The 144179-nt window shown below is 31.1% G+C and overlaps 13 protein-coding genes, 2 long non-coding RNA genes, 1 other non-coding gene and 2 pseudogenes across 24 annotated transcripts in view; 7 read left to right on the plus strand and 11 right to left on the minus strand.

The window, feature by feature from the left end:
* Positions 1 to 127, plus strand: part of LOC123924619 — a 5067-nt gene extending 4940 nt beyond the window's left edge. Inside the window, exon 3 of the long non-coding RNA XR_006814789.1 lies at positions 1 to 127. This exon is cut by the window's left edge and continues 370 nt beyond it. This is a non-coding gene — a long non-coding RNA (uncharacterized LOC123924619).
* Positions 128 to 5879: 5752 nt separating this feature from the next.
* On the minus strand, positions 5880 to 9568 carry LOC123923532 (GDP-fucose transporter 1). 3 transcript variants are annotated; one of them, XM_045976221.1, is made up of 2 exons: positions 8163 to 9508; positions 5880 to 6190 (listed from the first exon to the last, which is right to left on the minus strand). In XM_045976221.1, exons 1-2 carry the CDS (start codon positions 9199 to 9201, stop codon positions 6099 to 6101), a joined length of 1131 nt encoding a protein of 376 aa, XP_045832177.1. In that variant the 5' UTR covers positions 9202 to 9508; the 3' UTR covers positions 5880 to 6098. The 3 variants fall into 3 exon arrangements, with proteins under 3 accessions (XP_045832177.1, XP_045832179.1, XP_045832178.1); XM_045976223.1 differs by lacking the exon at positions 5880 to 6190 and adding an exon at positions 6649 to 6895 and having other exon boundaries at positions 8163 to 9506; XM_045976222.1 differs by lacking the exon at positions 5880 to 6190 and having other exon boundaries at positions 7977 to 9568.
* Positions 9569 to 13148: 3580 nt separating this feature from the next.
* Positions 13149 to 18755, minus strand: LOC123882158 (exosome complex component RRP41-like). The gene is made up of 7 exons (XM_045930966.1): positions 18559 to 18755; positions 17860 to 17938; positions 17588 to 17690; positions 17372 to 17492; positions 14544 to 14632; positions 13853 to 14002; positions 13149 to 13436 (listed from the first exon to the last, which is right to left on the minus strand). Exons 1-7 carry the CDS (start codon positions 18689 to 18691, stop codon positions 13329 to 13331), a joined length of 783 nt encoding a protein of 260 aa, XP_045786922.1. The 5' UTR covers positions 18692 to 18755; the 3' UTR covers positions 13149 to 13328.
* Positions 18756 to 18924: 169 nt separating this feature from the next.
* LOC123924040 lies at positions 18925 to 20550 on the minus strand (annotated as a pseudogene).
* A 2579-nt stretch (positions 20551 to 23129) lies between these two features.
* LOC123924039 (pentatricopeptide repeat-containing protein At1g08070, chloroplastic) lies at positions 23130 to 25430 on the plus strand. The gene has a single exon (XM_045976802.1). The coding sequence runs from the start codon at positions 23176 to 23178 to the stop codon at positions 25381 to 25383; it is 2208 nt and encodes a 735-aa protein (XP_045832758.1). The 5' UTR covers positions 23130 to 23175; the 3' UTR covers positions 25384 to 25430.
* Positions 25430 to 26416, minus strand: LOC123924041 (early nodulin-93-like). Its single transcript, XM_045976803.1, has 4 exons — positions 26213 to 26416; positions 26059 to 26120; positions 25820 to 25895; positions 25430 to 25716 (listed from the first exon to the last, which is right to left on the minus strand). The coding sequence occupies exons 1-4, from the start codon at positions 26307 to 26309 to the stop codon at positions 25628 to 25630; spliced, it is 324 nt and encodes a 107-aa protein (XP_045832759.1). The 5' UTR covers positions 26310 to 26416; the 3' UTR covers positions 25430 to 25627.
* Positions 26417 to 44936: 18520 nt separating this feature from the next.
* LOC123882049 (protein kinase PINOID 2) lies at positions 44937 to 47459 on the minus strand. Its single transcript, XM_045930838.1, has 2 exons — positions 46747 to 47459; positions 44937 to 46084 (listed from the first exon to the last, which is right to left on the minus strand). The coding sequence occupies exons 1-2, from the start codon at positions 47337 to 47339 to the stop codon at positions 45217 to 45219; spliced, it is 1461 nt and encodes a 486-aa protein (XP_045786794.1). The 5' UTR covers positions 47340 to 47459; the 3' UTR covers positions 44937 to 45216.
* Positions 47460 to 49820: 2361 nt separating this feature from the next.
* Positions 49821 to 49894, minus strand: TRNAV-AAC. The gene has a single exon. It is a non-coding gene; the product is annotated as a tRNA-Val (tRNA).
* Positions 49895 to 55726: 5832 nt separating this feature from the next.
* Positions 55727 to 57817, minus strand: LOC123921681 (annotated as a pseudogene).
* A 112-nt stretch (positions 57818 to 57929) lies between these two features.
* Positions 57930 to 63058, minus strand: LOC123921680 (riboflavin biosynthesis protein PYRR, chloroplastic). 2 transcript variants are annotated; one of them, XM_045974324.1, is made up of 10 exons: positions 62712 to 63058; positions 61475 to 61906; positions 61171 to 61305; positions 60416 to 60515; positions 60202 to 60327; positions 59813 to 60126; positions 59465 to 59584; positions 59072 to 59317; positions 58866 to 58991; positions 57930 to 58351 (listed from the first exon to the last, which is right to left on the minus strand). In XM_045974324.1, exons 2-10 carry the CDS (start codon positions 61829 to 61831, stop codon positions 58088 to 58090), a joined length of 1788 nt encoding a protein of 595 aa, XP_045830280.1. In that variant the 5' UTR covers positions 61832 to 61906; positions 62712 to 63058; the 3' UTR covers positions 57930 to 58087. The 2 variants fall into 2 exon arrangements, with proteins under 2 accessions (XP_045830280.1, XP_045830279.1); XM_045974323.1 differs by lacking the exon at positions 62712 to 63058 and adding an exon at positions 62546 to 62605 and having other exon boundaries at positions 61475 to 61864.
* Positions 63059 to 66581: 3523 nt separating this feature from the next.
* On the minus strand, positions 66582 to 67629 carry LOC123921855 (protein BUNDLE SHEATH DEFECTIVE 2, chloroplastic). The gene is made up of 3 exons (XM_045974554.1): positions 67497 to 67629; positions 67120 to 67268; positions 66582 to 66980 (listed from the first exon to the last, which is right to left on the minus strand). Exons 1-3 carry the CDS (start codon positions 67626 to 67628, stop codon positions 66938 to 66940), a joined length of 324 nt encoding a protein of 107 aa, XP_045830510.1. The 5' UTR covers position 67629; the 3' UTR covers positions 66582 to 66937.
* A 75-nt stretch (positions 67630 to 67704) lies between these two features.
* Positions 67705 to 72465, plus strand: LOC123921854. Of its 2 annotated transcripts, XR_006814189.1 has the most exons (5): positions 67705 to 67834; positions 69045 to 71053; positions 71366 to 71456; positions 71793 to 72040; positions 72075 to 72308. XR_006814189.1 is itself a non-coding variant. In XM_045974553.1 (4 exons), the coding sequence occupies exons 2-4, from the start codon at positions 69131 to 69133 to the stop codon at positions 71981 to 71983; spliced, it is 2205 nt and encodes a 734-aa protein (XP_045830509.1). In that variant the 5' UTR covers positions 67705 to 67834; positions 69045 to 69130; the 3' UTR covers positions 71984 to 72465. The 2 variants fall into 2 exon arrangements, 1 of the variants encoding a protein (XP_045830509.1); XM_045974553.1 differs by having other exon boundaries at positions 71793 to 72465.
* A 9885-nt stretch (positions 72466 to 82350) lies between these two features.
* LOC123921073 lies at positions 82351 to 85330 on the plus strand. The gene is made up of 3 exons (XM_045973467.1): positions 82351 to 82612; positions 83760 to 84870; positions 84966 to 85330. Exon 2 carries the CDS (start codon positions 83798 to 83800, stop codon positions 84821 to 84823), a length of 1026 nt encoding a protein of 341 aa, XP_045829423.1. The 5' UTR covers positions 82351 to 82612; positions 83760 to 83797; the 3' UTR covers positions 84824 to 84870; positions 84966 to 85330.
* A 2227-nt stretch (positions 85331 to 87557) lies between these two features.
* Positions 87558 to 90768, plus strand: LOC123924631 (deSI-like protein At4g17486). Of its 4 annotated transcripts, none has more exons than XM_045977578.1 (5): positions 87558 to 87857; positions 88048 to 88239; positions 89393 to 89680; positions 90115 to 90195; positions 90305 to 90768. In XM_045977578.1, exons 2-5 carry the CDS (start codon positions 88068 to 88070, stop codon positions 90442 to 90444), a joined length of 681 nt encoding a protein of 226 aa, XP_045833534.1. In that variant the 5' UTR covers positions 87558 to 87857; positions 88048 to 88067; the 3' UTR covers positions 90445 to 90768. The 4 variants fall into 4 exon arrangements, with proteins under 4 accessions (XP_045833534.1, XP_045833536.1, XP_045833535.1 ...); XM_045977580.1 differs by having other exon boundaries at positions 87577 to 87857; positions 88031 to 88239; XM_045977581.1 differs by having other exon boundaries at positions 87594 to 87857; positions 88054 to 88239.
* Positions 90769 to 98927: 8159 nt separating this feature from the next.
* LOC123881685 (probable receptor-like protein kinase At5g20050) lies at positions 98928 to 100751 on the minus strand. Its single transcript, XM_045930407.1, has one exon. The coding sequence runs from the start codon at positions 100517 to 100519 to the stop codon at positions 99170 to 99172; it is 1350 nt and encodes a 449-aa protein (XP_045786363.1). The 5' UTR covers positions 100520 to 100751; the 3' UTR covers positions 98928 to 99169.
* Positions 100752 to 108976: 8225 nt separating this feature from the next.
* Positions 108977 to 111712, plus strand: LOC123924595. Its single transcript, XM_045977540.1, has 3 exons — positions 108977 to 109106; positions 109982 to 110398; positions 110555 to 111712. The coding sequence occupies exons 2-3, from the start codon at positions 109997 to 109999 to the stop codon at positions 111362 to 111364; spliced, it is 1212 nt and encodes a 403-aa protein (XP_045833496.1). The 5' UTR covers positions 108977 to 109106; positions 109982 to 109996; the 3' UTR covers positions 111365 to 111712.
* A 3613-nt stretch (positions 111713 to 115325) lies between these two features.
* On the plus strand, positions 115326 to 119909 carry LOC123919662. Of its 2 annotated transcripts, none has more exons than XR_006813293.1 (8): positions 115326 to 115478; positions 115578 to 115601; positions 116193 to 116362; positions 116470 to 116527; positions 116650 to 116678; positions 117359 to 117510; positions 117920 to 118036; positions 119420 to 119909. It is a non-coding gene; the product is annotated as an uncharacterized LOC123919662 (long non-coding RNA). The 2 variants fall into 2 exon arrangements; XR_006813292.1 differs by having other exon boundaries at positions 115328 to 115478; positions 116193 to 116251.
* Positions 119910 to 137738: 17829 nt separating this feature from the next.
* On the minus strand, positions 137739 to 143550 carry LOC123924045 (cytochrome P450 734A1). The gene is made up of 5 exons (XM_045976808.1): positions 142896 to 143550; positions 141133 to 141356; positions 140356 to 140597; positions 139711 to 140086; positions 137739 to 138766 (listed from the first exon to the last, which is right to left on the minus strand). Exons 1-5 carry the CDS (start codon positions 143176 to 143178, stop codon positions 138308 to 138310), a joined length of 1584 nt encoding a protein of 527 aa, XP_045832764.1. The 5' UTR covers positions 143179 to 143550; the 3' UTR covers positions 137739 to 138307.
* Between the last annotated feature and the right edge of the window lie 629 nt (positions 143551 to 144179).

A 144179-nucleotide genomic window follows, 5' to 3' on the forward strand; every position in this document is an offset into this window, starting at 1 on the left:
TTTTAAGAAATTTCAGTTTAATCAATTCTCAATGCAGCTATAGATAAGATTTTCACTTAACTCCCTGTGAATGTAGCCTAGAATTGACATGATAATGGAAAATAATAAAATCTTCTGTTATAAGTTATGAGTTATGACCGTAGCTTATTGTTAAATATTAGTATGTTGGTGGTTATGATAGTTTTCAGAGTTTGAAACATGGACCTGCGACTTAAAATTAGCTCAAAAATTCTTCTTTTATAAGTTATGAGTTATTATGCTAACTTATATTAAAAGGCATGCAAAGTGATTCATTAAGTTATTTACATAAGGAAATATTGTTTTATGTGACAGACTACTCTGTCCAGAAAATATAGCAATGTTATAAACTTTTCTACAGTTATAGGAGTTTTGAGTATCCTAGTTTCTAGATGAATGAACCATGAGGCACTGCATATACAGAAGAAAATATTTAAGATGCGAATGACAAACATAGAAACAAGAAATTTACCTTCGAAGAAGAATTATAGAATCACACAAGAATGGTTTGATATTGCTATACTAGTTTAAGAATGGCTTGTAAATCAGATGATGAGTTTGATACTTGTGTTGTGAGGCTATATATACTAGTGGAAAGACCTATTTCGGGGGACATTAATGTCTCTTTCCTTTCCCTGGTAATCTGTGAATGGTTTTCACTTATGATTGTACAAATTGCTTCAAAGATGTGGATAAAAATTTACTATTGTTTCTCTTGTTATTATTACAAATGGTGGGAAAGTTGAGTAAATAGTGCATATTTACACGTTTTGTTCTATCTAGTCATTTTTTCATCTTTAAGTGATTCCTATGCTGCATTATTGAGAGGAACATATCCAAGGGAAACAAGGCTATATGGGGGGTAGTTGTTATGTGGTAGACTGCAAATGTCCAATAGAAATATAGAATCAACCCTTCAACCCCACCTCACATCACCTATGGTCTAACAACACAAACTCAAATAAACCATCACTTGTAATAGGCTTATGCAGTACTTGATTCATTGTGTCTTCACATTAAACAGGAAGTATTGTGATTAAAATAGTTATGGAGTATTGATTCCAACTTCATGCACATCCATTACCAAAGTTTTCTTTTTTAACTTTGTTTCAATTGCTTTATGACAATAATTGAAATGCCATTCGAAGATTCATATCCAATATCATTACTTTTTTTTTCTTCTCTACCAAAGAGTATATCTAATATTCTGCCACAGGTGATGCAGAGTAGTTTAGTCTATAAACAGAAAAAGAATTTATTTTTTTTCTAATGGCAAATTGTTAGTATGTTAATTGTTAGGTTAATTTTTTTACGTATTATCATGACTTGAACCTTGGACCTCCAACTCATTTAACCCTTAGCTCAACTAGTTCAACCAGGTGAGCTACTCATCCCACTCCAAAAAACAAAGATTGCCAGCACAATTTTTCTTTTGGAAAATGCCTATGAAAGGAAGTCCATCGGCCAGCAGCCTCTTTTCGATCCAAGAGCCGCATGATAAGAAAGCTTCAGGTTAGCTTATAGCTAAGCGGCACATATATTGATATGTCAACATTGATAATAATTTTTTTAAAATAATTCAATGAAATCATATGTGTTGGTGTCATGTTAGACATCGACGCATGTCTGACATCGGGACACACTTAATTCGAAGAGTGTTAGTTTTTTTATGAAAAATGCTAATGAATGTTCGTAAGTCATTGTGAATTTTTATTGCAAAAGGCATGTGCTAAGAATTTTGTATGACAGTTGTCAAAAACCAGAGAATTTTTTCATGATAAAGAAAAGGTATGCGGCGGACCGATGCTGGTTGAAACCGAGTAACGTAGGTTCCAAAAAAGTGATACAGTGGAATCAAAGTGCTATGGTTTTCATAACTATAGGAGAATTTATATGCATGCAAGTGGTAGAAACGGATCTTGCGACACAACACAAACGTTATCTTTGTGGTCTGTTTTCCATCTTTTATTATTCTTCATAAATATCTCATGAAATGGTTTCAAAAAGTATTGATAAACAAATTTTAAAGCTTTTTTTTTAGTCAATGAAGCTTTAACAAATCCTTTGTATCTGCTAAACTAATACTAATAGGTATTCGATCTCTAAATTTTGTATATGAAAAAAATTCACCGCTAGATTGGGGTGAAAATTTCGTACCTATGATCAATTAGTTCTTCAGACCTTTATCAATTAGTATTGTGCATGGGAACATTTATATGATCAACACAACAATATTAGAGTATATTAGGATTGCTAGAAACTGGATGAAATGAAAAGAAATTAAATCATAGCAGATTATATTGTTTATTTATTTATTTTTTTGAAAAAAGCAAGTATATTGTTTAGACAGTATAGTTGATAGACTACTCCCATAGAAAAGATTGTGTAAAGTAGGGTAGAATAAAGTGGATTCCTCCTCTACCAATACGGTGTTGAGATAATTAGAGTTGACAATATGACTCTTCTTCTATTAAATAACTTGAGTTTGATTATTATAGTTGTCATAATTCAGATAAGATATATGATTAGTCTCATATTAGGTTAAAAGACCTAAGATGTGGAGATATCTTAGAACTAATAGTTAAATTTCTTAATTACCAAGATTAGAAGGGAAATGGAGCAGATCCTCGCAATTCACATTACTCTCCATTGAATCCAAGCCATTAAAAAAAAATTCTCCAAACAATTCAATTATGACAAAAAACAATGAAGGGTTTAGATTGTCACTGGATGCCTCCTATAAAATATGCACCTGAGACAATATCCAAATATCCCAAAGGGAAAAAAGGTTCTTTTTGTTACAAAAAAAAGTCCACTTTATCTTACTCTTCAATTTTTTAAAATAGAACAGAATAGAACAAGTATTCCCACCTCATTATATTATGTTCCAGACTCTATTAATTAAACATAAATAATGTTGACAACTATACTTGCAAAAAGAAATGTTGAATACAACAATTAGTACTTAATAACCTATATGAATCACTTTGTGTAAAACCAAATAATAGTTGGCAAGACGTCATATGGAAGAAGTGTAATGAAAACTCAGTAAAGCAAAGAGAAAATATAAAAAATTGACAGCATAATAATATACCATCAATTATTGTGACACTCACATATTCAAGTATGCAATGTAATGTAATGTAGCAAAGCTTACCAGTGAAGAAGAGAATCACCAAGTTTCTAGACTTTAGAGACACCCCCTTTATTTTCTCTTATTATCCAATTAAATTTCAGTGTGTGTGATTACCCCTATCCTCTTTACTTTTGAAGTTTGATCTACTCATGGTCTTATATTATAGGCAAAAATAAATATCCATGAAAAACAATGTTCAATTTCAATTAATTTTGTCTTACTGCATAGTGTTTTTTTTTCCTACTCATCATGGTTTGTTGCTTGCCATATTACTTACTTACTACTCTTGACTTTCTTTCTCAGCTTAATTACTTGGTTTTGATTTTATTCTCAACTGACTGCTTATTGCTTCCCATGTTCATGCTTTTAACTTGCTTTCTCTTGTCTTGTATTGTATTGTGTTGTATGCACCATGCCTCACTAATGTATGTCCTTATTCACCATATTGCTATTTTTTATAGTATATATTTTCCTTTTCATCAGACTGTATTTAAGACTTAATTGCATTTTTTATCCCTACGTTTTATTTTAAATTTTAAGTTGGTTTTTTATGTTTAAAAAAATTTAAGTTGATCTTTTACGCTACTGATGTCAGCATAAGTTCATACTTTCCGTCAAATTTTGAGTTAATTTTGTCTGAAATTTTCATGTGACACCCACTTAAATTATTTATGTATACGACCAGTTAACATGGACAATTTAAACAGAAAATTTGACTAAAAATGACTAATTTATTGTAATGTTGATAACGTAAGAAACTAATTCGAAACTTTTTAATCGTATATGAAATTAATTTGAAACTTAAACGTAAGGGATAAACCTACAATTTAGCCTTTATTTACTATATATTAATATAATTATTATAAACATAAAACTGGCTGTTAACAAGGTTCTTCTGCCCATGACTTGGATGGCTCGAACTTGCATAGATGTGATAAGGAGGGAATCGTAATCCTAATCACTAAATTTTCACCAGACAATATGAATATTCCACATATAGTTAATTGAATTGACATAAAATGAAATAAAACCTTGTTATGACAGTTCTTATTGTCACTTTTTATTCTCAATGTGTGAAACTTTTTATCAAAAAAATTGGAAGGCTGTTCAATAATAGTACTTGGAGAATCACCGATACACTAAAAATCTAAAATGACTTCTAAGCTTGTATCCCATCCTTATTGATACGCTCTGATATGTATTAAATGAGTATCCAAAATTTTTTTATTTAAAAATAAAAAAAAATAATTCCTGATACAACGGAGACACGCAACGATATGCCATCACACGTCTCTGATACGCTACAGAGACGCCTATGAATGTTAAATTTTTGGGGGTACATTACTCAGAACGTAGGATGTGACTGTATAAATAGAAAAAATGGAGGAAAAAATAGTTTGCTACCTAAGATTTTTTTTTTGAAGCAAATTTATCTACGATTTGAACCTTATAAAAATAAAAATTGTCATTTTTCTCTCACCTCCCAAGAAACAATTTTGAATGAAACACAATTCGCAAGTTAAAGTATGAATCTCGCAAGTTAAAGTATGAATCTTTGCTTCATTTCCAAAAAAATATTTTGAATGAAATATTATATGAGCGAGTGATTAAAAAATGAAAAAGATGTTTCATTTTTATAGAATTATACAGTGTTTGTATGTGTGTGTGCATGCGTGTCAATGTGTGTGTGTGTGAGAGAGAGATTGGTCGATATTGTCACAACTGCTCAATTTTGACCAAGTCAATGCTGATGTGGCAAGTCACTTAAGTGACTTAGCTGTCACGTCAACTTTTTTGCCACCTAATTATTAAAAATAAAAATAAATAAATTAAATATAAAAGAATGGAATGAAACTAGCTAACACCACACCTCTTCATTTTTTTTAACTGAAACCCGCGCTACTACTGATGTACAAATATCATGCTATTTGTTGATTGATACCTCTTGCTACTACTATATTTAATTTTCCTCAACATATTCAAAACTGATCTGTAGTTTTGGGCTAGCTCCTCATCCTTAATATCATTCCAGTCCCCTCTATTTCATGCATTTTGATGCATCTAAACATACTTTTAAAGATTTCACTCATATTAATGAACTCTCATTATTTTTAGTAATTTTAATCAGCTTCAGTGACGTATTACAACAAAGATATTATCATCAGACACAGATGTAAACAACTTGAGCAGTATATTCATCAGGATATATATATTCATTTCTCTCTGTTATCATAATTTGAATGAAAGCTGTTAAAAAATAAATAAATTTGAATGAAGTAAAAAGTTAATTACAATTTGGTAAGGTTGGAACATTTATATACAGCAGAAGAAGGAGGTTGCTTGTAAGTATAAATGTCATTGGTATCAACATAGCGAAATTCACCGGTGTGAAAGACAAATCCCTATGCCTAAAATTGAAGAGACAATACTGAATTAGAGAAACAAAACCAGCCTGAAGCATTGATAAGGATCCATATGCTCCTACACGTGATTACCTTCCATTCCTTTTTATTTAATTTTTTTATATTTTAATTATTAGATAGCAAAAGAAGGTGACGTGACAGCTGAGTCACTTAAGTGACTTGCCACATTGGCGTTGACTTGATCAAAATTGATCTTTTGCAAAATGGAGTAAAGATATGGGGCCAAAAGTGCTATTTTGAAAATTAGGGGACCAAAATTACAACTTTGTGAAATTTAGGGGCCAAAAGTGCAATTTAGCCTATATATATTTTTGATATTTTTTTAATAAAAATTGAAAGAACAACACATGTTACATAAGTATATATCATGTTTTTTAAATCTACAAGGTAACAACAGCAGATGAACGGTCAATTAAGACATTATTATGCTCTATGGTTCTACCAAAAATCAAGACTATATTGAGAGCTTTCTTGACAGCAGATTGCAACAAAAGAATTTCCATTGGACATTGGAAAACACATCAACATGAGCAATAAATTAACAGGGATTTGGATCTTCTCCAAATTTTTCTCTCATGTACAGCTGCAGCTATCTGTGCTACATCAGGACAATCTAGTAACACAAAATTCGTAGTCGAAATTCATAGTCAGCTTTTGAAGACTACAAATGGGATGAGAAGCACAAAAGCAACACAGGCAAGGTCACTTCGGAAAGTTAAAAACCAAACAATGCAGCAGGGCTGTAAAGTATACCATAAAATGACTTTGGGCAACATACTCGAAACATAAAACAACTCCAAAGCAAATTTAAGATATGACAAAATTTCTACTAGGTGTAAAAATTTGCAGGCAGACAGTCAGATCTTAGCACAAAATTCATATAGTCCAGATGACAATATTCAAAACATTGAATAATCTCATTGATTGATTCTAACTGAGAAGGAAAAAGAAAACAAACTAGTTGAGAATTGAACCAACGCAATAATGAAGATAACTTTATAAAGGTATGTCATTCATATGATTACAGTGCTTGTGATTGAACTTAAATAAACAACATTTTGCCAACAAAAATATTCAACAGAATGAAAACAAACTGAATATTAAATTGAATTGGAACATGTTTCTAATTGAACTAATTTATTTGTCTAAATCAAATTGATCATGAAATGAAAACAAGGTCATTCTTCCAACAAAGTACTAAAAGGAATGCCACAATTTATAATAAAGTGAAAGGAAATTGCTAAACCTAGCCACATTACGCAAACAAATGAGCATCACATTCTGGATATGCTGTAAGCAAAGCATGCTGTGCATCAAACTGTAACGAAGATAAGGAAAAACATTTTAGCAAAAGGAGCAACAGCAAGAACCCTAATATTGACTAGAAGTTTCAAGATAAGAATTGTAGCCAAACTATTGTGATAACTATATAATGAGTGAGAATAGCTTAGAAATGAAATTGTTCCAACTTTTCGAAACACCAATTGATTTTTTACTATCTCTCCTTTCTTTAGAAATGCTATGTTATTTTGTTACCCTCCAAAACAAAATAGTTGAGCACTGCACCAACACTAATGAAGTTAACTTTATAAAGGTATATCACTCATATGATTATAGTGCTTGTTTGTAATTGAACTTAAAAAAAAATTGTCAACAATAATATTCAATGGAATGAAAACAAACTGAATATGAAATTGATGTAATTCTGCTAAGCGAACTACAATGTGAACAACATATTTTGAATTGAAATAATTTATTTATCTAAATCAAACTGATCATGAAATGAAAACAGGGTCATTCTTCCAACAAAGTAAATGGCAAAACTTAAAATAGTGTGAAAGGAAATTGCTAAAAGCAGTCACATTACACAAAACAAAGGAGTATCACATTCTGAATAAAGCATGCTATGCATCAAAACTGTGTAATTAAGATAAGGAAAAATATTTTAGCAAAAGGAGCAACAGCAAGCAAGCTAATAGTGACTAGAAGTTTCAAGATAAGACTGTAGCTAAAATATTGTGATAATAATTATATAATGAGTGAAAATAGCTTAGAAATGCAATTGTTCCAACTTATCGAAACACTAATTGAATTTTTACTATCTCTTCTTTCTTTCAGAAATGCTATGTTATTGTTAATGTTACCCTCCAAAACCAATACATGTCTTTCCTAGATGCTATTTGAAACGTGTCTACCGAGTAGTTGTGTCAATTGGATTTCCAATATGACTGGACAATATAATTATATACTGCCACACATCTTAGAATCGGGTCATACTCATACTCACTTTGTGGCTTGCTTGAGCTAAAACGAGTATAACACTTATCCTTGCCTATACCCAAGCACAGAGTCAGTTCCCTACTCATGCACAACACTAGCTTCTTATACCTGCCATTTCATGATTCAAGACACTAAATTTCATATCACTCTGAAAATAATACCCTTGAGTTAAATAAAATTTTCCTAGTGTTGTTGAGATAAGACAAAATTCATAGTACATTACAGCTTAAATAACAAGTCAAGTACTAACTAAAAACAAATAATAATAATAATACAAAATACTCATCATAGAGAAGCATGTTTACCCTTTCCGTCACTCTCATCATCGTCCGTATCACCAACAAGACTACTTTCAACATCAGCCTGCTTAGTCACCACCACTGCATCGCGCTGTTGCAAAACATTCCCAGTCACGGATTGCTGATAAAGAACACCCCCAATAATCGTAAAAAGCAAACAAACCAAACCAGCAGGACTAGCATGCTTATCCCAAATAGTCACATTAATAGCCACCGTGAGAAACTTATTCACAACACCAGTAACAGTAAAAGCCGTAGCAGAAACAGCTTTTCTACAAGCAAATCCAAAGAAACTAATCAACAAACCAAACACACAGGATAAAGAAACCGCCAGAAACGCATTGAGCTCGAACAAACTCCCAGTACTGGATCTAATCGCAGTAAAAACCTCAAAATTTTCGCCAGTAAGAAACCAAAAAACAGGTGCAATCATCAAGGACAAGACATTATTATAAAGAACAAAACCCCAAGTATTCAATCCAAGATTCATAACCATATGCTTAATATAAACCATCTCAGTAGTAATCGTAACCAAATAAGCAAAAGCCCAAGAATAAGCGGTTAAAGTAAAACCAGAATCAGTTGCAACATAACCAACAGCACCAGCAAGAATAACAACCAAGGACAAAAAAGTAAAATTAGACGGAGAAGGTTGACCACGAAAAGCGGTATCAGCGAGAGCAACAAGAAGAGGAGTTAAAGATCTGAAAACAATGAAAGTATCAACATTCGCATGACGAAGGAGATTGGTATTGGTGAAGATAGCGAGGAAGAAAACGAATGCTGCAGGTAAGAATTTTTTGGCAATTGGAATAGTGAAAGGATCGTGATGAAGAAACCCTAATTTACCTAAAAGGTAAACACCGAGTGCAGAAGTGAGATACTGTAATGCAGTTAAGAGACCTGGATAGTTGAATTGAGTGATTGCGTATTTGTTGATGATTGCCAATAAGCTTGAACAGAGTGCGTAACCGATTACTAAACCGCTTGTGGTGTAATATTGTTGCTTGATGATTGAGGATGATGATGATGTTGATGATGACATTGTTTTGTGGTTTGTGAAATGGAAAATTGAAGAGTGGTGAAAATGTAAAAGTAGATCACCGACACTGGTATCGTTTGATTGGAGAGAGAGATTTGGGGAGGAAATTGAAAATGAAATTGAAAATGTGGTGTGTCAGTGAAGATGTGAATTGGGAGCAGAGTAGTGCACAGGAAAATGAAGAGGGAAAGAGGACAATAATTTCCTCTCCTTTCTTTGTCTTCAATTCATTATTGGAGATTTGGAGTTAGAAGAGAAGAAAGTGTCTTAAATCTTTCTCCGACAGCTACTACTACGAATAAGATTTTATTATCGATTTTTGGATCCAATATGAATCGAACTCGTGTTATCAGAACGATTCGTTGACTATCTTTGTAGGGAGTTCATTAATTGTGACTAATTAGTACTCCCTCCGTCCCATATTATTAGCAAAAAAAATCACTTTTTCATGTCCCAAATTATAAACAAAAAAAACTAACTTTTATCATTTTCAAGATAAATTTTTACTTAATTTACTCTCTCTTTTCTTTTCCCCATAATCAATAACCAATAAAAACTGTTTTTACATCTCCCCATGAAATTTATTTCAACAAACACACAAAAAGTCAACCTTGAAATTATCATATTTTACTTTTCTTAATAAGTGTGAAAATTTTTTTTTTCCTATATTATGGGACGGAGGGAGTACTTTGGTTATTATGATTAATTATGTTGTTTTAATAATAAAATTAAGGATATATTTTTGGTTTTAGATCGGTCCTTAAAGAAAAAAAAGTCTGAATAGGTCCCTTAAAGAAGAAAAAAAAAAGGTTCGAATAGGTCCCTTAAAGACATCTTCATTAATCAATTTGGTCCATAAAAAAAATGTTTGAATAGGACCAAACTGATTAACGGATATGTATTTAAGGAACCTATTCGGACTTTTTTTTTCTTTCAGACACCAATGTGAAATCAAAAATGTCTTTAAGGGGTCATTTTACTAATTACTCCATCCGTGACAATATATAAGCAAAAGTTACTTTTCTAGATTTATTTCATATTTAATGTATATGTCTATATTATCCTTTGCTAAATGGAGATCTAATAATATGTGTAAATCTGACAACTTATTTCTTGTTTTTTGGAATTATGGGAAGTTTTGGTTCAAACAAAGAGGTTGGGATGTTAAGTACTTCATTAATTTGACTGAACTTGACTTAAGATTAAAGATGGGGTCGGGTAGATAGTGAAGACTCGTTTAGAGGTAGCATCGATCCACGCAAGAAGGTCTGGAGCAAGTGCAAAGAGAATACACGAAAACAATCATATACTTTTATGTGGTTGTGGCTTGTGAATTTGGGCTTGCAATTGTCTTCGCAATAAACCATATGGCGGCATTTAATACAATAGTTTTATAAGACAAGAAACACATTTAATAACAACTCCCTTCGACTCCTCTTTACTTTAGGTTGTGGGCTCGAGCTTTTTAAGAGACACATATAATAACAGTTTCGTGATATTCGCGTGACAAAATTAAAAGAGATCCGCACAATTTTATGTAAGTGTATTTTACTCAAATGTGGAGATAAACTAATCAACACACACTATTCAAATCAAAGGCATGTGTGACTTTTTACAAAAAAAAAAAAATGAATACAGGACAACTTTTCATCTTTTTTCTCCTTCTTAATTTTCTATTGAAAATGCTAAACAATGCAAATAATAATAAAGAAATTTCACCTTAAAATTATAAAAAATTATTTTCTCAACATTAATTTTGTCTTTAATTTTCTTTTTTAATATAAGTTAATAACTGTTCTTAGGGAACACCATTTAGCATACTCTCATTTTTTGGTTACAGCATACTCTCATAATAATAACCCCTACCAATTTTGTTTTTTCTTTTCCAAATAAAAATTTGATTTATGTAAGGAAAGTCCAATTTCTCTCAAAGAAGGCATATGTTGTTGATATTGTTGAAAGGGCAAAAAAGATAATTCACCTTCCAATTCCAAACGTACGTACGTCTATTCAGGTAGGTCTCTTCTCAAAGGAAGTCTTGTTTGGGCACCTTACTAAGACACATATATTTAGACACACTCACATAAATAAATAAAATTAATACAAAAATAATTTAGTCACATTAATTGATTCGTTTCTCTTTTTATTTTTTTCATTATTATGTGTGTGCCTAACACCTAAAATTTGTAATTGTATCTAACTAAGTATTTCTCCTCTTCTCAATTCTTCAAACCACTCTTATAATAACTTCAATTACTGCAACATCATCTTCTGAACTGAACCAAATTTAATTTCATTTTTGTTTTTTCTAGGTGATTGTTATCAACAATATGGAAAATGCTTAAGCTCAGTGCCATTTTCACATAAATCAATTGCTAATGGGAGTTTAGTGACAGGGTTTCATCAACATAGGTAATTTATTTTTGAAATTTATTTGGTGTAGTGGTGTAACTAATGTTTGTTTAGTTATTTTGAAGTTTATGTGTCTTAACTGCATTGCAAAAAAAAAAAAAGTTGTCTTAAATATGGTTTTAGTCTTTCAATTATACACCGATTTTGTCTATAGTATGTGTAAAAAATAGAGGAATATTGGTGCTTCGTTTTGTAGGATTATACTTGTACTAGACGGAAAAAATACCGGCTCCATCGCTTGTATCTTATTAGAGTTTGAATAATATAAACAAATATAAGTATTGATCAATTCAAATAAATATAACATGCAAAAATTAATGTAAAATAATTATTATTTACCGGTTGAAGTTTTATGGAATTTGACAAATGATTAAATTTAGATTACTATTTGTCATCGCATCGAATAAAGCAATTAATTTTTTTTTTTTAATCATTGTGGGTAGTGACTCCAAAATTCCATTTTCTTCATATGGATGTAACTGTGATATGTACTCCAATTTAAGATAAGATGCCACCTCATTAAAAAGTTATTACGGTGTCTGACTCAAGAAAAAATACAAAATAGTCTTTAACTCTGTAATTTGTTAGTCACTTTAGTCCTTTGCGTTAAAAATTGTTGCTAACTTTATAAAAAAAACTGAAGTGATATTTTTTAAGGACACATGACTCACAGATTTAACACATTTGTGTGATAGCTGGATGAATGATGTGACTAGAGACTAAAATGATATTAGTTTTTATTTTTTCTTCATTTCTTTATTTTCTTCCTCCCATTGTTCTTTATTTTCAACAATTCACCTTATATATATGCAACCAAATTATAAGTATGACAAAAAAAAAACCCATTTGGGTTGGTGTATTGGTATTGGCTTGGGACCTAGGAATGTGCTCCTCTTGAAGTCTGAGGTTTGATTCTCTCTGGCGCCAATTTGGGTGAACTAATTTAGCTTCTTCAAAAAAAAAAGTATGACAAAAAATTATAACAGAGAATATTTGAGATATAAAAAAATTTGACAATTTTTTTTATAGAAACAAAGTCACTATGTTTGGTCTAGTGGTGAAAAGTTTGGATAATACGCCATAAGTCCTGAATTCGATTTTCAGCTCATCGTAAAAAATAAAATAAAATATCCAAGAACAAAACTTATTTAACCCATTAAAATATCAAATATATTCTATATGGATTCCCCCGCCAAATTTACAGAGTCGTTATTACCTAACCGCTGCAAAACATAATCCAATTACGATGTTGTTACCGTCAAATCCACCTTCCATTCTACACTTTCTTCCAGGTTCCGATCCTCCCTACAACATCCTAGAACAACACCCTTATCTCAATCTCCTCACAAAATGCAACAACATCAACACCTTCAAACAAATCCACTCACTAATAATCAAAACCGGTCTTCACAACACCGTTTTCGTTCAATTTTTTGGCTTATTCAAGTCTCCAAACTAGGCCTCACTCATTTTTTGGGTTATTTAATGCCAAAAAATAAAATTAATTTAAAAACCTAAATCTCAAGTTATCTAAAATATTTTAGAGAAACCTAAATTCTCACATCATCTTTAACTAGCTCATAAGCGCAAAATTTGCAGGACATAAAAGGCATCTTTCCCTACCTCTCCCCCAACATAAAATTATCTCACAATGTTAAGATAGAAGAGAAAAAAAAAAGTGATGAAATTTAAAAGTACATCTTGTGATCTATGTGCTGCTAAGAGCTCTCATTATCCAATCCATGTGCATCAGAAGAAGATTCTTTCAAACATGACCTCATAACATTTGCAAGCTTTGCACAAGCATCCAAGCATAACTGCATCCCCTGCATGCAGGAAACTAAATGTCAATGACTCAACTTAAGTTATTTTATTGATCTTTAATAAGATGTTGGCATTACAAACATATAGATACCAAGGTTTTAAAGAAAAGGTTTGTGAGTTCATGTTAGCCACGGTTCTCTGCATTATTAAGGATCATGGTGCAACCGCAAACGTAATTGAAAACCTTGCTAGATCCCTTTCAAGCAAAAATAAGATGAAAAATATTTTGATCTTGCGACTGAAAAGACATTTCATAGTAAAATAGCAAATATCAATGCAACCATGCAATCCACAGAGTACAAAACCCCATATGACCCACTAAATCAGTAAAATGAGAGAGTATCATTATGTAAATTCACAACTTCAAATAGGCATCACCAAGAATTAAAAATATTAAAAAGCTTGGGAACAGACAGACCTCCTTAATCTTTGAGGTGGAGCATTCCCCAGTAACTGTGAGTTGGGTGATTTCATGGCGAGAAGGCATGCATGTAATCATTAGGCTCCCATCTTGGCTGTTTTCCTCCTCCGAAATAGGATCAATGACGAGGTTTTTACCGAGACATGACTGGAATCATTAAACAAACATTTAATATGATAAAAATGAATTAAATTAGACTCTTAGCAGCAAAATAAGCATTTAGTCAAAAAAAAAAAAAAAAAAAAAAGAAGAAGAAGAAGAAGCAAAATAAGCATGCCACAAAGGAATAATTCATTGAGGGTCATAACAAGTAAAAGCTCAATGGCCTTCCTTATGTGATCTCATTTTGTCATGATGATTTTGTGAAGAGGAGTCTAGCATTAACAAATCCATAAAGATCAACCAATAAAAATGGCAAATGCCAAACATGCAATTATGTCAGAGTATGGTATCTACCGAATAAACAACAAATAGTTTAACAAATATTTTAAGGCTACACGACACAAAATGCATATATGAAGTATATGAAGTAATTTAAAGGTGGTGCTGGTGCAAAGTAAGAAATTGGAAGAAAAAAGAGAAGTATAAGATGAGATATTATAGTAAACAGAAATTTCGGAGGCAGTTCAAGCACCCTACAAAACATGCATAAATTACAGAGAATTGCAATCGTGAGTAAAATTCATACCACGGAGACTGAGGCAACAAGGTCATACATCAGTATCCCAGCATCTGCCAATGCAAGACTAGCACATGATATGACAACTGGAAGATCACCTGTCACAAATCACAAGTTCAATAATATTACTTCTAGAAACTTGCCAGAAAATCAAATAGAACAGATTTTGCTAAAAGATTTCGATTAAATTACAACTCTGACTGCTCCAATAATATTAAATAGGATCATTCATCGCTGTTTTTAAAATCTTACAAATATAAAATCCAAAGGCATGATGCCGCATGGTGCATCTTAGACAAGTTCACTAAAACTACGAAATTCTGTATAAACCTTACGTGTACGCCAACATATCCCTTATGTATCTTTCAAAAAAATACTTGGCACACGCTAAATGAAAACATATTAAAGCAAAACTACTGCTCACATTAAAGCAAGGGAACACACATTTTTGAATCATAGGAATCACCAGATGACAACAAGGTAAACAATAATAACAATAAACATAGACTACCATTTCTACGGTGACTTCTACGGTGAGAGCTCCAAAGTCCCCCACCAGTGTACTAGTTAGATTTCCATTAGATCTAATGTAAAATAATATTGATGGTTGAGATTGAAAACTGTGGCCTGTTATTGTAGGTTCCTTTAAACATTGTTATTCTGCCCCAAACACATTTCTCTCGGTGCCAATAATAGGATCTAAAAAAATTAATAGGGTGGCATTAAAAAAAGGTGAAATTTTGTAATAAGGCCTTTTGATCTTTGTTTGTGGAGAATAGATAATATGGAATGGAACCCTAGTTTGAAATGGTCTCGTCCGTTGCTTGCACACCCACCACGTCGATGAGCAACTGACCAAGAGGTTTGCAAACATTGAAAGGAAAAATGACAATGACGGCAAAAAGCTAAACATCATACTAATTTATTTTCTGTCTTCTACCCTCTTGTTGTTGGCGTGTAGTTTTATGCTAGATGTTGGCATATACTCAACTATGTTATTTTGTTCAGTTTTATGGTAGAATTATATCCAATAACTGCATTTACCTCAATAGTAAGCTATTGGCCATTGATACTGAACATCCAAGAGCATACAATATCATTAAGGTTTTTTGGGTTTGTGGTCAACCCCTACAAAAAGATTTTGAGCCAAGTAAGTAATTATGGTGGAGACTGATGACAGTCAGTTATTTGTTAATTTTAATTACAATTTTATAGTAGTTTAGTTAGTTTTTAATAGTAATTTCATGGTCAAAGAGATGATTATATGAAGAAATTGATATATCAAAGAGTTGGAAGACAAAAGAGCAAAAGAGAAAACCACTTAGAAAAGATTCAATGAGGCAAATATGCCTGAGTCCCTGTATTTTTCGCGACACCAGTGATACTCAATAGTGGCGCAATTTGCCACTTTCCATATTGTGACATCAGCGTGTGTGAAAGATGACGTCATCAACTTTATGTTCTTCCTTGAATAATGACGTGTCAACATGGTATAGGGCTGCTTGACATGTTCTTAGTGGCACGTGATTTTCTCTTCAAAAAGCATATAAATAGGATCTTAGCTCTTAACCTAGGGAGAGGCTGATACATTGAAAAAACGCAGACTTGAGGAAAAGGGGCGGAAGTGATTGACGGCAGTGGTACAACACATAGCCTCCTGGTTTATTTCTTTTCTTCTTTACTCATGTTGCTTATTAATTTAGTTATGAGTAACTAAGTCTCTGTTGGTTAGAATTAATAGATGATCTTCCTTGAATTGATTTGAACCATGTAAATTGTTGAGGATCCTTGGGACCTTTTTAGTATTATTGTTATTCAGTTATTTCTGCGCGTAATGCTTTTTATGAATTGACGAATTTATGAATTGAATTTAGGAATCGAATGATTACTAACCATAACTTTTGAAACCCGAATCTGAAATAATTGTTTGGTCAATAGTCGTTTTAGAGATATCGGATTATTGCACTATGATAAGGAGAATTAACGAGCATAAATCTTTCTATGAATTTGAATTGACCTAAGACATTAGGAAATTATTTTTATGGAAAAGGGTTCTTAGTCATTAACACTGGTCTGAACTACTTAGTTAATTTATCGTGACAATAAGAGTGAAAAGGTAGCCTAGGACCGCATTTACCAAATCATGAAGAGGAAGTGAATCGAAAATTCTAATCATCTCTTTAACCGTTTGAAATCATCACTTTTAATTTTAATTGTTTTATAAACCAACTTTGCTTAGCAAATCCCCCTGCATTTACATTCCTAAATACGATACAATTGTTTTGTCGAGATTGGAACAATCCCTACGGATACGAACTTTATAAATTTTATTTCTTAACGATAAGTTAGTACACTTGCTAATTTAGTCATCAGAGACCTAACAGAAACTCTTGAAAATAAGAAGATTGAAGTTGAATATCCATGAACTCTAGAAATGGCGAGGGATCTTCAGAGATGGACAATTTGTGTTCTAGTGTTCCCTCTCCAAATCTAAGTAGTAACTGATCCCTGACCAGCAGCGGCAACAAAACCCCAAATCATATCAAAGAAAAACTACTATATATATGCTTAAAGAGGCACAAAGTTTTGGACTCAATAGCAAGCTTCCAAATTTCTCGCCAATTTTTTAAAAAATAAGCAGTGAGTTAACCTGTTATCAAAGGACATTTTACTGGTCCGCTGGTGAGGGACTTGTTGGAGCCCTCGCCACCCTATTTTAATTGTGTTTTGGTAATTGATATTCATCACATTTTTTTCCTTATAATTTCTAACCTAGCCCATCAAAAACAATATCACTATGAATTAAATCGAAAATCAACATTAAATTGTAAGCTTACTGCCACTAGATTGCAGCACCAATGCAAAAACATCCACAGTGGTCTTGGGGAAACTTTCCAATATTATTGCACCCTCCAAAGCTTTATGAAGCATCGAACTGTACTCTTTGTGGTCTGAACCCTAACTTTGTGAGAAACAAGATATTAAATGCTACTTAAAAATGCCAAGATACTGAAAGGAGTCAAAGAAAGCAAAAATTACAACATTTTTTATACCTCTCCACGAACCGGGGTTGCAAATGTTGTATAGCTGACATTGCAATTCAAACGCCCCGTATCACTGTACATCATTGCTTTCTTGCTCTCTCTTGGCCCAAACCTATATCATAAAAAATAAAACACACATCAAACAGAGGGCATAACAATCAAAAACCAAAAAACACACACACACCAGACAGGGAGCATAACAATCAAAAGCCGAAAAAACACACACCATCATGCTGATAAGTACAAAATGACCCATTGGAGAGATAAAAGAAAGCACTCACACAGATACAATGACCTTGGTATTTCCAAACTCAGCATATGCAGATCCTGATGCAGCATTCACAGCACCAGTCCTCAAAACTGCAAGTCACAAAATCATAAACTAGTGAAACCAACAACACCACATGCCCTGTTTGCATAAACAGCTTATTTACATCTTATAGCACAAGCACTTATCATGATTAACGCTTATGTATAAGCTTACATAAGTTATTTCTATAGCAAAAGATAAAATAAAGTTAAATTGGTTTTGTATATGCGCTATAAGCTGTTTTCTTAAAGCTATATTAGATAACTTATGAAAATAAGCTAAAAAATGCTTATGAAAATTGTCATAAGCTGTTTACATAAGTTCTTCCGAAGAGTCTCATAAAACTTATACCAGCAGATAAGCTCAAATAAGTCAATCCAAACAGCCCTAATGTAAATATACATGAATTGATACACACATCAAGATTCAAATTCATGCAATGAGAACCGTACATTCATAATTCAGTATAATCATCATAATAATAGAAACATTGTTGTTTATTCCTGTGTCATAAAAACACTACAGACTTTTGTACATAAAAATGACATACTAAATTACTAATACTGCTACGATGAATAAAAAGAGTAATGATTGAATTAAATAAGTATTGTCTTAAGATAAAGCAAAAATATGAAGGTTACAGTTGAACTGAAAGATTGATGGAGCTTACAGGCGGGTCTACACTGGTGGAAGTCACGACCATCGGGTCGGGTCGAATCTTCCTTGAATAGTGGTGGTTTGTTTTTACCAGTAGTCGGAGAAGGAGAGTATGTCGCCGGAGTCATTCCAGCTTTGCTTGCCATTCCCAACGGCGTTCTTCACTTGTTCAGTTCAGAGAATAGAGAGAGAGAGAGTTTTAAACTTTTAATAGAACTAGAACATCGACCCGTGCGGTGCACAGGTTTGATTAGCTGTAAGATATATAATGATTAAATAAGATATGATAATTCCAATAATGTAAGGTATATGAAAAAAGTTGAGTAACATTAAACGATAGTTCAACAATAATTTTGGATAAATATTCATACAAAGAAAATTATGTTATATTACGAAAGACTTCCTTGTAGACCACATTCGAAGTCTTAGTCGTATCTTCACCGTCGTCATCGATGATCAATATTTTTAATCCTTTTCTAGAAGTAACTCTTGAAATTGCAACATACAACTGACCATGTGAAAACACTGGCGACGGAAGATATATCCCAACATGCTTTAAAGATTGTCCCTGACTCTTATTAATAGTCATCGCAAAAAAAATCATTATAGAAAATTGTCTCCGTTGAAATTTAAAAGGAATTCTCACGTCAGATGGTGTTAGAGAAAATCTAGGTATGAAAACCTGATCACCAATATTACTTCCTGAAATAATTTTTCCTTCAAGAGCACGTTTTCTCAATCTCGTAATAATAAGTCTTGTTCCATTGCATAATCCTAATTTTTTATTCAAATTCCTTAATAGCATAACTCGAACTCCAACTTTAAGTCTCAACTTGTGATTTGGAAGTCCCGATGTAGAAATCGTGTTCAAAAATTCGGGAGTATGAACATCATCCACTGTTTGACCGTCTACATTTTGTGTGAGTGGAGTATCATAACTCAAATATGTTTTTTCTTCACCAGGAATTAAATCCAACATATAATCATTTATTGTGTCGACTATTGAATTTTTAGGAGCTAGTATAGCTCTATTTTGGAAATACGTTATATCGTTCATGTTTTGTAAAATATGATGGAAGCAAGAGGATCACCTGAATTTGGAATCAATAAATCTGATGGAATGTCAAGTTCTAAATCATCGTCGTTGTCATCTCCAATTTCTCCATCGCCAACACCCAAAACCCATTCAGAAAACAATCTTCTTTGTTCAACGTCTACACTCGAAGCACCACCGAGAAACCTCATGTTTTTACTCAATGTTAAAACTTCACAAAAATTCCAAAGAACCGAAGAATTTAGCATGAACAGGCCTTGTACCTTAGGGTATTACTGGTAGAATTTGTCTAAAATCTCCGCCAAAAACAACAACTTTTCCACCGAAGGGAATGTGTTTATTTTTTTCATCAACAGACTTGAGAATATCTTTTAAAGTTCGATCAACAGCTTCGAAACAGTGTTTGTGCATCATTGGTGCTTCATCCCATATAATGAGCTTTGCTTTTTGTATTAATGGCGCCAAAGGGCTTTTAGGAACTATAGTACATGTTGAAAACTCGTCAACATTTAGATGAATAGAAAACCTTGAATGTGCTGTTCTACCGCCAGGTATAAGCAATGCAGCGTTCCCACTTGAGGCAATTGTTAAAACTATCTCACCTTTTGAGCGTAATGCGGATGACATGGCCCTCAAGATAAATGTCTTCCCTGTACCGCCATAACCATAAAGAAAAAACACACCAGGTTTGTTTTCGTTAACTCTTGTCAGTATTGTGTCATATACTTTACGTTGCTCTGAAGTCATAGTTGACATCAATCTAACATGTTCCTCAACTAATGATTGTTTGTTATAATTCAATTTGTCGTGTATTAAACTATTTTGTATATCAGGAACTAATGATGTGGCTGCTCTATGCATTGGAGGATAATCTTTTAAACTCTTCCCACAACTACGTAACACCATCTCAATATCTGCTAGTGCATATTGTATCAATTGATCATCGGTTAATATTAAATCTGCAATGTTAAAATCAAAATAATGAATGTGATTAATGACATGACTATGGTTGTGTTTGGTTGTATTGCAAAAAAAATTGTTTTAACATAATTGAGTTTGATAATAACTTTCCAAATCACAGGTGATAATAACTTTCCAAATCTCACATGATAATTATTCTCTAAATTTATGATCCGGTAGAAAAAAAATCATTGATCAGGAAAGACATAAAAATATTTCGTGATGAATAATATAGTCAACAAATAATTTTTATATGATATACTTTTAAAACTAATGGTGCTTATCAATTATTGCGCATAATTTTAATCACAATTGGTATACTTGCCATAGTGGTTGGAAATATTGCTTTCCACTGAAAGGTTGCGGGTTCGAATCCTTGTCAAGGCAAAATTGTATTATTTTTTAATAAAAATTGCAAGATAAAATGGAGGGAAAACAGGGTAAACAAATTAGGGTTTAGGATTTGCTTGTGTATACAAGCTTATAATATAAAAGATTTGACCATTTTACCTTATGGGAATTGTTTTTTTTGGTTACAAACCTTGTAGGAATTGTTGAAATAATATAAAACACACTTAAAATTAGAAAAACCAAAAATAATAATTTGAAATATGTTTATTTATATTTTTCTTGAAAATATATACATGGAAAGATCTAAAAATAATTTTTATTGATTATTGTTTACGGAAAAAATAAGAGAGAGGGTTTTACACATCATTCAATAATGTACGGACACATTATGTATGATATTTAAAAACACATGATGTGTACATTTATTAAATGATGTGGCAACGCATCATTGGATGTATGTGTAAAGAATCTTTACACCGACAGTGCACAACAATTAAACTCTAATTTTAATGCAATTTGAATTTAATTTCAAGACAATAAAAAAAAAATCTTGAAAACGATAAAATATTTGTGTTTTTTCTTTATAATTTGGAGAAAAAAAATGAATTTATTTTCCTTATAATTTGAAATGGAGGGAGTTCGTGCTTTTTAGTTATTACTTTTTTTTAATAGTATTAACAAGGGCTATGAAAAAATAATAATAAATGCATCTAACAAAGGACTAGTCAGAGTGACTAATTTGTATCCAATATAAAAAATATTAATCATTTATAAGCTAATTTAAATTTTATTTTTGTCGGTGCCTGAATTGTCTCGCCAAAAATTTGTGAAATACCAAAATGAATTCTCATTTATAAAACAATTTCTTTTTTCCATCTTTCTCGTATTTTCATAAATGTTCGGAGATCTTCAAACCCAAAATTTTTAGAAATTAGGGTTCATGACTCCATTTCTTAAAATTTGTTTTTGCCACATCATCATAAATTAAGTGTTAAGAAGGAGATCAGATCGTGCAAGAATTTCTCCATTTTTTAATACGGTGAAATAAAATATAAAACCATTTTATTAGAGGTTAATTTACACCAATGTGTATTTTAAATAAGGAAATTCAATGTTGAAGTCGCGAAATTGACTGCGTTGAAAAAATCATTTGACGCAAATCAGTAAGAATGATTGAATTGGTTAATGCCATGTAGGATTATATGGTGCACACCATTTTCTGTGCACCCTCGTATCTATTTAAATTACAACTATGTCCCAAACATATTAAAGTTAAAATATTTAACCCTTTGTCAAAAAAGAAAAATATTTAACCTTTCAATATATTGTTTTTTAAATTGTAATTTTATTTTATATTTTGATCAAAATCCACTAAAACGAGAATTTCATCTTCTTAGAGGTGGGAATAGGTTAGGTCGAGATAGACTTTACCGAGTCTGAGCCTAACCTGTCAAAAATTCGAAGGCCTGAGCTTGGCATGTGGCCTATCATAGGCCTAATTTTTAGTCCTGAGCCCGACCTTTTGAAAGTCTGATGTAGTCTGTTAGTCTGTTTAAAAGCTTATTTCACATGAACATATTTAAATAAATAATTATATTTATTTTTAAATATACTTATGAACTAATAAACCAATGTTCCTTTTGATATTTAACATGATATTCTAGAAAACTTGACTATATATGTCATCATATTTCAATTTTAGTTTATAATAATACATTTATATATGTTAAAAATTAATGTAGATTAATAAATTTAAATTACTGAAAATGTTAATGAATTTATAATTTAATTAAACTACAAGTTTTAATATATAAATAATAATCATATTAAAAATATTATTTATATTAACATAAATAGACAGACCTAATATGCCTTAAGGGCTTTTTTAATGGCCTGCGGCCTGACCTTTTTAGCTAAATAGGCTTGTAAAAAAGTCTTGGTCTGCTCTATGTAAAAAAAAAAGGCTGACCTGGACTGAGCCTATGTAGGCTAGGCCACAGGTCGGCCTGGCCTATTCCCACCCCTACTAAGTTTTACATAAATGATCTATATGATATAAATTTTCAATCCAACAGTATATTCTATAAAATTTATATCGATTAAAATGTTATTGAGAGATATAACATTTGGTGTCAAACGTATCCCGACCCTAAAAAGTAATAGTGTTATACTCCGTATCAAATATAATTGTGAGATGGATTTGCCCTCCCTCCAAATTTACAGAGTCGTTATTACCTAACCGCTGCAAAACATAATCCAATTACGATGTTGTTACCGTCAAATCCACCTTCCATTCTACACTTTCTTCCAGGTTCCGATCCTCCCTACAACATCCTAGAACAACACCCTTATCTCAATCTCCTCACAAAATGCAACAACATCAACACCTTCAAACAAATTCACTCACTAATAATCAAAACCGGTCTTCACAACACCGTTTATGTTCAAAGCAAACTCATCCATTTCTGCGCCGTTTCATCTTCCGGTGACCTCTCTTATGCTCTTTCCCTCTTCTCAGAAAATCAAAATCAACACAAACACAACCGTTTCATTTGGAATTCTCTCATTCGTGGTCATTCTTTGAGTTCTTCTCCTATTTCATCTTTGAACCTTTTTTCTCGTATGCTTTGTTATGGTCTTCAACCAAATTCTCATACTTTTCCTTTTCTATTCAAATCTTGTGCAAAAGCTAAAGCTACCCATGAAGGTAAACAGCTTCATGCTCATGCTTTGAAGTTGTCAATTCAATTTCATCCACATGTTCATACTTCGATTATTCATATGTATGCTTCCGTTGGTGAATTGGATTTTGCACGGTTGGTGTTTGATAAAAGTTCTCTGAGAGATGTTGTTTCTTTTACGGCTCTTATTACTGGGTATATTTCGCAGGGTTATGTTGATGATGCTAGACGGCTTTTTGATGAAATTCCGACCAAAGATGTGGTGTCGTGGAATGCTATGATTTCTGGGTATGTTCAAAGTGGTCGTTTTGAAGAAGCTATTGCGTGTTTTTATGAGATGCAGGAGGCGAAGATTTTACCCGATAAGAGTACAATGGTGACATTGCTTTCTGCTTGTGGTCACACAGGGTCGCGTGAATTGGGTAATTGGATTTGTTCTTGGGTTAGAGATAATGGGTTTGGTTCGAATCTTCAGCTCACTAATGCACTTATTGATATGTATTCTAAGTGTGGTGAAATTGATACTGCTCGTGAGTTGTTTGATGGGATAGTGGAAAAAGATGTGATTTCATGGAATACTATGATTGGTGGTTATTCTTACTTGAGTTTGTATGAAGAAGCACTGACATTGTTTGAGGTCATGCTTAGATCTAATGTAAAGCCTAATGATGTTACCTTCTTAGGCATTCTTCATGCCTGTGCTTACCTTGGTGCTCTTGACCTTGGAAAGTGGGTCCATGCATACATAGATAAGAACTTGAAGAGTAGTAACAATGCATCTCTTTGGACAAGCCTCGTTGACATGTATGCAAAATGCGGTTCCATTGAGGCGGCGGAAAGGGTTTTTAGAAGTATACATTCTAGAAATTTGGCTTCTTGGAATGCCATGTTATCAGGATTGGCCATGCATGGACATGCAGAGAGGGCTCTTGCACTTTTCTCAGAAATGGTTAACAAGGGATTTCGGCCTGATGATATCACATTTGTTGGGGTATTAACTGCTTGTACACAAGCTGGTTTGGTAGATCTTGGACAACACTATTTCAGGTCAATGATACAAGATTATGGAATTTGTCCGAAATTGGAACACTATGGTTGCATGATTGATCTCTTGGCTAGAGCTGGAAAGTTCGAAGAAGCGGAGATCCTTATGAAAGATATGGAAATGGAGCCTGATGGAGCTATTTGGGGTTCGCTTCTTAGTGCATGTAAGGCTTATGGACGTGTTGAGTTCGGTGAATATGTGGCAGACCGCCTTTTTCAATTAGAACCGGAAAATGCAGGGGCATTTGTGCTTTTGTCGAATATATATGCTGGAGCTGGTAGATGGGATGATGTAGCAAGGATAAGAACAAGGTTAAATGACAAAGGAATGAAGAAAGTTCCTGGTTGCACCTCTATAGAGATTGATGGTGTTGTTAATGAGTTCCTTGTTGGTGATAAGTTCCACCCGGAATGCAAAAGTATTTATAGAATGTTGGATGAGGTAGATAAGCTCTTGGAGGAAAATGGGTTTATACCTGATACTTCTGAGGTACTCTATGATATGGATGAAGAGTGGAAGGAAGGAGCTTTGAGTCAACACAGTGAGAAATTGGCTATTGCTTTCGGCTTGATAAGCACAAAGCCTGGAACTACGATCAGGATCGTTAAGAATCTTCGTGTTTGTGGAAACTGTCATTCGGCTACCAAGCTAATATCTAAGATTTTCAATAGGGAAATAATTGCGAGAGATAGAAACCGTTTTCATCATTTTAAAAATGGGGTTTGTTCATGTAATGATTTCTGGTGACACTTAATCTATTTATTCAATGGAATATATCATTTGCACTTGTGCATAAAGAGAAACGATTGATTTGCATTCATATAATTAATGATGATTGATTGGTACATATGCGCTCTCTCACTATTGAGATGCAAATCACTCTTTATTTATAGGTACATATGCTATGAGTACATGAAATTGGCTTAATGTTAATAAAGATTAGCCGAATGCAGCGCAGCCGAATCCACTATCCAAGTTATGCATTTGGAATTCATGCATTGGAGGGTCGGTTGAAGGAGTTCTTTCTTGCAGTTGCCAACACGGTCTTGTCAGCTACTATGAAATATGCAGCTCCAGCAACTACATACAGAATATAAGGGTCAGATAACTGTATGATCAAACAATGATTGTGAAGAAAATAGTTGATCAGTATTGTAGCAGTATTAAGGATGAGTAAGCTAACCTGTGGAAATTATGAGAGCTTGAGCAGTGTGATTGAGGTTTGCTCTTGCCCAAGGTAGCATCCTAACACTAGCCAGCTGCATATAAAGCATATATAATTCCATTTAGCTATATACCAAAAATCTCTTTCTTAGAATATTTAAAAGTGTTTCTTTAAAATGCAAACTAATAGTGAGATCTTTGTTAAAAATAATGGAGGAATGAAGCAAAGAAAATTGAATAGGTGGGAGAAGTACTTACAGTTGGAATGGCAGTGGCAATGGTAGCAACTACAGCTGCCTTAGCTCCAGCCATTACACCCTCTGTTTACACAAAAAATTGACAAAAAATAAATACAAAAATAAAAACAAAGATTATATTATATTATATACATTGATAGTAAAGTATGCATTACCATGAGAACAGCGTTTAGCCATGGCCAACCTCTGATCCAGATAAGCCAAACTAGTTCTCTCAAGAGGAGAGTTAGCAGCAACATTTCTCTTGGCCATATTCAAAGATTGAATTGAGTTGAGTTGAACAAAAGCTAAGAATGAAAGAAGTGTTTGTAAAAAGGTGAATAGATAGATAATTGGTGTAGGTTTGAATGAAGAGTGGATGAATTTGGTTGCATATTTATAAGGTGAATTGTTGAAAGAGTAGATTGATTAACAAAAGTATTTTGAATCAATGAAAGAGAGAAGAGTGGCACTACAGCAGGTGGAGTTTGATGGTTTCAGATGAAATCCACCTTCTTAGACAGTTGTTTTCACTTTGATCTCTGTTAAGGTCGGTTGATTCTTTTGGTGTTTCCATAATAATATAGTAAAATACTCTAACTTTTTTAATTCTTAAAGGTTTTGCCCTTAATGAAAATTAGTAGTAGTTTTGTTTAGTTAGGTAAACCATAAACATCACATGTTATGCTAGGATTAAAAATACTAAGTGCTAACCTTATCCACAACTAGTATCTTAAAAGTGATAGAAAATCCATAAACATAAAATGCACATGTTCTTTTCCCCCTGATCGTGTATCTCATTGTTTATTAGTAATTTGGGCTAAGTCTACGGCAAGGTGGTCCATCGTGGACAAGTGATCTAACGATTATGAATTTTACGAAATTTAATGTTGGATTGAAAGTTTATATCGTATAGATCATCCATAAATTTTTTAAAATTTTTTGAAAATCATTTGATATGTTATTGAGACCCATCAAGATTTACGTTATTTAATAAACCATTAATCTTGATTTGTCTCAATAATATATCAACTGATTTTCAATTTCTCTAAATTTTTCTATGGATGATCTATATGATATGATTTTGTAAAATTCGTATTTGCTATAGTGTTATTCATGACTAGTCCACCATAGACCACTTGATGAAGTAATCCATATTAGAATTTACCTAGTAATTTGTTACAGTTTATGAGTCAAAAAATAATAATTTGCTACACTTTAATAAGATAAAGAAATGCTCCTTTAGCAATTTAAATAGTGTGTGTAGAGAAGGTAGTGGTTTAGTCTAAAAGTTGGCAAAAAACCATGGGTTTTGGTTACTGACACATACTGAGCATCCCAATAACCAAATATTCCTTAAACAAAATGAAAGGGGAAAAGAAAGGGAGCATGAAACGTGGGAGTCATTATAATAAAACCATGGGATTAAGGGGATGTGGGTTAGCCTCTTTTTTTTGGATAAGAAGTGGGTAAGCATTTTATTGAAATAAATGTGCAAATTTTTATGATAAAATAATTATTCATGATAAAATAATTTTTTTTTATTATAGTATCTTGATAAGGCTTGACCAAAAAAGTATTTTGATAAGTAATTAGTAGAGTAGTTAATTAAGTAGTTTGTATTCAAGTTGATTGGAGGAAATCGAGCTCGAGTCTTTGATAGAATAACCATCAATCAAATTTTACTAAAAAAAAGTATATTAATAAGAGTATATTGAAAAATAAGTATTTTAAAATGACTATTTAAAATGTGAGTTTTAAAATGAGTTTAGGTGATTTCATAAGTGTAGCTCAAATGATAGCTATTAGAAATATTATTTTAGTGGTCGGAGTTCGAACTCCGAATTTCATATTTCTTCACATTTAAATGTGTGAGAGACTAAACTACTTCTAAAGAATAAAAAATCTAGGTGAACATTATTCTCAGCATAAGTTTTGTGGTAAAGGGAGGCCATGGTTTTTGGCCAAGAGTGGGTGATGGGCACTACACGTCCACATCTCATCCAACCTCGACTAATATCTCTTTCTTCTGCATTTTCAACTTTTGACTATATCTAAAAATTAATACCATCGGTAAGTAATCGTAAAATTTACAATGATCGTTCTCTTTAGACTTCCATGATTCTTTTTCTCTTTTAGGATTTTACTTTTTTGCCCTTTAATAAAAATTTCAGTTTTTACGAACCAATTTTTTTTGTTAACCGAATTTTGCCTGAATTTGAACTAGAAAAAACTTCGATTTCTGTGAACCGAAGTTTTTATCAAGGGCAAAATTCAATTTTTTTTGGTATAAAAGATACATTGAGAACTTAAAAAAAAACATCTTTATTATGTGCAAGTTCGGATATCCTATGCAACATAAACTAATTCTTCGAGTCAAAAAGAGTTATATTAGACAGTAAAGCTCTATGAACACCAACAAAGTTTTACGTTTTAATACAAGACCATATTAGTATTCAATAAGATTGTTAACATTCAAAATCATTCACCTATTCAAGTGGTAAGGATTTTGATCTCCTTAAATATATGACAACTTCATACCAATATTATGATAACTAAAAAAAACATTCAAAGTCATGTTGAGGCAAAATCCATTTTAGTGTTTTAATGACAACAAACCTTATGGAATAAATGTTAAGTTTTATGAATGGTGATCTACTGATGTTTGCACTTGAGTTTTTGTTGAAAGATAGGTAATGACAAAAGTGGACAAGCTAGAAGCCACTCACATCAACAAGTGCATTTTATATACTCAAACAATGAAAGAATCGGAGTAGCATAAGATGATCATAACAATAGCATCACAAGCTTCATGAAGATTTTTAAAGGATGTTGTTTGAATCATAAGAGGTTTCATTTGAAGATTCAAACAAGAAAGCAAGTTTCATGGTTAATAGTCTTCCTCATCACCACAAGGTTCACAATGAGTATTAAAGATTCAAGGAAGAATATGAAGATCATAGTTGATGGAAATACTTGCATCACGAGCTATAGAAGAACATATTTGATGTTATCATGTCAAAGCTCACATTGAGTTTTGTTACATGCTTTGGGGATTTACTACTACAATTAACATCAATGCAAATGATGCATATGTTGAAGATCTTCAAAACCTACTCAAAGTTTCATCTTAGCTTCTCAAGACAAGAATGATCTAAGAATGAATTTACAAAGGAGCTTATGCACCACAATGCATAAAAGTTTCAATCATTGTCTAAGCTAAAAAATGATAATCCTCATGATGAGTACTCCCACGCCTCCACTAAAAGCATCTCAAAGTACTCAATGAACAAGCAACAATGTGTGCAAAACATCAAGAGGAATTGTGGAAAGTTTTGCAGTAACATGAAGATCCCACTTTAAGAAAATCTTAAGATACTGTTTCAAGAATGATCTGAGAACATTCTTAACAGACAGACTGCACTTTTGAATATAAGCACATTTTGGATTAAGTGCTTTCTGATTTTATAAGTCAACTTTGGACAAAACAAATAAGCACTTTACAAAGGAAATATGGATCAAATCTCTACAGAAGATAATATCTTTTTGGATCAACACTTTTGATGGAAAATGAGCATATACATTTCCTAGTCATAATTCATGCAATGAATTATAAGTTTGATCTTTTATGATCTTTTATGGTATTGATCATCCAATGAAAATACCTGATCATATATCATAGGCCAATCAGATTGCAACAACACATTATGAACCATGAGTTATGATGTACTTGCAAAAAGACTATGTGGGAACATTCTTCAATGGTGTTGTCATACAAGTACATTTTTGTCTCACATGCCATGGTACTATTCCAGCTGTTTTATTCTCAAGCTAAGCCTATTTCTGAAGTGTCCTTAAGGCTAGTAAACAGCTGCACATCACAAAGGAAATAGAGATGAAGCTTCATCACAATTGGCTGGTGCAGTCAAGACTGTTTCAAGACTGATGCAAGACTGATCCTGCACACAGTTTTTCAAAACCATTTCCAACTGTCATAAGTCCTTTTCTGAGCATCCAAACGGCTATATCTGATACATGACAGTGGAAGGAAGTAAGAAACAACTCATATGTACTTGGTAACAGCTCACACACATTTGGATCTTATGGATCAAAGCCAAATGGAAATCAAGACTGGTTCAAGACTGATTCAAGAACGTTCCTGCACACAGTTTTGCAAAACCATCTCCAACTGTCATGAGTCCTTTTACTGAGGTTCCAAACGGCTATATCTGACCTCTGACATTGGAAGGATGCAGGAAACAACTCATTTGTACTTGCTTACAGCTCACACATATTTGGCTCTTGTGGATCAAAGCAAAATGAAGTTCAAGACTGTTCCAAGACTGAACAGAGAATCTGTCAAATATGCAGAAGTTGTCTGCTGCTTGTGGAGCACTGAGTAACAGCTCTTTTTTTCTCTCTAACTGATATACTTGAAGGCCAAGCTTCAACCTCAAGCAAGCATCTATAAAAGGCAAGCAAATCCAAGAGAAAGAGCAAGAGTTCAAGCTACAAATCATCAATTACTTGTTTTTGTCTACAAGTCCTAAAGCTCTTCTTTCATCACTCAAACTCAAGCTCTTCATTCACATCATACTTCTGAGTTTATTGAGTGTTTCTATTTGCTTCTCAAACAACCTTTGAGTTTCTACAAGCAAATTTCTCAAGAGACCACTTTTCAACATAACCCACTTTTAAGTGGTTATATCTTTGTCTCTCAATTTTACCACTCACACTCCAGCTCTCTATCAACCTATTGGATCACAATATTAGTGAGTGTATTGAGTGTATTTTGTATAAGCTTCTCAAACTAGTTTTGAGTTTTTGTATAAGCTTAGATCCAGAACAACTTCCCTTTGTAAAAAGAAGATTGGCTCAAGTCAATACGTAACTATTGATTGAGTGACACCTCTGTAAGGCTGAGGTAGATCAAGCTTGTAGGGATTGGAGGTTTCTGATCGTGGTTTAGATCAAAGAAGATTTGTATTTGAGATCGGTAGTATCTCGAGATCATAGTGGAAAACTCACAGGCGTGGGGACTGGACTAGCCCAGGATTTGGGTGAACCAGTATAATTTTTGTGTGTGAATCTCTCTTACCTTTAACTATTTATTTACTGCAAACACACATCACACAAACCACTTAATCTACATTCACTTTGAATTCTCACGCAGCAGAGAACATTCTCAGAACAAGCTCACGCAGCAGAGAACATTCTCAGAACAAGCTGTCTTATATTCCACTAACATTTATCCAAGTATACACTTGAGATTAATTTTTTAGAGTGCAGGATTAATTTTAAAAGGGTCACAATTCAAACCCCCCCTTTCTTGTGACTATTTCTTCCACTTCAATTGGCATCAGAGCTCTGGCTCTAAGGTTTGAGCACTTAACAGTGTTAGAGAAAAAGATTCAGGAAGAAGTGATGTCAAAACTTGCAAATCAAAGTGCATGCCGTAAGTGCAAAAAGAAGGGACATTCCAAAACGAAATGTTCTCAAAACAAGAAAATGCAAAGAGAGCTCGCTTCCAAGAAGAAATTCATGATGACAACAAAAGGTGACTTTGATGATTCAAAAATAGAAGAAAAAGGCAACACATGCCTAATGGTAAATAAAGAGGTAACATATTCTAAACCTTGTTCTTTATGTATTAAAAGGGAAGTTGAATTTAATAGTCGTCTAAATGACTCAAACTCTCTATCTCAAAAGTGTACTTTACTAGAAAACCAGTTACTTGAGATAAAGAAAGAAAATGAGAAATTACAAATCTTGAATGATAAATATTTTAAAATTATTCAAGAATTGCAATACTCTCATCTTAATATGTTTGAGCAACAAAAGATTCTCCATGATAAACAAACCACTAATCATCTTTTAGAATGTTCTAAAATTCATGAAAAGGATGTTGTTTTAAAAGAAAATATTTCAGATTTGGAAAAGGACATAACAAGCTCTGTAAAATCTACAAAGAATTTTCAAAACATTAAGGAATCACAAGTTATAATCTTTGACAAAACTAGTTTAGATTGTAGAACTTTTCAAAAACAAAAGTCATTTGAGGATTGTTTTGTTCCTCATAAAGATCAAAGAATACAAAGATACAAATGCTCATATTGTTCCAAATATGGTCATATTGAATCCTTTTGTTTTAAGAAAAAATTCAAAAGAAAAGAACATTCTCATCAGAAACAAGAACAGTCTCAGAATGTTCTGAAAATGCATTTTTATTCGAAATCTTCCTATAAGAGATCAACTTATTATCATAAGAAGAAATCTTATAAGAGGAACAACACTAACCTCCAAGGACCCAAATCACTATGGGTACCAAAATCATTATTAACTTGTGTTGCAGGAATGTCTTTAAGCAATCAAGAAAAAGCCTTGAGGCTTGGGAAATTGATGCTCAAGGAATATGATTTTGGAAAGACAATATTTTCTCACATTTAAAAAAGGAGGAATGGTGAATTTGCAACCTTTGAATTCATTGACAAAAATCAAACCAAAGGTACATGTATCATGAGTAAAATGATTTTTCTTAACATATAACTTCTTTAAATTTTCAAAATTGGAATTGAGGTTATTTCATAATCATCCTCATGGTCATGATTTTTATTTTAAAATCTTTATGTTTAATACTTAAGTGAATTCTAAACTAAATCATATTTTAAAGTCTTTTGGAAAAGAAATGTTTTTGGCATAAAAGTGCTTATCAAGTAAGTATGAAAACTATTGCATTTTTGCCCAAATTTTATCTAGTAAGATATTTTTACTGATTTTGAAAAGGATAAATTTTGTGAAACTTGTATGTATTGTGTCAAGAGCAGTCTTCATTTCAAAAATATAATTTCAACCAAAAACATCTTGAATTACTACTTACTAGTTTGTTTTTGTCAAAACTACAAGTATTATGACTTTTTAATACTTGATGATTTATTCAAAGATACATATGAAATTTATTCTTAAAACATGAGAATGATTTCTTTAAATACTTTTATGTTCTTTGAAATATGGTTTAAACTTTAAGATCTCAAAAATCATCTCTTAGTAGTAGTGATTATGGGGAGATTATGAAAAACTATATATCAAAACATTCTTTGAAGAAAATGATATTTCACTTGATTTTCTTGGTTTAGAATTTCAGCAAAAACAGAATTGTTATAAAGAAAAATTCATTAGATGAAATATTTTTGATCAAGTGTTGAAAAATATTTTTGAAAGAAACCATAGACATTGCATATGTTTTTGCATCATGTTTCTACTTGAGTAAAATTTCATCCCATGTGAAAATATAAAAATTTAATCATATCATGCATTTATAATTTTGATGTCATTACTATACTTGATATAGTAAAGAAAACATTGAGAAAATTGTTTTAAAATATAAAAAGCATATTTTGTTTACTCTCTACATTAAAGATTATAAAATATGCAATCTCAAAACTCATATTTTAAAAAAAAAAAAGCATGCATATTATTTTTGATAATAAGAGAAACATTGATAATAGTGTTGATGATGAATGACAACAAAATATAAAGAACATTCATTACATGAGATAATTGATGTTGAAGCCAAACCTGGAAACAAAAGCTTTTTCAAAACATTTGTTGAAGCTGAATTTTTCAAGGAGTACAATCTGAGAACGTTCTTGCTGTTATGATAACAACTTCCAAAGGCAAATGATCTTTCACTAAGGGTACTGGATTTTAGTCTAAGTCTATTCCCTTTGTGGATCTTGATGCATGCATCGCTGCATTTTGACTCAAGTGTAGACATTGGTGTTGATCTCACTCAATCACAAAGCTTCTACAAAGAGTTCTTGGAGATTTTTCAACCATACCAATACCAAGCCCAAAAATCCCAGAATATTTGTTTCCATATTCTCTACAACCGCTGCACCAGTTTGAGATGAAGAAAACATCAGGTCTAAACATTCTAAAATGGGAAGAGAGGACCTTGAAAAATAGAGGAACTTGGATGAGTTACTTTATACTATGTTGAATCCAGTAGATTAATCTGAGAACGTTCTTCCTGCCAAGGCAACAAGTGAAAAGGCAAAGAAGTTCTACTTGAAGATAACCAATTGCAGCTCTATTTTTTAATCTTGACACCTCATTATTCAAGCATTGACATTGGATAAAACTTTTCTACTCAACCGTCAACCAAGTGTTTTATATTTCCAATGACGAGCATGTGGTGAAATTTCAAACAATTAAAGATGCTCTCATCATTGAATCTCAAGTGACGAAATCCATTATATAAGGTACACAAAATTCTAGATCTTATAACATTTGCATTATATTAAGCTTGAATACATTTATGCAATGTTATTATGTGATTGATTTGATGATCTTGAAATCTAGAATTCAGTGTGAAATTTTCTCTATGCAAATATATGACTTTAAAAGCTTAAATTGCATATCATTGTTTGTTAATGACTAATATGTGCAGATGCTTAATTCATATCTTTAATGCACTCTTTGTTCTTACACTTTTTCATGATTTTTGTTCATATAATGTAAAATCATCTCTTTCAAAATATCATGCTAAGTGTTAAATGAATGAACATTGTTGCTATGCAAAATCATCTTTCTACACCTTTGTAAGGAATACATTTTCAAAAATGCTATACTCATATTGCTATCAAAGTTTTTGTTAAGGGTTATTTTATCAAGTTAGATTTTCTCCATATGTCTTAGTCACATTTTTTCAATGATCAATTTTATTTTGACATACCAAAAGACAATTTTATTTTAAATTAACACTTGTCTTAATTTATGATCTCGTGATAAATATTTTAAAAGTTCATAATCACATTGTTGATAAATATTTTTAAAATACAAGTCATGTTATGTGCTTAATGAAAAATTATCCTTAATGATCAATGAATAATTTTTGGAGTTAGTCTCTTAATTATCCTTCATGATAGACCAAAACTTTTAGAACAAGAAAAATGACATAAAACTCATAATTTTGATAAACAATTATATGTCATATTTGTTCTTACATAAGTCCGGCTTATAGTATACTTTTTTTTTGAAAACACATTTTTTCTATAAGTCTTTTATATGTGCACCGCTCTTAATATAAAACTTTGGATGAATCCAATTTTGTTGCACATTTTGATTAGCCTATAGTTTGCTTAATTGATGATTAAGTAGAACTTTTTGAACATGGCTTCTCAAAAATTGAGATTTTGTTATGACTTATGTAAAAGATCCTCCTTCAAAGGTTTTAAATGAATATCCATTTTTTGTTGGATTTATTATTTGAAGGATTTTAACAAGAGAACATATGATTGGTCTTCATGAGAATAATTTGTGTGTCTACTCTCCATAAAATTAGAATTTGGTCTAAGAATAATAGTTCTTGCACATTATGTTCATAAACTCATATTTGACTTTTTTCTAAACTTATGTGTTTTGATCAGATGTTTTAACATAAAATCCTCTTGAATTTTTTGCTATAAAAAGGAAACATCTTCATCATAGAAGTATTTGGAAAAGAGAGAAATTTATTTTTGAGATATTGTCAATTTACTCTGATTTCGAAGTTTTTCATATGCGCAATTTTCTCTCTAATTTCAAAGTTTTTGGACAATTCTAAATTATATTTTATTGTTAAAATGACCACAACATAGTCTTGTCCATCATTTTTTTTTGGAATGATCATGTTTTAAAAGAAAAAAGTTACCTCTACCCAAATTATTTTGAAACTTTTAGAGAATATTCATCTCATAAGATTTAGGGAGAGTTTTTCTAAATTTTGAGAATATTTGTTTCTTTAGAACTTGCAATATCTTTAAGGTCAAAATCCTTTTTTAAATTGAGAATGTATAACATTATCTTTTAAAATCAAATATGTTTACATGTGATTTAATCATTATTCATGTTGTGATTGCAATATTTGATGATCATACATGCTATGTGCTTTAATGTTTAAATGCAAACTTGATAAGTTTGATATATGAATGAACTTCTCAACTTCATGTATGCAATGTTTATTACATTTGAATCCTATCATTGCACTTCATATTTAAAATTACTCCCAATACTTTTTGATAGATGACAAAAGGGGGAGAGATATATATATGATGGGAGAGAAATGTTAGATGAAACTAATTAACGAAGAATGTTATGAATTAACCTCTTGCATGAATTTAGGGGGAGTTTAATTAGAATGATAAGAATTAAACCCTTGCATGTGTTTAGGGGGAGCTTAATTGCATATCTACGAACATTCTTGCATTTGTTATTATTTCCATCCATAAAACATAAGATTTATTCAAAAGGTTTGTCATCATCAAAAAGGGGGAGATTGTTGAGGCAAAATCCATTTTAGTGTTTTAATGACAACAAACCTTATGGAATAAATGTTAAGTTTTATGAATGGTGATCTACTGATGTTTGCACTTGAGTTTTTGTTGAAAGATAGGTAATGACAAAAGTGGACAAGCTAGAAGCCACTCACATCAACAAGTGCATTTTATATACTCAAACAATGAAAGAATCGGAGTAGCATAAGATGATCATAACAATAGCATCACAAGCTTCATGAAGATTTTTAAAGGATGTTGTTTGAATCATAAGAGGTTTCATTTGAAGATTCAAACAAGAAAGCAAGTTTCATGGTTAATAGTCTTCCTCATCACCACAAGGTTCACAATGAGTATTAAAGATTCAAGGAAGAATATGAAGATCATAGTTGATGGAAATACTTGCATCACGAGCTATAGAAGAACATATTTGATGTTATCATGTCAAAGCTCACATTGAGTTTTGTTACATGCTTTGGGGATTTACTACTACAATTAACATCATGCAAATGATGCATATGTTGAAGATCTTCAAAACCTACTCAAAGTTTCATCTTAGCTTCTCAAGACAAGAATGATCTAAGAATGAATTTACAAAGGAGCTTATGCACCACAATGCATAAAAGTTTCAATCATTGTCTAAGCTAAAAAATGATAATCCTCATGATGAGTACTCCCACGCCTCCACTAAAAGCATCTCAAAGTACTCAATGAACAAGCAACAATGTGTGCAAAACATCAAGAGGAATTGTGGAAAGTTTTGCAGTAACATGAAGATCCCACTTTAAGAAAATCTTAAGATACTGTTTCAAGAATGATCTGAGAACATTCTTAACAGACAGACTGCACTTTTGAATATAAGCACATTTTGGATTAAGTGCTTTCTGATTTTATAAGTCAACTTTGGACAAAACAAATAAGCACTTTACAAAGGAAATATGGATCAAATCTCTACAGAAGATAATATCTTTTTGGATCAACACTTTTGATGGAAAATGAGCATATACATTTCCTAGTCATAATTCATGCAATGAATTATAAGTTTGATCTTTTATGATCTTTTATGGTATTGATCATCCAATGAAAATACCTGATCATATATCATAGGCCAATCAGATTGCAACAACACATTATGAACCATGAGTTATGATGTACTTGCAAAAAGACTATGTGGGAACATTCTTCAATGGTGTTGTCATACAAGTACATTTTTGTCTCACATGCCATGGTACTATTCCAGCTGTTTTATTCTCAAGCTAAGCCTATTTCTGAAGTGTCCTTAAGGCTAGTAAACAGCTGCACATCACAAAGGAAATAGAGATGAAGCTTCATCACAATTGGCTGGTGCAGTCAAGACTGTTTCAAGACTGATGCAAGACTGATCCTGCACACAGTTTTTCAAAACCATTTCCAACTGTCATAAGTCCTTTTCTGAGCATCCAAACGGCTATATCTGATACATGACAGTGGAAGGAAGTAAGAAACAACTCATATGTACTTGGTAACAGCTCACACACATTTGGATCTTATGGATCAAAGCCAAATGGAAATCAAGACTGGTTCAAGACTGATTCAAGAACGTTCCTGCACACAGTTTTGCAAAACCATCTCCAACTGTCATGAGTCCTTTTACTGAGGTTCCAAACGGCTATATCTGACCTCTGACATTGGAAGGATGCAGGAAACAACTCATTTGTACTTGCTTACAGCTCACACATATTTGGCTCTTGTGGATCAAAGCAAAATGAAGTTCAAGACTGTTCCAAGACTGAACAGAGAATCTGTCAAATATGCAGAAGTTGTCTGCTGCTTGTGGAGCACTGAGTAACAGCTCTTTTTTTCTCTCTAACTGATATACTTGAAGGCCAAGCTTCAACCTCAAGCAAGCATCTATAAAAGGCAAGCAAATCCAAGAGAAAGAGCAAGAGTTCAAGCTACAAATCATCAATTACTTGTTTTTGTCTACAAGTCCTAAAGCTCTTCTTTCATCACTCAAACTCAAGCTCTTCATTCACATCATACTTCTGAGTTTATTGAGTGTTTCTATTTGCTTCTCAAACAACCTTTGAGTTTCTACAAGCAAATTTCTCAAGAGACCACTTTTCAACATAACCCACTTTTAAGTGGTTATATCTTTGTCTCTCAATTTTACCACTCACACTCCAGCTCTCTATCAACCTATTGGATCACAATATTAGTGAGTGTATTGAGTGTATTTTGTATAAGCTTCTCAAACTAGTTTTGAGTTTTTGTATAAGCTTAGATCCAGAACAACTTCCCTTTGTAAAAAGAAGATTGGCTCAAGTCAATACGTAACTATTGATTGAGTGACACCTCTGTAAGGCTGAGGTAGATCAAGCTTGTAGGGATTGGAGGTTTCTGATCGTGGTTTAGATCAAAGAAGATTTGTATTTGAGATCGGTAGTATCTCGAGATCATAGTGGAAAACTCACAGGCGTGGGGACTGGACTAGCCCAGGATTTGGGTGAACCAGTATAATTTTTGTGTGTGAATCTCTCTTACCTTTAACTATTTATTTACTGCAAACACACATCACACAAACCACTTAATCTACATTCACTTTGAATTCTCACGCAGCAGAGAACATTCTCAGAACAAGCTCACGCAGCAGAGAACATTCTCAGAACAAGCTGTCTTATATTCCACTAACATTTATCCAAGTATACACTTGAGATTAATTTTTTAGAGTGCAGGATTAATTTTAAAAGGGTCACAATTCAAACCCCCCCTTTCTTGTGACTATTTCTTCCACTTCAAGTCATACGTACGCGTGATCATAGTTGATAATAATATTGCATGTAGCCAAATTCAAACTTTGATGCACCCACTTATTCACTCTAAAAGATAGTAAGTCGTTCGATTACTTGACAAACAAAAAAAATTCAAAAATCATTCAAATAAAAACTCACAAACTCATTTAAAAAAACAGCACAAAATCGATTTTCAATAGATGATTTGTTAAACTTTCTGATATATTTTTTTACTAAATTTAATAATATTGATTAGTTTAATTTTTCTTTTTGGACTAAAGTCTATTTTTTTTATTCATCTGTTTTAAGCATAATTAATACTAGTGGCTTTGTAATATCGATATAATATAAAAAAAAATGTAATTTTGTACAAAAAAAGAGATTTAATTATGTGTTGATAAATTATCAAAAATAAAATTATGTGTTAATAAAAATCAAATGAATCGATATAATTTAATTTACATTTAATTGAAATTCAAACTAAATCGAACTGGATGCTACTTTAATATTTAAATTAAATAATTTTTACTCAAAAATTGATTATAATTGAACTATATATGAACACCTCTAAATAAATATTAGCACAAAAAGTAATATATATATATATATATATATATATATATATATATATAATTTAAGACCAGAAAAAAACTGAAGTTATATTTGGGTTATCGTCATTGGTTCATGTTTTCTCTTTAGGCCCCCAATGTATCTTTTATACCCATAAAAATTCAATTTTGTCTTTGATAAAAACTTCGGTTCGCAGAAATCGAAGTTTTTTTTAGTTCAAATTCAGGAAAAATTTGGTTAACAGAAACCAAATTTTATTTTCAAGGCAAAAAAAATTCAGTTCGTGAAAAGCAAAGTTTTTATTGAAGAACAAAAAAGTAAAATTCAAAGGGAAAAAAAGAACCATTGAAGGCCTAAAGAGAAAACGTCCTCCGAAAATAGGATCCATTGTCTATTGGACTGTAGACTCTGTTTTTGTTTTTTGACAACCGACTGTTGACTCTGTTATGTTACAGACCTTTTGGGTTCTTTATTTGCACCCCGCTATTTCTTATACACTCATAATATTATGCCACCTTCTGCTTTCAAATGAATAATAAACCAGCAGTTTGCTTTCTAAAATTGTAAGAGCTAAATGCAATTTTATCCTTTAAATTTATGAAATACTACTAAAATGGAGTAATAATTTAATCACTTAAATGACCAACAATGAATTGGTCCAAACATAAGAAATTTTGATCTCTTAAACAAATTGTTGTTGGTTTCACCTCTGATCATTGCATATGGAAAACAATCAGTTGGAATGAGAAAAATCCACCTTATGTGCCTTAAAGATTTTTTGACAGAGATTAATCACCACTAAACAACGGTTTTATAATACTTATAAGTTATAACATGATAAATAAAAAATCCAATAACTATCTATTAATTTAATTTATCCACAAAATATCTCGTTTGAAAACATAAAAAAAATAAAAAAAAAAATTTAAGCAACAAATATATCCATTTATTTAAAAAATGGTGACAAATAGAAACAAAAAGGAAATGAAACAAAAATATGGGGGGACCAAATAATCTTTTAAATTTGTTGTACTAAAATGATAAAATATTGTAAAAAAAATGATAAAAGTGATCGACATTCTTTAATTTAAAATTATTTAAATATTATTTCAGTAATTTATAAACTAAAAAACATGACACTTTTATCAAACTAATATTTTAATATAATATTTTAATTATTTTATCAAATTAATTATTTTTATGTTTTCCACCATATATACAAATTGAAATATAATATTTTAAAAATAGTGTACTAGTGTACACTCAGTTAATCGAGAACACAATTGGAAGAAAAATATTAATATATAATCCTACATTAAAAAATATAAATGATATTCATTTTGAAATAATTTTTTTACTATAATAACACTTATTTTGAAATGGAGTGAGTATCAATTATATGACATTATCTATAATTAATTTGGATATATAGTCTTGAGTTTGCAGGAATAAACAAGGAAAAATTTATGTTACTTGTTCACCTTGGAAAAGATCACAACAGCAAACAAAGAGGTAGATCTAACAAAGAAAAAGAACTATCAAATCATCATATCAGTAGACAGTAGTAGTTGGATTGGATTGTTATAATGGTTCCAACATTACTCCATAATTAAGCTTTTTCACTCAATTTGTGAAACATCTTATGATTACCTTTCTTCATCCTAATTATTGTATTTGATGAAAGTTGAGATTTTATGTTCTTTGAATGGAATGGGAAGGGGGGTGCGTCTGCTATTTGAGTTTCATTCCTTAATACTTAGGAAAAAATGAGGGGAGATAAAATGATAATTAATGTCAAAGAAAATACTTAGGAAAAGTGTAAAAAAATAAATCAAGATTAACAGAAATGATAAATCAAGATTATTTGATTAATATATATTTTATTTTTGCCTCTTAAAAAAAATTAAATTCAAATATTTGTCGATGAAAGTCATCCAACAAAATGTTTATATATTTTAAATAAAAAGTATTCGTCACTAGGAGACATTAATTTAAATCTCAACAGGTATTGTCAAATCATGAAAAAATATATTTTGACAATCAATACGTTTTTATACCGTTTGTATTCGATATTTTTGGTTTTTTAGTATCAGAGACAGTAGGTCTTCTAAAAAAAGTTCAAAAGGTATATGTATAATAATGTTGTGTCTTCTAGGTCCGTGAATGTAGTTTTTTAAAAATTAAATTTTACCATTCATAAAGTTTTAGCAGCGCAACTTGTTGTCTGTCTACATTTTTTATTCATGTTGTATTATTTTATATCCATATATATAATAATAATGAAAATGATTATGATAATCTTTTTTCTGTTGAGATTCTCTATTTTTATTTCGCAAAACAATTTGACATATTATTTGGATAAAAACAGGAAAAAAAATATCTCAATGATCGAAAGTATCGAAAGTATGATATAAGAAAAAAATATGATATTATGAGCATACAAATGTAGCATCTAATGACCTATATATATTCTGCAGTTATCAACAACCATCAACATTGTACAAACATAAAGTATATTCGACCTCGACCATGTTATCACACAAAGACTTTAATCCTCGATCACTCCTCACACACCACCGCAAGACTTTTATCTCTGAAGAAAACAAAAGCAAAGAAAATATTTTTAAAAAAAAGTTATATGAGTACTTGACTAATTTTGGCCACATCTTACAGATCATATGTTTAAAGAAATGTATAACAAGAGATGACATGATTAAAGCTGATATACACTTTGTCCATTAAATTAATGCTGTATTCCATTAGTATGCAAACAAATTTAAATGGTGACTTATGCTGTTTTCCTTTTAGAGGTATATGACAAAAGTTACCCCTTAATTGGCAATAAAGGAAATGCGGTCAAATTAATTAAGTAGGGAACCTCTTATTTGTGGAGGAGAAAGCCACACTGTCATGTCCTTATATTTAATACCAAGTGCACTAACTAAGTTAAAGATAAGAAAAATAGAAATAAAATTAAAATTGTGTAAAAAATATTATGTTTCAAATTTTCGAAATATATTAAATGCGCTATTTTAACATTATATATTTTTTAAGTAGTACTTTCGGAACACTAGTTAACATTTTCTTTTAAATTATTTATTTCCTATCGATCACGATGAGTTTTTACTCCCAATTTATTCTCATATTTTTAAACTATTAAAAAGTAATAAATTTTTTCCACATAACTCGTTATATTTTAAAAATTCAAGTCCTCTTTCTGAAAATAATTAGGAGATAAAATTGAAAAATATTGTATTGGAAGATAATAACAACATTTATTTTGAAACAAAAATTAATTTTTAAAATGACATTTATTTTAAAACAATAGAGAATAATCTATAAGTCATGGTGATATATATCTTGAATTGTCTATTAGGCCATAGACCTAATTACGATAGTGTGGAATAAATTTACAATTGTTCTCAAACAAATTTTTCTAGTTGTAACTGGCTAGTTGATTACTCCCTTCAATTTTTATGTTTTTGGCGTAAATTGGTTATTCTCTTTGCGTAATTGTATAAACTAATTCATCGAGTTTTGTTAGATTCAAATGGATGACAAATTTTTTTTAAGAGTTTTAACATTCTTGCACGCCTAAATCAAGAATCAAACTTAGGACCTTAATTAAGTTAAAAAAGAGTGTGATGTGTCATCGTATCATCTCATCTAAATGTTTTTGTCACTATATATTTAAGTATGTGGAATAAATTTATACTGGATAATCTTTTCTTATAATAGAGAGTTAGAGATCAAACTACTAACAATGTTCTGTTGTGACTTGTGATCATCATGTGAAGGTAAAGGTTTATTGGAAAAAGGAAAATGGCCTCTTTGTTTTGACTAGGGGCATGCACAAAGAGATAAAGGATCCTAAGACAAGAAGCCTAATGAATGTTCATTGTTATTTGAGCTGGCTAAGGAAGAGAGTTGTACCAAAGTTTTGGGTTGTCATCCATCCATATGCACTGATTCATAGTAGTAGTAATACTTTAGGTAAGAAAATGATTCCACTTGAGAATTTTGATTGGTTTCTTTTTGTTTACTAGAGGTTAAGATTTCAATTATTGCATCCATTTTTTTCACTGCATATTCAAAATGGTCCACACACTATACACTCCTTTTCTTTCCACTCTCACCTCATCATTACTGTTTGCAACACATTGCTAAATCTAATCTCCTCCTCCATTTTATAATAATAATTCCACACATTCATCACCCTTGATTTGGGAAAGAGCAACTATTATTTTTATATTAAAAAAAATAGGAGAATTAAAATTATTATTAATTAAAATAACACAAATAGTTGTACAATAATTTTCAAAAGATTTAAATTCAGGCTAGTGAATCTAATACCATATTAGAATTGAGAGTTTGACCTAACTCATCCTTATAAAACCGGCTTGTAAGATAAGGATTATCTCTTACTTATAAACTTTTGTTCAGGCCAACTCACATCATATCTATGATTTGGGTTGGTGTCTTCTTTGGTGGTCTGGAGGTTCAGAAGTGTCTTTCTAAAAATAGGATTAGAAATGGTCTTCTTTTAGGTGGTGTCGGTTTTGATTTTATTCATTAGTGTTCCACTTATATACGACACCTTTATTTTTGTAGTTCTGTTTCTTCCGACCTCTATTCTTCTTGTACAAAGACCGATTATTAATAATAATATATTATTTTACTGTTAAAAAAACAAAAAACTGATCCGGGACTCCTTAACATACAGTACCTTAATGTTGCTTTAGATGAGCCACAATCTTTTGAAAACAATGTTATCAACTTTTTTACTTTATTAATTTTACTTTGATCTAACAATCTAGCATGAATATTTTAAAAATAAAACTCAATCTTTTGTTTATTTATTTTAATAATCACCGTAATTTAGAATTGATGAAAAAGGATGAGAAGAAAGAGCCCACAGAAGACAGTTCCTTTTTCTTTCTTTTGTTCGTTCGGTGAAAAGGACATGTGAATGCGCAGATAAAAAGAAAAGAACCATACAAGAAAGAAAAGTATACAATGTCACAAAGTATTCTTAAAATAAACCTCATTTTTCCTCTCATCAATATTGAGAAGTGTAAATAATTATTGTCATCACATGACTTCATAAGCTTTAATGAGAAATTCATGAGAATCACATTAGGACAATTATGTGATCCTACTTTTTTTTTACACCTAAAAATCCTCAACTACCGATAATTATCATATAGTAAGGTTAATTAACATATTATAGTAATGAACAAATAAACTTAGTTCAATGCATAGTACATTAGTCATCATACATTAATTTTTAATTCCCTATCTCATCATACAAAACACAAATCAGAAAGCAAGGGAGAAAGAAACCTTACTTTCTCTTATAGAAAACACAACTTGTTTTCCCTAAACTATTATACTTACATTCTACGGTTAGAATAAAATTATAATGTATTCGACGAAATTACAACTGAAATTCAAAATGTAGCTTTTGTTAAAATTACGATGACACACCGTAATTCTGACAAATTTACTGTAAATCTAAACATACATTTAGAAGTAATCAAACTGGCGATTAAGCTGAAATGGTTGATCTCTTTCTTTCTTGCTTAACTTAGGTACTAAAACCCTATTCCTAATCTTATTCTTATCACTAGGAACCTCAGGGGGTCTAACAGATCTAATCAAAGCCCAATTCACACCTTTAAAAAATTCATGTCTTTTAATCTCAACAGAACCCAAACAACTTCCAATTCTTTTATTAGGATTCTTCACCAACAATTTACTAATAAGATCTTGAACTTTCACCATTTCTTCAAACTCATGACTACTACTAACACCAATCCTAGGAAAAGTCAAAGGTTGTTTCAAAATGTTGACCAATGTTTTCTCATTGTTTTCACCTTTAAATGGTGTTCTTCCATATAACATTTCATACAAAAAAACACCAAATGTCCACCAATCTACAGCACTTCCATGACCTTGTCCTAATATAACTTCTGGTGCTAAATATTCATGTGTCCCTACAAATGATTTTGATCTTGCATCAATTGGTTCAGCTACAAAATCAGGATCAAGATCAACCTCAAACTCTTCTTGAACATTTTCTCTTATAACTGTTTCAAGTGTTGTTTTCTTTTTCTTAGTTGATGATGACAAGAAACAGGACAAAACAGGTTGCATGGGGGAAATACAAGAAGGTGTTGAAGATTTTCTTGTTGTAGTTTTGATACTTCTTTCTAATCTTGTTTTGTTTCTCAAGAGCTTTGGAACTACATCACATTTTAGTGAAAGATCAAAATCTGATAGCATTATGTGTCCATCTTCTCTTACTAAAATATTCTCTGGCTTTAAATCTCTGTATACTATTCCCATCATGTGTAGATATTCTAGTGCCAATAGTGTCTCAGCTGCATAAAACCTGTTCATGATCATAATTTGTTAATTTGTTAATACCTTCACATAATTATAATCATTATTATATATTGATAATTAAACTAATCACAATTTTTGGTAGGGAGGACCATAATTTGATCCCTGCAACTGTGACCACTTATGACATAACTGACCCTCGAACCAGATTAGACGATCCAGTGGGCCGGATACTGATGGTGAAAATATAAACTAATTACAATTTTTACAACCATATATGAAGTAAAAGTGTCATTGCCATGCCTCTTTATATATTTATTTTTTGAATAAATTATAAATATTTAACCGAAAAGTACTTAGATCAAATTATTCTCGCACAACTTAACCAATTCAGCTTTAAGAATGCAACAATATTAAAAAAAAAAAAAATCATCACCATTATGGTGTATATTATACGGTTCGAGAGATTAATCACGATAATTAAACTTGAGTCGACCTAAGTAAAATATTTATGAAAACAACTAATGACATATTTAGAAATTCGCTAGAATAGTTTATAAAATAACTTATAGTTTAATTACATAAAAAAAATGATTTTATATTTTCTCATTTGTTATAGAAATAGCTTATAAGAAAACCATACTCTTCCGACCAAAAAATTAACACAAAAAACTTATAAATAAGCACTTATATCATAAGTGGTGTACTTACTTAGCGGATGATAAGGAAAAGCGCTTCCTAGGCTGGCGTTGGCGAGAAGCATACAAATCACCACCAGGACAAAACTCCATAACCAAACAAGAGTAATGAGAAGCATCAAACTCAGTGTATAAAGTAGGCAAAAAAGGATGATCAAGCATACCCAAAATCTCCTTCTCCATTTCTGCTCTTTGAAGCTTCTTCCTTATAGCAAGTGCTTCTCTATCAATAACTTTCATAGCATAATAACACTGTGGTAAACCTACCACAGGGTTTCTTATCTGACAAAGATACACATTTCCTATGTCACCACTTCCGAGTCTTTTTAAGATTCGGAAGTGGTCGAGTCCGACTCGACCTTTGTCGAGTCGGAGTCTGGTCATGGCTTCCCATGCAACTTGGTTTGCTTTGTGAGGTTTAGCGTTGGAACCTAATAGTGAAGAGGTGTATGTGGTGGTGGAAGAAACGGAGACGGAGCTACGGCGACGGCGGCTACCGAAGCTGAGGTTGCTCATCCAGCTTCGGGTTGATTCCGGTACGGTGATGGAGGAGGAGCTGCTGTCGTAATCTGGTTCATCTCTGTAAGGTGTGGTGATGGTTGTCATGGTTAGTGGTAGGTAACATGTACGTGTGTGATGAGTGAGTTTATGTTGAGAGAGTTTTTTGTGAGTGTTTATGGGATTCACGTTGGGTTTGTGAACTGTGGTTTTATATGCTGGTTTTGATGGTTTTGGTAGCTAGCACATGCGTGACGTGTAACGATAATATGTTCTTTTATATTGGTGGCGATTGACGGGCGCAACTGCACATACTAATATTTTTTTGGGTTAAGTAATTTAGTGGCTAACAAATCAACATTAAAAATGAATATGTGGCGTGTGTATGGTTCGAACCCCAGCTCATGCAGATATAATGCGATATATTTATCAATTAAGCTAAACTCACGGGTACTGGATACTAATATTTTAAACTGTTGTATTTTTAGAATCGAATTCAAACTTCGGACTTTTCATTAAGTTAGAAAAGATTTATTATCAACCCATTCAAATATTTTTGGATATTTTATCATTTTATAAAAATAGGTTTTACATACTCTTGACTCAACTAACTTAACTAGTTGAGCTACCTATCACATCCTCATATTCTCTTGTATTGAAATACCACACAACTTTAAACGGAGTTACGTTTAATTTCAACTCATATTACAAAATCAACAAATTATTTTTAAATAATCTCAACCATTAATTAAGATGAGACAATTTATATCTCTCCCGTAAAAAAATTATTTAATGGGAGGGAAAATTTATTTAGCAAGCATTAATGATCCAACGTGATCTGCTTTTTAACATGCATTCATCTTCCCAACCTATACCTATGAACTACATAAAAAATTAAACAAAGTTACAAAGGGCTGTGTTTTTTTATATTTAATTTCAATGGCATATAACTACTAGTATTATGATTAAATTAATATACAGTAATGCAACAGTTAAAACCCCATATTTCAGCAATAAAAGCAATATTTTGATCAATTTCATATACACATTTGATTTGGCCATTCTTGTTCGTTTCCTTATAATGTTCACGGAAAAGTAGAAATAATATATAATAATGCATAATGCTGTTAAAAAAAAAAAACGTCTTGTCAAAATAAATAAATAAATATGATAAATTAATAACACGAATCTTTTACTGAATGAGAGGCTATACAAAGCGTAACATATTCATCCATCTTAGAAAAAAATGTCAAAAGCAGAAGAATAGTTAAGATTCTTGAAAATTTGATATATATTATATGGTAGGGAACAATTAGGATTGAATTAGTGAATTTTTAAGAATTTATTTGAATCATCCAAATTTGAAATTGGATTTATATCTTTAGGTAAGTAGTGGTGGGAAGAGGGTATCGGGGCATATTTTAGAATCGGACTCACGTTAGATTGTATAAAATGTGACGACCAAAAGGTATAGTAACTAAAAAGCATTTTTGTTCTTTTAATTGAGGCATGCTATAACTCAGTCTTAGGCCATTTGCTGACGAATCCACTACGTTTTGTTCTCTCTAAAAAGGAATATTGCCCATAAACTTTACTATTCTAATTTCTTTCTTTTTTTGGTACAATTTCATTTTTTTTTACTTAATAGTAATAATAAAAAAACTCTAGTATTATAATATGTTATATGTGTAATAGTATAGTATGAATAATACAATTAGGAGAAAATTAATGAAATTATACCAAAAACTAACATTCAATTACCCAAGAGAGACCTTGGGTACCTAAATCCAAATTTTTATATGTTTTTTATGTGTACTTGAAGGCCTAAAGCAAAATTGGCATATCGAAAGTGCATTTTGAAGTACACACAAAAATGTTAAAAGTTCAATCATAATTTTTGTGTTGTTCACCATCGAACAAATAATATAAAAGAGAAAGTTTTGTTTGCTATTTTAGAGTTTCTGACTTTATGTTATTATGTTCTTCTTGCTTTGTTTGAATAGTGGAGTGAAAGAAAATAAGCCGAATGGATGATGAATGAATGAAATGAGGTGTTTATAGGTTGAAATGAGAAATGCATATATGGATCGATCCGGATTCTCTACAATTGTTTTATGGTAGAATAGTTGTGGAAGATCCAAACACATGAATAGATATCTAATCATGCAAGGGCAATACATTGTACTCTCGAGGTGAAGTTTGGACACTATTTCAAGTCATGAAGGAAGCTAGACATCTAGATTTTGTTTGGGTCCAATTTGATAGTGATTCCTAGGCATTAGACAAAGCTATTCGTACAAAAGAATGATAGTTTTTCTGAATATATAGTTTGATTGTTGTTGATATTATTAATATTATATCATGTAATGTGAACTTTGAGGCGAAGTTCGTTAGGAGACAAGCAAATATGGTTGTTCATATTATTGCTGAAATATGGGTGACCATTTTTTGGGCTAATTATCATAGTTTTGAGAGTATTTCCTTTTGTATTGAATATATTTATTGATTGATGAAATAAATTAATGATCCTAAAAAATAAGCTTAATACCTCATCATTTTCTCTTGTTATTGACTGAAATTCCAAAAAGATGGCTTCGCCCGGACTCGAACCGGAGACCTTCAGTGTGTTAGACTGACGTGATAACCAACTACACCACGAAACCATGGTTATCCACTTTCAAACAAATGTATAGTAAAATATATTCCATAAGCTAATTTTTAAAGAGCAATGGCATATGGAAAGGAATGTTAAAACTCTTTGAGATAAATTATGAGAAAATAGTATATGTATGGACGGTATAAATTAATTTTACACTGTTATTTAATATCAGTTGTGTATTCTATTAAATTATTACAGGCAGAAGGGAAGGAGGTCCTCATACGGAGTCACACACTTACTTGAGCTGTGCGGAAGACTGGGGAATGGTCCATCTCAATTGTATGATAGAAAAAATGTTTGATTCCTATTGTATGTCAATGTAAAATTAGTTTACACTGACAGATCATATCCATTAAACTCATAAATTATGTCCACTAAATATTTGTGATATTAATCGCTTATTTTTTTGATAAACCAAAGTATCATCCGCACGCAACTGCAAAGATTAATCCTCTCGAAATAACCGAGATCTATTTAATTTCATGCCACAAATATTAACCCTAAACCATGTAGAAGGAAAATTTAAAAATAAAAAAAAACTAAAACTAAATTAAAAATAGAATAGAAGTTACAAAAACCCTTTTAAAAAATGTTAAAATCTCTATTTTTTTTCAGCTACCTCTCTCCCCTCCCAAATTTATTTTTCATAAATCTTCGTTGTCTATCAATTATATCCAAACTGCAAACCTCAATCATAGTTCTTAATGTTGTCATTTTTTTTCTTCTTGAGCCAACCAAAATAAGGGAGCTCCCTTTTCCCTTTTTCCTTTTGTATTTTAAAAACATGTGTCTGGAAATGTATTTTTAGACTAAATAATTTTGTTTTTTCTACACTAATCCTTAATAATTTGACATATTTAATTAACAACCAACAAGAACAAGTAAATATGAAGTAAAAATTTGTTAAAAATTAATTAATTGTAAATACTACATATAAATTTATGTGACTTATTCTCATTGATTATTGAATAAATATCCGTAAATTATTAAAGGATAGCGTAAATCCAACCCAAAAATAATTAAGGCATAGGCTAATATAAAAATAGCCCATATAAAGTAAATGGTCAAAAGCAACCGCTCTTTTATGGTAAAGCACATGAAGATTTTATTTTTTCATTTCTTTTACCGAATAACAAAGCAGAAAGCATAAGCAGCATGCAAACAACATTGTAAACTCTGCCATGGATGATTATTCTTTTGGAATATAGTATTTTATTGTTAAGTATTTCTAATCCAATTTTTCAGCTGAAGAAATTGCAAAGCAATAAATTGCTACCAATAATAACCCATTTACTCCGTGAAAAGAAATTATAAAGAGGAGGAATGAGAATACACGAAGAACCCGTGCCCTAAATTGAATTCACACCGCATATGATTGTAGTACGTAGTAATTATTATTAGTACAATATTATTATTCATATATAGAGAGAGAGTCATCTTATAATTTATGGTATTCTTGTCATGCATGTGATGAACCATTTTTCCTTATAGGGGACCTGCTTCATTTGGTCCATACCCTCCCCCACTTCATAAATATGGAAATATCTTTATATATTATATTTTAACTTATTTTTATATATATGTTTTCATGATTTTTTTTTTGGGGCAAATAATGTTTTCATGATATTTTTTAAAAGAACTTAGCTAGAGCTTGATATTGAATGTTCATGAGGCGCTAACTCGGCGGGTAAGAGTTTGTTTTTTTTTTTGGTACAATATAGTTTGGTTTTATAACATAGAAAAATAAAATTCAAATCTCTTTAAATATGATTGTAAATTAGTGTATACTTTTAATTAGAGTTTAATTGTTGCGCACCGTCGGTGTAAAGTTATTTTGCACATTCATCCAATGACATGTTGCCACATCATTTAATGAATGTGACACATCATGTGTTTTTAATTACCATACATGATGTGTCGGTATATTATTGGAAGAATGTGCAAAATAACTTTACACCGACGGTGCATATAAATTAAATTCTTTTAATTAATAATAATTTTATCTTTTTCAATTGTTATTTTAAAAAAGAACTTGGCCTTGAATTGAATATGTTGAATGAAATGCTCATGTGTGCCAACGTCCATTGAGTGGTCCATCGATAAGCAGGGGCGTCTCCGAATTTTAGGAGGCTCTGTGCAAAATATAAAAGTGACCTTGTAATAAAAAAAATATAATTTTTTTTAAAAGAATTTTCAATTTAAATTGCATATAATATAAAAAAAAATCATTCTTATTCTTGTAAACATAAAGTAGATGAGCACAATGTTATTGAGATGACTCATTTACTAATTAAATTAATTTTTTTTTTGTGAAAGTAAGATGTACGATCATTAATCTACTTATGCTATTATTCTTAGTCCAATGTAATAATTGATAGCTTCATATGATCCAACACCTCATAGATCCAACTTGCGTAAAATTATAATGACATGATAATGTTAATTTATTCGTGTGAATAATTAATGCAAGTTAACCTTCAAGTGAAACTTCATGTTAAGCTTAGATTAAGCTTAATGTTTGCATTAAGTACATTGTGTTCGTAACTCACAAAATTTGCAAAGGCATGAAGGCATGATTTAACCCTACTTTTGAAATGAACTTTATACATCAGTCAGTCAACAAAAACATCACCATTCCCCACATTGTCCATAGAGTAGACTAGCTGTCACGTATCCCATTTCATCATGTTGATCTTGTGGACCCATAAGCCGACTCCTTTTCTTTTCCACCCTATTATTATTACTTATTAATCATGGATCACTATACAACAAGAAATTAAATTCATCCATGCAAAAAATGTGAAGATCAATAATATATCTTGGTTAATTTGAATTAATTTGATGAGTTTATAGTGTATATGTTGGGATATATCATATATATGACAATTAAATTACCATATCTTGTTTCCCATTTTATGGCATCATCTGATTCTACACAATAATGTTTGAATTCTTGCTTTCTATTATCCACACAAGGAAATAATTCTAATCATTATATATGGGAATTATATTTACATGAAAAATTGGATTTGAATTTTGCAGTCGTGCAATCACAAACTTTTTATCATTTAATCTCGACTTAACAGACTAAAATTTGATAACCGAAACTTTACATTTCATAAAATTAAAATATTCATTTATTATAGACCGTTCAATTAAGATCAAACGGTCAGAAAACTGTAATTGCATGACCGGATGCATGTGAGTGCACAAGATCCAAATTATGAATAATTGCTTATTTTTGTTTTCCATTTCTTGACATTTATCCTCAAGATCTTGTCGTGTACACTTTTGGTTACAAATTCTGGTAGCAGAGCCGGCAGAAATTGAACCTATGCAGAGCAGCAAATATATGGAAAGACTCAAAGCTCCATCACTTGCCCCATAACATTCTTCTCCCCCAAACCCTCAAAAGTGCCATCAACTAGACCATCCAATGACCAACCTTTATCATCACTATTTGTTTGCATATGCTAGCTAAAAGGAAGAGAACCCTTAAAAATATTGGAACAACTTTTTAAAAAGTAAAATAAATAAAAAAGTGAAGCCTTGGCACAAGGTAAGGTTATCTTGAGGTGATAATTTCAAATCTCAACAAAAATAAATTAAAATAAAAAATTCACTAGTAGGATATTTAAGACTACGTACATTTATCTTATTCATACCTCATCTAATGACATTTTTGTGCATTATAGACTGTGATACTAAAAATAAGAAAAAAGGAAAACTAAACAAGTATTTGGAAAACCAATTATATAGAATAATGTTATTCAAATTGAATGAAATTATATAGAAATTTTTTTGTTTGTCAATGAGAAAATGTTGTACCAATACTCATGCAACATTAATTCAGAATTTAAATTATTTAAAATTAATTAGAAAAAATAAAAGTGATGTGACGTCAAGTTGTTAGATAGTACTATGCAAAACTAAACTCTATAGTAGGATTTGTTGTGACTTTATATGATTGGTTGATGTGTTTTCGGACGGAGACTCAGATGGAGACTCCTCAGAGAGATTCGTTGAGAGAGATGAAAGTTTGTCATGTCTTATGAAGATAAGTAACTCATGTGTAAATGTTTTTGTAATATCATCAGCTATGTCCAGTTAGGTGGGAATTTACTCGGACTTTGTCCCTTATTTATTCCAAAAAGAATTACCGTATAAATGGAACCATGCAACTAATGATGCCCTAAAAGGAAATTAAAATGTCACTATATATGACCTTTTCTTTTTGAAGATAGTTTAAGGAAGTCACCATTAGTTAATACTACTCTAATATTTGAATTTTGAAGTACCGAAATTAAAAATGTACCATTGTGAGCAATATTGATAAGGTATAGACAGAATGTATGGTTAAAATGAAAAGAGGATAAGAGCAAACAAAGAGGACACAAAAAAGCTCTCAACTTTAAACATCTTTCACAGAGCAGAGAGAGTAACAGAGTTCCACTCCTTCATATCCAACACATACACTGAACAAAGCATGCCAATCTGGTAACCCTGCAACCATATATTGTATCAAATCAAATTTCAGAATATAAAGAAGAAGTTAAAGCATAAGATATGATATGAATTTGAAGCTAAAAATAAATGATTAAAAAACTTTATAGTGAATAGAATATTGGGGTGACATTAATTTCAGTGAAAAGTGGACGAAATGTAGAAAGACACGTACGGATGCATATACCGGGAAAACAGCAGTGGTACTCTAATGCGATCTTCATTTGTTTGTTGTTGCATGGGACATAACATCATGGGTATATTAGCTTCTGTTCATGGGGTCCATACACTACTACTTGTGTTTTCTTCTTTTATTCTTTGTATTTTAGTAATTAGTAAATAATTTTTTATTTTGTTTTTGGATATTATGAAAAAAATGTAAAACCATACGATGAATATCTAACACTTAGGCATGCATAAGTATCATATATGCAAGGAAATTGCAAATTGGTTTTGTATTAAGCTGGAAATTGCATAGAAAAATATGTCAAAGGGATACTAGAGAGATACTTATGTTTAGGCTAAGGCTAAACATGGGTAAGAAAAAGATATGAGAAATACAAGGGAAAAATTCAAAACCGGTTGATACTTTTTTTTGATAACTTCAATTGAACGTACAACAAACTTTTAAAAAAATCGTTGAATTTCAATAGTCTGAATACATAACTAAATTTTTTGAATTTTTATAAAAATTTGTGTTGATCTACTCAATGATATCTTTGAATTCAACGGTTGGATTGAAGAAATATAATACCGATATCGAGTTATTAAGCGGAGTAAGTCAATGGAGACTTACTCCTGAAATCAACAGATCCCTCCTCTTTCCAGAAAGATATGATATTAAAAAAAAATAAAAATAAAAAAAATAGTGGGGGTGGGGGTAGCTCCCTTACATAGGCAACATGATATCCCCACTCACAGCTTTAAAACTTCAGGGTTTAAAGCTACTTAAATGAAAGAATAAATGTTGAACAACATATAAATGAAAAAAAACACATACGATACCCGTAACACATTAAGGTTTTGCTTGAAATGAGGTATCTAAACTCTAGTTTTTAGTCTAATATGTTGATCCATCCCATTGTTGCAGGCTCCACAAAAGTCCTAACACCTCCATCAATTGAATTTCTTGCGATTGGCCTAAAAAACTTACTTATTGATGACTTCTTATCTTCATGCCAAGAAAAAGGTGACCATGCCTTATTACAACATAGGCTACTTAAAAAATAACAATTACTGGCTACGATACATTCTATGATTTAGGCTAGTTATATTTTGAAGCTATTGAAGAAACTCAGTGACTTTAATCATCAGCAAAGTTTGAAGTTTGAAGTACATCAGCATCAACACTTTATTCACTAAACAATGTACTAGCCCAATTAATAGAGATTGACATGTTCCACCATGAATTTGGTAAGCCAAAATTTACAATAGCAGAAACTTACTTCTTACTACATTATCATAGGCACATAAAATAATAATTCAATCCGAAGAAAGTATTAACAACATTGTCAGGGTATACATATTTGAGCCTTCTAATTATAATATGTTGGCTTGTCATTCCAAACTTGGTTCCATACTCACGACAACTACTTTTAATTGCAACACAATCACTACTAGATACTGTTTGACAAATCTCGAGTCCTAATAATCGTACAAGAATATGGATATATTCCATATGTGTTGGGAGAATAAATTGCTGCAAAAATGGTTAGTCCTTGAATTATAATGCCATTGGTATAAATTGGATAGACTAACCAAGATGGTGAGTTAATCAAAGTGAGAATTGATGATTGGATGTGATTAAAGGATGTAAGCTCAATCAAGTATGCCTTATTGAGTTTCAATTCATCCATGTGAAGATTGTTCCACCAATAAGAGCCATGCCCATCAAATGGACCATCGTAACCAGTACTAACAACAACTGTGAGAGGTTAGTTCCAAAAATGAGACTATTTAACCTTTCATGTGCATCCCTTCCTCTTCCATATGATGCTAAGACATGAAGTGAGGCCCACTCTAACTCATCTTGAGATGCAAGAATGACAACTTCATTTTGGAGGAAAATAGTGAAAATGACTAGTAAGATTAAAGATTTCAATTAGCCATTTCCCATGTGTCACCACAAGTAAAGCTCCACTATCATAAGCATACTGGCTGAGATTTTTTATTGCATATGGAAAAACTTTAGTGCTTGATGTTTTACCATCATCAACAACACCAAAATCAGTCAAAACTACAATGCGTTTTTTGCAAATAATGGCACGGTACTCAAGTTTCTCATACCCACGACCACGAGTTGCTCTGCATTCTGCTATCTTCATTACCAGTGATCCCAATAACACAGCAAGGAATGTCATATTGGTAGTAGTAAATGAAATTTGTTGCAATTTCCAACTCTACCAATATATAGTGACTTGACCGCCACACCGCAACCCCAACCACACTTCCTACTAAATCACAGGGTATAGACACATTCAACCACAACACAAATGTTCTGAAAGGTTTAAAGTCAGAATGAAACGCGTGGAGAGCGAGACTTCCTTTTTGCGTGAGCAATTGCTCGATCAAGACCATGAAACTTTCAGGTCTTCTCTTGGCAAGAGGGATAGTGAGTATGATAATAGGTCTCAATATAAAGAAGATAGAGATAGGGCGAATTATGATGTCAATTTGATGATAACTTGTCTGAGAGTGAGAATGAATTCAATGGCCCTTCATCTACAAAATTTTCAGATGATATGATGTTTGATAGGTATCTTGGTGAAGCAATGGAACTTCTAAAACAATCAAAAGAGTTTGTCAAGGGTATTTATGATGGCGAACAAGCTGAAATCATGTTATACAGGTCTGCAAACTTACTCTCCAAAGCTGTGGACTTGAAGCCGAGAGTTTGTTGGCTGTAGGACAGCTAGGAAATACTTATCTTCTTCATGGAGAATTAAAGTTGAAGATAAAAGATAGGTCTTTGTCGCATGATAGTAGCAGAACATCACCTTATCCAAGTAGTTCTAGCCACGTCAGAAGATCTAAGTCAGAAGATCTAATTCTAAAACTCCTAAAGAGTCCGAATAAAATATAAAAGAATGGGAAGAAGCTAGGTGTCCAGTCTGCATGGAGCACCCTCACAATACAGTTCTCCTCATATGTTCATCCCACGAGAAGGGATGCTGCCCATACATGTGCAACACTGGCTATCGTCACTCAAACTGTCTGGATCAGTTCTGTAAGTCATTTGCAGAGCCTTCGCCACCAACCAATACCATTCCTCAGGTGTAAGGTGAAATTTGCAACTCTGGCAGTTCATCGTGTCCTAAAAGCTTAACCAGCCATGTTTTACTCAATTTTACCCATCACACTCGCGTGTATATTGAGACTTCTTCATAATGCCGAATATACAAACATAAAAAAAAATTAATACACTCTTTTATTGGGTAAAATTTACCAGAGTTCAACCAAATAAAGCGTGAGTTTAAAAAGCAAAGCTATTTTTTACAGTCCTCTTAACTAGGATCCTTAAAACACTTATTAAGAAATTAACAAATGAGAAATATTTATTGGAAAAATGTATAAATACATTCAAAACTTTGATTCCTAAACAATCTACTGTGTTTTATTATGGCATGTGTTGTACAACAAGTAATTTTGGTAATTCAACATCAAAAATATTGTTTTTCTTCTCTGTTTAAAAATACTATACAGCTAAACTAGAGGACTCACTTGACGACGAAGATTCCTCAATAAACTCTGACCTCAATTTCATCAACAGTCGTCCAAGATAATTCAAGCCTTCACCTTCTCGACCTCCACCCCAAAAGAGATCATGCGGAGAAGCCTCAACTAGAACAGAACCAGCAGTTGAAACCAGCATAGAACTCAAATGTGGATACGTTGAGAACTTGCATTTCAGTGCCGAGTACATCACATCGATCTTCATGTTGTCCCACTCGGGCCTTATCTGCAGCCCCCATAAAATATAAAGTTTCAAACATCTAAAACACAGGAAATCGGAAGAAGAAAATAAAAGCCAATCTAACACATTTTAACACGTGTTTTGAAGGTTTAAGATAGCATATGCAATGACAAGAACCAATCAAGTCTTAGAGCCAGTAGAGGATAGCTTATTGCGCATAAGCTTGTATCATTCGTTTGCAAACTTATTGCGCTTTTTCACAAGTTTATAAGCGTTGGAGCTTATAACTTATAACAGAATATCATATTTTCTCTAACTTTTACCCTCATAACAGAATATCATATTTTCTCTAACTTTTACCCTCATTATCTTAATTGAAAAAGTTTAAATATTAATTGAACATATATACTTTTTTATCATTTTATATTTATCAGCAAATTAACCTCTAATTTTACTAAACTCAAATTCAATCAGATAACTTGTCTACTATCAGCTAGCTTATCCGCTATGTTTTACCAAACAGGGTCTTAAAGATTGAAAACCACTTGGGGGATCATACCAGATCCGGACGCTGTCTTTGCATTGACCTTCCTATTCTTGCAGCTTCCTCTGGGCTTTTTGCAGATTTGATCCTTTCCAAACAATCCTGTGCAGAAGTATCATCCACTCCAACGAACTTGTGCGCCTAGTCAACAAATTTAATTTATAAGCAATACAATAATACTGCAAAGGAAAATAGAATCTATACAAAAAGAAAAAAAGTACCTGGTAGTAATGCTCCACACTTGACCAAGTCACATTATCGCCATTTTCATCAGGCATTTGAATGGGATGAGGAGAGAAATTTGACAATGCACCATAAGGATCCCAAGTTTTATAGAAAAATATGATGCTGGATTCATATGGTGAGACAGTAGGGTCAACAACAAAAGTTTCCTCTCGTGATGGAATTGTAGGAGCCATGTCTGGTAACGGCTGAAGAAATCCGCTAACAAGCATGTCAGGCCCAACCTGCATTACAGTGATCGATTCAACTGTAAATATATATATATATATATATATATATATATATATATATATATATATATATATATATTAAACATATACTTAAAACAATACCAGTACTTCGAAGGGAAAAGCAAATAAGTTTGAACTAACCTGCTGATAGCAAACATCAATTAGATTTATAGCCTGTGACATCTCAACCATCCCAAGATCACCCACAGGAGATGGTGCATTCTTTCCACCGATAATTTTAGGAGCAACAAATGCATAAACCTGATGGACATAAATTTCACCATTATCCTAACATATTGATAAAATAAAATAAAAAGATAAAGCCAACTAAGAAAAACTCAATCTAAATAGAATTCGTCTCCTATAATTAGTATAACCAACCAAACAAACGAAACATTTTGTGAGGGAAACCTCTCATCAGCCAATAACAAATGGAGCTTTATTTAAATTTCTCCCATGGAAAATGAAAAAGAAAAAGATAAATGAAACCTTGTGAATTACTCCAGACGAAATAGCAGATGCAGCCAATGTTCCTCCGCATTCCCAGAAAACTGAAAGATATCCTCGATCGTGAAAATACTCCATAACATCTCGGGGATTTAATATGTCAAACTCCACAACTTCAACTCCTTTAGATGCAAGTAGCTTCTGGAAACTCTTTCTCGCACCCCTTTGTGTTACAACTATGGTAGAAACCTCGGACATGTCCCATAAGTTTGCTTCCTCAGGAAGATCGAGGGACTGAGACATTACAATGCGCATTGGCATATGACCGCCTCCATGTCTCGCTGTCAGTCTCGGATCTGGTTGAATTTAGGAAGGAAGGTATTAAAAATCAAAGTTTGAGACATTTATCTAATGATAACGACCATACTCACTGTCCCTTCGAACTGTATTTCCTCCTACAATTATTGCATCGCTTCTAGCTCGCAGCTCAAAAACTAGACTTCTAGATTTCTTGCAACTTATCCACCATGCATGACCGGTGCTAGCAGCAATCTTTCCTGTTGCACCAAAAGGAAGGTTATTATTACAAGACTCTAAAACTCATGCAAGAAAAGACAATAACATGAAATTGAACAGAATCCTAACCATCAAGCGTCATAGCATACTTGAGAACAGAAAAGGGAACACGCGAAGAAGCTCTACAAATCAAAGGAGCGTTAACAAGAAGACATTCTTTCTGGGCATCCTGTAAATAAAACAGAACATAGCAGTCCATATGTGTGCATAAAAAGCTATAGGTCTCACAAGCCACGGTACATAAAGAACTGATCAATAAGTTTCACTAAAAAGCACATCTTTCAACACATTAATAAAAAAGCTACATTTTTCAACCAAAAAAAAAACTTGTAATTCTGATTGGAGAAGTAGCACTCATATCCCCTAAGGTATGCTTACATAGCATCATCACTCTTATTTGTTGAGAAAATTGCACCAATCTCCCCTCGATTTCAAAGCAACTTGAATGCTATTTCCGTATTTTTATTGGCCCTCACACCACTTACTAGCATTAGCCAAAGTTAGAAAATGAATCAACCAACCCAAATCAATGTTGTCAAATAGCGGCTATATGTAGCAAAACTTTAACAAACTACTATTGTTCTGTGATACACAATTAAATACAAAGAACAAAGTGTTGTCAAATAGTGTCTTACAGCATTAATGCATAGTGGAATTTGTATTTGTACAAAACCGCTATTTTGCAATTGACAAAACTGATCCAAATAAGTTCCCTTTAAAAAAATACTACAACTTTTGATTTCAACAAAACCACAATTCATTGTCAAGTTATGTTTTTTCTTCTTCAATCAAAAAACCCAAAAGTAAAACACATTAATACGCACCTCTATAAGCTTACTAGTGAGATCCTCTCCAAGAAGATCAACTTGCAATCCTTGACTTCTGAGTGCACGCACAGCATTGCCTCTAAAATGTTGCAAAGGATGTCTCATTCCAATGACAACCCTTTTGACCCCACCCTAGTTTGGTTTCACAGATAGGATCATTTATCAACTACAAACACAAATTAAAGTTAACAAACACACACCCCAAACAACGTTGTACTACTTGTTTGTAACAAACAACAACGTTGTCATTCACATACACGAATTTGGAAGAAAAAAAAAACAAAGATGAATAGGAATAAACCTGAAGCAGAGCAGACACAGCAGTGCTGTCACCGTCACAGTCACCGGGTTCCATGTTTAAATAAGCGGTTGCGCCACGGGAGAGTTCTCCGGCAGAGGTAATAGCTTGAACTTCGGCGGCACTGGTACCTTGCGCGTAGAGGTAGCCTTCTCCAGCGACATTGCCGGATGGAGTAGCGATGACGCAACCGAAGTTGGGATGAGGGGAAGTGAATCCGGCAGATTTGTCTGCAAGGCGGGCGGCGCGTCGGATATATCCAGCGTCGAGCGCGTCGCTGTGAATGTCAAGGGATGCTTTGCATTTGCAGATGATGGATGAGAATGAGAAGGTGTTGGCGATTGGAGTGAGAGACAACATCGCATAATCAACAACAACACAGTCCACAACCGTATAATGACTTAGGGGTGGGCAAGGTTTGGTTTAAAACCAAAACTGTATGGGAACCGAACCAAACTGTTATTGTCTAAACTGAACTGAACCAAACTGGTTTGATTAACCAGTTAACTGGTTCTGCATAAAAAAAACCAAACCGTCTTTTTTTCAACAAAAAAATGGACAGAACATGTGCCAAAATTAAGCGCTACCTCAACAAAGGCAACACAGACACAATCCAGATCTGAGAATTCAGCAGCAAAGGTACAAAAATCCAAAACATATACACTTTGCATTCAAGGTACCAAAATTCAGATCTGAGAAATTTAGCAACCAATCAATTATTGATCAAACTCTTGAGAAATTAATCAATTCCAATACCCACTAACCAAACTAGCATCAGTTTCTATTGATGAGAGAGAAAGAGGTTGTAATGGAGGTTGGTTCGGTCGACGGTGGAGGTCGGTGACGGCGGCGGAAAAGGGTAAAAGAACACGATTTCAGTTTACTTTTCACGATTCTAATTTTGATTTTAGTTTTTTTTTTTTTTGTCAAACATTTTAGTCTTAGATTTTTGCTGGTTTTGGTTCGATGGTTCGGTTCTAGTTTTTCTATACACAGTTTGGTTTTAGTTTTTAAAATATTGGTTCAGTTTAAAATAGTTTGGTTTGGTTTTTGGTTTTATTTGCCCATCTCTATATAGTGTGCTGTGTTCTGTTGTGTTCGAATTTGGTTATTATTGGTTATTATACATAAATACATAAATAAAAATAAAAATAAAATAGAAATAGAAATATAAAATCATCACATAGCATTATCAAATGAGTCCTATAGAATAGAAACAATAATAGCTGCCCCCACTTACCAATGGATTATTTTGATCGATATCGAAGCTATTGATGGCGCAAGGTTCTATGAGCAGCTCAATTGGTTCCTCATCCCTTTTTTTCCCTTGAAATGAGAAATGAAGTATTTTTCAAAAGAGAAGGAAGGTATGAAGTATATAGCGGTGGTTTGATGAAACAATGAGGATGCTGCGTTCTGCGTTAAATGGGAGAGGGAAAGGGCGCAAATCAAATGAGACAAAATTGGTGATAGATTGATTCGCGATTCAAAGAAGAGGGAAAGTGAAGGCCGGTTGTTGGGACTCACTGGGTTTCACGACTCAAAGGATATAGGAAGGGTTAAGTTTTCAGATAGATTGTATGTGTTTGGTTGAGGTTTCCGCTTTCCAAACGTGAGTTTGAACTTCCAAAAGTAAGTTTGCCATTTTCTATGATGTTTGGATACAATCAAAAGTAAATTATGAAACGTGCTTCCACCGTCAAAACGTGAGTTTAATGGAAGTCACAAATTGTAGCTTATGCGTTAACTAAAAGCAATTCTAGAGTTTGGTTTTTTGCTGACATATATATTTACCTAATTACCCATGCTTCAACTCAAGATCCAATTTTTTTTTTCTTCAAGCCTCAAATTTTTTTGTTCTCCGGAACAGTTTCTCCTTATGTTTGCAGATTTGGAGGAAAAAAAAAAGTGGGAGAAGAAGAATGAGGAGAACACAGATGAAAAATTTTAAAAAAAAAATTTGACAAACTAAAATCTGAATTTAAGGGAAGAATCAACAAAGTATTATGTCATCCATGAAATTAAACAACTTGATAGGGGCAACCATGGATGGCGAGCGTTAGAGATGAACTGGCGGTTTGCAAGACAACAACCATTGAATAGTTAAGGGTCTAAAGTATTCTTCATTCTTCATGAAATGACTTTAACTACCTTTTTATATATTTTTTATAATTAATTAAAGGATAAAACTTATATGCATTTCCTTAGATGCAGTTTTTTCTGTCTCTTTCACAAAAAGGTAGTTATTTATATTTTTTAATTAAAAAAAGAAAAAGAAAATTGTTTTTAAATAAAAATAACTTCCTCCATGTATCTGGCATAGTAAAAATTGTGTATATTGAACTGTATATAAGTTTAGTCCTTAATTAAATGAGGGGTTCTAGAGAATTCTTGTTTAATTTTTGAGGGAGATATTATTTTTACCGAATTGATGAGAGAGATGGACAACTTGGTAATTTCACATTTAAAAGTACTTTTAATTTAAATTATTCAAACAACACCAAATGTTGAGAATCACTTTCAAGTTAATGTATCCAAACACAAATCAATTAACACTCAATTCACTTTTATCAAAATCAATTCTATCAAACTTAATTCTGCCAGAATCAATTCTTTTTACCGTCAAACCAAACACACACAGTAAATTTGATTTTTGTTTTTCTTGTTACAAAGGTAAATTATTTTTCATAAATAAATAATACAAAAAGTCTTTAGAGTGTTTTTGGTACTCCCATAGAAATAAAAACACCGAAACCAATGCATCTAGTATTTTGACTTACATTGGTTTCTGTGATTTTATTTCTCTCTTATCTTTTTCTCTCCTACCAAACAAAGTCTTAAGTTGGGTATTGGGTATCAACCAAACGATTTAAAAATAATTTAAAGTTAAAATTTGTTAGCGTGGGTGGTCAACAACCAGACTTAAGAAAAGCTTCTTAAGTTAATTAGTCAACTGCAAACTGAGTTCGCTTTTAGAATGCAAACTTGTTTTTTATGATTTTTTTTTATCTAAGGGGCACAAATGTTGGGTTTGAGTTAAAAATATTGTCACTCGCCATTAGAGTGCGGAAATTTCTCGCATTCTAGAAAGCGAGAGAGTTAGTTTGATAATGTTAGGGGGTTCGTGAAGAATTTCGAGGGCGCGCAAATCTCTTTCCTAATTATATTGTGCTTCTATTTTCTTTTTGTACCAAAAAAAAATTCTATTTCTTTTTCCATAAGGGTATGATTATAAAAAAAAATGCTAACAAGTACCTCCGGGACACTCTTTAAGCCACTTTAATAGTAAGTTTTTATAGAATTTTTATAGAAATATTTAAAGTCAATGCATTAGAAATTGTAGTGTTTAACTTTTTGAATAAAAAGTTTCTCTAAATGGAATGCTTAATATAGTGACGGAGCCAGAAATTTTGAATAGAGGGAGGGAGCATATATATATAAATTTGTATATTATCTTTGGTTCTTTTTATAAGAGACAATCGAATCAACACAAATTGATGTATTTCATCCATAATATGAGTCAATACATCATGTATATTTTAAATATGCAACAATCAAAATTTATTCGACTTATATTTAGATCAAATATATTTTAAACTTTGTTTATATTTAAAAATGGAGGAAGTAATATCAATTCACGTTGCTAGGTTTGTTTCTTTTTTCAAACAATCATTTTAGTCTCTAAATGTGAGAGACATTGCCACTATAAATTTTAAATGTATAAAAAATGCAAACATGTTTTATGTTCCTATTATTTCTAATTTTATTGATTAAACTGATCAATAAAAACCACGACAAAATTGATTAAATAAAAACAGATTTGATGATCAAAATAATTAATAAAAAGAGGGCATTAGTTAAGGAACTAAAAAGGGAAAGAAAAGAAAAAAATTATATTGAAAAAACAAAAATTTAAACTTTTAAGATGTTGATTTCACAATTTTCAAGATAATATTACTATCTTTAGTTACCTTAACCAGTGCCCCGGAGGCACCGGTTAGCATTTTCCATATGTTTATTGTTTTAATTAGTACATTCTAAGATAAATGTAAGAACTAACCAAAGTGCAAGTGGATTAATGGAGCAGCTTATATCTCATTTCTCTTGGGTGTGCAATATCAAATAGATTTAGTATAGTACTACTAAAAAAAAGTTGCTTCTAAATATTAGTGCAGGCATGTGCCCCCAATGTGACCAACGTGGCTCTGTCCCTGGCTTAATGAGTGTCCCAAAGATATTCGTTAGCAAGATCCTAAAAAAACTGTGGGAGGTGGGGGTAGCTCTTACATGTATGTGAGCAACATGATATCACCACTCACAACTTTAAAACTTCAGGGTTGCATGTATTAATGGACAATGTCATTTTTTTGTTGGGGTGGTGGTTCCAAATGAGGCATTTATGTCTAAGCTACCGGTACACAATGTTTCTATGTAGACTTTCGACTTGTAAATTTATGGTAATTTCCCCCTTAATATGCATGAAGGCTGAAACTCAAACCCCTATGTTGATACTCAGAAAAGTGAGTGTAAGTTTCATTCTTATTTCTTCTATATTATTCTTGGAAATTTTGGCCTTAGCCAAAACTTAATAAGATAGATTTTCTTTGGCCAAGGTATTCTTTTCTTTATCAATAATACAAAACCAAACACATTGAATGATTTGTCGCTGGGCCTGCTGATGTGTTAGGTGTGAATTAGAACAAATGTTGAACAACATATAAGTAAAAATGCACATACTATACCCCTAACACATTAAGATTTTGAGTGAAATGTGGCGTCTAAACTCTAGTTGTTTTTAGTCTAATATGATGACCCATCCCATCGTTATAGGCTCCCCGAAAGTCCTAACACCTCCATCAATTGAATTTCTTTCTATTGGACCTAAAACTTATTGACTTCTTATGTTCCTGCCAACAAAAAGGTGAGTGTGCCTTATTACAACATAGACTACTACAAAAATAACAATTACTAATAGGTAGAAGAATGCGGATCTAAGGTAATTGCATCAACTATCTACCAACAATCACAACCCTCTTTCTGAATATCCATATTTGAAAGGGGACTAAGCAATGCGAGTTAACTGATACCAAAAAAAAAATTGCATCGGATCAAACGAGGAAATCCCAAGTGAAACTGGTTACTGCTCCTCATACATTCTATGATTTAGGCTAGTTATATATTGTAGCTATTGAAGAAACTCAGTGACTTTAATCATCGGCAAAGTTTGAAGTTTGAAGTACATCAACATCAACACTTCATTCACTAAACACTGTATAGAGATTGACATGTTCCATCTTGAATTTGGTAAGCCAAAATTTACAATAGCAGAAACTTAGTTCTTACTACATTATCATAGGAACATAATGATAATAATTCAATCCGAAGAAAGTATTAACAACATTGTGCAAGCTCTCATACGCACTAAAATAAACTTAAGTTACAAAATTAAGTAACATAAGTTACAACTTAGTCATAGCCTTTACCCAGACAATTCAAACAACGTTGTACCCTGCAACAAAACCATTAACAACTATAAATATAATTTCATAGCAATTCAACTTCAACACAAGACAACCCCAAATAATCAAATGAAAGCAAAAAGAGAAATTGTAAAGAAAGGAGAGAGAGGAAAAAAAAAAAAAACTAACCCGTTTCCCTCACATGTTGGACAAACACATGGGTTAATTGCAATAGGATCATACATTGGAGACCAAGATATGGTTGCTTTTCCATTGCACAATTTGCACGTATAAAACCCCTTCCCTCTACAACTCATACACGGCAACGCTGTTTTTTTCTACAAATTTCCCAAAAACAATATCAATCATACTATCAAACAGTGAATCTGTCCTCGTGAGCTTAGCTCAGCAAGTATGAAGTGAACATCCTACTATATATATATGCAGAAGTCGAAGTTTAAATCCTAGACATATTCACTTTTAAAGTGAAATTTCCAACCACCATGCTACTCGACAAAAAATAAATAAAAAGTGATTTTTTTACAGCTAAAAATTGCAATTCTTACCCGTTTATTCTCAGAAGCAATTTGAAACGCTTTGAGGGTAAGCGTAGAAGCCACATTCAGTGTTACTATTCCACCAAATATAACTGCAAAACCCTTAATCCATGTTTGAAATGGCCTTGGAATTGGATTCATTTCTCACAGACAATTTATCAAACACTTGAACTGCACTTTTCAAACCCCAACTGCGTGGCATAACAATACGTTTGGTCACAACCACAAACCTTTTGTTTTCGCACTTTAAATACTCCTTTATCTTGTTCGTATAAAACGACACGTCGTTTCACTCTCATCGAACGCATTCACGACACGTCGTTTCGTTAGTTAGTTAGTTTTATTAGTTTTAGGGTAAATGATCATTTACCCCCCTGCAAAATAAGCAAATTTTCGTTTACCCCCTGCACAGATTTTTTTTCTGTTTACCCCCTTGCAAAAAATAGATTCCCTCATTTCGCCCCCTGGGTGTACAGCAGGACAAGTGACTATGCAAATCTGTTGACGTGGCTTGTACATGTGGAAAAAATCATTTATATTTATTTTTTAAATTCCACGTCAGATAATATTTTTTAAAAAAATAAAAAATATTTTTTTCCTACAAAATAAAAAAAAATTCTGTTTTGTTTCCCCAAAATTTTTTTAAAAAATTCCTACAAAAAAAATTAATTTTTTTTTCATACAAATGATTTTAAAAAATTTTCCAGCAAAAAAAAATTTCCTCCCAAAATAAAAAAAAAAAAGAATTTTCTTATTTTGCTCCCAAAATAAAGATTTACTCCGAAATAAAGTTTATTTCCGAAATAAAAATTTTAAAGATTTATTTTCAAACTTTTTGAATTAAAAAAAACATAATCTTTATTTTTTAAAAACAAAACTTTATTTTTTGTTATTCTCTTTGAATTAAAAAAAATAGAAAAAGATTTTGAAAAAAAATATAAAATAGAAAAACAAGTTTTATTGGTGTTTGCTTCTTCTATCAAAACCATTTGCCCTAAAACTAGAAAAATATAAAGAAGCAGAAGACAATAATGAAGTAGAAGATGATTTCGGCGACTGAAGAAGACGACGACGAATACAATCATGACGGTGGAAGCAAACGATTACGGCGAAGATTCTGTTTTTTTTAATTCAAAAAGATTTGAAAATAAATCTTTATTTTTGGAGTAAAATAAGAAAATTCGTTTTTTATTTTATTTTAGGAAAAAAATACTCAATAATTTTGTATGAAAAAAAAAAGTTATTTCTAGGAAATGTTTTTTAAAATTTTGAAAAAAAAAAATTCATTTTCTAAATTTTGTAGGAAAAATAATTTTAATTTTAATTGTTTTTAAAAAAAATTATTTGACGTGGAATTTAAAAATAAATATAAATGATTTTTTTCCATGTGTACAAGCCACGTCAGCAAATTTGCACAGTCACTTGTCCTGCTGTACACCCAGGGGGCGAAATGAGAGAATCTATTTTTTGCAGGGGGTAAACAGAAAAAAAATCTGTGCAGGGGGGTAAACAAAAATTTCCTTATTTTGCAGGGGGTAAATAATCATTTACCCTTAGTTTTATTCATTTCGTCATCATCGTTTCGAATTTCGTTGCATCATAGAACTGGTGCAAAAAGAACTGAAGAACGAATCTTCAATGAAATGAACTTCGTTATTGCTAAAAATCCTATTCATTTTTTCAATTCTTATTCATCGTGCTTTCTTAATCGTTCTCGTGTTCCTTCGTTTCTTCTTCACAGTTCAATCACAAAATGGACACGTGGCACCAAAATTCTCAGATTAAGTGCTACATCTTCATCTACTTCAACTATTTATGGTGGTTGGGATGAACTTGCTAGCTCAGAAGTTTCCGGTGAGTTTGATTCGTTGCGCAATTTTCTTGTTTCAGTTGGAATCGATGATAAGAAGAATGCTTTCGTTTTCCTCATGGGGATTGTTTGTGCTATGGCGATTTCTAGGGTTAGGGTTTCTTCTGTGCTTATTCTTCCTGCTTCGGCTTTTGTTTTCGCCGTTGGTTACTATGTAGGGTTTTTTCGAAATGGAATTTTGTCGATTGGTGATGTGAGAGTGAGTGGAAGTAGTAAGAGGAAAGAAAAAGATGAGAATTTGAATTTGAATGAGAAATTGAAAAATTTGGGTGAATTTTTTGATGAGATTGATGGTGTGGTTAATAATATGAAATGTGATTTAGAAAGTTCTATTAAGAATAAAAAGATTAAAATGGATGATTTGTATGGTTATGTTGAAGTTACAGATAAGATAAAATTGTCATCTTTGAATGGTAGGAATGTTGTTAAGGGTTTGATTGATAATGAGGAAAAGTTTAATGGTGTTATGGTTGAGAATCATAAAAATGGTAGAAGGAAGAAACAAGTTGGTGAAGCTGGATACCAGATGCTGCAGTCTATTGGGAGTTTATTTCAGGAAAATTTGCGAAGCTCGAATTTTAACAAAGTCAGAGAAAATGTGGAGAAACCGTTGGATCAAACTCGAGGGAACGGTGCTTTGCCTCCGGTTGAAGATAGACCTTTGAATTTGGTTGATGATAGTAATAAAGTAAATGGCAAGTTGGATTCTTCTCAAGACTTGATTACTAACTCTGTTTCGGATATGACCAGAAATGGAAATAGAAGTAGTACTAATACTGAGAAAGAAAATTTTGAGGTAGGGGATAATCGCAGAAGGGCTGACAAATTCCCTGACAAAAAAGAGTATAGTTACCGGAATAAAGAATTGAGGTTCTCAAATAACCGCAGCATCTCTTTGAAGATGGATTCAAGCAGCGTGACAGACATGTGGGAATCCCAGGATAATCAGCTTAATTCTGAAAGGTTTAAAGTTAGAATGAAACGCGTGGAGAGCGAGACTTCCTTTTTGCGTGAGCAATTGCTCGATCAAGACCATGAAACTTTCAGGTCTTCTCTTGGCAAGAGGGATAGTGAGTCTGATAATAGGTCTCAATATAAAGAAGATAGAGATAGGGTGAATTATGATGTCAATTTCAATCTTGATGATAACTTGTCTGAGAGTGAGAATGAATTCGACGGCCCTTCATCTACAAACTTTTCAGATGATATGATGTTTGATAGGTATCTTGGTGAAGCAATGGATCTTCTAAAACAATCAAAAGAGTTTGTAAAAGGTATTTATGATGGCGAACAAGCTGAAATCATGTTATACAAGTCTGCAAACTTACTCTCCAAAGCTGTGGACTTGAAGCCTATGAGTTTGTTGGCTGTAGGACAGCTAGGAAACACTTATCTTCTTCATGGAGAATTAAAGTTGAAGATTAGTCGTGAACTAAGAACTCTTCTTTCGGGAAGCACTCGTCCGTCATCTGCAAAACATAGTAGAATATTGAAGGAATTGAGAAATAAAATTTCCAGTAAAGAAGAAGCTATGCAATTGCTTATTGATGTATGTGAAGAGTGTGAAGAGCTACTGGTGAATGCAGGAAGAAAGTATAGACTAGCATTGTCAATTGATTCAAATGATGTGAGAGCCCTATATAATTGGGGCCTTGCACTCTCTTTCCGTGGTCAATTGATAGCAGATATTGGTCCGGTACGCATTATCTTGACATTATTAAATTACCTGTTTCAGCTGTTCAATAACGTTTTTAGGGTGTTGTCATCCCTAGTAGATTGCATGTTGTTTACACTACTTTCTTTCATTTATGTATAGCCACAATGACCTGTTTACATTTTAATGAGCAGCTAAAATGATTCTAGAAATTGGTTAGTAATTTGTGTAATTTGATATAAAAGCATAGGTGACTTTGTTGTTTGCTCGACTCAAATTACTTTCTTGTTTACCATGCCGACTTTAGCTTATGTTCTGTTTCTATATTAAAGTGTATATGTTTAAATATCACAGGGTGCAGCTTTTGAGGCTGAAAGGGTATTCTTGGCGGCAATTGACAAGTTTGATGCTATGCTGTTGAAAGGCAATGTTTATGCCCCAGATGGTATTACACTGTTATGTTTTGCTTCTGGATTTGTCATTTCTAATCTTCACATACAAGCAGAACTAGAAATATTGTGCTCACCGATTCTCTGTAACATACTTGGCTGAACATGGGCCATGTTACATGGCTGTGTAAAAAATGTCTAACTGCATTCAGAATAGGAATTTAGGCCTTTGTAATATCACAAGCATCATAACTGAGTCACACACAACCTTTGCTCTACTTTAATACTAGTTGTAACTTATCTATGTTTAACAGCATCATGCCGTTGAAGAATTTTTGCTTAAAAAGTATTATCTCCTGTATTAACTTGGATTTTACCATGTTGAATTGCAGCGTTGTTCAGATGGGGTGTAGCTTTACAGCAGAGATCTCGGTTAAGGCCAGGAAGTAGTAAGGAGAAGTTAAAGTTACTTCAGCAGGCTAAAAGGCTATATGAAGATGCTCTTGATATGGACTCCAATAACATGCAAGTGAAAGACGCCTTATCTTTGTGTGTCTCTGAGCTTAACTATAGACAATTTTAGTCAATTCACGAAAGAGCTATCCAGAAGAATCCGTTATACTACTATTATTATACCTGCTTTGGATCCAGCAGCCAGCAGGTATATCTGCATAATAAGTGGCCTTTAGTGTAAATGAGTTATAATTCCCAGTTTCCTCTTCTTCCTATTGATTTTTCAGAGAATTATACAAAGACAATAGGTATAATAAGTTAATAACAGTAATAATAAAGGTTAAATAAAACCATTTTTCCTTTATATTTTTCAATTCTACCATCAATGTCCAATTCAGTTATCATGAATTTTTGTTATATGGATATAAAATAATATCTCTGATAATACTCATTGTGGCACACACTTGAGTGATTTTTCCTTCTTGTTTTGTTGCATGGTAAACTATAGGCTAGTTTATATCATTCTAGGTCTAGGGTTAAATTTCAAATTAGTAATTGTGTTTAAGATCTTACTGCTGCCTCTATTTTTAAAATGGACAATTTCTGAAAAAATTTCACTACTGAACCCAAAACCTACAACCAAGCTTCCAAATTTGCAAATTTGACTGTTGGAAGAAGGCCATGGATGCTGAGAATCAATCCTCTTGAATTTATTTATCTTCTAAACTTATAAATTCTCAAATTGTGCAAAATCATGTTATGTGAAGCTGTGAACGTGCAAGTGATATCCTAAGCGAGTAAGCGTAGGTGAAAAGTTTTTAAAAAGTTCCTATCTCTGCCGGGGCAAGTCACATGTCATTATTAAAATGCCTTTCAAAATGTTTTTGGAATTTAGGGTGTCACAAGATAACTAGTATCCGGACCCGTGCCAAACACGGGTAAAATGAGACTACAAAAATAACATTTTAATATTAAAATTTTCAAAATTCTCAAATAAAAAGAATGGCAATTTATAAACATAATAAAAAGATCCCGTATTAGTAAAAAAATAAAACAAAGGATATTGTATTAATATATGAATATAAATATAAATCCCGTGTAAATCTCAATGTAAAAATATAGACTCGTGTGTAAACTTTAAATAAAAACCAAACAAACAAAAAAAAGTTAAATTCGATAGTAAAATAAATATGAAACAAAAATACCCTAAAGAAATTATCATAATATATCTTATATTAGTTAATTTTCACATCAATACTTCTTCAAAAAAAATTTCACATTAATATCCTCCGAATAAAATAAATATAGAACCTACTATATATTATAAATAAAAAAATATGTCTCTGAATTAATATATGAACAAACATACGGTTCCTAGAATAATATATTTTTTTGGTATTCGTTTATAAAAAATATATACTTTTTGGTATTTACCATCTTGTTCTTATGGGAAGAATTCTCTGATAATTAATAGTTCGACCGCCATGTGCATAGATATCCCCAAATAATACATGTGCAAAATTCTCACATAAATAAGAAAATAGATCATATATAAATAACAAAATAAAAAGAACACAGACCACGTAAAAATACAAAAAAATAGGTCTATGTATTAATATATGAGTAAAAGTATAAAATCTCGTATAAATGTCTTAAAATAAAAGTATATAACCACGATAAAAAATATAACAAATAAAATAGATAAAAAAAGGAAAATTAATAAAAAAAAATATGAGAATGTCTTAAAATCCCGTATAAATGTCTTAAAATAATTGTACTATTTTCCTCGTTTTTTTTTTAACAATTCTCTTCCTCCTCTTTATTATTGGTCTTCTCTTTTCTTTTTCTTTTTTTGGTACAAATTATTGGTCTTCTTTAAATAAATAAAAAATTAATACAGAAAATAATCTTAACCTAATGAAATAAATTTAATCCACTCTAAGAAAAGAATATCATTGATCCCGTCAAGTTCTATCGCAACCAACTTGGTCTTAATTCATTCCTTTCATAGTCTTTCTATACATCTGCAGATAAAATATAATAAATGGTTAAATCCAATATAAAACATTGCTTTGGATATTTCTACGGTACAATAAATATAATAAAATTAATGTTTGCAATAAAAAGAATCTTCCTTAACGATGTGAATTTTCAGTACAACTATTAATAGAATGTTGCATCGCCTATTTCATTATAGAATGTTTTTAATAACGTTCAATTTTGCATATTATTAGTATTAATGCTACAACTATAAATCATCAATTGTCTATGTAGAATTTGAATTTTTGGTTTCTCCCGTGAATTATGTGAATTAATTGTCAAGGCCATATGAGAAGAGAAACCTTTTGAACATGCCAGGTGTACAAAATTCTTTGGAAAAAAGGACTGAAATCACGTAAAAACGTGTTTGTAAATTTTTTTTCCCATGAAACTTATTTCAAGTAAAACACAAAAATTCACATTTTAAATTATTCTAATTTACTTTTCTTAATAAGTTTGAATTTTTTTTATTTATTAATAATATAAGACGGAGGAAAATTTCAATACTACTATGAATTCTTTTTCTCAAATTTAACTTTCCGTTTATCCACTACTCTTTTTTCTTTTTTTACTGATTATATATAGTACTTTCTTACTAAATCTCTTTTTTAAATATTTTTTCTTTCGTCATTGTAGTATTTTCTTACCAATTTTTTTTTTTAATCAATCCTTACCAAATATTTTGAGAAAGGATTAATACTCAAATTATAGCATTTAAAGCATTTAATTATATTAAAAAATATTATATTTTTTCTCTCAAATATATTTGGCTTATTAGTAATTTTTTGTAAAAAATTGTAAAAAAAGAAGAAGATATATTATTAGTAAAGATCAATAAATTGCAGCGTTTTACATTGAATGAGATTGATATTGCTTATGTGAATTTATTGTCAAAATCATATGAGAAGAGGATCATTATCGAAATGTCATGTGTACAAAAGTCTCTGAAAAACAGCTATCAAATAATATATCAATAGATTCCAATAGCAATTGACATTGCAATTAGAAATAAATGATCATTGCTTATTGTGAAATTTGAATCAGAATGTATAATGATAAAATAAATTATCATTGCTCTTTTTCCTTTTATTTTTTTGAAGCAGAATAATGATAGAAAGATCAACTTTATTATTAATTTGATTATGATAATAATGTCAAAACAATGCTAGAAGAGGATTGATATGAGTGTGTCATGTACCCTAAAAAGTCCAAATAATATATACATACATACATATATATATATATATATATATATATATATATATAGGGGTTTTCTAACTTAGACCCTAGTTAGGTCTAAGTTAGCAAGGTGCACCTTTTGAGTTGGACAAAAATACCCATTTTTTTTTTTTTGAAACAATAGAGCAACTGGGGCATATATGTAATTTGCATCATCAGAACGCGCGCCCCCATGACTTCTCGCGCCTCCCATGCAACAACAACAACCATAACATTTTTTAAATTTCTTCCAAATTTCGACCTCATTTTACGTGCGAATCGAACGCCGATTTCAAAAACTAATACCGGAAACCTTTGTAAAATTGAAAAACGATCAAAATCCATATAAGGAACGTCGAGTTTCGTTGAGTATTGAGGGAGATCGAACCGGGTCAAAATACCGGGTCGCGCGACCCGTTTCTGCATAAAACGGGTGGGAGGGACGATGAACAGTGCGCGTCGCCCACGCCCACTCTCACCGGAGGCGCGTGGGGGCGCGTGCGACCTCAGGGAGGCTCTATTTTTTTTTCTTTTTTCATAATAAAATAGTAGATAATATTCTGGAAATTTTGGTATATTGTATGAAATTTTTGGAGACACGAAACTATTTTTAGTTAATTAAATGAGTAAAAAGGTAATTAAAAATATTATAATTCCATAAAAAATTTCCAAAATTTTATGTAAAGTACTATGAATTATTTAGAACCCTCTTGTGTACCTCACTCTCCCTAGTTCAAGTCATGAAATTATTTTCACAAATTCCGCTGATTATTTAAAACCATTTAACAAATAATAATAATAATTTCATAGATTTGTACTCTGAAACCAATTGTTTTTTTATTTGTTTCTAATAAAATATTAGATAATATTCTGGAACTTTTGGTATATTTTATGAAATTTTTTGAGACCTGAAACTATTTTTCGTTAATTAAATGAGATAAAACGGTAATTAAAAACTATTGTTTGCTTCTGAAACCATTTAGCTGGAAGAATGGTTTCAGAGAGTTATACTGTGAAACCATTCTAGCAGTAAAATGGTTTCAGAAGCAAACAATTAAAAATCAACTCCCCTGAAACCATTCTATCAGTGAAATGGTTTCAAAGTACAACGCTCTGAAACCATTGTACCAGCTAAATGGTTTCAGAATGGTTTCAGAAGCAAACAATTAAGAAATTACTCACTGAAACCATTCTACCAGTAAAATGGTTTCAGAGAGTTATACTGTGAAACCATTCTACCAGCTAAATGGTTTCACAGTATTATATAAAGATAATTAAAGGTAGTGAAAAATTGAGTTTTTTTTTTTGTGTCCAAATCAAACGAACCAAGTCTCTATTTGTAGACAAAAAAAAATTATGAATTTTGGTATAAAAATAAAAAAATAAAAAATTAATTTACAACGAAATAATTGAGTTTAAAGTATTAAATGAAAAAAAAAACACGCCAACCACCCAGCAGTTGACACGTGTCCTGCTTTTTTAAAATGAAATTTTCTCTCTCCAGGCGCAGATCTAGTGTGGTGCACGCGCTGGCTTATCATGGAGATGGATGATCTGGACTGTCTGATTGATCCGACAGCCATGATGAGATCATCTCTTGGCCGTCTGATGGAAATCAACGGTCTGTAACGGTGGTCCTGCGGTAGGCACGCGACACTGGATCAGCGCCAATATTTTTTTTTTTTTTTTTTAAAAAAAGAAAGGGTATTTTTGTCCAACTCAAAAGGTGCACCTTGCTAATTTAGACCCAACTGGGTCTAAATTAGCAGCCCCCATATATATATATATATATATATATATATATATATATATATATATATATATATATATATATATTTCAACAATAAAAAAATGTCTTTCATGTAAACATTTCAAAAATCTAATTAATTCAAATATAATTACAACAAAATCGATAGTTTATGAATCTTGAAACTGACAATAAAATCTTGAAAACATCAAAGAGGAACCTTGAATCATCTGGAAAAAAGAAAAAAACTTGGATTAGAAAAATCACATTCAAATTTTGAAAGAAATTTACAACTAAAATTAACTAATTAACAAAAATGAAAAGAATAACGGATGGATTAATGAACAAATACCGTAGAGTTATCAATAGAGAAGAGAATGATCAAAGTTCACACTTCACACACCAATGTCACAGACTTGGAACAATTTGCTTTTGTCGGTAGCTACACATGATAAAATTAGAATCTACATATTTCATTAGAGAATTGGCACCATTATATTAGAACCAACAGACAAAAAAGTTAGAATGAGAAAAATTATGAAATTATAAAAAGTTTATAAGCAGAAGAAAATACATACGAATTATACATACGAATGATGCAAGGAATGGTAGCACTATATATTTATAGCAAAATAATGTTGATACAAACTTAGAGAAAAAACACAATCAATTAAAGGAAATCATTAATCATTAATAAATAATAATTTACGTTAATGCTAATATTTCATTTTACATCAATATTTCATTGTATTAAGGAATAAAATACGGAGTATTTCATTGTATTAAGGAATGAATGCATTTAAATGTTACGGAAGGTAACCTATTTCAAATCGAAAACATTAATGAAAAATCATTGAGAAATTGATGAATGCATTTAAATGAGAGAAGTAAATCAATCCGGTCAAATTTCTTTCAAAATCGGATTTGACTTGAGGAAATGAATGTCAACAACAATTGAAAAATAATATTTAAATTATTTAATTAATTTATTTAAGTAAAAAGAGAATCAATGAAAATGAAACAACAAAAAAGAAAAAAAATAAAATTCAAATTATACATATATGAAAAATAATAGTACATGATACTGAAAATTGAAGAACATAAAATGGTACGGTCTTAGTTATGGAAACATACTGCATATATATATATATATATATATATATATATATATATATATATATATATATATATATATATATATATATATATATATATATATATATATATATATATATATATATATATATATATATATATATATATATATACTATATTGTGTGGCTACCGACAACTATTAAAGGAATAGATAGATGTATCACTAAAATTTCGGAACTTATTTTATCAAAATATAAATAAATCGTAGCCTATATTATTAATTTTAAATTTAAATTTTAAATACGGTAACCATTTGAATTATTATGCATTTTCTGGTCAAAGTCAATCAATATATTTCCATAATAATTTAACAGAGCTGGTTGATATATGAGGAAGTAATATGAAGAATAAATATTTGACAAATATCAATAAATGATAAATGAATCACATAAGCAAAATTGGATGTATGAATCATAATACACCCAATTTTGCTATTAGTATGATTATAATACAATCAAGAATATGATTCATTTATATGAATATTATGATATCTGCAATCATAATACACCCAATTGCAGTATGATTATAATACAATCCAGAATATTCCATAATTTTTTCGAAGGAGATATAAATTCCAGAAATAAATTCCAGAAATCGAGTTATATTTTGGAGGCATTTTCTTAAACATTCGAGTAAATAAATAACAATAACAATTAGTAAAATAACTAAAGAGGAATAACTAAAAGAAAAGATTTGGAAAATTGTGAGTTGTAGTGTTTAGACAAAATCATGTATAGAGAAAAAAATTGACATATGAATAATTTTGTGTTATTAAAACCAATTATGACACAATTATCACTACAATTAAAAAAAAAACCATATAATATTTAATATTGTAATAATAGCATTAAATGTCAAATCCATGAGGAGAGGAGAGAGAAAGGCAAATATGTCTGGCTTTTTACATATTATAGATTGATAAACTAAGCTGATAATCGATAATTTAATTTATTGAATTTACATTGTTTGATGTTATTAATTGTTTCTGGCTGGTAAATATGTTTAATTAATATTTAATATTTAATTTTTTCGATTAACAAAATTTTCAATTAACAAACCTTGGATCCAAGATATCTAAGGTTGAGTCATGTTAGTATTTTGAAGAGAGATAAATATAAATATATTTGTTAATTCGTAAGATCTTTTATGTCTTAAGACTAATATATCATCGTCTCACCTAAATTTTATAGAACAAAACAAAACCAATAAAAGAATTATAAGTTTCTATAAAAAAAAATTATTATCAAACAAGTTTATTTTAATCATATAATCTTACGAGTTAGGTTAACCGGTATTCCTGATAGGGATGTCAATTTATGTTTGTTAATGAAGTTTTTCATGGGGATTATCTCTTCAGAGCTCCGAAGGCGGAGATTTTTTCCTCCGTATGGCCGAAAGTGGAGGCAAATTTTCCCATTAATATTTTGAAGCAGAAATCAGGGAAGTACCTTATGCTATCGTATATTTCCCGACCTGACCATATTATTTAAGTTATGTATAATTTCTCCGGTCCTTAATATAAAAGACATTTTGCTTTTTAGATTCATTGCAAATTTAATGTATCTAGTCAATAATATAGACTAAATACATTATATTCTCAATGAATTTAAAAAGCAAAATTTCTCTGAAGAAAAAGGATCGAAAGGAATATAATATATAATATATAATTATATATTTACCTTTTTTTTTATAAGAAGGTCTCACGAGGAAAGTCGGAAAGATGGAGATGATATCATGATTTTCTTGGATAATTGTTTAACAAATAATGCCTTAATATTTTTAGACTATCATCCAATTCTATTTTGCTATATGCATTGTGGGATATATTTGGGTATGGTTTTTGTATGATTATACATATTTTGTTATATATTTCAGATGTCCATGAATAATAAATTTTTTTAATTTTTTTTCTTTCTAATTACCTAAAATTTCTTCAACTTCTTTTAAAGAAATAAAAAAATATTAACCTATACTAATATTCGTACATTTTATTTTAAATTTAACAACAAAAGTCACCACATTTATTTTCCTTCTTTTCACCTAAGCTTATTTTTTAGGATATGATTTTTTTACCGAAACTTAATAATATCATATATTTCTCTTCAAATAAATAATATAAATAGTATATTTCTAACTAAAACAAAGTTCATCATGAAATTCCGGCAAGCTGGCGGAACGATGCTGCGAAAGATGCTACAACATCTCGTACCAGTACAAAACACAGTAGACAAGTTAAAAATAAATTAAGTGCAAGAAGATAAATAAGACAAATCGTTTGTTAACCCAGTTCGGTGCAACGCACCTAATATGGGGATACCAATCCAGGAATGAATCCACTATAATAATTCTAGTTCAAAACCCTCGACCAACACCCGGTACTTGACTTATCGCCTAGACACTACCCGTGAAAATACTACCTAGAAACCTCCTAGGTATGAGACCCCGTCCCAATTCCTTATGACAACATAAACAGTGTTGCTATCAACTTAATAACGATCAAAGATGGAGACACTCTCCTATTAAACTATTACATAGCCAACACCCTTGACTGATTTCACAATTTGGAGTTGCTTACACCCTTGATTGAGTGAGGACATAGTGACCATCTCACAACCCGAGTGGTTCACTTACACCAACTCTCCTAGAGAGTGGCTCAAAGACACGAAACCCTAAAGACTACATCTATGATGAACAATGGCTTCGGTTTCGGTGAATAAAATAGGTTATGCACCTTTCTTTAAATAGACAAAGCTTCGTGGATTTGGGCTTCAAAGCTACTTCCTCTCCAATAAACTTTCAGTGGATATATTTCAAAATTAAATCTTCCACACAAATATATTTGCATCAAATATTTTTGTTGTCCATAAATATTTTTTTTGTAACAACCTCCTTGAAGCACATAAATATATTTGCATCAAACATATTTGACAGATGGAAAAGCGATGGCCAGCTCACAAAGATTTTATTCAAATAATTCTTCAAGAAAAGATTCACTCAAAAAAAAATATTCCAAAAATATTGAACATATTTTTGGACTGAATAAAATAAACGACTTAGGTAACTTGCAGTGGAAGACACGTCTTGACTTGTTAGATAAGCACGAAATTATATCTGAAACAAATCTCCCAAAGATATAATAGGCACGCTTTAGGTCGGCATTAATGTTGTACTCATGCTACAACATCGATCATGTGTAGCATGCTGGCTAGAACATGTTTTTGCAAAATGCAGCCAACATACAAAAACTCAACACATCACAAATTTTTACCAAATATAAAAGACTCTTTTATATTGAATAAATAAGGGTATTTAAGGAATTTTCTTATTTTATTAACGGGTACGAATATTCACGGACACGAGTACCATGAAATCTGCATCTATATCCATTACATAACGAGTAATTGAAATATCAATTTGTTTTATTCATGGATATTCATTAAACTATCCACTTTGTGCTCGTAGCAGACTTTATCCGCAAATACGGATAATTTTGTCATCTGATGTAGGAGGGTTTCTTTAGTAATTTGTTATTTTAGATAGATTTAGTTTTATTATATTTTAGGTAGATTTTTTATTTTTATATTTCACCTAGATTAGTTATTTTTATATTTTAGGTAGATTTGTTATTTTTATTTAGTTAGGTTTGTTATTTTCTTTTACAATCTTTTAGGAGATTTGTTAATTTTATTTTTCACTCCTATTTAAGCTAAATTATTGTAGTCTTGAAGGCAACCTTTTGATTTAATAAAAATACAGTGATTTTTCTCAAATTTGGTGGATTCCAAATTACTCCTTCTGGTGGATTCCGGAAGTCTAGTGGATTCTAGATTAGTTACTCTTTCTGGTGGATTCCGGAAATCTGATGGATTCCAGAGCCTTATCTAACAGGTTTGTCGCTTGCAAACCTGTGTTTTATTATAGAATTAGCGCTTACTTTTTCTTCACACTTCCGTGCTGCGTCATCATCCCTTTTCTCTTAAGACACCTATTACTATTTTCTTTTAAAAAAAAGAAAAAAAAAAAGAAAGAGAAATGGATAGGAAAGTGAGAAACAACAAAGCAAGCGGCATGTGGGGTGAGGGGTAGCGTGAATAGACGCACCAAGGCAAAGGCAAAGGCGCGGTAAGTAACTGAAATTGTCTTCGAAACAAACCAAAAACGGCGCCGACTCATAAACCAATAATAATAATTTCCCCAATATTCCCGAATTCCTCTCTTCCATGTCACCATTCACTCACGCTCCATGTCTGCACTCTGTCTCAAATTCCCAAATTATTTTCCTCTAATAAAAAAATACTTAAATTACAAATAAATTAAAATTAATACATTAAATTATCATAATATATGTGTAACAAAAAAAAAAACTTATCATAATATATGATGATAGCACAACATACATAACATACGTTTCTTATATTTATTTCACCTTCGTTTTCACTTTCTCTCTCCTCTCCTTCTCTCTCTCTAACTGAAGGAGCAGCAGCGGCGGCGCCACCTCCATCTCTGCTATGCGACCGCAACCCTTTTACACCGGGAGGAGCTGAATCGCATCAACCAACTCTGATCTTCTCTTTTCACAAACTTTTCTTTTCAATTTCGGTAACCAATCAAATCCCTAATTTCTCGTCCCTTTTCGATTGCTTCTTCGTTCTCCTTCACCCCCAAGCTCTAATCTTCATGGATCGGATTTTCTTCATGCTTTGTGGTGTTTATTGTTATTTGGGATGAACATGATGAACTTTTTCTTCTGCTTTAGATGGGTTTTTTTTTTTGTTTGAGCTTTTTGGTTTTATATACCTAATTTTGTTGTTTTGAGTTTTTTTTTTTGTTATTATGATTTTGATTAAGCATAGATATATACTTAAAGTTGAAATTTTTATTGCTGATTATTGTGTTGATGAACTGTTTCTGAATTGAATTGTTCTGCTTTTGTTGCTCTTATGTTTAGGTTCATGTGAGAGATCAAATTTCAAGTCTTTTGTTTTGTTAAGCTCGTCTCATGATTTGTTTTGTTTTGGGTTCATTTCAAAGATAATATCAATTTCAGAATTTGTAATTCAAGCTGTGTTATTACATCAATTAGTTGTTATTCAATTATCTTTTTGGTTGAATTGGCTATGTATCATGGAGCACTAATTTGCAATTTCTGCTGTTTACTTTATAGTATTAGTTGTTAATACTTTGCATAAGTGCTGATATATTACAACATTGTTGTGCAACATGTCCACTTTACACATTACATAGTGGGGTCATGGAGCTGAATTTTATTAAACAATTGAATAAGTTCTTCTTTATAAACTTCTGCAATTACCTTGCTTGAAAATGCTACAAAAGCTTAAGCTTTTGGGAGTATTGATTATTGGTAGATGTATTTGTTCGTAATATTTGGTGCATATATCTTAAAGGTATTGTGTGCTTGACCAAATATGTTTCTCAGAAACTTTTTTTTCCATAGGCATATTTATAAAAAAAACTAAGGCCTCATGGAGTTATCTTAATGATTTACATTGAGTTTTCAGAATGAATTTTGTTTGATAGTTATTTATGTTGAGTGATCACGGCTAATGTAAAATTTGTTGAATCTTCATGACATGTCATCAATATTTTATTGGTCTGCACTTGGATGTCTTATTACAGGCTTTTTTTGCACTGATGTTTGTTGTGTGAAATATCAGTTTTAAAGCAAAGCTGTTGATGCCAAATTTAGTTTTGTTCAATTTCTGATATTCATGGTACTTGTATGCAGCTTCTAGTTATAACTCAATTCACTTTAGAACATTTAAAATGCCTAAGGAGAGAAAAGATAGGTCTTTGTCACATGATAGTTGCAGAGCATCACCTTATCCAAGTAGCTCTAGTCGCGTCAAAAGATCCAATTCTAAAACTCCTAAAGAGTCTGAAGAAAATATAAAAGAATGGGAAGATGCTAGGTGTCCAGTCTGCATGGAGCACCCTCACAATGCAGTTCTCCTCATATGTTCATCCCATGAGAAGGGATGCCGCCCATACATGTGCAACACTAGCTATCGCCACTCAAACTGTCTGGATCAGTTCTGTAAGTCATTTACAGAACCTTCGCCACCAACCATTCCTCCGGTGGAAGGTGAAATTTCAAACTCTGACTCACCACAAGACCAAAGCACTGAAGCAAATATCGTCGATGTGCAAGAAGAAACTATCGTCGATGTGCAAGAAGAAACTAGTGAAGGATTTGTTACAATGCAATCCTTGTCCTGTGAAGACGAGACAAAATCAAAGCTAGTATGCCCTCTGTGTAGAGGTCACATAAAAGAGTGGAAGGTAGTGGAGGGGGCTCGTCATTTCATGAATGAAAAATCCAGGAGCTGTTCTTGTGAGAGTTGCAACTTCACTGGTACATATACAGATCTCAGAAAGCATGCAAGAGTTGAACATCCTACCGAGCGCCCATCTGCTGTAGACCCAGAGCGTCAGCGTAACTGGAGGAGGTTGGAGCGACAGAGGGATCTTGGTGATCTGCTTAGCACACTTCAAAATTCCTTTGGGGAAAATAGGGTTGATGATGGCCTCGGGCTCACTCCCATAGATGATGGTGGTTTGCTGGCCGTATTCTTCCTCATTCTTCAACCTTCATCTGTATCTAGAGGTACCACAGGAACTAGACTCCAAATGAGAATTAGGAGACCCTCTAGACTCTGGGGGCAAAACTATGAGGCAGAATCTGGATCTGCTGCTAGAGATGATACAGCAAATGAGTCTTCAGATGGAGGCTCTGATAATAGAAGGCGCCGTGTTAGGAGACGGGTTCAAACACCAGACAGACAGCCATAACTTGGAAAACCAGATTTGTCAATTTGAACTGCTGCTGATGTTCCCAAGTGGGTGTTCTCTCTAATCCCTCAACTTTGCTGTCATTTCAGATTGTGAAGATTAGATGTTTGTCATTAATTATTTCTTTATGTTATTATAACAGGTAACAGGCGGCGGAACAAGAGAAAGATGGGAGTTTCTGGCTCGGATCTTCGAATCTGCTCTATCAAGTTTGGAACAGTTATTGCTGATTGTCAAAGAATGAGAAGGATGTTATTAATTGAGCATCCCATAATCTATTTATTTATCATTTTTAGCCTTCCTGCATCTTTGGTGCAATTTCTCCAGAATTCCGAACAATTGAGTTTGAAATAAATTATTTACTGTTTGTTTCTTTTCTTCTCTACAATCTATTTGCAATGCAAGGCAAAGAAAGAAAAAAAAACACCTGGTGATGTGAATTATTGACTTGCCTTTTTACAGTGTAGAAATAATTTTATAGTAATTTGAAGGATTTTTTTCAGACTACTTTTTAGCTTAAAATTTAAAGAAAATGTACATAATAAAAAGTTGAATTGTTATTTTTAGATTACATGATTTTTAAAATAGACCTTATCCATGTGTATATATTTGAACAAGAACAGATAAACAGACCCTTTAGTGAGATTCAGTCAAAAAAGTTCAAGTTTAGAATGGGTTGTTTTATTAACTAGTTTGGAAAGATTGTCACACAGGTATGTATTTAGATGGAAAATGCGAAACATGGTTGTAGACTTGTAAGTCAACTTGTAGACTTGTAGAGTTGACTCGTATTCATATTTGTTTTTATGGTAGACTCGCTTGGATTTGTCTAGATTCACATAAACTCGGAGAAACTCGGTCTTTATGAGTTTATCTCAGTTTGTAGGAACATATTGTATATACAGGGGTCGGATTGTTTGAATTTTAGATACTCTGTTTATTTATTTTAAGAGTAAAATTCTAGTTATTAAACTAGTTAATAAAAAAAAAAAATTGGATAGACTCTCTAGTCTGACAGTTTATGAGTTTAATGTAATTTTTTAAAGCAAATCTCAGAAACATGTTTAATCTCACCGTTTCACTCAAAAGAAATCTAAAAGGAAGTTAGAAGATCTCTTTTGTTGTCTCTTCTTTTATCTTATTGCTATTGCTATTTTTATGCATTTCTTAATGTATGCTTTGTTTATGATTTTGTTTTTGTTTCATTCTAATCGAATTTTGCTTTATGCAGAAGGAAAGGAACTAAGACCTTATCTACATAGTATTTTTTTGGTAATAGCTTTATTGGGTTTGAAATTGAAATTTTCACGTTAATTACTATTGTTTTATTATGCATATAGATGATTTACATGTTTTTTAAGTCATTTTTTTTTTCATCAACTCTTACAAGTTTACAGACCCTCTACGAATTTACATATATGAGTTTAACAGTTTTAATACGAAACCAGTATTAAGATGAATTACCTTTTTTTGCTTGAATTAAACAAAAAAGAATGGGATAATGTTTTTTCGGTAGTAACCGGTTGTTTTCTCTCTTGTAACCAAAAAAAGTAGTAGCTAGTTGAAAATTTGAAATTATAATGAATAATTTTTTTTTGTTCAGGGGTAAAACAAAATTTTATAATGCTTGTATTTTTTATATATTTTTTGAGGTTTGTAAAGTGTCTCGTGTGTCCTTATGAGTATAATTTAGTTTATAGGAACATCTCATTTTATATGTAGGAGAACTTGGACCCTCCATCTATTTAGATGGAATGACAATTTTTTTTGTCCCATGTAGTAAAAATAATAAAGGAAAATGGATGTCATGTTACAAGGAACATAATTATGGAATGTTTGAGGTAAGCAATTTAGTCAGACCAATTGAAAAGGAATTTAGATTCTTTTCATAAATGATAATTGATGTAAAGTGAGAAAACAAGAGTGTATTTTTTTTTACACAAGAGTGTATCTATTTTTAGTTGTTTTTAGATTTATATAAATTTTTTAGCTGGGAACATGAGATCGTAAAAAAAAAAAAAAGAACAGTAGAGTTAAGGAGAAAAATACGATATAAAAAAAAATTATGTAGTAAATTTTTTTTATCCTTAAAATGATTTTAATGTTTTTTATTGACAGAAAACAATTTAACTGTTTTTTTAACGACCAATTACAGGACTTACTTTTTTTTTTTTTTAACAAAGGTGATGTTAACTAATTTTTTACAATTTTCTGTCAAAAAAAAACTAATTTTTTTTACGATTTTTAAAATATTAAATGTACAAATTCTAAAATTCTTTTTAAAAAATTAATTAATCCTTGTAGGGACTTAATTTCCGATCTCCAACTCTTTGACCCTTAACTTAGTTCCTTAATCAGTTGAGTTATTCATCTCATCTCACCCTTATACTTAACAATAGTACTATATACGTACTCACTTCGTCTCAAAATAAATGACCTAGTTGATCACCTTCACGTTTGCTATGTACAACTTTATTCATTAATATCTTAAATTATTTATTATCAAATAACATATCATATGCTAATATTTGTAGGTAAATATTAGTAGAAAAATATGGTCAAAACAGATTATATGAATAATACATGAAGTCAATATTAGGTCATTTATTTTAGGAGAGAGATTGAATACTAGTAAAGTAAGCAATCAATCACAAGATAAAAAAAAGTAACTATTTAAATTTTCAAATCAATTCCTTCAAAAAAAAAAAATCAAATTAATTTGCTTAATTAGTGTCGGATGTAACATTTAACCTTTCCCTTTTTGATTTTTATACAAATTCTGTCATCACCTTAACCTTGATTGATCCAACAAATTCAAATAACCAAACCTTCTTTTTCTTTCACCATATTTTTTGCCTTCTTAAGCTAAAATTCAGCTTAACAATAAATTTTCCAAAAATAGTATATATTGAAAAAAGAAGAAAGGAGCAAAGAAATTAAATCTGAAAAGTCAAATCTCAGCTGAGCTGAAGAAACAAAACCTCGCCGCAACAAACTGTCCTTAACTTTAAAGTAACAACCCTCAAATTCTAAGGTATATACATGTCTCTGTCTAGTTTACAACTGTTTATGACACGGACATGAACAGTAAATGGATCTGTCATAGATTCTTCTCTTCTTCTTCCATGTCCTTTAAGGCCGTGTTTGTTTCTCTCTGTCTTTTCATAATTCTTTTTTTACCTTTTGCTGATTTTGTTTATAATTTAGCTCTGTTTGTTTCATAGAACTAGAGTGGAGAAAAAAAATGGGAGTGGAGAGTGCTTCTTCTAGCTCAAATTCATGGTCACAGTATGATGAAGATGATAATAGTAGCAAAAATAATAGCAGTGTTGTGGTTTTGAATGTCTATGATCTTACTCCGATTAATAATTACATGTATTGGTTTGGATTTGGGATCTTTCACTCCGGCATTGAAGGTAGGTACTTTCTTTCTTTGCTTCAATTTGTTGTGATCTGATCTGTGTTTGAGGTGTTTTTGTTTGCTGTTTTAGTTTATGTCTGTTTATCAATCTTTTAAGGATGTTATGTTACTAGTTCAAAATTAGCATGATAGTTTGTTTAGGAGTACTAGTTTGGTGCTTAGTCTTATCTGTTTGTTGTATCAGGCTGTTATTGATGATATTCAGATTTGTCATATAGTTGTGTCTATGGCAATGTAGAGGAGTAGCAAAATGTGAACTAATTGCTAATACGCTATTGTTCTACAATACGCTATTTAATACAAGGTGTTGTTAAAGAGTGACTATTGTGGCGTTATAGTGTTGTATGTAGCATAGCGGAACTTGAACAAACTGCTATTGAAACACTATTAATATTGTCCCTGTGAACATAACTCAGTTGGCAGGGACATTGCAACATGTAAGGGCCGAGGCTCAAACCCAAAATTCTCCACTTATTCAGCTTAAGAGGTGAAATTCTGGCTACTAGACTACTTGACAAAAAAAAATGTTGATAGAGCACATTGAGAAGTTGTGACTAGCTACATTAGCTCAAACGGTTACAAAGTAATCCATAGGAATATTCTAGAATCCTCTTCGCTCGCCAATGACTGTTACAAAGTACAAATAAAAGTAAATATAAAAACATGGTGATAGAGCACATTAAGAAGTTGTGACTAACAAATCAATTAGGGAAATGAAACTATAAGATAAAGTGAAGTTATCAAATGGCAAATTACTGTAACATATAGGCTCCCCTTTTCTAGATGGTATATTGTTTGCAACTTTTCTAGATGAAGTGGGAGAAACAAGTTCAACACTGGTTACTGAATAATCTTGCTTGATTTCAAAATAGAAGCCGAAGAGCATAGTTTGTAACTGATTAGCTTCGTAAATCAGAGAGGTAACTGTATAAAGAATAAAATGACCATGCATAAAATTACCGAATTTTATCTATTTGAATCGGTCTTTAGAATTTTTTAGCAGATGCTATCGCTCCATAAAACATGTTACATTTGTTGTATATATTAAAACATTCTCTGTTGTTACTGTTGTCCTAAACTTCTAATCCTTGTTATCATTCCTAATCTACGGAACTTTTTCTGTCATTGTTACTTTTATTCTCAAATAGTGTATGGTAAGGAGTATGGATTTGGAGCCCATGACTTCCCAGCTAGTGGAGTTTTTGAAGTTGAGCCAAAGAATTGCCCTGGATTCATATATAGATGTTCCATCAATTTGGGCCAAATAAAAATAAGCCCTACAGAATTCCGGACATTTATTGAAAACATGGCTTCAGAGTATCATGGCGACACGTATCACCTTATATCTAAGAACTGCAATCATTTTACAGATGATGTCTCATTAAGATTGATCGGAAAACATGTCCCGGGTTGGGTGAATCGGCTTGCTAAGCTAGGTAAGTCTCGAAAGAAAAATCTCTTATAAGCATATTTTTCACACCTCTATGTATCTCTATTCTCCATATTTATCTTCTGAATTATTTTTATGAATCGGATTGTAGTTCCTTTCATCTTTAGTTTGTTCATGTTTTTAGCAAGTAGACACATCTTACATCAATCTTCTGTTTACCCAACTTGTCGGTCTATAAAGTTTAAGGTTACTATATGACAAGTTTTTCGGAAAACATACTTAAATGGACAAGGAAAGAAAAATATTTATCTAGAAATATAAAGTTATAGGCTCTATAGCGTAAGACAAAATATAAGTTCTGTAGTGTGTAATTACTCGTTCTGTCATGTTATCCCTATTCTTGCAGACTAGACATGCATAATTGTTATGAAAAAAACAATAAAAATAGTACCAAGTTCACCCTTTTGGTCAATATTTCAGGTGCTTTGTGCAGCTGTCTACTTCCTGAAAGTCTTCAAGTAACAAGTGTTAAACAGCTACCCGAATACCATGAGTGCTCGGGTATGTATATTTCTTGTTCCGTGTTTTTTCTCTTCGAACATGCATACTTGTTTTCCATCTTATTTATATATGTAACCTTTTGTGACACCTCTCTGGTGAATGTTTGCAGAAGATGAATTTGTGGACTCTCTCTCAACTGCCACACCCCACGGATCACCAGAAATAGACAACGAGCAAGAAAAACATCTTCTGTCACCATCATCTCGTACCGAGGATGTTACTTTCGTTAAAGAAGCCCACACAAATTGAATGTGATTTGTTCAAGGTGAGAACCCTTGAATTATTGCAGGCTATCTTTGGTTGAATATCTGTCTATTTGATTTGGAGCGATTCTCTTTAAAAAAAGATCAAGTTCTTTCATGGCTTTCTGTATTGTATTTGGCTAATTCATTGTATTTGTATTGGAAGAATCCAAATTATATCTAGTGTTGTTTTTTTTTTTTAAATTTATTGTAGTTTTTCAATGTAAAGGTGTAAACGACATCCTTGTAAGTTGTCTGTAATCTGTTAGTTACGAGACATTTTGATGTAAGTTATGAAGCATTCTTAATGGATATTCCAGTTTGTTTGGGAGATTTGTGTGACAAAAAGAAAAAGAACTTCAAGTTAGAATACAAGTGTTTAAAATTGTTTGGATGGTGCTGCTATGTTCCTGTACAATAGTAAAAGAAATTAGGGAGCTTCTATGGTGCATTCTTATTTTGGACTGTTTTGATACATTCCTTTTAATCGACCAATAGAATGTCAATTAATTCCACATCAGCGCATGTCCATGATGAATCCTATGAAACTTTTATTTATTGCACATCAGTCCCTCATTAAGTTAATATTAAATATATATTATATCATAATTATAATTATAAGTATAATAATCTAAATCTAAATAAATCAAAACCTTAAGTAAAAAAGAAATACAAAATCAAAACCAAAACACGGCCAAATGAAGAACACCTTGTGTATAATACCAGAAAATCTTAAACCCATAAGATTTCAAACTCAAAATTTAAATCTCAAGATCCATTGTTTCTAGAAAATTTTATTAAACTCATAAGATTTTAAACAAATCGAGTAAGAAAATCGAATAGTATTAGTGGATTTGATTCATCTAAATCGATTAGTGGTGGCATATGTGGTGGTGGCAAGATCTCCTTTTCAAGTAAAAAATGTAAGTTTAGGTATTTTGTTTTAGACCATTTGAATCAAAATTAAAATCATAAATGTATTGAAAATCGTTTTTGTGATGTTTCTAGGTAATTAATTGTTATTATGGACGTTTAAATGACCACAAACAGTCGGGTTGTCGCTGAAAATCGCGGGTCTGAAACCGGGTCGATGTGACCCGGCTGAAGGTTGAAGATGAAGGTTGATTTAATATATTTTTATCAATAGTGTTTTATAAATATTATCTAACGCACAAAAAGTCACTAATTAATAATGTGTCTTAGCGGTTGATGGGTTTATCAGTTATTAGCGTGTTGTGGGTTCGAATCCCATCTGTTGTAATTTTTTGCGAATTATATTTTATAAAAACACCCTTGTAAATACAGAAAGAAAAATAGAACTGGCAAAGCCAAGTTTCGAACACACAACCTGCCGGTAAGAAACATAAACTTAACTGCTAAACTATATGATAATCGCTTAATAATTTTGCACTCCCTAATAATATATTTCAGTATATCCGGTTATAATAATCTTTAAATAGTTTTTTAGTTGAATCGAAATAAAATTTAATTTATATGTACCGTCTAAAATTATTTTACACATGCTTCTAATAATATATCAATACATCATGTATGGTATTTAAAAACACATGATGTGTCAAGTTCATTAAATGATGTGGCAATACATCATTTGATGCATGTGTAGAGAATCTTTACACCAACGGTGCATAACAATTAAACTCATCGAAATATAATCTTAAGTCAAATTATGTTTTATATTTTTAAATTTTAATTTGTTTTTATAATTTTTAAGTTATTATCTTCAACCGATGAAAAACACTCGATCAAAGATTATGGTTAATAGTGTTTCGGTTGAACCGGGGTATAATTTTCAATCAAATATTAGGATAAATAGTGCTTCAATTGAACCGAAGTATAATCTAAAGTCAAATTATACTATTTTTTTTTTTCAAAAACAATATTATTCTTTATTTTTTTAATGTTACTTTATTTATATAATTTTTAAGTCATTAACTTCAACCAGAGTATTACCCTTAATCAAAAACTAGAGTTAATAGTGCTTCAGTTAAACCAAAATATAATCTTCAGTCAAAGCCTAGAGTTAATAGTGCTTTAATTGAACTGAAGTATAATCTAAGTCAAATTATACTTTATTTTTTAATTTTTATTATTTTATATAATTTGTAACTCATTAACTTCAACCGAGTATTATCATCAGTCAAAAACTATAGTTAACATTGCTTCAAGTTGAACTGAAATACAATCTTTAGTCAAAGGCTAAAATTAATAATGCTTCAATTGAACTGAAGTACTATTAACCATAATCTTTGACTTATGATTATACTTCGGTTGAAGTTAATGACTTAAAAATTATATAAATAAAGTAAAAATTTAAATTTAATTAATTAAAATGTAATTTCGATATTTTAAAAAAAATTAAAAGTTAAAAGCCTAGAGTTAAAAAATTTAAATTAAAAGTTAAAAAATTAAAATTAAAAGCCTAGAGTTAAAAAATTAAAATTAAAAGTTAAAAGTTAAAAAATTAAAATTAAAATGTGTACCGGTACATTGTTGAGGTGGTTAAATATGTAGAAATCATTTAATGTAGATTTTGTTTCTTTATTAATATTTATATATTAAACATTATTTTTAATATTTTATAAATATATCATTCACACAAATATTAAATTCCACAATTGTTGGGCATAAATTTGGTATTTATTTACTAAATTCAAATGGTAGGTCCAACAATTCATCGAATGCTAAGGTATTATGCAATTAGCATTTAAGTCACTTCGAAATTCAAGTGCGTTGATTGAAAGAATGATTCGAAAGAGGTTTCGAAGCAGCGTCTTTAGAGTGTACGCGTCAGAAGGCGTTTCGAAAGATGGATTGGACCAACAGGGTTAGCAAGTTTCGGCCCAAAGAATCAACAAAAGCCCAATAGAGGTTTGGCGCGCTGAAGGAAGGAGATTCGAAACGTGGAGAACGTGGGTGTACATGGCGAAGCATGGAGAGTTCAGATCATCTGGAGCGGTTGTGGTTTAGTCACAATATATATATATATATATATATATATATATATATATATATAGCAGTTCTTCATTAGAAATCGAGGTCACAAAATCTTATACAAACTTCTCTGAAAAATTCTAAGTACTCATGCGATCGAACGAACGAAATTCTGAAGAGAAGATATATGTTTTGTGAACCGTTTATTCTCTCGTTTTAATTGAAGCTTTCTCATAAAACTGTCATTTCGAGGCGATTCGATTTAGTTGTTTTTCTTTATTTATTTGCGTAGTAGATGAACTCTACATGTTTGTTGGGTTTCTGACGAACATTCATACGTATTTCACCAAACAAACAAGCATAAAATTGTCCAGAGATTTACTAGTTGATCTCGAAAGTTTAAATACTTAAACTAGCGCTTGTTTACCAATTTTCACTGTAAACAATAAATCAAATTTGCATCAAATCTTTCCATTTATGATTTTAACCTTTTCTTAAGCAAACAGTTTTTTTAAAATTCAAATATTATGATATTATTATAATATCCTAGAAATTAATATTATTTTTGTATTTTAACAACATGTGATATTTTTTTAAAAAAAACATATGATTTCTTTAAACATTAGGGTATAATAGGAAGATAAGATGCAAAAATATACATTCTTAATTTGGTGTTACTATCCTAAATGGACACTTATAAAAAAATTGAGGGAGTATTATATTAGAAGTGGATTTTTTTTTTTAATATTTCTTAGTGAAATTTTATTGTATTTATCTTTTATTTTTCTATATTTATTTTTTAAAACAATTTTAAATTAAATCTTTATGCATATAGATTGTTCTATTTTGTTCCCATTTATAATCTGTTTTATTCCTAAGCATATCATATTTTTGTTGTATTGATCTTATATACTTTCTATATTTTGTTAAAATATTTTTTTAGTAAATTTACAATATAAAAACGTGGTTAAAACTAATAAGGATAAATTAGTAAATTTGGTAGTAATTGATTTTATTATATTAGATGTAAATAGATAATTAAATTGCATTAACATTAAGCAATTAACTTTAATTCATGCGTAAGCCACTATTTTTGGTCTAATGACGAGAGTTTTGGGTAGTACGCTATAGGTTATGGATTCGATTACCACTCATCGTAAACAAACAAAAAAAACTTTAATTCATGCGTCAAAATATTTAATTCATATATGCGTAAAAAAAAACATTAGTTCATATTCATATAATTCCTTCACAACTTTAATTCATATAATTATATTATTAAAATGATAACACCACATATAAACAGATATATATACATCTAGAGTTTAAAATTTCACAAAGGTGATCATAGGCAAGTGTTTGAGTTATTTGCCAAGTTTCTGATGGTCTTGGGTTCGAAACCCTTGTTATGATTTTGTTTTTTTACTTTTTCTGTAGTTTGAAGGCTATTTAAAAAAAATTAATTCAAAAAATGTTGCAGTAGGGAGTAGAACCCGTGACATGGTAGCAATTGACATAGAGGCGAACCGCTCGGCCATGACAATATATATTGATATAGTTTGCGATATGTAGTATATATACAATTAGGATTGATATAAATACTTAACATCATCTTCAACCTCCAGCCGGGTCATTCCGACCCGGTTTCAGACCCGCGATCCCAAGCATTAACCCGGCGTTTTCATGTCCATTTAAACGTCGAAAATAACAATTAATTACCCAGAAGTATCACAAAAATCATTTACAATACATTTATGAATTTAATTTTGATTCAAATGGTCTAAAACAAAAAACCTAAAATCATATTTTTCAAAAACTTGAAAACAACTCAGCAGTTACCCAAACATCAACAAAGTTGTTGTTGAATTTGATTTGTTGATGAAGTGGTATGTTTGTTAGATCCAGATCTATTATGTCATAATAAACTAAAATATATTAATTTTGTTGATGATGAATATAAGTTCATGAAAAGGAAAATGATGAAGTTTGCTTCAAAAAAATATAACGATGATTTTGTGAAGTTGTTGTTTTTTGATTTAATTTTAGTTATAATTTTGTTTTAATTGATTTACAATCACAATTAAAATTAAAAACAATTTAAATATTGGGGTAATTTTATAACTTTTAATATGTTAAGGACTTGATTGAAATATTAATAGATACAAGGATACATGGTAAGTACCATATATGTTGTTTGTACCATATAATTTAAAGTTAGTTAAGTATTACATTCTCATTGGTCAGATTAGGAATGTATCAAAACATTCTAATTAAGGAATGTACCATAGAATTTTCCTTAATTAATTACTCCAACCACTTCATTCATGACATCATTGACTTAGCAATGTTTAATATTCTTGAGGTAACAATATGTAATTTGACCAGTGTTCTAGAATGTCGACTAAAGAATTAAAAAAAGGTTTACTAGTATTATTTCTTTGAGGAAAAGGTTTAATATTATTAATACATTGAATACTACAGTATTTTCTAAAAGTTGACTTGTTTGTGAAAAGACAAATGTTAATGATATTAGTTCTTTTTTAAACTTGTTTGAATTTTTATTTTTAATTTTTGACTATGTCAATGTACTTCCCAACTTACCTATTAGACTCCCATGGATGGATTATTTGATTAGTATTGAAAAAAGAAAAGCATCACAATTTTTCAGTTTGGTGGAAAAATCAGGTATCAAACACTAAATTTATGCTCGCAGAACAAAATCCGTCAATATTTTTCTCAAACTTCTACCAGAAAGACTGCCAATGAAACTTTTTTTGCCGCTATTAAAAAAGAGCTTTTGTAAATATAACTAGCTACGTACCCGTGCATACGATGCAGGGATGCGTCTTCAGCGCGTTATATTTCGTGGGGCGTTGGGTGTCACAAGTGTGATTTAGTAATTTTATTTTTGCATCCTTATTTATTTCTATTTCCCACTATGTCTCTAGTTATAATAACTTACTTTCAGTGGATCAATTCCACATTCTATGTGTTTGTTAAAAAGTTTATCCAAAAAAAATCAATAGTATTTTTTAGTTGACCATGTGATTTGCTTAGTCTATTACCCGTACTCGAAGATTAAGGTTGTTGTATGAAAAGTGGGAAGCAATGTTACCACATACCACCCATCAAATCTGCTGGTGCATGGTTGCAGTATGCAAAAACTTGTCAAGAATAAGAATTTAATATCAGATCCTATTATATACTAAATTTTTGGATTAATAAATCTATCGTCATACCTTAACTTTCCCCCAACAACATAAAAAGAATATTACGAGCTTTGCTTTTCTTTGTCAACAAACCAAACAAGCCTATTGCGGCAATCCTTTGGCCACAACAGGAATCCTCACCATATGCTCTCTGCTAACTTGAATGATATTAGTTGTTTTTTTTTCCTTAACTACACATTTGGTCCTTACGTTTATTTTAGGTTTCAATTTGGTCTCTTACGTTTAAAAATTATCAATTTGGTCTCTTACGTTTATTTTAGGTTTCAAGTTAGTCATTTTCGTTAGTTTTGTCACTAAAACCGTTTGAACAGTACACGTGTTAGTGTGTCCAAGTGCCACGTGTCAGTCCACGTATGCAAATTGGCTGTCACATGTGACAAAATTGACGGAAAAGACTAACTTGAAACCTAAAATAAACGTAAGGGATCAAATTGAAACCTAAAATAAACGTAAGGGACCAAATGTGTAGTTAAATATTCTTTTTTATACTTGTTTGAATCATTTTTTTTACTATGTCAATGTGCTTCCCAACTTACCTATTAGACTTTTCCCAAGGATGAATTATTTTATTAGTATGGAAAAAAGAAAAACATAACAAAAATGATTTTTCAGGTTGGAGAAGTCTTGTATTGGTGTTGGTGGAAAACTCAGGTATCACAGAACAAAATCTATGTCAATATTTTTCTCAAACTGCTGCTAGAAACACTGCCATTGAAGAACAAATCTTGACAAAGATCCAATGCTTGTTCTACAAGATGTACAAATTAACATGTTTAAGCAATCGCCAGGACACATTAATTACGATAATTTTCAAGGTTTCACATTAAATAATGCAACCTTAAAACTTGAAAATGACAGATAAATAAGAACAATTTTTTGAAAAAAAGATCGAGAGCATCATGAATACACAAAATGTACTTATTAACGATCAGAAAAATAATTCAACAATGGTTTGATGAAAAAATGCAAGAAAGGTTATATTTAAGGTTTGATGAAAAAAAAATGGTTGCAAATGAAATAATATTAAATTTTAGTACAACAATGGTTTTTTCTAAATACAAGATATCTAACACTTAATCATATCCACAAGGAATAGAAGTTTTCTGATCCAATCGTGCTTGCGAAGATCGGCAGTTAATTTCTTGGAAAATTCTATGGTACATTCCTTAATTAGAATGTTTTGATACATTCCTAATCTGACCAATGAGAATGTAATATTAACTAACTTTAAATTATATGGTACAAACAACATATATGGTACTTACCATGTATCCTTGTATCTATTAATATTTCAATCAAGTCCTTAACATATTAAAAGTTATAAAATTACCCCAATATTTAAATTGTTTTTAATTTTAATTGTGATTGTAAATCAATTAAAACAAAATTATAACTAAAATTAAATCAAAAAACAAGTGATGATACTAATATTAGATAAAAGGATTTTCTAACTCACCATAACAAGGATTTTTTACTTTAATTTCTAATAAACATTCTAAGGAATTTTCCAAACTGATTAGTTTGGTTTTTCTTAGCTAGTCCATCATTCTGCACACAACTTTTTTTCTTGATAAACAAGACTCATTTTTACCTCCTAACCAAGATCTATCATTGGGTGAATCTTTTGCATCCTCAAAAAGAATGTGTTTTGATACATCTAGGACATGGATTTTATACGAACCAATGGATCGTGACAAGTCGTTACTACGTACTAGCAATGACTTCGTCTTTCATTACTTCATCCTTTCCATATCCCTCTTCCTTGTTCTCAGTTACTCATCAAATGACACTCAATTCATATCTTTCGCTCCATTCTCGCGGAGCGGCATATCAGGAAAAAAGTATCATGCATGATTGGATCGAAACCAGGCCGGATCATGATCCTTGTTTATTCAGCGGAATAACAAAACCACCACCTCCATTTTTGGATATTATATATGTTGCTGCCGAATCTACACACATCTCTATACGATTAAACCCCAAGTTCCGGTAAGATTTAACCCTTCCAAAACATCCCATAACTCTGCCACAAAGACCTTACCATGCCCAATAAATTTTGAGAACCCTCCAAGCTACTCACTCCTCTAAATTGGTACATGGCAAAAATTATTTGTTTACACAAGGGTGTAAACTACCTCTCAAACAAACAACTCAAGGATTTAAACTAAAGTTCTTTTTCCTTAATATTAGTATAGTAATGTTACCAATTCTTTCAACACAATATTAATAATGTTAAACTAATTCTATCAATATTTGTACTATATTTACAAGAAAAGACTTGTTTGTGTAAAATTGTTAAGACATGGTAAGGAAAAGTTGTAGTAAAATGGATCCAAAAATGATTTACAGGATAACAGTGCCTTGGCTGACAGATGAATACTTAAGAACATGGCATTCCATAGTTGCAGAAGCTAACAAAGATAACCATAATAATAATTTTGTCATTGAAAGTTATAAAACTAAGTACCAATTTCTATAATTGAAGAACCTAATTAAATACCTTCTCAAACAGAATCAACTACTTTTTAGAACACAAACCAAAATGTAATGTTATCTACCAGAGAAAATAGACATATAGGATCCTAAAGAGTAAGTAGAGGTACAATCAACATTACTAGACATAGGAGTCAATAACCTAGCTAGATTATTATGATCTGTAGGATCTTCATCATCAGCTAACATATCAACAAGAATCATTCTAGTACCTGGTGGCTCTTCCACACTCACTCTTCCTTCAAGCATATCAACAATTTCAACCATACTAGGCCTCAACCTTGGTTTCTCTTGTATACACCATAAACCAATAAACACCAATCTTTTCACTTCATTCTCATCAAAATTCCCACTTTCCACTACCCTTTTATCCACAATTTCCATCAATTTCCCTTCTCTCAATTTCTCATTCACAATCTTAGGAAAAAATTCCCACTTCTTCTTACTCTTATCTCTAGGATCTTCAACTTTAGAAACATTTCTTCTACCTCCAATCATCTCTAACAAAACCATTCCATAACTATAAATATCACTTTTCTCAGAAATTCCACGTTCCAATAACCATTCTGGTGCTAAATATCCTCTAGTTCCTCTTATTGTTGTCATAACTTGACTCTCATCTTTTCCAACAAGCTTTGAAAGACCAAAATCAGTAACAAGTGCTTTATAATTTTCATCAAGTAATATATTCTCTGGTTTCACATCAAGATGCAAAATTCTAGATCTACAATCATGATGAAGATAACTTAATGCTTTAGCAACATCAATAGCAACATTATACCTTAAATTCCAAGGTAAACAACCACATCTACGTGTCCTTGTAGTTGTTTGTTTCATAGGAAAAATCCAACAATCTAATGAACCATTTGGAATAAACTCATAAACAAGATATCTTGGTGGTGTTGGTGAATTACAATAACCAAAAAGTCTCACAAGATTAACATGCTGAACACTAGCAATAGCTGAAACTTCTGATCTAAATTCTCTCTCACCTCTTTCTTCACCATTAATTCTTTTCACTGCAACTGAAGTTCCATCATTCAAAATGCCTTTGAAGACTGAACCTGATGACCCTTTACCGATTACTGCTTGAAAATCATCGGTTGCTTCTTCGAGCTCTTTGTATCGAAATTTTGTTGGTACTCCTGCAATTTTTCTTAAGAAACTGTACTCAATTCTAAGCTCACGACCTTCTGATTTTAACTGTGATTCCAACACTTTTCTTCTGTTGTTGTAACGTTGTCTTATGAGTAAACATGAAAAGACAGCAAGAATTATTGCGATTGATGCGCCGCAGATTAAGAAGAAAGCTTTTGAGAGTTTTAAGGAAACACGACAAATGATTATCACTATTATTAAGGATATTACTGATATAACAGCAATCGTGTGTACTTTTCTGTCTTCCATTAAAACTTCATTTTTTTGAAACTTTGTGTTTTTGTTTTGTTTTATGAATCTATGGTGAAGGAGAAAGACACACTCTTTGTAATATGACAGGAACAGAGTGGGTGAGATAATTGAAAAATGTTTATGATTGGAGAAAATAAAAAAGAAATGTGTGACTTGTTTTAAATATGCATTTATTGTGTTATGACCATATTTTCATGTTCATGTTCATGTTCATGTTCATAATAGCTAAAAAGCTGAGATTTGGATTCAATTTATCATATTATTATATTGTCGTTGGTTAGAAATTACCAAGAAATTGACAAAAAGAAGAAAAGTTACAACTAAGAAATTTAAATATAATAAAATGGACATGTTAATGATTTAAATAAAGAGAAATATTTTATTAAAATTTGGCAATTAAATTTTTAAACTTGGTATAATGACGAGTAGTGAAGAAATTGGTTGAAGTGGGACAGGTTTGTGTTTTTAAGGAGCAAAGAATAGTTCTTGATGAAACGTGGACTTCGATTTGGTCAAGAATTGAGTTCCATAATAATAAGAATTGAGATATTGTTGACTTTGTTTGATTAATCAAATAATTGAATTCTACTGTGTAATGATCACAAGGGGAAGCTTCATATATCGCACGTGAAATTATGGTTGTTATTAACGACTAAGGACAATTCTTAAATGATAAAGAGGTTCAGTTTCAAAAAATAAATAAAAGTTTATACCGTCTATAAATTTTAAATTAACCGGTAAATACATCAAAATTATTAGGTCAGATCATAACTGTGTTTGAACTCAAACTTCTCAACTTTATATATATATAAATTTTCAATAGTTTATTATTTCGCATTCTATAAAATTAGCTGCTAAAGTTAAAACAATTAAGTTTGTATTTGAAGGTATTAAAAAAAAAATTCTCTAGATTGTCGGTGACTGGAAATTTTCAATTTTAACAATAACAAATACTTAAGTTTCAACGAAATCATAAACATATTGACTAATTTAAAAAAACATGCATGTAACTTTTTTTTTTTTGTTACGACACACATGTATATCTTGTATATGTGGGAAGTAGCATCAACATTCTTGCACTAACAATTTAGGCTCCTTAAGCTAGTGGTGGGCGTTCGATGTACGAGTAGCTGGCTTCCCTTAATGTTGCTCTGGCTGACTTGCCCGTTCCGTTTCTCTCCCGCTTTTTGGGAGGCTGTAGAACGGATGGCCGCCTATAGGTGGTAGGGTATGGTGGTGGGTGGTAACTCTTGCGTATGAAATTTTTTTAGTTGGAGGATGAATATTCACCTTTATGTTCCACATGTTTTTCAATATAGATTAATCATTGCTAAACAATGGTGTTTTTTTTGTTAGGTGTAAATTAAATATCAGCTATATGTAATTAAAAAGACTAATTTCTCGAGTCTTATAAGACTCAAATAGATGACTGAATTCCAATATCATATAAAAAGAAAGTCTTATTTGGTATTATTTGATAAAAAGATAGTTCCTACCAAGCTACAAACCGTAGAAACTAAGCTAGACTAAGAAGAAGAACAATAAAACTACTATTATGAAAATAAACATAAGTCTTTCATTTTTCATTCATCGATCCCAAATGACTAAAAGACTACACATAAATTATTCATAATGAATAATATTCTAATTGGACAATAAAGCTCAACTGAACAATTCAAAGACTAAAAATCCAACTAATAAAAGTTCAACTAAATACTACATCAATATTATTTAATTAACTAAATTAACCTCTATAATCTTATCAGTATTCCATCCCAAGTCATTGGGCCAAGTACGGTGTTGAGTCTTTGCAGATGATCATTCCATGTATTCATGACTCCATCATGAGATGAATGTGGAGATGGTAGCTAGACAGTGGTTGATTATCCATGACCTCTTTATTAATCCTCATGCAATTTGTATGATATGCATTTTGGTGTTTAAAATATGAGAAATTTTCACTATATAATCTTAAGGGCCATGCTAAAGTATCTCTAGTGTACTTATTAAATATAAAAAAAAATCAAAGATAAAATTAATTTTAAGAATATGATTTTTTTACATTTTTAAGGTATTAAAAAAATTATAAAATACATTTTTTTATTAGTATGCTTAATAAGTGCCCAAAAACACTAACTTTAGCATTTCTCTAATCTAATTAATATATCAAATTTATTACAAAAATATTTTTAATGTATCTTTAACAATAATTTCTAACACCAAATTAACTAACAAATGAAATTTTGAATACATAACTAATAACTAATGGATGTTACTGTAATCGGAAACGTATCAAAATGACTAATTTTTAATACCAATGGATGACAATTTGAGTATCAAATTTTAGTTGAGGGAAGACACATTTAAAGTTTTTGTTTGTAACTTTGCAGTATTCAGAAATTATAATGACAATATTTCATATGTTTATAGTCAAAATGACCATTTTTTAATATGTTACAATCATGTTATAAGGAGTTTTGACTTTTGACGATAGAGTTTAATTTATCTTTTATAGAAAAATAGTGTTGCAGGATATTGGAAGATCAAGAAGATTTGTGGTTTAAGGTGATGGTAACCAAACATCATGTGGTGGTTGAGACGGTTGGTTTGAATGTACAACGTTGGTTTGAGCACAATCTTAGGTGAAAGGTGGGAGAGATGATGAAAGGACATTCTTTTGGAAAGATAAGTGGTTGGGTGGGGAAATTATTTGTATTCGATTTGGTAGGTTATTCGATTTAGTTGTACGTTGATAAAAATATCTCGGTGGCTAAATGCATAGGAGGGGGTGGGGTGTTGAAGGGGAAGGGTGTGGAAGTGGTGTAGGTCTGTTGAGGGAGTGTTGTGCTGTTTTGGAAAAAATATTCTTGCGGATAAACATGCCAGATTAATGGAAGTGACAATCATAAGGATCATAAGGATGTTATATGGAACAATCGTCCCTATGAAGGTTTCTCTTTTTGCCTTGTGATTATTAACTAATAGGTTATCATTGAAGGATAATTTGGCTCGGATTGGAATGCTATCAATAGATCAGTTAGTGTGTACATGTGTTGGTGGAGTAGTTATGAAGATGTTGATCGATAAGGTGAAAAACTTAATCATGTTTAGGAATACGCCTTGATTGATTTGATTTTTTTTTTGGTAGACACATCTCGTGCTTAACTTATTTTAATATAATTATTTGACTTCTCAAGAAAAAAAAATACTCTTGCCAGAAAAAAATTACCCTAGCTCCTTATACTCGGACCAATTTGTTATTTAAATAGTTAGAATGATTTCTTTATAATTAGTCATTTTACTTTTTTTCTTTCAATTATCCATTTTTCTAACAAATCATTTTTTTTTCATTCAAAATATTCACAAATTAAAATCGGTTTTCTTCTTCAAATTCACCAACCAAAATATAAGATCTCACTCAAAATATTAAAATTATCTTTAAATAGAAACCACACATCCTATATTTTTTTTAAAAAAATTATTGAATTTCTAGTAAATTTTTAAAACTTGTACTAATCTTTTTATAATGGTGTGTCATGAATTCTCAAATACTTTAGATAGAAACTAGATGCTTAAAGGCTCAAAGAAAAAAATGACCTCCAAGACTTATTTATTTAAGTTTAAAAAGAGAGATTTGATTGGTTGAAAATTTTCCCAAACCAAAATTCCATATATTGATTATTTTAAAGGAAAGAGAAAAATAAATCCAATTGAAATATTTACTCTAAGTTAAGTGATAAAGTCTATGAAGCACCGACACCTCTATAATTAGGCATGTCGCGATGTCCGACACACGTATAACACTCGTACGACATGTGTCGGACAAAGTGTCCCAAAAAAATTCAATTTTTCTTTTACTCTGACACTCCTTTGATCGGTGTCCGACACCTGTAAAACACTCGTACAACACGTGTCGGACAAAGTGTCCCAAAAAAATTCAATTTTTCTTTTACTCTGACACTCCTTTGATCAGTGTCTGACACCTGTAAAACACTTGTACAACACGTGTCGGACAAAGTGTCCCAAAAAAATTATTTTTTCTTTGCTTATACTCTCAGACATATCTATACAAGTGTTAAAGATCTGTCAAACAATAATATTGATCAATGCGGGATTGAAGACATTACATTTTGACTACAATGTTTTTAATTTTTTCGATACCAGATGAATAAATAAAGGTAAAATATTATCATGTCTTGTTTTAAAACTTTTTTTAAGAAATAACTTACTTAACTTAGATTTACATGTATATATTTTGACTCTTAATTTATATTTTTTATAAACATGTAGCGGTGTCGGTATCCTATATTTTTTACATTAGCGGTGTTGCCGTGTCTGTATCGATGTCGCCGTGTCCATGTCAGAGTCCATGCTTCATAGGATAAAGTAGAAGTAGATACATTATACTCCCTCCAACTTAAAATATAACTAAAAATGTTTTAGTCAACAAAAGTGAACGTACTTTTGTCCAAATTTTGAACCAAAAACATAAAAAAAAATTAACTTACTTTTCCTTATATTTTGAGATGAAGCAAGTACGTATTTTGTTTTCCTTCGCTTGATGATCGTTAGTGGAGCTTGTATAAGAAAACATGGAAAAAAAATGGCATACTACCTATATGACTATATCCTACACGTTGAACTAGAAATTGGTTCAACTGCCTAACACAATTGATTAGTCCAAAATTCCCAATTATCAAGTCAAATTACTTTACTGATCTGGTAAAGTTAGTGAAAGAACAATTTTGATTAATTATTAGAAGCCATTGCTAAAGAAGGACTGCCTAGGTTTGTGTGGTCACATACCAAATTTCATTCAATCGACTTATTTAATTCACAACACTAATCATATTATTATATATACTATTATATACTTTCTCAGTCCCAACTTATAAGAAAAAGAAATTCAATTTTTTATTCCAAATTATATAAAAGAAAATCAAAATTTCTCTTTTTCAAAAATTATTTCTATTTATTCGTATAAAATTAAATTCAATAATATGATTTGTTATTGCTTGTCCTATTTTTGTGTATCTCTTATGACTTGTGAAGGTGTTTTGTTTTGATCCATCCAATAAGTGCATGCACATGCAATGCCTTTAATTACTCCACAAGCTTCTTTTAGCCCAAGCCTTAAATCTATAGTTTATTTGTTGACTTCTAAATCCCATCTTTACTTTAGTCTCTAAATTGTAACCACAGCAAAGCACACATCAATTACACCACATTCTGAAAACCAAATTCAGATCAACCGCGATCAGAGATTTTACACATTCACATAGTCAAAATATCGATAGACATATGATCAAAATTAAACAATCAAAATTGAAGTTTAATATTATAATTTATTTAGCAAAAACTAATATGTGTGTATTTTTTAGACCGTTTGATTTTGACCAAACAACTATTAATATCTCGATTGCATGAAAGCAAGAAACAAATCCCTCTTTAGTAAGCAAACCTTTTAAAAGGTAGCTTTGAACTAAAACAACTCCAACTTAGTTTATATATACACACATGTTACATACTAATTTGTTATATATCTCAAATCGTTCCTCTAACAAATAATGCATAGATCTTCTTCATATAGTACTATTGCAAGAGTATCTGATGAATTCTCTGTTGATCTTACACAAAGTACAGTTTTAGCAGCTTCTTCTTCATCTCTTAAAATGGCAACTCCAAATGGATTACCAATACATCGCTCTGTTTCTGATGGTTCCAATTCAAAGAAGGAAATCCCTTTTCATGGTAAGTCATCAACAGGACAACAAGTTGTTCATCTCATACCTGTTGTGCTTATCTTTTGTGGTTTAGTTCTTTGGATTTTCTCTCATCCTTGAAATGTATATGTATACCACACATGAGGGGAAAATAAATGAGAATTTCATTTCTTTGTTTCTCAAGTTTTCTCTTTACTCCCGAACCAGATTAGGTGGTTCAGTGAGCCGAATATGGTGAAGAAAAAAAATTCTCTTTACTAATATATATAGTTTCTTCATTTTATGTATATCTATTATATACAATATTACAATCTTCATTGTTTACTTTTATTTGGATGATTATGCACACCCTTTTTACGTATGTAGATCTCTTACAACTGTTGTACAGTGCAACAAGGATAAAAAATTGTTAGATTTCGTTTAACTTCTAAAGCTAACAGTTTCTTGCGTTGTTGCACCATAAATATTTGTTTGGAGTTTGTATCAAATTCAAATTGGATATATAAATGTGACCTATAATAACATATAGTAATTGTACCTAGGCATGGTTTTTCTTCTTATTATTCTTTTGAATTTTCGTCAACCTTATAGTTTATATTTATGGTAAGAAACTTTAATTTGTTGAGAAAAACTTTTGAATGAAAAGAGTTCATCAAATTAATAATGAAACAAAAGAAATATGTAGTACGTAATGGTATATTCAATATATGAAGAAAGAGTACTGTTAAATATAACTTTTCTTAGGACCGGAGGAATTAGTTTTTTATACTTTTGAGTTCTCGATCTTTGTCATAAATAAATATTTTTCATGAAAGATTTCTTTACCAATATTAATAAATTAAATGTCTTGAATATGACTAATGTAATTCTTAGAAATGAATATTGGACCTGACTTATTCTTACAAAATCGACTTGTAAGGTGATGATTGTCTCTTCTTTATAAACACTTAGTTAGGCCATATCGCAACCGATATGAAACTTCTTAACACACCCCCTCACGCCAAACGCTATGTGCTTGTTAAAAAAAAAAAAAAAAGAAGCAGAATTTGGTCAAACTATACTACTCACACCATCAATCCAAATTATTGCCCACATTGTAAGAAAAATAAAACTATAGCTAACTGCTCAGATATTCTCACGATGAGTATTTTAATAAATCTTTTCCCATTTTTAAGATTTGCTTTAATAATTGATATATGTCGATTTTACACATACTTTCAATCATATCAGACTATAATGCCACTTTTATATATTAGTTTATAAAATATGATCACAAATTTTAAAATGATATCATTTAATTGGATACACGTATAAAATAGATTTATATTGCTAATATATATAAATTAATTCTAAAAAGAAAATAGATCATATCGATAGATTTTTAGATTTAATTAAAATTGAAAATGTAATAAAAATATGAAAATCGTGTGAATGAAAATGAAAAAAAAAAAATGCTAATGAAAATCAGTCGTAAAAAAGTTTAATCAACTATATTGTGATCTCTTTAGTAAATAATCTGTAATTAATATTTTTATAAATGAGCTTTCAAAGTTTGTTGCAACCCTAAGGGTAAAAAAAACATAATAGTACATGATAGAACAACATAATACAAGACAAGACAAAACTATACTAGAGAGATATATGGCGATAATATCTTTATTCGAAAATAAAATGAGTATTTTCATATTGTTTATAGTTATACTGTGGACAAAAAGTTGTCCTGTGGTTTAGTAAGGGACAAAAAATCTTGTTTTTATCATGTCTCTTGCTACCTAATTTTTTCAGTCTCATAATCAGTTTCAAATCAAACAGGGTACAACAAAAGTTGTCCAGTTTAGTCCCCTATTTTTTAGCAGATCAAACGCAAAATGCATCAAAATTAGGGATGATAATTAGCAGGGTACACAAACTCATACTACGTGGATAATAACCTTTGTATTTATACTCATATCATCTGAGTATCTAAATACTCATACTCGTCTCTGTTACCCACAATTTCCTTAAAAATAAATTAATCAATTATAAAATATTATATTATTGGAATAAAATTCAAAGATTTTAATATTGATTTATAAAAAATTAAAAACAAAATTATTACTACTATAAGCTTATGCTAAAGTTTATATCTTTTATGATATATATTCACATTGTAATTGTCATTAAAAAATGGTTAACGACACAACTTATTGTCTGTTTGTCGTTCAATCAGGTATAATTATCTTACATATTATTTATATAATAAGATAAATAAAATAAATAAATAAATATAGATTACGCTGATATGAAGTTTAGTGGGTATAACATATTCATAACCGCTTATTTTTGTGGATAATTATTCATATTTATGTTTGTATTCAAAATTCGAATTTTTATTCTATCTATTATAAATAGTTTTTTAGGGTATCAACCGAGTATTAGTCAATTGTTATCCTTAATCGAAACTCAACTCGTCTAAATTTTTTATTAAATAAAAAAACAATAAAAAAAAATTTGAAAGAGAAGACGGATGACACAAGGAATGAAATATTTTTTTAGACAGAACAGTTAATTCCCAACCTAACAAGCTATTCTTAGCCAGTTGGCAGCTTAGCAATCAAAATTTCAGCTTTGTAAATTAAGCTTCTTTTTTATTACTAAAATCACACCCTAATTTAAAACTTAAATAAACAACAAAATTTAAATTAAACAAACAAACAAAAATTAACCATAATTATCTTAATCAATCAAATTATAAAAATAAAAAAAAGATTAAAACAAAACAAAGGTTTCTGCAACAACCGCAAAATCATCATAATAACAAAGAGAGAGTGAAAAAAAATAATCAACAGAGACGAAAAGATCGTCTTCTCCATCGGAACAAGGTCACTCAATTTTCTTCTTCTCTACCATTTCATCTTACTATTTCACTTTCCTTCGCTTAATTAATCATTAATCATTTTTATCAATTTTAATCTTTTTTATTTTTTTATCATTGAGCTTTTCATTATCAACTTCAGCATCATAATTTCTTCATCTTTATTTTGTTGCTCAGAATAATAATGCTACAAACAGATTATTAATAATTCTCTTATCAGGTTCTGTTATTTATCAGTTTTTTTTTTTATAATATGAAAATTTTCAATAATAGAAAAGAAAGAACCTTGAAAGTTTGGATAATAACTTGTATAAAGCATAGTGGATCGGATTCAGCATTGAAATTTGATGAAATCTGTTGAATGACATTTGTTCTGATTATGATCAATAATCACTTTTTTTTCATTACTGATTAATTTGTGTATGTTACATTTAATTTTCAATTATACTGTTTTTAATTTGAATATAAACTGTATCAACTTTTGTTTTGTTTGGTTTGGTTTTCTGTTTTTGTTTTTGCATAATCTAAATATTCACCATGATAATTGGATTAAAAAAAACTAATTTTTTCTGGTCTTACAAGTCAAGATCTATATTAATTCAAAGTAAAAGTTTTGGATTAATGTTTTTGTGATTATTGTTATCTGTATATGGATTCTAGTTAGTTTATGTGTCTATTCTATTTATTGATTGCTTTGATCGTCAATTTAATTGGTTCTAAATGTTGATAGTGATTAGAGGTTAAATTTTAAATTTTTTCCTTTTTTATTATTGTTGAATTGTAAGTAGTTGACAACTATCATTGTAAAAATTCGATATTTTGTTATGTTTCTTGTTTTGATTTTGTTTTTGAATAGAATGTGACTTGGTTGAAATTTTGCAGAAATATATAGCGATCATGAGGTTCAAGAAAGGGACTAAGGTGGAAGTGTTAAGCAAAGCTGAGGTGCCATCTGGCTCCTGGATATGTGCTGAGATAATCCTTGGTAAGGGGCGTCGTTACACTGTTAGGTATGAAGGATTTCTAGGTGCTACCGATGAGGAAATTGTGGAGCGAGTTTCAAGGAAATCCATAAGGCCGTGTCCGCCTACACTTGAACTTGTGGAGAATTGGACTCCTGGTGATATTGTAGAAGTGTATCAGAATTTCTCCTGGAAGATGGCCACAGTTTTGAAGGTTTTGGGGAAAAAGTACATTTCTGTTAGACTACTTGGATCTTCTTTGGAATTTCAAGTGACCAAATTTGACATTCGGGTCAGACAGTCATGGCAACATGACAAGTGGTTTGTGGTTGGAAAGGTACCTTTATTTTCCCATCTTAATCTTTTCGTTTTTTTCTTTCATTTGTATTGTTATGTGCCCTTGGCGTTACAGATGTTGTAGAAGATCATATTTTGTGTCTGGATCATACTATGCTATTTTATGAACTGATATTTATCGTTGTCCCATTCTCAGGGTTCTGCAAGCTGTGATAATGGAAAACGTTTTAGTGCGCAACTTCAGAAGATAGCTACAAAGACAAATCTATCAGCTTCCAATTACTATCAGCCTGAAAAGAAAGAACTGAATAATCTGGAATCCTGTCCTGTTTCTTTTAAAACATTGAAACGAGGACGCCATTCACAAGTTGAGGTATATGCTGAACCTATGCCAAAGTTAAGAGCAATTGACAATGAAGGAAGATGTTATAGAGCAAGAGTTGGAAATCCACCCACACCACTTAAACATGTACAAAATGTTAGTTTTCCAAGAGATGTGCCAGCTGAAGAATATATGCATGCTTCTGTATACAACAGGAAAGCTGGGATTGTTGATATGGACATTGAGAGGAGGAAACAAACTGCTGCTGTTGGTTGTTCATTCGGACAAAACTTTGAATCAAACTCTGCCGATAGTGATACATGCTCTGTTGGTAGTTGTAGTATCACCAGTGGGAATTCCTATAAATTGCAATTTCCTATATATGCAGGTCCATTTGAAGATGTAGACAGTTCATACAGCGATGCTGAATCTACCTGCGAGAGGGGATACATGGAAGCAACTTGCTCCCCTCCCACAAAACGACAATTGGCAACAAAAATTCATAGGTTAGAGTTGCATGCCTATCGTTGTACAATTGAGGCATTGCATGCATCAGGACCTTTAAGTTGGGAACAAGAAGCATTAATGACAAACCTCCGTCTTTCACTCAACATATCAAACGATGAACACTTAATGGAGCTAAGAAACTTGATTTCTTCTGAAAATAGTATTCCTTTCAGATGACATGAATTTTTCTCTCTTCTACTTAAGACCTTTTCCTCAGGGATAGAGTTCCATACTAGTTTCTTGATAGCCTCATTCAACTGTAAGAAGAAAAATAAATATTTCTGTCCATTTATGTTTTATGATTTAGTAATGTAGATGCTAAACACTGAATAAATGATCATTTCTGATCTCTTTTTAATTTGTTCATTTATCCTCTTAATTCCCGTTGAGCTTATTCTGATATATACTTCACCAGGTTTTTTCGTGAACCTTTATAACATTGTAGATGTATTGTAGATGTTGTAAACATGTGGCAGACATGGTATGCCTACTGATATTTGAAATTAAGTGCTATGTTTAAATGTAGATTTATCATTGTGGCTCAATGATTAATATGCTTTTTGGGACTTGTGTATGTGTGAGTTTTATATTTCATGCTAAGTTGAGTTTAAAGGATGTTTTGCATTTATTTCAAAGCTCTATAACTAGAAAGAAACTTTTGTTTGCTTTCTAAAATTGTACATACAAGCAACACCATATGAGAGACCTACCTTGTGTAATACTTGTCTGTTACTCCATAATTTGAAAGTGTAAACAAAATCATTTAATGATACTAGTAATGCTTCTGCATTTTCCAGGGACAAGTTTGAGGCACATAGATGTTGCTTCGAGATGTCTACATATGATATCGGTGCTTGCCACCTTTCTCTTGATCTAGACAAGGGATGGCATGTATATTATGTGGCTGTTGATATCTACATTATAGGAATGCAGAGTTCTCGCATTCTTCCATTTCAGGCCTCCTGTGAGCCTCGGATTTCTGTTCTGTGGAAGGATGCATGCTCAGAAACTTGTGGCTACCATGGGGTTACCTTTTATGTGATTCTATATTTTCTGTGTTCATTTATTGTTGATGCATGTCTCACTATCAATGTGTTGCTACTAAAATAATCGCTGCTATTTCCTATGCATACACTCACACATTGAAACCTAGTAATTGGTTAAAATGTTAATAGTGGACAACTTTAGAATGCTAATTTTATTGTAACTACTAACTAGGGTAGAAGAACTTCGCAACGGGTAAAATGGGTATTTTATGTATTGGTGAACAGATGATATCACACAAACTAATAGTAACATAAATCAGATGTCTCAATGCATAAAGAAATAGCAATTTTCAATTAAAAAATAACAAACAAACAAAAAAACTCAGGACCAATTGATGACCACTGCAGTAGAAATTGCAAGTTGAAAAGGGTTTAGTTTCTGATGTGGATACACAGCCATGGAAAATTTTCACTTTCTTTAAAATTATTAGCAACTTATCTGAAATTAGATTATCCTTTCTGTCATGCTTCTTTGAACAATGTTGTTTCAGATTTTCAATTCTTGTGCATTTCTTACAAGTAACGTGATCATGTGTTTTTTCCCTTTGTGTCTCTAAGCTGACACATTAAAGTGAGCATTGGTTTGCTGCTAGTGCATTACTGCTCAACAATGATCAACTAGCACAAGGTCACTGTGGCTTTTGGAAGAACAGCACAACCTCAATAAACCCAGAATAGCACAAGGTATGGTTATGTAGGAATACTCTATATGTTCATTTTAAGCATAAATTCCCCAATTTTGAGAGCAACATGCATATTTAACTGCATATATTTTATACTCTATATTAGCATATCAATTTTTCAAGCTAGTTTTTCATAAATCATAATGCCAAATTTGCCATTGCGATGATACGGTATTTTCCTAGTATACTCGTGATTGACTATTGCCATATGCTGCTGACCATGAGGTTAACAGCCAGTTTTTACAAACTCTGAATATGTTGTAACTTGTTCTCTAACATGACTGTATACATGTTGCATACAAAATATAAAAAATTCCGCGTAAATGTCCAGCACTTCAGAAAGAGTATTAAAATGGTCTTTTATACTAATACAAGGCAGAGCTCTATACTGAGGTAACAATATGTTATTTGGTTACATTCACTCACCAAAACCATGTTCCATGGCATGCTTGTTCCAATTATTAATATTCTAAGGGTTTTCCTACTGAAAATCTGAGACTATCAGAAAAGAAGAAAGCCAATCATTAACGGCCATGCCAAGACGAGCAAGTCTTATTTGAACAAAGCTAAGTGTGGGAAGCCAGGACATCTTTTTGTCGCCTAGATGGACCTTCGGCCCCCAAAGCCTTCAATCCGACATTGCTTGAATTTTATTTTATTTATTGAAACGGTCAATGTTAGTTGTTAATTACTTGAATTTATTATTACATTTTGTTCCAAAACAGAACGAAATTTCTTTGTAAGTATTAATGAAATAGCTTCATATTTGGAACAAAATTTCTTCGTAAGTATTGATGAAATAGCTTTATATTTGGATTGAGATTGCTTGGATTTAATAATGTTAGATGTTTGATCTGTACTTTAGTTACCCCAGGTTGTTGTACAGAAAAAATCTTTTCAATACCAAAAGGAAAACCCACTAGTGATTTAACATATGACTAAACTATCATATTTTCAATCATAAATTCATAATGAAGCAACATTGTTCAACTAAAGATGAGGATAAAGACACTTTTGTGAGTATGCTACAATGGTGTGAAACTGAAGCTAACGTGATTAAACCAAATTCCGGCTCAAAAATTTTAATAATCTGTATGTGGCAATTTTGTATGAAAACATTCCACTTGTGAAGAGATGTAACTCATGTTTTGTACTGTGTGATAGGGGTGATCATGAACCCGAGACCCGACTCGAAACCGATATAACCGACAACACATTGAAGCATTCGGTCGGGTGCGGGTCGGGTCTCGGGTCAACAAATTGCAAAAAACCAGGCATGAACAGTTGCATACGGGCGGGTGCGGGTCTCTAAAATTCTATCTCTCCATAACCAAAACCGACCGAACAACCATTAGTTGAAAATTAATTTTTTTCCTTCTCTCCCTCTCAATCTCATATACTCTTCTCTTTGTTATTTTTATTCATCTTTTATATAAGATAAAAATGTTATATTTTACAAAGCTTATAATTAATAATATGGTGATGAAGAAGGTGGGAAAAATATTCTAATATATATATATTCTAGATCTATTTTAATTTCTACGTCTCTTCTACTTGATATTTTATTATCTTTAGATCTATATATTGAAAGAAAGTAACTGCATTTAACCCTCTTTGCTTTTTAATTTACTTCGTCTATCTTTTGTTGCATTGTGTACGAGGTATTAAACTATTCGAAAATTAGAAATTTTTGGAGAATGAAGGAGTTTTAGATGTAAACAAAGTTTCGATATAACCCGTAATAACCGACCCGTTCAACCCGCCACCCGTATGACCCGAACCCGAACAAACCGAAGATATAGACGGTCGGAATTGGGTCCAAATTAAATGGTTTTGGTTTTTATCGATTTAGTGATTTTCAACCCGAACCCGACCGAAACTGACCGATGCTGAGGCCTACTGTGTGATATCTTATGATGGTGTTTTATATATAGTATAGATTTTCCATTCTAAGAAAATAAGACAAATAATTGAAAAGATTATTATAGAATATAGTTGTCACAAGAATGAGACGTTCCTACTTCCTTCATGCAATCCTGTGCAGACTTGTTAGCTAACAACAATTTGACTCCTTGTAATTTAAAATTATTATTTTTTTAAAATTGAATCCTTATAATCTCTACAACTACACAAATGCAAACCAACAAATAGCAAAAAAAAACAGGTGTCAATCTTTAAGCTACTCCACATAGGATTTTAACTTTCATGTTTAGACAAAATTTTAACCTCATTTAGGCAATGTTTTCAAAATTGATGATGGAGGGAAAAAAAGTGTGAAGAAATTATCAAAGGGCCACAAAATTGGGTCGAAAATGCAAGGCCCGGTCCAAAAAGCCCACATGGATGGCAAGCAAACAAAATCTGGTCAGAAGCAAAAGGGTCTTGTCGTTTTCACGATGCTGTGCAACCTCCTCTGCCCTCAATTCAACTTTATCAGGAAGCTGCAACCCACAATTCAAATTTTAAATTCAAATCAATCTCTCTCTCTCTCCCTCCCTCTTCTTTCACGTTCATTTAACATTCTTTCTCCTCCGTCCGTTTCTCTGCTTCATCTCCGACCAGGTAACAATTTCTCTCTTTGGATTGCTCAAGTGTTTTTTCTCTTCTCAATAGTTTATCTAATGCCTTTAAATCACTCCCAATTTGTTTTCCCTTTCACAGATTCTATTCCATCACAATCTTCAGGTAATAATTTCCAAATTTCATTGTTAAAATATTTTACTATAATAATTGTTTTTCTAACTCTATTGATTTCAATGTTTGCTTTAACTGGTGTTCCTAATTTGTTTTTATTTTTTTCTCACTATCACAATCATGTACATGGGGATTTCATACTATTAGGGTAATTTTCATGAATTTGTTTTGACTATGAGTAAATTTTTATGAAGTTACATATTTCTTATAGCTTTGTTAAGCTTTCAATTGCTTTTCATGGAGAAAAGGAACTTATTGGTGTGTTATTGGCTGTTAATGGTATAAAAAACCTTTTAATCAGATGATTTTTTTGTCAATTGTTGTTTTCACTTTTAACTTGCCTTGAATTTCTAAATGATGTAACCGTGTTTCTATCTTTTAGTTAATAATCCCTACTTCTTAGGAGATCAAAACAACTATCCCGTTCCTTCCTAATGTGATGAGAATTTGCTTCATCTTTTCTCAATTTTTTTTTTATTGTTTATATATGAGATGACTTTTTATTTACTTGCTTTTTGTTCTAATTTGTTGCCTAATTTATTTGTTCTTTAACAAGTTAATCAATTATTTTTTTGTTTCAAGTTGTGGTTAGATGATTTTTTGAAGTTTCTGGTCGATGTGCATCTACATTATTGTCAGAGGTAAAAGCTTAATTTTCTTGGTAATGATACACAAAACATAGAGCTTTGTTAAGCTTTCACGTGCAGTTCATGGAGAAAAGGAATTCATTTGTGTGTTATTTGGTGTTAATGGTAAAAAAACCTTTTAATCAGATGATTTTAGTTAATAATCCCTACTTTTTAGGAGATGATGATGTCACCAATTTGATTCATTGATTTCTCTATTACTGTTTGTTTAGGTTCACAAACCGAGCGACGACAAAGATCGATGAAGCAGAGCACACAACTGCAGTGAAGGTAAGCACTTCAGATCCATTTCCATTTTCGGATTCCAGATCAATTCTATTTTTATTCTATGGTGATGTTGCTTCTTACTCTACTGCCGTTTTTTTTTTCTATTTTTTTTAATGTTCAATCAGATATTGCCGCTCATGAATTTGAGGAAAAGGTATGCAATTTAACAGTATTAGCTTTTGTTTGATGGATTTGGAGGGAGAATGTCTGGTATATAAAAAAGAAAAGAACCAATAACTCAATGTATGATGAAATCCTTCGGTGTGGAGTGGAATGTTTGATAAGCATTTTTTAACTAATTTAAAAAGTATTTTCCATTAGTGATTGGTAATATTTCTCTTTATCACTAATTAATGAATTTCTCAATGTATGATGAGATCATTTATGTAGGTTTTCTTTCTTATTATTAGCTTCATTTTGATTTCCACTTTGTCTCTTTCCACAAAATTGGGGATGTATCAAGAAACTAGGAATAGTGACTGTTAGTTTGATTCAATCTATTAAGATATGTCTTATTAGTAGGAAATTTAAGTTAGTGCTTCATTTGCATGAACAAACCTTCCTATTTTTTTTAACCATAAACACATAAGTTGATAATTTCAAAATTAGCCTTTGTTGATATATAGCACCTTATTGAAAAGGAACTAATATGCATCAGCTCTGTTTTGGAGGTTGTGGTTTAATTTCATGCCTTGAGTGATCATAACATGATTTATTATTGAGAGTACTTTGTCCGTTAAAATAATTTGTATATATGGTATGATTTGCACCTGTGTATCTTATAATAAGATTTGAACCATGTCTTTCATAAACTTGATTAGGTTCCTTTTGCAGGTTCTACTAACCGAAATTAATTCAAGATTTTTCATTTTACTTGAGAAGAGACTTTTGGTTGTGGAAAAATGATTTGCTACACCGCTGCTACAAATATCAACTACAACTGCAGAAGTGAGAGATGATGACGGAGTTTGAATGGTCACATTTAGGTAAGTTGAACTTTTTTTGGCTTTGTCAGTTTATGTTAACCTCAAACAGTCACAAAGATGAACATTTGAATTCACATGGTTTAAGAAAACTCATTGATTGAAATGCTATAGTATTTTTTATGTGTTGAATGTTGAATTAGAATTTGGAATGTTATATTAGATGGAAAAGTTAGTTATACTAGATAATTGTTTTGATTGTCTATATAAGTTTGTGTTTGATTTTCAAAATGTTGGACTACATGAATGTCTACATGAAAAGTTTTTCCTTCTATTTTTAAAATAGCATATTTAACTTTGTTTATGTCTCATCATGTCATTTACTTTTATTTATAAATATGTTTGTTCCCTGCTATATTTTGAGGAGAATGAATATGATTGAATTTAATAGATTTTATTTTACTCTTTGTAGAGATTAGAGAACATGGATGCTGTGATGGAGCTCCTGCCTTAGAAAGATAGACTTAAGAGTCTATGGACGGTTCACATACTAATCAAAGCTTTAGGAAATATGTCCAGTTAAACATAGGTGAGAATCAAGAAGAATGTTATCTTTTGATTACTATTGCTTTTAATGTGTAGCCAAAAATCAATAAGAAACTTAGCAGCATCAGTAATGGGTAGTTTGAACATTGATATTAGTAGCATAGGAATACATGGGATGGGATGGGCTGGAGAAGAAGCATGATGACTGACCTATATATTCATGTGCTTAAATATTCAGAACCTATATATTCATGACCTATATATTCAGAACACAGTGTCACGTCACTTTCATAAATGTTTTCCTTTTTTTCTTTTCCTTCACACATTGCTTTCCTTCTTGTCTTTCTCCATCCCATTTTGGTGAAAAACCAAAAGCTACTTTGCAATCCTATTCTACAATGCTTTGACCAATGCTTTCAAAATCTAAATTTCAAAAGTCCCTCCAAAATAATTCTCCTCCATTTGCTACATTTCATTTTCTCTTCAATTTTTTGTTTGTGGTCCTTTTGTCTCACTATAGTGTGATACTTTTTGTTTAGTGAATTTGTTTAAGAGAATCAAAGCAATGGATGATTTCTGCTCTGTGTTTATTACTTTCAAGAGATTGGCTTATCTGTTCCAATTCATAAGCACCTGAAAAGGCCATTAGTAAATGGTTTTCAAGATTTAACTTCATTTTACTTGATACTTTTACTTTTGTAGCACTATTTTAAGCATGTGCATTATTTCTCAAGTATTTATATCTTAAAGGTCTGTTAGAAAAGTGATCAGCATATTGAACTGCACACATTAGCATTTAGTAATCAAGGGAATTTAATTCAATTGTTGAATGAATCACACACACACACACACATATGTCCTGATAAATTTGTCCAGTGGTTGTTTTTTATGAAAATGAAATTTTTGGTTTTGGTTTAATTGCAACTTTTGGATGGGGTTTGAATTGGTATAAGTTCACAAATTCTTTGTTTAGCATAGTTGTGTCATGAATTATTATCCCTCTTTAATTGTGGTTACTGGTTAGGGATAATTATTTTAAGATTGTTTGAGCTTGCCCTTGATTAGAATATATTTGCTTTAAGATTATTTTAATTGTGTCTGCTATTTCTCTTGGCTAATGATGTTATAATTTGAGATTTTGGATAAAATCTCTGCAGACGGTGGTATTTGCTGAACATAGTGTTTTTTTCTACCACTATCACTAAAGAGTAAAGGGTATTAGTTTACAATGACGAAAGCAACTCCAACAATATAAAATATCTTATATTATATCATCAATGAAGTTATATAAAGCTATATTTGTACTTTGAAGGGTGTTTGGTAGTCTAAGGTTTTGCTTTTAGTTTTATCATCACCAGCACATTGTCTTCTGTTATAATTTTGTCATTTACTATTTTTGACATGGGTGTGGAATGGTTGTACGTAGGAAAGAGGTAGGATGAAGGGAGGTTAGAAAGGGAGATAGCATCAACACAAATTGCTAAAGAACAATGAGATCATTTTGAGGACTATATTTAGTTTTATAGTGTGTATTATTTCTTTGAATTTCCTTTCCATTACTTAATTTCATTTTATTATTACTACTACTTAATTTCATTTCATTTTATCATTTTAAGGGGAAAATTACAATGACCTCGCCTAAATTCTATTGTAATAGACACAAACCTCCTCTAAAGTCTATTGAATAGACAAACACCTCCCCTCTAAACTTACACCGTTTATTAATCTGTTAATTTTATTATGATGATAATCTATCTCCACTGAAACCTTGAATATCGTACCATTGTTCGAACCTTCTCAAATCATTTTTCCTATTTTAACTCTACTATTATTAGTTTTCAATTGAAGAATAATCATCCTATTTTATGTTTATGCGTATTTTAAGTTTTTCATATAATGTATTGTTTTGATGAATTAGTCTTCAAATAGTTTTTGTTTAGTTTTCTATATACCAATAATATTAGTAAATGAATTTCATGTCACAAGGAAATTGAGTAATATTTCACACTTAATTGGACTAATTACGAATTAATAATTATACGCATAAATAGGTGAATATATCAAAATTGAGTAATATTTCACATTTTTAATTGAATTTATAATTTCATAATGTAACCGTGTAATATGATATATCTTTTGCCATAAATAAATTTCAAATTTCGTATCTCTTGAAAATGCACAGGGACTGTATGATTTTATGTACACTTTATCATACGTTCTATGTTTTGTGCATCCATTTTGTCTATCCATTCAAGATTACATTAATTTTTTAATTGAATTTATAATTTCATAATGTAACCGTGAAACATGATATATGTTTTCCCATAAATAAATTTCAAATTTCGTATCTCTCGAATATGCACGGGGACTGTAAGATTTTATGTAGACTTTATTATAAGCTCTATGTTTTGTGTATCCATTTTGTCTATTCATTCAAGATTACATTAATTTTTTAATTGGATTTATAATTTCATAATGTAACCGTGTAATATGATATATCTTTTGCCATAAATAAATTTCAAATTTCGTATCTCTCAAAAATGCACGGGGACTGTATGATTTTATGTAGACTTTATTATACGTTCTATGTTTTGTGTATCCATTTTTGTCTATCCATTCAAGATTACATTAATTTTTTAATTGAATTTATAATTTCATAATGGTACCGTGTAATATGATATATCTTTTACCATAAATAAATTTCAAATTTCGTATCTCTCGAAAATGCACGGGGACTGTATGATTTGATGTAGACTTTATCATACGCTCTATGTTTTGTGCATCCATTTTGTCTATCCATTCAAGATTGCATTAATTTTTTAATTGAATTTATAATTTAATAATGTAACCGTGTAATATGAAATATCTTTTACAATAAATAAATTTCAAATTGAGTATATCTCAAAAATGCACGGGGACTGTATGGTTTTATGTAGACCAATGCGACAATAGACCACCTTCACGATTGGGAGACCGTGTACAAGTGGTCTACCTGTATACTAATTCACGTATATATTATTCAACTGGACAACATTTCCCCCGAACTATCGTGTCTAACTATTTGCTACCTCAGCAACGAGAGATTCTTCTGATTTTGGATAACTCAAACATTTCTGTGAATTGCATGATTCATACATCACCAAGGAATATGAATGAGAAGTATATAAGTCAAGGGTGGATTGCATTTATCAAACAAGCTAATATCAACATCGGTTCCAGGCTTAGGAGATCCACCAGAAATTTTGAATGTCGGAATCATCGACCAACATGATTAACTCTATTTATCATTTGTTCAGTTTAGCTTATGTTTTAAGAACCATGTGATGTTTTATTATGGTTTGAACCATGTGTTGTTTTATTATATTTTGATTACTATGAGTTTCAAATTCTACTTTAAAAATCATGTGTTGTATTATTGATTGACCTATGTCATTATTATTGTACTATTTCGTATTATTGGATTATTTTTAGGTCAATGTTTGATATCTTAATATTATGCCTAATTATTTATCATGGTACTAACAACAATTAAAATATATAACAAATTCTTGCCCGTGCGTTGCACGGGTCGGAAATCTAGTTCTTACACATACAACCTGCACTGTAAATTAAATGGTTCTATTGTTTTTACAGAGGTTTGCATTTGATTGTACAATGATATTTGCAAAAAACATATTTTAGGTATTTTTTGTTAAAATAAAGAGTCTGATATTCTAGAGTTTAGCCGGGAATTAAGTAATACATGCGAATAATTGAAGGAATCTCATTACCAGCTCAATTACTTTGTTTATATTTTAGATGATTTTTTTAATTGTTCTTTTTGTTTTTGGTGGATTTTTTTTTTTAATTGTTCTAATTGCACATGTATATACACATACCTCACAAAGATGTGCTAATATTAATATATTATTCCCTACCAATTTGGAAAAAAATTGTCAAAGAAAAAAGCAAGTTGAAAAAAATAAAACGGAGGCTGTGATAATAATACTTGTAAAATAAATTGACTTGTTGAATCAATTCTCTTAATCCATCATTTTTTATAGATAATAATAGTATAATAAATCAAATTGTCTCCTCCCACCCACCTAATCGACAGGTTATGTATGATATCTTAGAGACAAATTAAATGACATGGCTTGTTAAGTTAACTTTTATTTTTATTTTATGTTATAAGCTCGTGCTTTTTATATGTCTAAACCCAAAAATAATTTTTATTACCGTCATCATTTTTTTACTTTCATATTTATCTTTCTTCTCATTTATTTTTTTCATTTCTTTCCCACTTATTGTATAATTTCATTATATAATTGAGTCTACTATATAAGAAAAGAAGGTACATATGAAATCCCTAATTTACCCCTTTTTTATTTGTTGACACATAATCAATTCAGGGTTATTTTGTGTCTTTATTAAAAAAAGTTAGTAGAAAAATGCTAAAAAATTTCTTAGTAGGAATCGAACCCTTAACCTTTTAGTTACACTTCTTATTAGATTTACCACTAAGCCATATGAATTAATTTGTTATATTTTTGGAACCAACATATAATCAACATGAGTTAAGTTAAAAGAAGAAAGAGGAAGTGTTTATTTATTTTTTCTTTTTTATAATAAGAGAGTAAAATTCATGTTCTACTATATAAGAAAAGAAGGTACATATGAAATCCCTAATTTGCCACTTTTTTATTTTTTGACACATAATCAATTCAGGGTTATTTTGTGTCTTTATTAAAAAAAGTTAGTAGAAAAATGCTAAAAAATTTCTTAGTAGGAATCAAACCCTTAACATTTTAGTTACACTTCTTATTAGATTTACCACTAAGCCATATGAATTAATTTGTTATATTTTTGGAACCAACATATAATCAACATGAGTTAAGTTAAAAGAAGAAAGGGGAAGTGTTTATTTATTTTTTCTTTTTTATAATAAGAGAGTAAAAAATTTCTTAGTAGGAATTGAACCCTTAACCTTTTAGTTACACTTCTTATTAGATTTACCACTAAGCCATATGAATTAATTTGTTATATTTTTGGAACCAACATATAATCAACATGAGTTAAGTTAAAAGAAGAAAGGGGAAGTGTTTATTTATTTTTTCTTTTTTATAATAAGAGAGTAAAAAATTTCTTAGTAGGAATTGAACCCTTAACCTTTTAGTTACACTTCTTATTAGATTTACCACTAAGCCATATAAATTAATTTGTTATATTTTTGGAACCAACATATAATCAACATGAGTTAAGTTAAAAGAAGAAAGGGGAAGTGTTTATTTATTTTTTCTTTTTTATAATAAGAGAGTAAAATTCATGTACAAATAAAATGAGAGATTCAATGAAATTCTTTATTTCAACGTCATAAGTGCATTATATCAAATAAGACAACAAATGTATGGTTTTTTTTTTTACAATATAGAGGTACATGGTGTTGTTTCCATTTATTTATGATATTTTATTTGAGTTCAACCCTTTCTTTAGTGTAATTTTATCATTTATTGTTTATGTTTCGTTATTTTAGATTCACTCAACTTGATTTATGGACTTCAATCCAATATTTAATTAAGTTAATTTTCAATTTGTAGTTCAACTCTATAAATTTAATTAATTTAATACAAGAATATGGTGGGAGAAAAACTGAAAAACTCCCGTAAAAAAATGGTGAGACAAAAACAATAAAAATTGTCAGTTACCTCAAGAGGATTATTCTTTACAGTTGCGCGTGAATGATACATTTAGTTTAAAAAAAACAGTAAAAATTAAATACAAAGTTGAAAACAGTTGAAAAATAAATGACATTTTTTAGAAGTTTTTTTTTTTTTTAAAGATTTTTTGTTTTTGATATAAGGACTAATTTTTTTTTAACAAACCAAAATAAGATAGAGTAACATAGAAAACCTCCCCAACACAAGACGTACCGAGGTAGACTACAAAAGTTTACAAAGAGTCAGATAAACAAAACCATAAACATATCACACAAGAAAGATATAATAAGAAAGATATGACTTTCGTTCTTATGAGATTTTTCTATGCGGAAGAAAATTATTGGAGAAAAAGGACTAAAATATTATGTTGCCTATTTTTTTTAAATAATTTTGCGGGTTTTATTCAAATTAATACGGGAACCTAATTTTTATGGATATATCTACGGGTCTTATATATTTTTACTCATATATTAGTAAAGTTGTTTATTTTTTTTTTATAATTTTACGAGTTATAGTCATATATTAATATGGGGACATAATCTTTCGTGTGAATTCTACGGGACCTATGTTTTTCTTTTTTTTAGACTAACAACAAACAATATTCATTTATTCAAGTAAGTAGAGTACGTGTGAATCTGCACTGAATCTGAATCGGAGCAAATCTGAACAAAACAAACATTGTACTACAACGGAATTAAACCGGACACCGTACCAAGACGCGAACTCAAGACATAAAAACTCTGCACTAAGACGGGATTAAAACAACATCAGACAAGAACAACAAAAGAAAACTCAAATGAAACATAAGAATGTGTGAAAAATCACTTATTTAAATAAGGCTTAAATGGAGTTTTGGTCCCCCTATTTTCAATTTTTTGAAGTTTTGATCCTCCTATTTTAAAAACCAACTTTTTTGTCCCCCTATTTTAATTTTTCTTGAGTTTTGGTCCCCCACTCCATTTTATGGTCAATTTTGATGACATGTCAAGATTATTAATGACATGACATACTTGGCCAAAACAATATTCATGTCATTAAACTTTTTCTTCCATTTCAATAAATATATTTTAAATATTAAGAAAATTAAAAGAATCTATAAAAAAAAGTTAAATATATTAATTAGTGATTGATATTTTTTATCCCTCTCTTTAATCATATCTTCAACGCCATCGCCATCCTTCGTCATATGTTTCTATCAACACCATCATTCACTCCATTACTATTAACCCTTCCTTCAAAATAAGTTTCATCCACAACAACAAATCCTAAAACCCAAAGAGTGGAAGATCATATTTTTAATATTGAGTTGCAAAAAATAAATGAAGAACAAACATTAATCCATAAAACAAGATAAATACCAAATTGATGACATGGATAATGTTTTTGCCAAGTGTGCAATGTCATGTCATTAATGACCTTGACATGTCATCAAAATTGACCCTAAAATGGAGTGGGGATCAAAACTCAAGAAAAATTAAAATAGAGGGACCAAAAAGTTGGTTTTTAAAATAGGGGGATCAAAACTTCAAAAAATTGAAAATAGGGGGACCAAAACTGCATTAAAGCCTTTAAATAAAAAAAATATAAAATAATCAAAAAGGGGTGATTTTAGATCAAAATTGATCCAAAATCACCCCTCTTTGAAAGATGAACAAGAATAAAAAGCAAAAAGTAGGGTTTACTATGTTGTTGTTGTGGGGCGGCTATGAAAAAGCAAAAAGTGGCATATGTTTTTCCTCTTATTAATAAGATTTCATGTTCTTTAATAATTTATGTAGGATTATATATATTTATACTCATCAATTAATAAGATAACCTTTTTTTTTTATTTGTACGAGACTTATAATTTTAATCATATATTAATAAAGTTGTCTATTTTTTTTATAATTTTACGGGTTATACTAGATCAAATATTAATACAAGGACCTAATTATTTTGTTCATTTTTACGAGTCATATATTTTTTTTATTAATATATTAATAAGGTTGCTCATTCTTGACATATATTTATACTCATGCATTAACAGAAGGATATAATCTTTTGTGTGATTTCTGCGGTGCCTGTGTTTTTTTTTTAACAAACTAAAATGAATTTTATTATTAATAATGAGTCCTGATTGACACAAGGTGTGTCAAACAAAACAACAACAGTTTATATCATACACGTACGCAGGGCCTATGTTTTTACTCTTATTAATAAAATTTACAGTTTTTAACTATTTTTTGTGAACTTATATTTATACTCATATATTAATATACGATAACCTGATCTTCTGTGTGGTTTATGCGGGACCTATGTTTTTTACTCATATTAATATGATTAATATGTTTGTCCGTTCTTTTATAACATATACGGAACCTATAAAATACTCATATATTAATATGGAAACTTTTTTTTTTGTGATTTCTACGGAGCTTATACTTTTATTTATATATTAATTAAGTTGCCTATTTTGTTTTACAATTTTATGGGTTATACTCATATTTAATACGGTGACCTAATTATTTTGATGATTTTTGTGAGACCTATATTTTCACTAACATATTAACAAGGTTACCTATTTTTTAATAATTTTAAAAAGATATATTTATACTCATATATTTAATACAGGGACCTAATTTTTTGGTGGTTTTTACAAGACCTATGTTTTTACTAATATATTAATAAGGTAATCTATTTTTCCATAATTTCTACATTATCATTTATATTCAAATATTAATACGGAGACATAAGATTTTTTTGTGATAGTTTTACCATTGTTCTTTTTCTATTTTTTTAATCTTTTAATCTACTTCCCAATAAATTACTATTTTATGTTATTAACTGAAGTTTTCAATTTTTTACTATTTTTTTAGACCTATATTTATAATTATATATTAATACGAGATCCTAATCTTTTGTGTGATTTCTGGGGACCTATGTGTTTTTTTTTTGGTACATGGGAACCTATGTGTTTTACTCATATTAATAAGTTTGCCCATTCTTTTATAACATCTGCGGGACCTATATTTAAACTCATATATTAATATGGAAACTTTTTTGTTTGTGTGGTTTCTACGGGACTTATACTTTTAATTATATATTAATTAAGTTGTTTGAAACAAAAATAAAATAAAAATTAAGTTGTCTATTTTTTTTTACAATTTTTCTGGTTATACTCATATTTAATACGATGACCTAATTATTTTGATGACTGTTGCAAGACCTATCCTATATTTTCACTAACATTTTAATATGATTGCCTATTTTTTAATAATTTTTACGGGACTATATTTATACTCATATATTAATACATGGACATAAGTTTTTTTTTTTGTGATTTTTCAACACCTATGTTTTTACTAATATATTAATAAGGTAGCCTATTTTTTTCTTCATAATTTCTACATTATCTATATTTATATTCCTAAATTAATACGGAGACCTGAAGTTTTTTTGTGATGGTTTTACCATTGTTCTTTTTCTATTTTTTTTTACCAAATATTATATCCTTTCATCTTACCAAGTGAGGAGCGGCAACGCCGCGACTCCCGTGCGGACGCACGGGTGTCCTGCTAGTTTACCTCTAAGTTATAACCCATTATAAACTGGGATAGGTTGCCTTTGCAAGCCCAATTTGAAAATGGGCCACTTCTCCCTCTTTGTTGAAAAATTCTCTTTCCCTCCAGCATTCTTTTATTTCTGCTGAAAATTACTTTTTTGCCCTTGCCAAAAAGGTTTGGAACTTATTTTTCGAACTTTTCCTAGTTCAAATATTATTTCTAACGGCAATAGAAGACCGGAAAATAAGTTCTAAATTCTTTTGCAATGGCAAAAAAATAATTTCAAGGGAGATAAAAGAGTGTTGGAGGAGGGGGAAAGAGAATACTTCCTCTTTGTTTCTTGCTAAATGGCCGGTGGAGATTAGACGGACCAAAACCCCAAACATGTTTTTCACAAAGAAAAAGAACTTCCGTAAATTTTAGAAAGATGAATTTATATTTAATAAGGTACTTTCAAAATTATTTAATTTATCAACAATGTGATCATTTTATCTCATACTTATTCATCATTCCTTTTTATTTTATCTAATAGTTATACATATAGAGAAGTGTGAAATTCTAAGTTCAAACTGGGTTACTACATATCATTCTCTCTACGGCTAGCAAGTTACCAATTAAATTATACTGACGAGATAGATTACATGCAATGTCTCTATTAATTAAACTATGTTCACGGGGACAAAAAACTTATTTTATTACACCGTTATAACTAAAATTCATAAATAGATAAAACTATTTATTATTATTTTTTGTTACAAAGCAAAGACAAAAGAAATAAAAAAGAAAGAAAGAAAAAGAAAACACTAAATCCTACAAGAGTCTGCAAAGATAAGATCCTTGATATTCGAAGCTGGGCTAATGTGGATAAGCAGCTCATCATTAGAAGAGACACCTAATTAATTTAGCAAAATAATCTGCACAATTATTGCCTTCTTGAAGGGGTATGAGAAAGATGGAACAACCAATCTTAGTTGATTAAATCCTTTACGTCTTGAATCAACGTTGCATACTTATTGAACTTAGGAGTTGGCTCATGGAGGATTTTAAGACAAAGAAGTGAATCTGAATAGCAAATCACATCAGTAAAGTTCATAGATCATGCTAGACTGAGTCCTAAGAAACAAAGCAGTTAATTCAGCATAAAGAATTTCCAAAGAGTGAGGAATATAGCCAGAGTAACATCTAATCCAATTTCCTGTTGATTCGTTGAATATCGAAGAAGACCACCAAATCCAACTCTAATAGGAGAACTCAAACAGCTTCCATCAACATTAATAATAATACAATCCCGATTAGAAGGATTCCCTTGGATCCACCTGTCATCCCGAGTGTTGGAATTGAGAGTATAGGAAAGCAAATGTTGAACGTAGTTGACAAGTTTTGGACCTCCATTTTACGGTGATGAATTGTTATTACTATTATTATTATTATTATTATTATTGTTTTTTTTTATAAAAGAAATTTAGGGACTTAACTATTAATGTAATTTTGTTGAAAATGTAATAATATGAATGTTATTAACGAGAAGTATTATATTTTTGGTAAAGTAACATTCTTCTAATTAACTATAGATTGATTGAAGTGATAAGAGACTTGAACTATTTAAGTAAGTGGTCACAAGTTTAATTTGTGACTCTTCATTTGAACAAAATTCAATTAGGAGAAAGAATTAACTTTATATTTATATACCCGATAAATTTTTCAGCGGAGATTAATCGGATTAAAAACTTTATACATGGTAATCCAAAAGAGTAACATTCTTCTGCATATTATTTCACACTTTTTAAGTAATGTTTCTTAAAAACCAGCATGAATGAGAATATGTATAAAAACACCATTTGACATTCTTTACATATAATTCTTCTATCTGAATTATCAAAGTTTGGGATAAAAATTTCAAAAAAGTAAAACTGGAGAAGAAAAAAACATTTTAAAAAATAGATAACAAAAAATACATTTAAGCTAATAGAAGTTGAAATTTTAGATAGATATCTTAATCATCATGTTGTTAGTATTAGTTTAGTGTTCATGTTTCCTTTATACTTTGGGGTGGGGGGGCCTTTTATCAAACAAAAACAAATGAGTTAAGCATTAATGTGGCTCCACCAAATCCTCTACCATTGTCTCATTTGCTTCCTTCATCATTGGTATTCCCATGTGATGCTGCCTCTCTCAAACACAAAGAGCAAGAGAATGAAGCCAACAAGTGTTAAGTAAGATATTTAATGTCACTCTCAACCATCACATGAAAATGTGTATTAGTGAACATGAAATTTAATTGTGAGAAATAATATGAGACAAGTCTTTTCAGAAAATGGCCCTATCAACTAACATATACACCCCCATTTCAAACATAAGCCGCTGTTGAAGTTGATCAAGTTTTCAATATATGTATTATATTGAGTGCCCTTATATTTATCCTATATAATATCCCCTTAGCAACTTTAAATGTTTGTACCTATACTCATCAAACACATCTATATTGCCCCATTTCAATATATGTAGACATTTTTATTTGGGTACAATGTGTATAGAGCTGTCAAGTGGGTCAATCTCATCCGCCTTGGCCTGGTGGACGAAAATATATAAAATGCTTTAGTAGATCGGTCAAACTAATTTTCATATTATTATTATTTTCAATTTAAAAAAGAGATGCAATGTACAATAAAACTACATATCACATAAATTATTATTCATCAAATAAGTGAGTGTAATGATTTCATAAGAAAATAAATACTACATGAATATTTGTGTAAAAGTAGAGAGTATTTGTGGATCATCCTCCAACACTTCGTCAATAATTTCCAAAGTTGTATCAAAATCATTCATGATTGTTGTATGGACACATTAAAGAGAAGAATACAAAGAAGTTAAAAATAGAGGAATAAAAAAAAAGAGGTAAAATTAGAAGCTTAAGAAAATAAAACAGAATATGAAGCTTAGGAAAAGAAGAATAAAACATAATATGATTTTGAAATGAGGAGGAAATGAAGCTTAAGAAAATAAAAGAGTAAAAAAGAAGAGAAAAATGAAAAAGAGAGAAAACAAATTAAGGTAGGAAATGAAGGAAAAGAAATATGATATTCTAATAAACGAAGTGAACGGCGGTGCTAAAACTTGAAGATGTCGTGGTGTTGCGGTGGTGCTATTGAATGGTAATACCATTAGAAAACCCAATTAGAATAAGAGGAGTGCTAGCAACACACTCTTTAACAAACACACTCCAACACACTCTCTTTTATTGGTTGAAATTCACATGGGTCCCATAAAATTTATATGGGTCCACATTTTTTTATGGGACCCATGTGAATTTCAACCAATAAAAAAGAGTGTGTTGGAGTGTGTTTGTTAAAGAGTGTGTTGCTAGCATGTTAGCAACATACTTTTTAACAAACACACTTCAACACACTCTCTTTTATTGGTTGAAATTCACATGGGTCCCATAAAAAAATATGGACCCATATAACTTTTATGAGACCCATATAAATTTTAACCAATAGAAGAGAGTGTGTTAGAGTGTGTTTGTTAAAGAGTAGTGTGTTGCTAGCATTCCTCAACCCAATTATATTGTTAAAAATTCGGAAAAAATTTGAATTTGCCATTAAAAACCATTGAGGATGCAAACTTTTTTTTAATATTTTTTTAAATTGTTTTAATAGGCTTATTATATTATGGTTACTTTTGCTTTTAGGAATTATCCATCGTAATTGTTAGTAAAATTGTGTTGAGCTCAGAAAACATATGTTTTTCAACAAGCTTAATTAGTAAAATGGTCCCTTAAAGATATTTTTGGTTTCAGATTGGTCCCTTAAAGAAAAAAAGGTCCAAATAGGTCCCTTAAAGGAAAAAAAGTCCGAATAGGTCCCTTAAAGACATCTCCGTTAATCAGTTTGGTCCCTAAAAAGAGGTCTAAATAGGACTAAACTGATTAACGGAGATGTCTTTAAGGGACCTATTCGGACTTTTTTTTCTTTAAGGGACCTATTTGGACCTTTTTTTCTTTAAGGGACCAATCTGAAACCAAAAATATCTTTAAGGGACCATTTTACTAATTAAGCCTTTTCATTATCTTGCGTATTTATAGAGAAGACAATCAGTACAATGATGATATATTGCTACTCTTTGATTGCATTGAAGACTCTCAATGGTGGGACACGATATTGCTACTCTTTGATACTCTTTGATATATTGCTACTCTTTGATTGCATTGAAGACACGCTTTCACTATATATAGATTTTGTGTGCCAGAATATAAATTTTGTTAATCTATTTTGGAGCACCACATTCTTTTCTTTCCTTCTTGTTTTTCCTACATGTTTTACTGCTAAAGTTTTTAATGAGACAATTGTATTTATTAGCTTCAACTTGGATTTTGGCCTAATTCTTCCAAATTTTTTTGTATCTTTTTTTCTCTTTTTAATATATTTGAGAGTTGGTTTTTTTGTGAGATGAGTAAAGCCGTAAAGGAGTACCGTTAAATTGTCTTAACTTTTTAAGCTAAGTTTTCTCCACTTGCCTTTTACAACAAAAATAATAATAATTCTCTTTCACAATTATAAAAAATTAGTTCATATCTAAATGTCTATAAATAAAGGAAATTTTGAAAATTGAAAACTGTAGTTATAGTAAACATGCCCAAACCAAACATGTCGTTTTCTCTCTATTTTGGATGTATGGCCAGCAGATCTACCTAAAATGAATTTGGTTAACATTTCACCTTTCTTAGCTTATAATAACTATTGATCCTATAAGGCAAGGTTAATTTAACAGAGAATTTTTTGTCTTGCTATTTAGTGTAAATGATATACCGACATTTTTTTTTTTAAAAAAAAAGAAATTTATGAAGGACATGGTCTAATTAAACAAGGGTTCACATTAGCCAGCTCAAATGCTTTGGCATGAGTGCCTAATTAGGAGACAACCGTGATTAATTTAGTGAAGTTTTTCTTAATATTATTGCAAAAATACTGTGCTTGCTGGTCCCATAGATCTTGAGCATTAACTTGGGATTTTAAAAATATTCTCCAATTTTTGGTTGAGAAGCAAAATAGTTAAGACAGCAGGTTAGGTTTGTTACAAAAACATGAGCTGTCCATTTCAAATAAGAATTTTTCTATGATGCGTAAATTTGCACATGATAGAAATTATGGAAATCATCCCTGTGAATTTAGTTAAGTTGGTAGGGACATTACATTTTATATGTAAGGATCGAGGTTCGAACCCCAAACACCCTACTTCTCCACTTTATAGGTAGAATTTTTAGCGACTACGAAACTAAACAAAAAAAAATAAAATCATGGAAGCCAATAAGAGGTGAAAATAAGTTTAATCGAATTAAACTTTATATAAATAGATCCGACGGCCTTAAACATAAGACAAGTGAAGTTAAAACTCTCAGTAGTAACAATATTTAAGTGAGATGAAATTAAACTATATAAATTTTATGTTTTGAAGTTGAAATTAAAATTCTTAGAGAGTTTATTTTTTATTTTTTTCCATTTCAAATCTATAAATTATATTGATTATTTATATTATCACATTGTATGCCACATTACTATTATCATTTTAACATTAGGAATATAAGTTCTAATAATTGCGAAGAGATGCATTGATTTGACCTATGTTTAGTATTACGTTGAATAAATCAGAATTACGGTGATCCATCAAAATATTTTAAAAGTTACACTTTATAACTTCTATAAAATCACAACGAATCACTATAATTCTGACATACTAACTGTGATATTAAAGATACACTTACTCGTTAAAATTGTGATCCATGGAAATAAAGTACAAGTACTGTAGAAAGTAAATTAAAGTAGGAATAGTATTATATTAATAAGTTTGGGTTTTTGATGTAAATCTAATTGGAATGTAGAATTTGTCATTTAGCAAAGCATAGGGGAACATTGCTTAGATGTTAACGCGGATTAATGCTGAGACAAAGCACAAACGAACAGAAGCCTCTAGTATTATAAAATCAATAAACTATAACTTTGCGGATTGCTAGGACTATTATTGAGGGAGATTTCAAAATTAATTAAATATTGGATTATGTTCTTGTTTTATGTGATTCATATGCTCAATGCATCAAATGTGATTCCCAGCGTACTTCAATTATCATCAACCGCAATTCAGTAACACGCAGAATGCCATAAAACTAGTACAGTGGAGTACTTATTACTATAAGGACAATATACCTCATAAATATAAGATTTAATACTTATAAAAAAAATTAATAAAAAAAAAACTCTAAATATATCCATTTTGTGTGATCAATTTTATTAGAATTAACCACAATTTTACGCGTGATTAACGAGATGTCACAAGTGTTGAGAAGATTAAGTGCCTAACATTTTTGTATCATTAATCTTAGAGTACTATAAACTTGAAATGACACAATTTTCAAGATTAACAACACAAGGGGAATAAATGACTCACTATTACTAGGATTCTAGGAGTACAATTTTATTTTACAATTGAAAATGAAGAAGGACAATGTACTCCTAGAAGGTAAGGTAAAATATGCAATATATTGGGGCCACATGCTGCATGGCATGCTTTGGCTCCTTTAACAAAAGCTAAAAAGAACACTCAAAAATTAGAAGACAAGAAGATCTTCCCTAACCACATGCATCTTGGGGACCATAAAAATACTACACTTATAAATTAGAGGCTCTCTCCCCTACTTTAGGGAATTGAGATGAGAAGATCCCAAAAAACAGTACACAAATTAAGGGCTGTTACTCTCTATCTATCTTACTAAATTACTATCTCAAATGCCGCAAATCCCATAAAGGAGAGAATCAATAAACAATTCACTGCATGCTGGATTATGGTCCCCTTTGCTTCAATACAACATTTTATGTCTTGTGAAGGTACTATTCTTTCTTTCTTTCTTTCTTGCTTTAAAATCCTTCAGGTAACATAAATCTTACTCCTCTGCATGGCCCTGCAAAACAGGACTTTATAATAATAATTAATAAATATACGAAGAAGCTACTAGGGAAGCAGCTATTTTCCACTATTAAATACCTCAACAATGTCAAATATGTCATTTTCCTAATTATACACCATGTTTCACGCTATTTTTTTTTCTTCTTTCCCCTCTAAATCTAACTACCACTAATAATTTGGATTTTTTACAATGAATACTATTTATAAGTTTGATTTTTTGCAATGCAAGAAATGTCTAACAATACAGCTTGTTGTCCGTCTACCTTCTATTCATGTGTAATCATTCAAAGCTAAAAAGAATATTGATTTTTTTGAAATATTCAATTTACTAACTTGACGATGATACACAATCCGTCATTGTGTGATCAACATCACATGGTGATTCATGAACCATGTCGAGAATCTTTCAACGACATTAGTGAAATTTACTCTGATTTACTTGAAATCTTTCTTATAAAAGTACATTTGGCCAAAAGAAATCGTGCACAATCTATTTTGAAAAACATCTCATCCATCCTACTTAATCAAACACTAATTTGAACATCAGAGTGTTTTGCAAGTATATTACCTCTATTCATGGATCTTTGCCAACTTGCTCTATTGTGGATTTGGATCGCCTACACTAATAAAAAGACACAGTTTGCCGCTGTTTTAGATCTTGGTCATTGATCTATGATCTGACAGAACTAATTATTTCTACAATTTATGACAGTTTAAGATCTCAACAATTCAATCAGATCGAACGATTCTTATCGATTACTGCATCAACGCAGTTACTACGTGGAATCATGTTCCCTCCATTGTACACTTCAACTCTCATGTCAATTTCTACCTCTAAAAAAAACTAACTAAATTAATATGTTAACATCTACTATTTCAAAATAAACATTAAACTTTTCAAATGTGTTTTCTTAAATTATTAAACCAACACATCTATTCTAATAATAAAAAGATAATTTACATTATTTACATTGGTCCCATATTCTAGTTAGTACAAACATGTCTCAAATTGTGTTGAATGCATGGGTGTTGGAAAACGGGGTTTGCACAGATCACAAGTGTATACTGAATAAACAATATTGTCACAAGAAATAACTTAGAAACCCAACAACTATGAGGTTTTAGAATCTCTTACCTGTATAGCATTAAAATCACTTAACTCAAGAAAATTTCAAATTTAGTACCATGCAATAAGAAAGAGATATGATAACATGTCTTTCTTGGAAAGTGAAAGACGTTATAGAGTTCAGTCATAAACTTGTTACTCATGAGTTTTTATTCTAGAAAGTCGGCAAAAACATCTATGGAAATAACAAAAGTACAGAGGACATTGAAAAAGCTAATGATTCTTCATCATAGAGGTTGAAATTATGAGATAAAATCTTAACCAATGCTTCTTCTTTGGGGGTCAGCCAATGATACTTATTTGCTGAGCTTGCTGTCAGTGGAAGAGAGGTTACAACTTGTATTTCCAAATTTTTTTAGTTTGTGTTTGGTTATGTGGCGGCAAAAATTTATTTTAAGTATCATTATTTAGTTGTAATTTGATTCTAACATTATTTAGAATTAATTTAGAAAATCAAATCAAATCAATTTGGAAAAATAAAATATACTTTTGAGCACCCAAATATCTATTTTTGTTTGATTATTTTTTACTCCATTCAAATTAAGTACTCCATTTTAATAAGAGGCTATTCTTTTAATATAGAACATGATCTTTTGAAGCCATGTGCAAAATGATATTTGTTGGCATGAAGTTGCAATAAGTTATCTTTATTGTGCCAAAGAATGGTTAATTTTTTGTCGCAAGTGTGAGGTCGGTTAAGTTCTACATTGCTTAAAAAAGTGGAGGTTGAACACTTTATAAGTGAGATGACCCATAAACCTAATGTCTTAAGTTTTGGATAAAAATGTGATGTCCAACTTACTTGTATAGTTAATGTGAATGATTCTCCGGATGCCCTCTCGTGACTAAACACAAATGTATATCGATGGAAAACACTTCCCTTTAAAAGGGAGTATATTTAAATAGTCAAATTAGAGGAACTTATATTCGAGTGAGAAATTGTTAACGTGTCAAGTGTGATTTAATAAGTGTCAATTGAACACAAATATGTTAACGATTTATAAGTGAAGAAAATCATATAGATAATGTTTTAAGATTTATCTTCAACTCACTTGTGTAGTTACTATTAACTCAATATGATGATCCCCCAATACTTTAGGATCCCCTCATGATCCTAGAGTATTATGAAAGACGATGGTTCGATTGAGTCTCTCTATCAAAAGTCTTAATATGATGGTCAAGTGTGTGTTCTATTGTTGACGTTCCACGAGCGGTGCAAAATGTATGCGGATAATAAATTTGTGTACTTGAAGGAGTGCTCACCCTTGATTGGGAGATTGCCGTTGTGTAATGTTTGAATTAAGAAGATACTAGTACACATTGGATGAAAATGTGATTATTTAACAACATATAAGTTATCAGACTGATTTACCTAACACCTTAAGGTTTTTATGTAAAGATGTATCGTAAAAGTCATTTGTGTGGTTGATGTTCAATATGATGATTCCACATAGTTTTAGGCCCCCTCAACTTAAAACATAAGGAACCAACTTGAAACTTAAAATAAACATAGAGACCAACTTAAAAATTTTAAAACCAAAAACAAAAAAGCAAAGTCGTAGCTGTCATTGACGACTTTGCTTTAAATAAAATTGAAAGTCGTAGGTTGCAGGTACGACTTACACCCTTTATGTAATTTTTTTGAAAACTACACTCTTTTGGTAATTAACTTGAAAAACTACTCCCTTTTTGTAAAAAATCCCACAATTGATCAGAGGGATATTGTTGGCGTGTCAAGTATGAGTTAGACCTATATGTCTAATGTTGTAAATTCATTGGTAAATATGTAATGTTTAACTCATTTAATTATACTAATTAAAAAAACTCATTTATTTACGCAGTTTCTCTTAGCTCAATTTGATCATCCCTAGTATTTTAAGCTCCCCTTAAGTCGTCCCAACACTCCTATCATTCATTCAATTTGAAGAAATGTTTTGGGCGGCAACTTGTTGCCTCTTATCTTTCGTTCATGTGTAATTATCTTGAATATATGCAACAAATTTACGATATTCGAAGAAAAAAAATCTAATTACTATTGCATGACTACTAGAGTTCATGACATTAACTTAACAACCAGTCTGATATAGTTGTGTCTCGGCTATCACATTAACTGATGTGTGTTTTTTTAGCCTTCGCTTATGATTTTCTTATTAATGTTGTTGCAACTGCAAGTCCTCTGATTTTCATACTTGTGTGGAAATGGCAAGGTCCCTACATAATTCAATGCTTTCTTTTGAAATTAATTACCTTGTGAATGTTTTCTCACCAATAATAGGAGGGTAAGAAGAAAAACAACAAATTCTTTTTTTTTTTTTTTGCAAACTATTTGTGGAGTCTCATCTACTTGCATGTTCTAGATTATTGATAAAACACATACACGAAAAGAAGCTAAGAAGAAATTAAAAGTTGTAGACAACCAGTGGATACACAATCAAGGGACCAAAAAATGCATTGAAAAAAAAATACAAATCTCTTTCAAGAAAAAATTAAAGAAACAAAATATATACACAACATACACAAGTGAAGCACCTATCTAGGAAATTAAATTGTTAGCATTCTACTAATTTACTCCTATGATGACAATAACCAATTGAAATCGGCAAAAGACAATTTTGACCAAAAGCCAAACCAAACCTCACATGCTAGAGTCAGTATGTTCTGATGAGGAATAAGACAAAAAACACATGGGATAAATATCTGCAGACAAAAGGAAAGGGCACCACCGTAATTTTACTCATCACACATCTCCTCTATATATATACTTTATAGTTCTTTTTTTTTTTCTTCTGATAAAGCAAATGCCACAACCGATGGATTCGGATTAAGTGCGGTCAACACTCGTAACTGCATACAGTTGATGAGATTAGATAATTCATAATTCAGATCTTCTGACTGCAAACAATTTGACTGCACGACTACACTCGGTCCGTTTTGGACACTACACTCAATCCTTATATATACTCTAGAGAAAGTTGGCATGAATTTCCAAGATCCTATGAGGAGTCATGATTCGGATTATCCAGCGTGGACAATTGGTTGAATATGATTGGTGCACCATACTGAGGATAAAGTAGCATCAGGACCGTTGGTGCATGTTGATAACTAGGGGCCAACCTGAAACTAAAACGCTGCAGTATGATTGCAAGGGCCAGTTTTGTTTGTAGCACTGCGAGGTTTTGTCCTATACATGTGCGTACACCGAGGCCAAAAGGTATGAATGCCACTGGATGTTTCGCGGCGCGTGCTACACCTTCAGAGAAACGGCCAGGATTGAATTCGTTTACATCGTTGCCCCATATAGCTTGATCGTGATGAACGGCTAGGATTGGAATTAAAAGCTCTGTTCCACGTGGTATCTTATAGACTCCTAATTCCACGTCTGTTTTTGCCCGTCGGATTGTTGCAATTGTTGGTGGGTACAGTCTTAGTGACTCGTTAACTATCATGTTCAGCTGCACCAGATTATAACCCAAATGATTAGATAAAATTCAATGATGTCTATAGTGGACAAAATTCCATAAACAAAAATGTGATTCCAAATGTGAATATCAATTAATGTCATCCATTTAAAAAATCTCAAGTGAAAAAATTTACTATTGAAATTTATTCTAATCATTATTATATGAAAATATTAATTTTTTAGGTTTATTAAATAACTAATGTATCTGTCCTGTGAGCTTTTAGCTCAATTGGTAGGACATGCATTATATATGCAGGAGGTCAGGTTCGAACTCCAGTTTTCCCATTAATTCACCTTAAGAGTGAAATTTCTAACCACTATAATACTTGACAAAAAAATTTAATGTATCTGGTTTGTAATATAAACCAGATACATTATTCTTAAAAATTGATTTTTTTTTTTATTAAGAACTTTTTGATGATATGAACTATTGAGTTTTTTGTTTTTAGTTATGACAAAATCCTTGTTTTGTTTTGATGATGGTGATGAGAAATAAATAAAGGAAAATGCTAACTAGTGCCCCCGGGACACTAGTTAAGGATACTAATTATAGTAAAATTACATTGAAACTTGTGTAGTCAATGTTTGTAAAGTATAAAAAGTATCATTTTCAATGCAAAAATTGCTTTTTTTGTATCCTTAACTAGTGCCCCGGGGACACTAGTTAGCATGACTCATAAATAAATGAATAGAGAATTGGCAGTTGGAGAGGTGTAAATGAGCAGTGTTTGGCTACATATGTTCCCTTCACAAGGGGTAAGAGGAAGCAAAAGGTGGCAAGTTGGTTATTGTGAAGAAACAAACAAACAAAGAAAACATAAACATAAACAGAAGGACTAAGAGACAAAACATGATTTTTACTTTGGGTCCAAATATTAATCTCATGTATCATAAAAGTGTTTATAAGTGGGGGGGGAGGGTCTGCCTTATGCTTACCGTCTTAAGCTTTACAACATGATCTTTAGTAGGAAGGTCACGTGACCCACACATCTTGATAACTTCATCACGTGCCTTTACCTGCCAATGTGGGTGCATTGCTAATAGAATGGTCGTCCACGTCAGCAAATTTGATGTGGTTTGTTTGCCTGCAAAGAAAAAGCTCTTGCACTCTTCTACAATGTCATCCACTGTCACATTGTTGTTGTTTGAACTAGCTTGTATCATTAGTCCTAGTAAATCTTTTGGACCTTTTTCATCAATTAATAATCTCCTTGATGAATTCTTTTTTCTTCTTTCTATTAACTTCACCAATGATTTCTTTATTTGTTTGTCCAGTTTCCATGATTTTATATTCTTCTTTGTGGGAAAGAATCTATAAAAATAAAAAATTTGTACATATATACATACATGTTGTTAATAATATTATCACAATCAATAATTCATGATATAATAAGTACACATAGAAAGGGATATGTTACCACTCCTTTACGTACCACTGTACCACATCATACGATAATAATCAAATGTAATTAACTAGTGGATTATAATAATCAAATGTGATTATTTTTTTATATAATAAAAAATGTGAGTAGTTAATTAACTAGAGGATTATAATTAATGAATTGATTGAGACGTTATTACCTGTAACCGGGAATGAAAACTTTTTGAAAGGCATCAGCAGCTAAGACCATTTGTTGAGTTTGTAAGTGGAAAATGGCTTTTCCATCTTGATAGCTGCTTCCAAACGCGGTCTTAGTAATAACATCTTCTGTTAGGGTTTGAAAGCCCTCATAAACTTCGATTTCCACCTCACCTTTGTCACTCATTGCCGACCACTTTTCCAACATCTCTACCACGCTTGTTGCCATCACCGGTATCAGCAACTAAAAATATTGTACACGAAATCCTATTTATTATTATACCATTATTATTAAAATTCATATATAAATAAAAAATTAATTATTTTTATATGTACTACCACAATAAAAATAAGACAAATTATGCCCATGTACTTAGCTCGGTTCCAATCTCGACATTCCACTTATCCACCTTAAGGGTAAAAATTTTAAACATTAAGTTACTTGACCCAAAAATAAAAATGGTACCGTTGCTTCTGAGGTATTAGTTAAAAAAGTAAATATAGTAAAACATGCTATTTTTCTTTAAAAAAAAATATGAAAAATGTTTTTTAATACAAAATCAACTTTTTTTAAATTTCTTTAACCGAATAAGATACTAGTTAGCAAGACCCTAAAAATAATAATAATATCCGCTCTAAATATAAGAAACAATTGACTCGACAATAGTTGATTTATCTGATTCAGATGGATCAATATTGTTAACTCTTGTATTATATTTAGGACAAGAACTATAAAAATGATAATGGGTAGGATGATTAAATGTAATGAAAATAATTACTTTGAGATTTTCCATGTGAAAAGTGGGAGAGATAATTCTGCGGTGGTGAGCCCATTTTTCTCCTTTAAGGCTAAGGAGCCCATCACCTTCTAGCTGCTTCACAAGTGGGGGGGCTTCATTTTTCTCATAAAATTCTGACTTGGATGTGAAGATTTCCCTTATAAGGTCTGGATCAGACACTGTAAGACGAACCGTGGGTCCAAACCAAACTAGGAATGTTCCACCTTTACATCAAAATTATAAAGATTAGTAGTAAGAAGAGATAGATTATTCCATAATCAAATCAAATTAATAATTAATTAACATGTAAAAAAAATAATGACATAAATTTATTTAGCATAAAGTTGGAAGGAGCAGAATCCCTCAAGTAGTAAGTGTTTAGTTAACAAAAATAGGAAAGGAGCAGGAAACATGACAGCCATTAGTTTTCATAAGAAGCATGGATAGTGTAGTGGTGACCCTACTAGCACAGAGACATTGAGCAGAGGTGGTGGGAAGAAGACAAGTCAATTTTAAAACGGTTACCAAACATATACAACTACATTGTCAAAATTCAATTCTTCCCATACAAAAACAAAACAATACAAGACATGTTGAAATGAGAGCAAAAGTAGTCTTAGTAGTAGTAGTAGATGACAACTCCCAATGCCGGAAATAGATTCTCTGCGGTAACTGCGCGGCAACACAGTTACAGTCTCAACCGTCCGATGTGAATGAGTGATTGAGATTGTTTTAGTACATATATTATATGTACCATCCGATCTTCAATTGACGTTCAGAATTCATTAATGCGTGTAACCTGGTGATAATCCTATAGCAACAAATCTAAATTCCCCGATGCCGGCCAACAAAATGCACTCACATTTTATAAATTAGGTGTCAGTTCAATGGTAAGAGTTTTATTTTATATTGATTACTAAATATTTTTTTATTTTTATTTTTTTGAAAAAAATAATATGTAAATGAGAGTGGTTATTTAATTTTATTAAGTAATAAAAAATATAAGTTTTTGTTTTTTTAAAAAGTATTGAAAGGAAATTAAATGAGGAATATGGACAATGTTTGTATTACTGACAGCCTTACAAAGCAGTCAGTAACAAACAAATGTCTGATTAGTGATTACACATCAAAACTGAACACAAGCCTTGTTGGATTGGATATTTTGTTTGATGCTTCAAAAAATAAAAAGTTAATGATGAAGAAATGAAAAAAAGTAAAAAAGAAGATTAAAAAAAATAGGAAAATTTTGCTAAAGTCCAAATTAAAATGGAACTTCAACATCATGCTTCAAACAGCTAGGAGAAAAAGAAAGGCTGAAAAAAGTTGTAAAAAGAAAGAAGCACCCTAACTCTAGAACAAATCCTTCAAGGCTTTTAAAGTCTCAAATTCAGTAACACAAAACTGGTAAAAGAAAAACATCATAATCATCATCACCATCATCATGCCACTGCTTAACACCAACTTTAATGATGATGGTCAAGACTATACACACTCAAAAAAAAAATTCTAAAATAAAATGCATTTAATTTTTTCTTGAAAAATTCGGCTCGAGAGATTAATCTCTGCGATTGCCTGCAAAATATCCATTCATAGAAAAAATTAAGAAATAAAAAATTTACTTTTTTAAATTCATCGTAGAATTGATGTATTTAGACTATATTATAGAACGGAGGGAGGTGTAGAAAAGAAAGTTAGATAAAACTAAATAAATAAAAAAAAAAGTATGCATAAATTGAAGGGAAGAGATAATTAAAAAGTAGTACCATAAATTTTCTTCCAGTGATGGTAGAAAGAAAGGACTCTAGGAAGAATGTTGTGAGAGAAATTAGGCATGGGTTGAGAAGAAGCTTTCAACATCATACTAACAAGTTCTTTAACATTTCCAATGAAGAAACGATAAGGGGGACCTCTAATTCCTTGTTTAGAGAAATAGTCTTCAATTTTTCTTGGTCTCCACCAAAGTAACACTGTGAGTTTTAGAACAAAGAGAAGAAAAATGAAAGAGAAAGAAAAAAGTTTGAGCCAAGATAAGAGTTGTAGCTCCATATTGATGTTTGAAACAAATAATAATAATAATTCAACTAATGTGGTTGGTGTTATAAGAGAGAAGAAAAAATGTTAATATTTTTTGTTTGTGGAGAGGCTTTTGGGTTGGGCTTTTGGCTTTGGTGATCTTATCTGATTTGGTTATGTTGGTTGTTAGTGGCGTGGGGTTTTAATACTAGAGAGAAAGTCACAAGGACATGAAAAGAGAGAGAGATTGAGAAGAGGTGGCTTTGTTTTAGAGAGAGAGAGAGATAGAGAGAGAGAGATTATGCAAGGCCAACGGCGTAGGGGCCGCCACTGGAATTCTAAGGGTCAACGAATGAGAGCTATTTTTTATAAAATTTTATAGTAAATGTAGTATCATTTTGTGACAATGTTACCCTTGTCTTTTCTTTTGTATTTATAGGATAGGATTATTATGAGACTTTTTTATCTAATAAAGCAAAAAAAATTAAATAAAAATTTGTTTTTCAAATTCATTAAATAATTAATGAATTTGGTCAATAATTTATATAAGATTCGTTTGTTATTTAATGAATCGGGAAAAACTAAATTTTTTAGATTCATTGTAGAATTGATGTATTTAGACAATAATATAGTCTAAATACATCAATTCTGTGATTACTAAGGAAATAAATATAGTTCTGTGATTTTCTTCAAAAAAAAAAATATAGTTCTGTGATATTTTCGCGCATCTTCGATAAAAGTATTATAGAGAATTTCATAAACTAATGATCCGTAAATTAATTTTTATTATCACTAGAGTTTCATGACGTGACATAGAGGGTATCAAAATTGATGATGTGATACCTTATTTAAGGTATCGTATCATCAATTTAATATCAACAATTTAAGTTTTAAAAAATATATATAATAAGGTTCACTTGTTAATAATGTATATGATAGTCAAAGTGATATCATCATTGAAGCAAAATATGTATAAGTTGCATAAGTATTACATGACCTTGTGGGAACCAATTGTTAATAATGTGTAATATCCA

The sequence above is a fragment of the Trifolium pratense genome, linkage group LG4, assembly GCF_020283565.1.
Source record: "Trifolium pratense cultivar HEN17-A07 linkage group LG4, ARS_RC_1.1, whole genome shotgun sequence".
NCBI lineage: Eukaryota > Viridiplantae > Streptophyta > Magnoliopsida > Fabales > Fabaceae > Trifolium > Trifolium pratense.

What these genes read in the sequence shown, in the direction of transcription:
- LOC123923532 (XM_045976221.1), bottom strand. Translation starts at nt 9,201, where the DNA reads ATGTCATCATCAACATCATCATCATCCTCAATCATCAAGCAACAATAT. An exon ending in TGATGAGAGTGACGGAAAGG is followed by an intron (nt 6,191 to 8,162) that starts GTAAACATGCTT and finishes TTGTGTTACTAG; the next exon opens with ATTGTCCTGATGTAGCACAG.
- LOC123882158 (XM_045930966.1), bottom strand. Translation starts at nt 18,691, where the DNA reads ATGGCAAGCAAAGCTGGAATGACTCCGGCGACATACTCTCCTTCTCCG. An exon ending in GGTGCTGCAATCTAGTGGCA is followed by an intron (nt 14,633 to 17,371) that starts GTAAGCTTACAA and finishes GATTTGTGACAG; the next exon opens with GTGATCTTCCAGTTGTCATA. An exon ending in CCACCTCAAAGATTAAGGAG is followed by an intron (nt 13,437 to 13,852) that starts GTCTGTCTGTTC and finishes TCCTGCATGCAG; the next exon opens with GGGATGCAGTTATGCTTGGA.
- LOC123924039 (XM_045976802.1), top strand. Translation starts at nt 23,176, where the DNA reads ATGTTGTTACCGTCAAATCCACCTTCCATTCTACACTTTCTTCCAGGT.
- LOC123924041 (XM_045976803.1), bottom strand. Translation starts at nt 26,309, where the DNA reads ATGGCCAAGAGAAATGTTGCTGCTAACTCTCCTCTTGAGAGAACTAGT. An exon ending in GGCTAAACGCTGTTCTCATG is followed by an intron (nt 26,121 to 26,212) that starts GTAATGCATACT and finishes TTGTGTAAACAG; the next exon opens with AGGGTGTAATGGCTGGAGCT. An exon ending in AGCTCTCATAATTTCCACAG is followed by an intron (nt 25,717 to 25,819) that starts GTTAGCTTACTC and finishes TTCTGTATGTAG; the next exon opens with TTGCTGGAGCTGCATATTTC.
- LOC123882049 (XM_045930838.1), bottom strand. Translation starts at nt 47,339, where the DNA reads ATGACAACCATCACCACACCTTACAGAGATGAACCAGATTACGACAGC. An exon ending in TTTTCCTTATCATCCGCTAA is followed by an intron (nt 46,085 to 46,746) that starts GTAAGTACACCA and finishes GATCATGAACAG; the next exon opens with GTTTTATGCAGCTGAGACAC.
- LOC123921680 (XM_045974324.1), bottom strand. Translation starts at nt 61,831, where the DNA reads ATGTTGTCTCTCACTCCAATCGCCAACACCTTCTCATTCTCATCCATC. An exon ending in CGTCTGGAGTAATTCACAAG is followed by an intron (nt 59,585 to 59,812) that starts GTTTCATTTATC and finishes TATGTCCATCAG; the next exon opens with GTTTATGCATTTGTTGCTCC. An exon ending in TTGATGTTTGCTATCAGCAG is followed by an intron (nt 59,318 to 59,464) that starts GTTAGTTCAAAC and finishes ACTGTAATGCAG; the next exon opens with GTTGGGCCTGACATGCTTGT.
- LOC123921855 (XM_045974554.1), bottom strand. Translation starts at nt 67,628, where the DNA reads ATGAATCCAATTCCAAGGCCATTTCAAACATGGATTAAGGGTTTTGCA. An exon ending in TTGCTTCTGAGAATAAACGG is followed by an intron (nt 67,269 to 67,496) that starts GTAAGAATTGCA and finishes GGAAATTTGTAG; the next exon opens with AAAAAAACAGCGTTGCCGTG. An exon ending in CCAACATGTGAGGGAAACGG is followed by an intron (nt 66,981 to 67,119) that starts GTTAGTTTTTTT and finishes GTTTTGTTGCAG; the next exon opens with GGTACAACGTTGTTTGAATT.
- LOC123921854 (XM_045974553.1), top strand. Translation starts at nt 69,131, where the DNA reads ATGAACTTCGTTATTGCTAAAAATCCTATTCATTTTTTCAATTCTTAT. An exon ending in TGATAGCAGATATTGGTCCG is followed by an intron (nt 71,054 to 71,365) that starts GTACGCATTATC and finishes TAAATATCACAG; the next exon opens with GGTGCAGCTTTTGAGGCTGA. An exon ending in CAATGTTTATGCCCCAGATG is followed by an intron (nt 71,457 to 71,792) that starts GTATTACACTGT and finishes GTTGAATTGCAG; the next exon opens with CGTTGTTCAGATGGGGTGTA.
- LOC123921073 (XM_045973467.1), top strand. Translation starts at nt 83,798, where the DNA reads ATGCCTAAGGAGAGAAAAGATAGGTCTTTGTCACATGATAGTTGCAGA.
- LOC123924631 (XM_045977578.1), top strand. Translation starts at nt 88,068, where the DNA reads ATGGGAGTGGAGAGTGCTTCTTCTAGCTCAAATTCATGGTCACAGTAT. An exon ending in CTTTCACTCCGGCATTGAAG is followed by an intron (nt 88,240 to 89,392) that starts GTAGGTACTTTC and finishes ATTCTCAAATAG; the next exon opens with TGTATGGTAAGGAGTATGGA. An exon ending in GAATCGGCTTGCTAAGCTAG is followed by an intron (nt 89,681 to 90,114) that starts GTAAGTCTCGAA and finishes TCAATATTTCAG; the next exon opens with GTGCTTTGTGCAGCTGTCTA.
- LOC123881685 (XM_045930407.1), bottom strand. Translation starts at nt 100,519, where the DNA reads ATGGAAGACAGAAAAGTACACACGATTGCTGTTATATCAGTAATATCC.
- LOC123924595 (XM_045977540.1), top strand. Translation starts at nt 109,997, where the DNA reads ATGAGGTTCAAGAAAGGGACTAAGGTGGAAGTGTTAAGCAAAGCTGAG. An exon ending in AGTGGTTTGTGGTTGGAAAG is followed by an intron (nt 110,399 to 110,554) that starts GTACCTTTATTT and finishes TCCCATTCTCAG; the next exon opens with GGTTCTGCAAGCTGTGATAA.
- LOC123924045 (XM_045976808.1), bottom strand. Translation starts at nt 143,178, where the DNA reads ATGGAGCTACAACTCTTATCTTGGCTCAAACTTTTTTCTTTCTCTTTC. An exon ending in GTTTTCATTCCCGGTTACAG is followed by an intron (nt 140,087 to 140,355) that starts GTAATAACGTCT and finishes TTATTTTTATAG; the next exon opens with ATTCTTTCCCACAAAGAAGA. An exon ending in ATGTTGTAAAGCTTAAGACG is followed by an intron (nt 138,767 to 139,710) that starts GTAAGCATAAGG and finishes AATCTGGTGCAG; the next exon opens with CTGAACATGATAGTTAACGA.